We start from the raw sequence: 144,179 nt of genomic DNA on the forward strand, positions 1-144,179 counted from the left end.
CATGGAATCCGATTAGTCAGTCCAGCGTTGGATAGACCTAAGCACGGGCGCAACCTGTTTTAGTTTTCTGCCTATAGAAGGGGAGCAACAAGATGGACACATGGTCAGATTTTGGTCAGATTTGCCGAAGCGAGTGTGGGGGAGGGCTTTGTATGCACCGCGGACGTTAGCGTAGCAGTGGTCCAATGTTTTGCTCGAGCGGGTGCAACAATCAATGTGCCGGTCAAATTTGGGTAAGCTCGTTCTCAAATGAGCGCTCTGAAAGGTAGAGATAGAATGGAGGGACGAGAGAGAGGAGAGAGAGGTGGAGTCTCTGTTTGCCTTCTGCTTTCATAGCTAAATAGGTTCCTTTACCAACACATTTCCATGGCAATGCTTCCCACATTTCAGTGAGTGAGTCAGTGCGTGTGTGTGTTTGTATGTGCTTCCACATTATTGTGTCTTCCTATTACTTCCATGTTCAATGTCCTTCTGTGCTGTGAGCCTGCTGAAGAGAATGTATGAGCACTCAACTGTCAACCCATCTGGAACAATTTGTGCTCATACATGAGAGAGGGTTGTACACAAAGGAGAGAAAATGAGAGTGTGTGTGTGTGTGTGTGTGTGTCTGTGTGTGTGTGTGTGTGTGTGTGCGCGTACGCGTGTGTATGCGTGTGAGAGAGAGAGAGAGAGTGTGTGTGTGTGTATATGAGAGAGAGGGAGAGAGAGAGAGAGAGAGAGAGAGAGAGAGAGAGAGAGAGCCTGCTTGTGCGGGTGAGTATTTAAAATGATGTGTGCGTGTGTGTGTGTGTGTTTGAGAGAGAGACAGATGTGTCTGTGTTGGGGCGGGGTGGGGGTGTACTCCAGAGAGTATGTATCAAGGCTAGGATCTCTTTCAACTGAAATGTATATGAGATACAAATTACATTCCCCCCCCCACACCTCCCTCCACTCTCTTCCCTTCCCTTCTCACCACTTTGTCTTATGGGAGTCTTAGTCAGCTAAGCTTCCGTCGAATAAATATATGTTTTCTCTTCCTTCCCTATTTTACATATTCCTTTTCCAGAGGACAGAACGGTTCAGGTGTGTATGAATTGAGTTGTGGTGTAAACTGGGTCTGGGTTTGGCGTAGACAAGGGGATGTATTACTGTATGAGGGTTGTCCTCTGAATACTAGAATGAAAAACATGACCTTCAGATGAACCCTGTAGACTTGTGGGGCCGTAGGTGGTCTACTGAACTGATGTCTAGGCAGACAATCCAGGCCGCTCCTCTCCACAGATATCAGCCAAACATGGGCTGTAATAAAAAGACATCAGCTACAAGGTTTGACTGTTCCTTTCCTGGTCAATGAATGCCACATCAATCGCATACAATAGTCAGGTGTGGTGAGTTTGATAGCTGGCCAGATAAAATACGTTTTGTTGAAAACAATGGGGAGGTTCTCTGCCTTTTCTACCTGTCAGACAGACAGGAGTGATGACAAGGGTTGAGGAGAAGAACCAGAGACGGAGTCTTGAACCCCCGAGGTACGCTAATGCAGGGCGAGAGTTAAATCACAAGTGCAGAAATTGGAAACGAGCTGAGAAGGAAATGAAAAGGGACAGACGTTTGAATAATTCTCCACAGGACACGACGGAGAACGAGACGTATGTTTTCATCACTCTTACAAACGTCAGTAGGAGACAGGAGAGGCCATTGCCTGGGCTCTGTTGAACTCTGGGGGTGTAGAATACACACGGACAGTATATAGAGAGACCTTGGTGCTATAACGCACTTTGGAGGAAGAGGAAGTGCGAGTAAAGGGAAAAGAGGAAAGTCAGGGGAGATAGAAAGGAAAATGAAAGTGTGGCAGCAGCTGAAAAAAAATATATATTTTTAAAAGACAGTGGAATACTGATCCGGAACAGGAAGTGGTTTTGGTTGGACCTGATAAGCTCTTGAGAGGGGGAATATCAAGCAAGCAAATAAAGAGCCTCGGGAGAGAGAACGAGAGAGAGAGAGAGAGAGAGAGAGAGAGAGAGAGAGAGAGAGAGAGAGAGAGCAAAATGATGTAGTCACATTCTCGTCTCCATTTTTAATGCAGTCTGCAAACAAAGCTGCTGTCAAACGTGCTCTTCCATAGTACAGACCTCACACTCTCTCCTGTGTTATTGATCTTGTGTGTGTGTGTGTGTGTGTGTGTGTGTGTGCTGGGCTTTTGTGGAGATGTCCAGATTAAAGGCTTGTGGGACTCCTCAGACACTCTATATATTCCAGCGAGGCCATTGATTAGCTATTAATGATGCATGGAGAAGCCATCCCTCTCAACAGTGGTCAATCAGGACACACATACACACACGCACACACACGCACCTCTGTCTCCTCCCTCCGGCCTCTATTTTACGCTCTCTCGTTCTTTCTCTCCCTCTGTCTCTTTCTGTCCTGTCAGTGTCCATTGTCTGCTGGGTGTCAAGGCTCTTTCGGCTGTCTCCATTTGATCTTTGATTAGCTGTGATTTATCAGCCTGATAAAGGGATGGAGGGAGGGGATCTGCTGGCTGATGGATAGGACTATGGGCAGCTGGATAGACCCTGTGTGCCCTGGCCCAAAAAGAGAGGAGGAGGCAAGAAAGAGAGAGAGAGAGAGAGAGAGAGAAGAGGAAAGAGAGAAAGAGGGAGAGAGAGAGAGAGAGAGAGAGAGAGATTTACAGCAAGTGGGGACAAGGCCACCTCTTAATTTCTCATTCTGACATTCGCTTTCCTTCTCGCTCTCCATCTATTTGCTCCAGCTCTCACCGCTCCTTTCTACTCTCTCTATATCCTCTCCTCTATTCTCCCCCAGCGTCCTCCCTCTCTCTGGTGTACACATTCTCAGGCCATGGCTCATTAGCCTGGGACTGCCATGTTGCCATATGTCCCTCACAGCGCCCATCCCCCTCTACCAACACCGCTACTCAGACACAAGGACAGGAGGACGCGATGATTTACCCTCCTCACACCAACGGCCATCGACTGCACTGTGGCCCTCACTAGAAGAGATCTATGGAAAGGACAAGCTAAAGGGTGATTGTGGTTTTGTATGTGTGTGTTTGAGTGAATGTCTGGTTTGGTCATATTCTGCACAGTTCAATGGTTTAAAATCGAGTTCCTGGGGTGGACTCCATTTGTGATTACTATATGATGGATACACAAAGACTACTTTGCTCCAGGCCACTATGACACACCCTGCCAGTCTTTCTGATTGCCGTTGAAGTCAAACAGCATTAGTCCCTATGGCAGTGTCATTTCAACAACTAGCAGAACACATCCATTGGATACCTCATTATCTACGACATCTCCACTTACTCACACGTTCCCCATCATCACCAACACACACCCCGGAGTTGGTAACAGCCCCCGGGAATGATGTCCATCCTCATCGTCATGCCAACGTGGCGTATCATCAGCACCACGGATCTCATTATCAGAGGCAGAATCATGGTTTCATTTGTTAATTAGCTCTTTGGGCTGGGTTAACATGGCTATGCTACAATGTCGCGGAACAGTCATACTGTTGGAGAACGAAACCCAATTAGACAGGCTTTCGTAGAGGGAGGGAGTGATCGGGCTCTGACTGGGTACGAGGACTGGAAATGTCCCCAAAATATGCAGGGATGTATTCACAAACATGCATGCACACAGTGCACCCTTTGCACACAAAGACAAAGGTGTCTGACACACATACACCCCCTCCTCCACACACACACACACACACACACACACACACACACACACACACACACACACACACACACACACACACACACACACACACACACACACACACACACACACACACACACACACACACAGTGGCTGTGGAGGTTAATGCATAACTAACTAGGAGAGAGGAATAGGAGCCATCTTCTCTGAGTAAGGCCAAATGAATCCGTCGGAGCACTATGCAAATGTTCCCCCAGCTAACGAGGCTGCCTGCATGATTGGAGTGCCATTGAAATTCTCCTCGTGCACAGCCCTCTCTCTCTCCTCCCTCCCTCCCTCCTTCAATCTTCCTCCATCTCTTCATTTCAACCTCGCTGTAGCACATCTCTCTCTCTCTCTATCTGTTCATCTGCATCTCTCTATGTGCAATTGTCATGATTCATCCACCCATCCATCCATCCATCCAGCCATCCACACATCCGTCTCAACATCAAAACAATAAGCAATCATTACATTGTGATATACTGTCAATCTTAAATGATATAATGTCATCGCCATGGCGCCACCACAAAGAAAACACAACAGCAACATCGTAACTGATCCAAAACCAGGGAGAGAATAGCGAAGTCAAAAAGTCAAACTTGAATGTTTGTCTGAGGTGGATAAGAAGAGGGCGAGACTGCAAGGTGGGGGGGAAGTCAAAAGGTATGTATGGAAACTTAACGAAGGAAATCAATTCCTGGCTCAAATAGTAGCCTGTCTCTAATAAGCGCCGGTTGTGTTCACTGATCTGGGCGATTTAATTGAAGTTGTACGGGTATACATACAGAATCAAAGCCTATCATCCTAGTAGGGTGCCGGGTTCTGTTCTGTCGGTGGACTGCGGTGAATGCCTCTGTGTCTTAGTCCCCCGTATCCTGCCAATGCCCCCCCACCCCTCGTCCCCTGTCAAACAGAGCGCGCTCAGAGTCGCTCTGCACCTGCTCTCTCTGTAAAACACCCAAACACGAGTGCTGAATAAATAATCTAGCACAACATGTATCGCCGCCTTGTCGCCACACACACACACACACACACACACACACACACACACACACACACACACACACACACACACACACACACACACACACACACGCACACAGAGACACGCTCCGCGCCTCATAAACACGCCTCAATAAGTAAACAGCACCCATTTCCTTTCTACAACTCCACCCTTCCCTCCTACCAACCACTAGGCAGGTAAAAACTACTCCCCCAACACAAATACACCCCCCCCCCCCCGGCCCCCGCTCTGTAATGGTGAGACAGACGAGAAGCAGAGATGCATATTTAATGGGGAGACAGAGGCAGAGCGCCATGCCCTCCACTAGCTCCCTGGGAGCCCGGCGACATCAGGATTTCAAAGTGTGCACCTCCCTCTAAGTCCATCTGTCGATCTTCCTCCCGAGACTTTTATCCCTCTCTTTGCCCATCCTCCTGTCTGCATAATTTAGGATCCCCTGCTCTCGGTCACTTAATCTCTCTCTTCTGTCTATCCCTCACTTTTTCTCTCATCTTTGGTGGAGTTATGTTATTGTCACCCCACTGTCCCCTTACCTTTCCCACTAAGTGCCCTGAAATGGACGCATGAAAGTGGGAGAGAAATAAAGAGTGGGGACAAGAGAGAAAGATTGGGAGTGGAAAAGTGAGAAAGAGAAGAGGAGGGAGAGAGAGAACAGAGGCCCTTGCAGAGTGGTCACAAAATGGAGACTGGGGCAAAAGCAGCAGCTGTGATGACGCTACACTCCACTGAGAGAGGGAGAAGAGAGAGCGCAGATAGATGATTAAACAAGCTCAGCCAGAATGCAAATACAGACATCATTATCTACCCCCCTCATCTCAGGTACATAGATTGGGAATTGGTGCTTCTCTGTGCGTGTGTGTGTGTGTGTGTGTGTGTGTGTGTGTGTGTGTGTGTGTGTGTGTGTGTGTGACCACAAGTGCGGTCCCTTTGTAAGGACAAGTCTGGACATGACTGGGCTGTCTACCCCCCACAAAGGGCACATTATTATATCAACAGTCACAAAGCCTACACCTCATCAACTTCATAACGAGCGAGGGAGAAAGACTGTGTGTGTGCGTGCGTGGGTATGTCTATGTGTGTTCTGTCTCTCTTATTCTTCTGGAATGCATTTGTGTCAGCTCAGCATATATTAATAGGTCTATATGTTTTCTCTGCCGATGTATCTTCTCTTTTTGTTTGCTGTTGAAAGAGTGTATGCATGTCTGTTGTTCTTACTAAGTGTGTGTGTGTGTGTGTGTGTGTGTGTGTGTGTGGCAGTGCAGAGTCGTGGTGATGCTATAATAAAAATCACGCAGCGATGCATCCTCACACCTTCCTCATTGCGAGCGACATTTTGCACCCGTTGCCATGGTGACAAGATAAAACTCACACCGTTTTAAGCTCTGAGTGGAGGAGGAGGAGACGGATACTAACAAACTGACACACTAACGCTAACATAATGACACACACACACACACACACACACACAGATGACATCCCTCTACACACACACACACACACACACACACACACACACACACACACACACACACACAAAAGATAAAGTAAAGTACATCCTCTTTCAATTTCTTAACTGACAACCAAACAAATGCAAATTCCCTAACTGACAGCCACACCAGTAGTCAAAGAGAAGAGGTAGAGAGAGGGGCGAAGAAACCCGTGTCACTGATCCACCAAACAAAGCCAATCTTTGTCCCTCTCTCTCCTCTCCCTCCTCTCCTCTCCCCTCCTCCCTTCCTGTCCCTGTCTCTCCAGCTCTCCCCACTGCAAACACATTTGGCTGTCAAATAGTGACACAACACACACGCAGGGTCACATCATAGTGAGCCCGGCTGTCACAAAACACACCCCTGCCTCTTCATCAAACAAAATCCAAACCCAGCTTTATCGACGTCTGGGATGACAAGCGCTGGCCATGTCATACCGTATGTCATGTCAATGAGACAATGCATACTGGTCTTATTGCTCAAATGAAATAGCAAACCGACAGACCGCTTCTTCATGAATTGACAAAGTGTGTGTGTGTGTGTGTGTGTGTTTGGTGGGTGTGGGGATAGGGTCAGCTACATACTATACACACTCAAATGAATTGCATATGCTATCTATGGACTTCTGTTTAATTGGCACTCCAAAGTATAGATAACTGGTATGACAGCGGGTATGAGAGTGTTTGTTTGTGTCTGTTGGGGAGGGAGGTGCTGTCATACACTGCCCGCTCTGTACCAGGGAGAATGTGTAGAGAAAGAGAAAGAGAAAGACAGAGAGAGAGAGAGAGAGATGGGCACAAAGACCAAAGCCCCCTGCTGTAGCCCAACTAAATCAAATTAGGTTCTGCTGAACATACTCTGCTCAAAAGTAATGTGGTGATATTTTCATTCATTCTGTCTTTGTAGGTAGCAGAACCATCTTAGAAAGTACTAATTATTATCCTTATGGGTTCATTTAAGATAAGTAACTGGAACAAACAACGCCTCCATTTTATTCAGCATTTGGCAACAAAACCACAGACTTGAATTCTATACAGTGTTAACAATATTGATATTGCAATCTTTCATGAGACACTGCGTCATACAGACACGACTATCCACTGTCCTACAGGCGATAAGAGAATTAGTTGTGTCCTCCCTGAAGAATGGCAGGAACTCACGAGGTATGTTGGTATATACTGATGACAGTTAAAGATTCCATCCCAAAACACTTTCTCTATCGGCAATCTTCATACCACCAAAAGAATCCACTCGTTTCAAGGAGGATTGTATTACAAACTTACGAAAGGAAGCCTCCCACTTCCAGTCAAAGGGTTCGGTTCTGATAAGTGGGGAATTAAAATGCGGAACGGGGAAATAAATTGACATGCTCGCATATTTGGGAACACCCGACTCTGGTGTATGTAAAAAATAACATAGAAATAATAAACAAGAGTGGGAAACATGTGGCGCATCTCTGTAAAAGCTTTCGTCTCTATATAGTGAATGGCAGGACTAGGGGGGATTCTCTTGGGAGATTGACACTCTGCTCAGCCTTAGGATGTAGTGCAAGAGGACTACGCCATCACAGACATATCCCCTAAATCAATCAATGCCTTTCTAGTCAAGCAACAACTCACTTCATCTGACCACTCCCAAACGGTGACATACCTACAAGATTCTGACAAACCATCAGTACACCCCCTACCCGTAGGAAAAAAAACTATATTCACTGAAACCAAACATTAAATGGACTGAAAACTATCTGGAGGAATTCAAACTGAACATGGATAGTACTGAAAGTGTTGCCATGTTAAACAGTTTCCATGCCACTTCTTTACAACCTAACCCAGGGGGAAGGGGGAAATCTAGAAACCAAATACATCAGCAATGTATCTGAAATATTGGACTCAATTTAGGACAAACAATAAAAGAATAAACAAAGACAAAACCTAAAAAGAAGTGTTTGACAAAGAATGTATTCTCCCCGGAAAAGTTTTACGAACGCTCTGCAAAAAAATAAAAACAGCCAACCCCTGAGGAGTTGAGCCGAAACTACTCATATACAATGAGAGCATACAAACAACCCCTGAGGAGTTGAGCCGAAACTACTCATATACAATGAGAGCATACAAACAACCCATGAGGAGTTGAGCCGAAACCCCTCATATACAATGAGAGCATACAAACAACTCCTGAGGAGTTGAGCCGAAACCCCTCATATACAATGAGAGCATACAAACAACCCCTGAGGAGTTGAGCCGAAACTACTCATATACAATGAGAGCATACGAACAACCCCTGAGGAGTTGAGCCGAAACTACTCATATACAATGAGAGCATACAAACAACCCCTGAGGAGTTGAGCCGAAACTACTCATATACAATGAGAGCATACAAACAACCCATGAGGAGTTGAGCCGAAACCCCTCATATACAATGAGAGCATACAAACAACCCCTGAGGAGTTGAGCCGAAACCCCAATCATATACAATGAGAGCATACAAACAACCCCTGAGGAGTTGAGCCGAAACTACTCATATACAATGAGAGCATACAAACAACCCCTGAGGAGTTGAGCCGAAACCCCTCATATACAATGAGAGCATACAAACAACCCCTGAGGAGTTGAGAGCATACAAAAACTACTCATATACAATGAGAGCATACAAACAACCCCTGAGGAGTTGAGCCGAAACCACTCATATACAATGAGAGCATACAAACAACCCCTGAGGAGTTGAGCCGAAACCCCTCATATACAATGAGAGCATACAAACAACCCCTGAGGAGTTGAGCCGAAACCACTCATATACAATGAGAGCATACAAACAACCCCTGAGGAGTTGAGCCGAAACCCCTCATATACAATGAGAGCATACAAACAACCCTGAGGAGTTGAGCCGAAACCCCTACTCATATACAATGAGAGCATACAAACAACCCCTGAGGAGTTGAGCCGAAACCCCTCATATACAATGAGAGCATACAAACAACCCCTGAGGAGTTGAGCCGAAACTACTCATATACAATGAGAGCATACAAACAACCCCTGAGGAGTTGAGCCGAAACCCCTCATATACAATGAGAGCATACAAACAACCCCTGAGGAGTTGAGCCGAAACCCCTCATATACAATGAGAGCATACAAACAACCCCTGAGGAGTTGAGCCGAAACCCTCATATACAATGAGAGCATACAAACAACCCCTGAGGAGTTGAGCCGAAACCCTACTCATATACAATGAGAGCATACAAACAACCCCTGAGGAGTTGAGCCGAAACCCTCATATACAATGAGAGCATACAAACAACCCCTGAGGAGTTGAGCCGAAACCCCTCATATACAATGAGAGCATACAAACAACCCCTGAGGAGTTGAGCCGAAACCCCTCATATACAATGAGAGCATACAAACAACCCCTGAGGAGTTGAGCCGAAACCCCTCATATACAATGAGAGCATACAAACAACCCCTGAGGAGTTGAGCCGAAACCCCTCATATACAATGAGAGCATACAAACAACTCCTGCGCAAGAAAAAAAAGAAAAGCATATGGAAATAAAACATTATCAAATTGCCTGAGGCCATTGATCAAAATTAATTCTGGGAATTATACAACGACAACAAAAAAACTCTTAACTTATTGCAAATTAAACACAGAAATATCTTATTTATAGGAGTATTCACACCCCTGAGTCAAAACTTTGTAGAAGCCGATTGGCGGCGATTACAGCTGTGCGTGTTTATAAGTTAGTCTTTTAAGATCATGGCACACCTGGATTGTACAATACTTGCCTATTATTCTTTTTTAAATTCTTCAAGCTCTGTCAAGTTGGTTGTTGATCATTGCTAGACAGCCATTTCCAAGTCTTGCCATAGATCTTCGAACTGGTTTCGGTCAAAACTGTAACTAGGCCACTCAGGAACATTAAATGTCATCTTGGTAAGCAACTTAAGTTTAGATTTGGCCTCGTGTTTAAGGTTATTGTCCTGCTGAAAGACTTCCAGTGACTGTTGGAAAGCAGACTGAACCAGGATTTCCGCTATGATTTTGCCTGTGCTTATAGTTGTGTTGTCTCTTTTAATCCTAAAAAAAACAATGACAAGCATACCCATAACATGATGCAGCCACCACCATGCTTGAAAATATGAAGAGTGGTACTAATTGATGTGTTGTGTTGGACTTACCCCAAACATAACTCTTTGTATTCAGAACAAAAAGTGTATTTCTTTGCCACATTTTTTTTGCAGTATTACTTAAGTGCCTAGTTGCAAACAGGATGTGTGGGTTAAAATATGTCTATTTTGTACAAGCTTCCTTCTTTTCACTTTGTCATGTAGGTTAGTGTTGTGCAGTAACTACAATGTTGTTGATCCATTCTCAGTTCTCTCTTATCACAGCCATTATCTTTGTAACTGTTTTCCCTAAGCGGTTTCCTTCCTTTCGGCAAGTGATTTGGAAGGATGCCTGTATGTTGTTGTAGTGACTGGGTGTATTGATACACCATCCAAAGTGTAATTAATAACTTCACCATCCTCAAAGGGATATTCAGCGTCTTATTTTTATTTTTTTGTACACTTCTACCAATCAGTGTTCTTCTTTGCGAGGCAGTGAACTACCTTTTGTGGTTGAATCTTAGCGTGAAATTCATTACTCAATCGAGGGACCTTACGGTACAGAGATGGAGTAGTCGTTCAAAAATCTTTTTAATTTAATCACCATTATTGTTGCACACAGAGTGAGTCCACGCAACGTATTATGTGATTTGTGCAGCACCATTTTACTCCTGAACTCTTTTAGGCTTGCCATAACAAAGGGGTTGAATACTTATTCATTTAAAAAATGTCAGCTTTTCAATTTGAATTCATTTGTCACTGTCTGAAATCAAACCTTTTCCGCTCTGAAATGATGGCTCATTGTGTGTGGGCCAGTGACACAAACTCTCGTTTGAATCCATTTTAAATGCAGGCTGTAACACAACAGAATGTGGACATAGTCAAGGGGTGTGAATATTTTCTGAGGGCACTGTAAATGACACACAGACTTGGTAGTGCCTGTTGTATGCTGACAACTTAGTTTTGTTGTCACCCACAGAACAAGGATTACAATAGAGCCTATCCCTTGTAGAGCAGTACCGCCAAAGATCGACACCAACAGTAAACTTAGAAAATACTTCAATCGTTGTCTTTCAGAAGTAAGTCAGATCCCAGTGAAACAGCTACCAGTTTACCTAAAGTGGAACTACACTAAAGCACAGTACCAGCTATAATTACCGGGGCCTGGAGATAAGCTCACTAGGGATCTTCAGCCTGGCTACAAAGGCCCTTAGTGAAAAAAACAGAAAAGCATTCTATGATATTAAATACAAATTCAGCAAAACAAATACCCTTATAAAAATGTGGTTAAAATGGTCAATTTCATTCTGACCCCGGTAATACTGTATGGTCGCGAAGTATGGGGACCCCATCTCTCAACTTCGGCAAATGGGGAAAAGGCCCCATTGAGACATTTCAGTTCAAATTTTGTAAAGTATTTCCGGTGTCCACCGAAATACTCAAAAGAGCGCCTGCAGGTCAGAACTGTGACTTTTCCCTCTACACATTCAAGTGCAGACAAGAGCATTTAAATTCTGTCAGAAACATACAGACTGAGAGATTTGAGTCTAGGAATTGAAAGAAGACACCTTAAATCTTGGCTTCTGAAGAGATCTGAGAATATGTAGGTATTGTGATTGACAGGAAGTACAAACTGAGATTCACTTCATATTTCCCAGTTTTTGAAAAATAGATAGCAAACTTTAGACAGATTCCTGATGTACATAAACTCCCCATTCTGCAACAGTCAACTAAGCTGGCAGCTAAATGTGTCACCATGTGCCACAACCACAGAGAAATGGGACAGACTTTGTGGTTCTATGTGTTTTGTTTCATTGTGTTATGTTTTTGTTCTTTTTTGATTTGATAATTATTGGATTCTTTTTTTTATAATTGAATTAATGTAAATACTTACAACACCTCATGTGATACACTCTAAATACACATGAAATTATACATAAAAAAACATGTCATACACTAATCCACACACTCCTACATGTACACACACACCCATACAATACCATGTGCACAAATCAGAATGTGTGTGTGTGTGTGTGTGCTTGCATATGTATGTGTGCACACACACACACACACACACACAAACACACACACACACACACACACACACACACACACACACACACACACACACACACACAACTGACACCTGCAAGCACGTCTGCATTCCATAGATGATCTCATTGTATCTTATTGTTCCTAATCAATGTTGATGCATGCACGCACTGCATAGTCTCATTGTATCGATATACACTGAGTGCACAAAACATTAGGAACATTTCCATGACATAGACTGACCAAGTGAATTCAGGTGAACACTGCAATGCTACTGGGTTCTTCACGCACAACAGTTTCCCATGTGTGTCAAGAATGGTCCACCACCCAAAGTACTTCCAGCCAACTTGACACAACTGTAAGAATTATTGGAATCAACATGGGCCAGCATCCCTGTGGAATGATTTCGACCACCTTGTAGGGCTTATCTGAATCTGAAAAAGAGAGAGAGAGAGAGAGAGAGAGAGCGAGAGAGAGAACAAGACAGAGAGAGAGAACAAGACAGAGAGAGAGAGAGATAACCACTATATCGTATCAGCTTTATCCAATTACCTATAATAGTAGTCGAAGACTTCAGAATGGGGATATAGTCAGCTATGGAGGGCAGAGATTCTATTGCCTTCCACTGCCATGTGACTCAGTCAGTTCAGCATTGATGATCTGCCCTCCCCCATGCTCAGTGGGGCAGAGAGTCACCTCGCCCTAATTCCGTGGGTGTGAAGTGAACTGGTGTTATAGTCTATAGCAGTACAACCATCTGCTAAACCAACACCAGCATGTCCCTGTATGTGCACAAAGCCATGGTATGGAGATTTGAATCATCAGAGGACATACAAGGCCTGACAGCTAATACATATGTTAATGAAATACACACACATAGGCAGGCAGGCACACACACATCCATCCATCTCTCCATCCATCACTCACACAGACCGACTGGGTCTCACCACTCACACTGAGGGTATCCGTGACAAGGAGAGGGGAATCCGACAGCAAGCTTTATCGATTCAGCCCCCCTCCCTCGGGCCCTGTTCACACACATACAAAACGCAGCTGCACTGGATCAATGAGTGCTCCAGTGTGAAGGACAGAGCCACACGCACACAAACATAGACACACACACAACAACATTGAGAGAGGTGAAAGGGGAGTATCAGAAGGTGGTGATAGCTGGAGCGAGGCGAGCGACCTGTGTGTCATCTGACCTGAGCAGTCTTCTCTGACACCCCTTCATTTACTACTGGACCGCAGAGCGACCTTTAGCACTATAGGCATCTACACACAGCGCAACACACACACACACACACACACACACACACACACACACACACACACACACACACACACACACACACACACACACACACACACACACACACACACACACACACACACACACACACACATATATATCCACATTCTGTAACAGCATGTTAGCAGTTATAACACAGACGCAAATAGAAACCTAGATATTTTAATATTGCAGGAAAATTGACAGCACATCCCTACAAATGTAGGACAAAGATAGTGACATAGGCAGAATATAAAGACAGTTTGTGTGTCATGGCTTGTTTTCTATGGTCTGAATGTGATCAATGGGTAAACAGGTCCACTCCATCAATCCAATGAGTTACAATGAGGCAATGTCATTGAATTGCAGCTTCTTCACACACACACACACACACACGCACACGCACACGCACACGCACACGCACACACACACGCACACACACACACGTGGGTGCGCAGGCACACACTCAGACACACACGCTCACACCCACAAGCTCACACCCACGCAAACACACACATTCGTCAGCTCTAATGTCTGATTTATCCCCCTCACACTGCTATTAAAAACGGCAATGAGTGACGAGCCACAGATCACCCCATGAGAGGCCATTTCATGAGACTCCATTTTGAATCATTTGACACTTTGGTCCAGGCAAAATGGGACACGGCACTAAAAACCACAAAACAGATTAGTGCTGATAAACAGAACTCCAAGCGACCTCAACAGGGGTCTGAGGGTCTAACCAGCAATATCGGGAAAAAAAAACAGGGTGTGATATTCATTTAAATCAGGAGCCCAAAATCAACATTCAAAAACCATTATGCTCACACACAACAATCCAGTGGGTGGTACAGTCCAGAGTCTGTTCGCTGTGACTTTTTATGGAATGCGTTTTTATTTCCCCGTGTGAATGTGTTTGCAAGTGAATGTTCATCCCACAGTCAAGGTACAGAAATAACAGTTGTTTAACACTTTCATCCGACATGTTTGTCATGTTCCTTCTCATGTAATCAACCAATCAATCAGCCAATCAATTAAGCAATCAGCCAATCAACTAAGCAAACAGCCAACCAACTAAGCATATCAGCCAATCAACTAAGCAATCAGCCAACCAACTAAGCATATCAGCCAATCAACTAAGCAATCCCATTCACATGCATTGGTGATTGGTTGTGAAGTTTCTTTTCAAAGTGCGAATGTGTTTGTTGATGGATGTCCATCCCGCGTTGGAAATAACAGTTGTACTTTTTTTGGGCCCAAAAATATTGCCATCTTCATGCTCATATAACCAATCAACCAACCAGCCAACCAGACAGCCCATTTTCCCCATTTCCATTCATTCAGGTCTAAATCTGAGATGCTCCTACCTGGCACCATGGAGACGGTGTCTTTCTCCCAGGACACCACGCTGACGTACTCCTGCACGGCCGAGGGGATGAGGCACTTGAACACGGCCACGTTGCCCCGCATGGACCGCTGGTCTGCCACCCGAACCGTATAGGGCTCCCTGAACACTGGAGACGAGAGACAGAGGGGAGGGGTGGTTAGAGTGGAACAAAGTTGGTTATTCTGCACTAAACTGTGTTAGTCAGCTGATCTAAAGCTAATGCATTAGTTTCGGAAAGCTAACACAAGCCTTCCTGTTAAAGTTAAGGTTGCTTATCATACAAGCCACATGCAAGACATGGCCTAGCTTGTGCCCCACATTATTACTCAATGTAAAACAAGGACCTCTTTTACTGATATACAAGAGCTGACATTGTTCCTGGCCTATAATTCACTGAGAGACGCTAAGAGTAGCCCACATGTAAACTGGGTTGGTGGACTGTTAAACAACATCAAGTCAATGTCGTTTCCGCTTTAATCCTGCAATGGAGAAACTGATTGTAAAAAGAAGTGTCACCCAGTTGTGTTGAGACGGAGCGAATTACCCTTTTAAAGAAAGACCTAGGCAATTCTAAGAGACGGCGCGGAATGACTGGGTGCGGGCAGTCACGAAAAGGGGTGCCCTTTGCACCTGACGCACAGGAACCTGGACATTGTACAGATATATATATATATGTATACAAATGAGAAATGTCAACACTAAGGGTACAGTGTGGATTGGATTGAAATTGGCCTACAGTTTACGGCAACATGACAAGACGATAGCAGAGCTGGTGTGAATGAAATGTAATTGTATATTCATTTCAAGCGTAATAACAGTGTAATCTCAAATTTTTTTATTAGCTACTAACACAAGACAAAAGCATGGGCGTTTGGCATTTCCAACATGTCGATGCAAATGGGATTACAATGTCGACAAAAATCAGCTGGAAAACAACGTGGCGAGGGGACTCCGTGGCACCACGATCTAATCACAGCTAATTCTATGAGGCTTCTCTCATACCAATCAGGGAAGTAATTGTTTAACCACGTGAAGTCGACAATACACACACACACACTCACACACGCACTCACGCACACACACACACCTTGACTGCATGTGCTCTTTCTCTACAAGTTCTCTAGCGATACAATTAATGCCTAGCCTGGAGGTGAATTTCCTTGGTCATTAATAATGCTTAATGCCAGCCGCCAGTGTCACCCACTGAAACCAGAGCCAATGTCCTTGTCAGAATACTGAAGTCGTTAACCTTAACGTTGTGGTGTGGGCCTACCCCAAACGTAATGTAACCACAAGACACGCTTAGAGCAACCGTAGCCAAGCCCTATAACTATTTGACCTTTGCACTCAGTGGCCTAATATATTATGGAGACTAATTTTGTAACAAATCGAAAAAAGGCCAAACAATTCCAATCAGGTCTTCATTCCAATTCTTCATTTAAATGCTCCCTTTTATTATCACAGCCGACCATCTCTGGATCAATGGGCTGAATCGATTAAGTAGCCCCTTTCGCAGCCTAGCCAATACGTTCAATCATTTATTTACCCCTTGACTGACCCTGCGTCTCATCACGCAGAGCTAAATTGCCCCATGACCATTGAACCTCTATGAGACTGTTTGAGGCCACAACAACTGACAGCAAACATCACAGATTCTTTCCACTTACATACTCGATAAAGGCTTTAAACCAGAAGTAGACTAACAATTGTGACAGCATTGTGATATTACACGTTCCAGTTTCGAGGCGAGAGGTGCAGAAAATGCCACATTTGTTTCATTAAGCCCTTGCAAGTGCATGCAAATGGTAGCCCAGTGTTAATGCATAAATTGCACTCTCCTCGCATGCACACCGTCATTAGGATGTTACTGATGCCTGACTATATCCACCCGGTTGCCTAGGAACGGGCTAAAACATGGCTCTGGCGCTCTCTCCGCGCACTGGGAGGAGAGGCCTGTATCACCGCTGCCTAAATAATTAACTACAGGGAAATCAAATACACTATTTACTTATTTATGAAGCAGCATAAAGAGAGAAGAAAATAACGAAACATAGGGACAACTGAATGGATGTACTGTATTGTGCACGTTAATGAATGAACGGGAGTAAACAACACCTTGCTAGCAGGTTCCATCTGTGGCAAAAGATCTATAAGGCCAGAGATACAAAGGAGGGGCGGCCAGGCCCGGGGAGCGTACCGGGCAGCAGTGGACCTGCTCTCCCAGTCCATTGTGCTCAGTCTTAACTCTGTGTGTTTGTGTTGGTAGAAAGGGGAGCTGAGGTGAGCTCACTGAACAGCTGATCCCAGTTCACTCTAGATCTACCCTGTTTTGTGTAACTCTATTGCCGTGTGATGAAGGAGTAGGACATAGCCATCGGCCTAGCATTGATTACACAACGTCCCCCTGAAATAGTCATGTGACCTTGGCAAAGGTCACAGAGACCATCAGAGTGGAATGGCAACAAAAAAAATATGTATTTCTGAGACTGCATATGTTTTTCTTGTTTTTACGGAGTATACCCTCTCTGGTCCAATGTTGAGAGACCGGAAATTGACGCTTACTCAGACTGTCAAGCAAAAATAAATAAAAAGTTATCCAATAGTCTCCCACGCCATCAGTCGTCTGTGCAGTGTGTGTTTGCGTGTGTTGTGCGTGCGTGTTGCGTGCGTGTTGCGTGCATGCATGTGTGTGGGAGAGGACAGCAGGCATTTGACAGGTGTGAGGAGCGCTGAGCAGGCAGCCAGAGCCCAAATGAGATGCGCTCCATCATCACTTGATCTCAATGAGCACACAGGCAGGAAGTCCTCATTACCAGAGCTTGAATAAGAATAGGCTCCAAACTGCAGGCAGGCAGTGGGACCAGACAAGGTCTGCCTGCAAAGCACTCCAACATGATTGACTGCTCTACAGCAGTGGCTATGTCCCAGTTCTGTTGACTGACTTTGTTTTTCTCCTTTCTTTTCGGGTCTTTGTCTCTACTGTGAAATGGCTTGCATTATCTTGTCTCTCCCCCCTGATGGCCACTGAGAGGTGGAAGGATGAGCTAGGTCTCAAGTGTGATGCTCACACCGGTAATTCATTCAGACTGTGTTTCGAGAGGTCAGAAACTCTGTCTGGGTCCAATATTTACTTAGTAGAGCATCACATCCAATAGCTAGATTTCCATCCAATTCGTGACAGATTTCCATGTGAATATTCTAAAATCTGCATAAATAAAACATACACCAGAGATGTGTTTCGATCAAATTGACCTGTTGTGGATAAAAGTCTGTGCGTGGTGACATAGTGCACATAAAAAGACGTTTTGCGGTTAAATTCCCATGTACCGAAAAATAAAATATAAGTTAAATGGTCCTTTAACAGTCAATCTAATTGACATAATAAAAAAATCCCCATCAAAATCCGACAGTTTAGCTAAACTCAAAAAAACAAATGTCCTCTCACTGTCAACTGCGTTTATTTGTGTAAATATTTGTATGAACATAACAAGATTCAACAACTGAGACATAAACTGAACAAGTTCCACAGACGTGACTAACAGAAATGGAAAAATGTGTCCCTGAAGAAAGGGGGGTCAAAATCAAAGGTAACTGTCAGTATCTGGTGTGGCCACCAGCTGCATTAAGTACTGCAGTGCATCTCCTCCTCATGGACAACACCGGATTTGCCAGTTCTGCTGTGAGATCTTACCGTACTCTTCCACTAAGGCACCTGCACGTTCGCGGACATTTCTGGGGGGAACGGCCCTAACCGTCACACTCCCATCCAACAGGTCCTAGTGGTGCTCAGTGGGATTGAGATCCGGGATCTTCGCTGGCCATGGCAGAACACTGACATTCCTGTCTTGCAGGAAATCACGCACAGAACAAGCAGTATGGCTGGTGGCATTGTCATGCTGGAGGGTCATGTCAGGATGAGCCTGCAGGAAGGGTACCACATGAGGGAGGAGGATGTCTTCCCTGTAACACATAGCGCCCCAGACCATGACGGACCCTCCACCTCCAAATCGAACCCGCTCCAGAGTACAGGCCTCAGTGTAACACTCATTCCTTCGATGATAAACGCGAACCGACCATCACCCCTGGTGAGACAAAACCGCGACTTGTCAGTGAAGAGCACTTTTTTTCAGTCCTGTCTGGTCCAGAGACTGTGAGTTTGTACCCATAGGCGACGTTGTTGCCGGTGATGTCTGGACCTGTAAGGACCTGCCTTACAACAGGCTTACAAGCCCTCAGTCCAGCCTCTCTCAGCCTATTGCGGACAGTCTGAGCACTGATGGAGGAATTGTGTGTTCCTGGTGTAACTCAGGCAGTTGTTGTTGCCATCCTGTACCTGTCCCGCAGATTTGATGTTCAGATGTACCGATCCTGTGCAGGTGTTGTTACGTGTGGTCTGCCACTGCGAGGACGATCAGCTGTCCGTCCTGTCTCCCTGTAGTGCTGTCTTAGGCGTTTCATAGTACGGACATTGCAATTTATTACCCTGGCCACATTTGGATAAATAGCGTGCCCAATTTCAACTTCCTGCAACTCATGCCAAGAATATAAGATATGCATATTATAGTATCTCACGTGTGTGATTTAATGAAAGTTTGATGTTTATATAATTTTATTTGAATCTGGCGCTCTGCATTTTCCCTGGCTTTTGGCCAAGTGACTGTCCTCCTATCCTAATTAACTACCGTTCCACAGGTGCATGTTCATTAATTGTTCATGGTTCATTGAACAAGCATGGGAAACAATGTTTAAAAACTTCTTGGTGACAGGTGGGCAGTATTGAGTAGCTTGGATGAATACGGTGCCCAGAGTAAACTGCCTGCTACTCTGTCCCAGATGCTAAAATATGCATATTATTAGTAGTATTGGATAGAAAACACCCTGAAGTTTCTAAAACTGTTTGAATGATGTCTGTGAGTATAACAGAACTCATATGGCAGGCGAAAACCTGAGAAAATACAAACAGGAAGTGGGAAATCTGAGGCTTGTAGTTTTTTAACTCAGCCCCTATTGTAGATACAGTGGGATATTGGTTATGTTGCACGTCCTACGGCTTCCACTAGATGTCAACAGTCTTTAAAACGTTGTTTGAGGCTTCTACTGTGAAGTGGGACCGAATGAGAGAGGAATGAGTCAGGTGTCTGGCAGATTGCCACAGGCTCTGTGGTGCGGTCAAGAGAGAGTTAACTCTCGTTCCATTGCTTTTCTACAGACATAGGAATTCTCCGGTTGGAACATTATTGAAGATTTATGATAGAAACATCTTAAGATAGATTCTATACTTAGTTTGACAAGTTCCTATGGGCTGTAATGAAAATGTTTGAACTTTTTATCCTACGTTCGGCTGGAACTGAACGTGCTTTTAGATTTGTTTACCAAACGCACTAACAAAAGAAGCTATTTTGACATAAATGATGGACATTATCGAACAAAACAAACATGTGTTGTGGAACTGCGTGTAACGGTCGTCGTTGCATGAAGGATTGGACCAAAGTGCAGCGTGGTAAGTGTTCATGATTTGTATTAACACTGAACACTAGAACAAAATAACAAAGAGAGAAACGAAACCGAAACAGTCCTGTCAGGTGCAGAACACTAGAACACTACTACCCACAAAACACAGGTGGGAAAAAGCTGCCTAAGTATGATTCTCAATCAGAGACAACGATAGACAGCTGCCTCTGATTGAGAACCACACCCGGCCAAAACAAAGAAATACAAAACATAGAAATAAAGAAACTAGAATGCCCACCCTAGTCACACCCTGGCCTAACCAAAATAGAGAATAAAAACCTCTCTATGGCCAGGGCGTGATACTGCCATTCCTGGGAGTGCATTCTGATGAAGATCATCAAATGTAAGTGAATATTTATAATGCTATTTATGACTAATGTTGACTACCCAACATGGCGGATATCTTTTTGGCTGCTTTGATGTCTTAACACTGTACTCAGATTATTGCATGGTTTGCTTTTTCCGTAAAGTTTTTTTGAAATCTGACACAGTGGTTGCATTAAACCCTTTACAATGAAGATATGTGAGGTTATTTGGATTTTTACGAATGATCTTTGAAAGACAGGGTCCTGAAAAAGGGACGTTTCTTTTCTTGCTGAGCTTACATCCCCCCACTAGAATCCCCAAACCTGGGTCTCTGTGCTGAATTCCTAAAACAATACAGAAATACACTATGGAAAAATAAGGAGCAGCAAGTCAGAAATGAGCTCAATGTACTGTAATTGAAGAATCCCGACTAGCCACTTCTGGGAAAATTGGAAAAGACTTAACAAACAACAACACAAATAATTATCTATCCAAAATGGAGATGTATGGGTAAATCACTTCTCCAATCTTTTTGGCTCTATAACAAAGAACAAACAGCAAAAACATATACAGTGGCTTGCAAAAGCACCCCCTCGGCATTTTTCCTATTTGGTTGCCTTACAACATGGAATTAAAATGCAATTTTTGGGGGGTTTGTATCATTTCATTTACACAACATGCCTACCACTTTGAAAACGCTGAATATTTTTTATTGTGAAACAAACAGGAAATTACCCCCCCCAAAGTCAATACTTTGTGGTATGTCTCTATAAGCTTGGCACATCTAACCACTGGGATTTCTGCCCATTCTTCAAGGCAAAACTGCTCCAGCTCCAACAATTTGGATGGGTTCCGCTGGTGTACAGCAATCTTTAAGTCATACCACAGATTCTCAATTGGATTGAGTTCTGGGCTATGACTAGGCCATTCGAAGATGTTTAAATGTTTCTCCTTAAACCACTTGAGTGTTGCTTTAGCAGTATGCTTAGGGTCATTGTCCTCCTGGAAGGTGAACCTCCGTCCCAGCCTCAAATCTCCGGAAGACTGAAATAGGTCTCCCTCAAGATTTTCCCTGTATTTAGTGCCATCCATCATTCCTTCAATTCTGAACAGTTTCCCAGTCCCTACCTACCAATGAAAAACATCCCCACTGCTGCCACCACCATGCTTCATTGTGGGGATGGTGTTCTCGGGGTGATGAGAGGTGTTGGGTTTGAACCAGACATAGCGTTTTCCTTGATGGCCAAACATTTTTTTTTGTCTCATCTGACCAGAGTACCTTCTTCCATATGTTTGGGGAGTCTCCCAAATGACTTTGGCGAACACCAAATGTGTTTACACATTTTTTCTTTAAGCAAAGTCTTTTTTTGGTCACTCTTCCGTAAAGCCCAGCTCTGTGGAGTATACAGCTTAAAGTGGTAGTGTGGACAGATACTCCAATCTCCGCTGTGGAGCTTTGCAGCTCCTTCAGGGTTATCTTTGGTCTCTTAGTTGCCTTTCTGATTAATGCCCTCCTTGCCTGGTCCATGAGTTTTGGTGGGCGGCCCTCTCTTGGCAGGTTTGTTGTTTCCATAATTAATAATGGATTTAATGGGGCTCCGTGGGACGTTCAAATTTTCAGACATTTTTTTTATAACCCAACCCTGATCTGTACATCTCCACAACGTTGTCACTGATCTGTTTGGAGAGCTCCTTGATCTTCATGGTGCTGTTTGCTTAGTGGTGCCCCTTGCTTAGTGGTGTTGCAGACTCTGGGGCCTTTCAGAACTGGTGTGTATATATACTGAGATCTTGTGACAGATCATGTGAGACTTAGATTGCACACAGGTGGACTTTAATTAACTAATGTGACTTCTGGCAGTAATTGGTAGCACCAGATATTATTTAGGGGATCCATAGCAAAGGGGGTGAATATATGTGCATAAATGTTTTTTTAATTTTCTCATTTTAACAAGTAATTTTTTTTATTTCACTTCACCAATTTGGACTATTTTGTGTATGTCCATTAAATTAAATCCAAATAAAAATCCATTTAAAATACAGGTTGTAATGCAACAAAATAGGAAAAAAACAAGGGGTTGAAAACTTTTGCAAGGCACTGTAAATGATCAAATACAAATTTTAGAATCAACTATTAAAGACTACCATAACCCACTGGATTCTCCAATTACCTTGAATGAACTACAGGACAAGATACAAATCCTGCAACCCAAAAATTCCTGTGGTGTTGATGGTATCCTCAATGAAATTATAAAATATACAGACAACAAATTCCAATTGGCTATACTAAAACTCTTTAACATCATCCTTAGCTCTGGCATCTTCCCCAATATTTGGAACCAAGGATTGATCACCCCAATCCACAAAAGTGGAGACAAATTTGACCCCAATAACTACCGTGGGATATGCGTCAACAGCAACGTTTGAGAAAATCCTCTGCATTATCATTAACAGTGGACTCGTACATTTCCTCAGTGAAAACAATGTCCTGAGCAAATGTCAAATTGGCTTTTTATCAAATGACCGTATGACAGACCACGTATTCACCCTGCACACTCTAATTTGCAAACAAACATTGGCAAAGTCTTCTCATGCTTTGTTGATTTTTAAAAAATTGTTTGACTCAATTTGGCATTATGGACTGCTATACAAATTAATGGAAATTAATGTTGGGGGAAAAACATACGACATTATAAAATCCATGTACACAAACTACAAGTGTGCGGTTAAAATTGGCAAAAAACACAAACATTTCTTCCCACAGGGCCGTGGGGTGAGACAGGGATGTAGCTTTAAGCCGCACCCTCTTCAACATATATATCAACGAATTCGGGAGGGCACGAGAACAGTCTGCAGCACTCGGCCTCACCCATCTAGAATCTGAAGTCAAATGTCTACTGTTTACTGATGATCTGGTGCTTCTGTCACCAACCAAGAAGGGCCTACAGCAGCATCTAGATATTCTGCACAGATTCTGCCAGACCTGGGCCCTGACAGTAAATCTCAGTAAGACCAAAATAATGGTGTTTCAAAAAAGGTCCAGTCGCCAGAACCACAAATACAAATTCCATCTAGACACTGTTGCCCTAGAGCAAAGAAAAACTATACAAACCTTGGCCTGAACATCAGCACCACAGGTAACTTCCACAAAGCTGTGAACGATCTGAGAGACAAGGCAAGAAGGGCATTCTAACCCATTGCCCTTTATGGTAATAAGAATTCACAAAATGGGACAAACACCAAATTGAGACTCTGCATGCAGAATTCTGCAAAATATCCTCAGTGTACAACATAAAACACCAAATAATGCATGCAGAGCAGAATTAGGCCGATACCCGCTAATTATCAAAATCCAGAAAAGAGCCTTTAAATTCTACAACCACCAAAAGGAAGCGATTCTATAACAAAGCCATCGCCTACAGAGAGATGAACCTGGAGAAAAGCCCCCTAAGCAAGCTGGTCCTGGAGCTCTGTTCCCAAACACAAACAGACCCCACAGAGCCCCAGAACAGCAACACAATTAGACCCAACCAAATCATGAGAAAATAAAAAGATAATTACTTGACACATTGGAAAGAGTTAACAAAAAAACTGAGCAAACAAGAATGCTATTTGGCGCTAAACAGAGAGTACACAGTAGCAGAATACCTGACCACAGTGACTGACCCAAACTTAAGGAAAGCTTTGACTATGTAGAGACTCAGTGAGCAAAGCCTTGCTATTGAGAAAGGCCGTCGTAGGCAGACCTGGCTCTCAAGAGGAGACAGGCTATGTGCACACTGCCCACAAAATGAGGTGCAAACTGAGCTGCACTTCCTAACCTCCTGCCTAATGTGTGACCATATTAGAGACACATATTTCCCTCAGATTACACAGATCCACAAAGAATTCGAAAACAACCCCGATTTAGATAAGCTCCCATATCTACTGTATGAAATACCACAGTGTGCCATCATAGCAGCAATATTTGTGATCTGTTGCCACGAGAAAAGGGCAACCAGTGAAGAACAAACACCATTGTAAATACAACCCATATTTATGTTTATTTATTTACCCTTTTGTACTTTGACCATTTGCACATCGTTACAACACTGTATATAAACAGTACATAATACAACATTTGTAATGTCTTTATTCTTTTGGAACTTCTGTGAGTGTAATGTTTACTGTTCATTTTTATTGTTCATTTCACTTTTGAATATTATCTACTTCACTTGCTTTGGCATTGTTAACATATGTTCCCCATGCCAATAAAGCCCCTTGAATTAAATTGATATGGAGTTTTATGCATGGGCTGTGTCTCAATCCACCACCATTCACCTGTTTTGGCCTTTCGCATCTACGGTGGAAAGTTGTAGAGCTACAGTGCTGTTTGTCAGACCAGGAGGCCTCCTGAAAATCGGTCTTCTCAAGAAAACGCCTGTACCATCCAGACCATTTGGGCTTTTAATTCCCCCATGGACACAATGGTGTTTTCCATTTTGCTCTATGGCCCCCACAAGTGTCACAGGACTTGTCTGAAGGTAACCCTTACAAATTAAAGAACAAACATATGGAGGTAGTTTTGTACCAACAAAGAAAAGGGTTAAATATTTGTCCAAAAAACAAAAATATTTCCTGAGCTTTCTTATATCTCATAGATATAGGACATACACTTCAAAACCTGTATTAATTTATGGGGCTATTTATTAAATTTCAAGAGTATGCACAGCTTTCATCAAGGGTGGCTACTTTGAAGAATCTCAAATATAAAATATATTTTGATTTATTTCAAACTTTTTTGGTTACTACATGATTCCATATGTCTGAATGAGTAGGTGTGTCCAAACTTTTGACTGGTACTGTATATATATTTTATATACACTGCTCAAAAAAATAAAGGGAACACTAAAATAACACATCCTAGATCTGAATGAATGAAATATTCTAATGAAATACTTTTTTCTTTACATAGTTGAATGTGCTGACAACAAAATCACACAAAAATTATCAATGGAAATCAAATTTATCAACCCATGGAGGTCTGGATTTGGAGTCACACTCAAAGTTAAAGTGGAAAACCACACTACAGGCTGATCCAACTTTGATGTAATGTCCTTAAACAAGTCAAAATGAGGCTCAGTAGTGTGTGTGGCCTCCACGTGCCTGTATGACCTCCCTACAACACCTGGGCATGCTCCTGATGAGGTGGTGGATGGTCTCCTGATGGATCACCTCCCAGACCTGGAGTAAAGCATCCGCCAACTCCTGGACAGTCTGTGGTGCAACGTGGCATTGGTGGATGGAGCGAGACATGATGTCCCAGATGTGCTCAATTGGATTCAGGTCTGGGGAACGGGCGGGCCAGTACATTGCATCAATGCCTTCCTCTTGCAGGAACTGCTGACACACTCCAGCCACATGAGGTCTAGCATGGTCTTGCATTTGGAGGAACCCAGGGCCAACCGCACCAGCATATGGTCTCACAAGGGGTCTGAGAATCTCATCTCGGTACCTAATGGCAGTCAGGCTACCTCTGGCGAGCACATGGAGGGCTGTGTGGCCCCCCAAAGAAATGCCACCCCACACCATGACTGACCCACCACCAAACCGGTCATGCTGGAGGATGTTGCAAGCAGCAGAACGTTCTCCACGGTGTCTCCAGACTCTGTCACGTCTGTCACGTGCTCAGTGTGAACCTGCTTTCATCTGTGAAGAGCACAGGGCGCCAGTGGCGAATTTGCCAATCTTGGTGTTCTCTGGCAAATGCCAAATGTCCTGCACGGTGTTGGGCTGTAAGCACAACCCCCACCTGTGGACGTCGGGCCCTCATACCACCCTCATGGAGTCTGTTTCTGACCATTTGAGCAGACACATGCACATTTGTGGCCTGCTGGAGGTCATTTTGCAGGGCTCTGGCAGTGCTCCTCCTGCTCCTCCTTGCACAAATGCGGAGGTAGCGGTCCTGCTGCTGGGTTGTTGCCCTCCTACAGCCTCCTCCACGTCTCCTGATGTACTGGCCTGTCTCCTGGTAGCGCCTCCATGCTCTGGACACTACGCTGACAGACACAGCACACCTTCTTGCCACATCTCGCATTGATGTGCCATCCTGGATGAGTCCCCAGGTACAATTGGGCAAATCGTGAAGGAGACATTCACATTCTTATTAAATTTTTCTGCAAGAATACCGTCAAATCTGTACACTTGGACTTTAATTTAGCTTTCCAAGTATTAGTAGCCATATTATAAGTTCAACATTTGCAAAACAACCAGTTTTCATAACTTCATAGCTCTGAATATCCTTGTAATTTTTGTCCAAAATGAAAAGGCATGCTGTCGTATAGGATTAACTACACCCCTAATGATATTGTGAAGTCTTGTTACCTGCTAGGATCTCTGAGGAATACATATGAACGTGATTTGACTTGTTGAAACAACGTTTATGGTGAGATTTTCACAGATTCCTTTCAATGTAAATTGAACGAGTGGAAATACAAAATTGATCGTGCATGCTATATGGACCTTTTTAGGACATGAAAAAAAAGATTAACAAAACAACACTTCATGTTATCTCTGGGACCCTTTGGATGATAAACCAGAGCAAGATTTCAGAACGTAAGTACACATTTCACCTTCAGAGGTGAATTTATCAAACCTATCGCGGTGAAGAAAAGTGTATTGTTGTTAGTCGCTCTCCTCAAACAATAGCATGGCATTTTTTCTCAGTAATAGCTACTGTAAATTGGACAGTGAGGTTACATTAACAAGAATTTAAGCTTTCAGCCGATGAAAGACACGTATATGTACCGACATTTGTTGTTTCTCTAAAATCTGCGATCTTGACATAACGCTCTGCATGATTAACAACTGTCCCGTTGACGGGACGCCGATCCTTAAGAAGTTGTGTTTCCATCGCATTTTCATTTCTACTGATGGTTTAGGCACGAAACAATATTGCATTATGTAGTAAATGTACCCACTCTGGTAATGGCACGTGAGCTCTAGCCAACAGCTCGCAGATACAGTGCGGGTATAGCCTACATAATCAGATTATTATGTGTATCTTTTTTTGTATTTTTTATTTAAATTTTACCCCTTTTTCTCCCCAATTTCGTGGTATCCAATTGTTTTAGTAGCTACTATCTTGTCTCATCGCTACAACTCCCATACGGGCTCGGGAGAGACGAAGGTTGAAAGTCATGCGTCCTCCGATACACAACCCAACCAAGCCGCACTGCTTCTTAACAGCCGCACTGCTTCTTAACACAGCGCCATCCAACCCGGAAGCCAGCCGCACCAATGTGTCGGAGGAAAAACCGTGCACCTGGCAACACTGGTTAGCGTGCACTGCGCCCAGCCCGCCACAGGAGTCACTGGTGCGCGATGAGACAAGGATTTCCCTACCGGCCAAACCCTCCCTAACCCGGGCGACGCTAGGCCAATTGTGCGTCGCCCCACGGACCTCCCGGTTACGACAGAGCCTGGGCCCGAACCCAGAGTCTCTGATGGCACAGCTGGCGCCGCAGTACAGCGCCCTTAACCACTGATGGAAGCATCTTCAGTATCATGAGATATGTCTGTCAAATGCCGATGAAGAAAATATGTGAGAGACTGGCTTTGACAAGGGATATGGGGTCAGGACTTTGACGATAAGAGAGGGAGGGAGAAACAAGAGAAAGAAAACAAACAGCTATTTTCATGAATGTATAGCGGTCCACACAGATACCAGTGCTTTTATTGGCACAGAATCAGCATGCACGGGAGGGAGGGGGAATTAGAGGGGGTGGAGAGATGAAGGGAGGGAGGGTGTCACACTGTGAGCTGTCAGCTGTCATCAGTTTCCGACGCCACCTGAGACGGGACGCACCACACCCTGCCGCTCACGCCCTGCCCGTCGCCCGTGGCAACTGCAGTATGTGGATGTGAATGTGAATGTGAGTGTGTGTGTGTGTGTGTGTGTGTTTGTGTGTGTGTGTGTGCATTTGTGTGTGTGCGTTCTGTGAAGGTGTGTGGCAGTAGTGGCAGAATACACAGGCGACTCCTGAGTGCTGCAGTTGAGGTGCTGCAGAGTTGGGTGTGGGCGTGACGGTTGGTGGTTGTTCACAGACTCAGCACTTATTTGATTAATTGGGGTAATTATTTTGCAGGGAAGGTTGCCCTACACAGACGCTGGTTGGTAGGTCACTCTACAGCCGATGGGACGAGGGTCCCTCTGGGCAGAAATACCATAAGGGGTGTGGTGGGGGGAGGGAGGGAGGGTTGTCTTCATTTGGCCATGAATTTGGCAAGCGAACTGTTAAAAACTGAATCGCTATTGGATTTGTTTGATTTGATCTCATACGTCTTTTAATAGCTGTTGTTCTGATTTTCAAGACGCAGATTGTTCATTGAATATGTTGCTGAACGTGAGCAAAAACACCAACAATATTTCACCTCGAGTGCAACTCTGTTCAATCCCTCATGTTTAAACTCATTCCCATCCCCGCTACAGTAAAAGCCCTGGCACAGCTACCCAGAAGAGCTAGCTTGACAAAAACGGTGTGTGTGTGTGTGTGTGTGTGTAGTTGGGGGACTTTCCAGTCCATGGACAGATGGAGAGACTGGGAGACAGGAGGCCTGCTGGCATAAGCAGGGGACAGGCTGGTGTGTGTGTGTGTGTGTGTGTGTGTGTGTGTGTGTGTGTGTGTGTGTGTGTGTGTGTGTGTGTGTGTGTGTGTGTGTGTGTGTGTGTGTGTGTGTGCGGGTGTGTATGTGTGAAATCTCCCATTGCAGCGGGGCCAGCCCCACAGACCAGCAGTGACCTTGGCACAGGGCACTGGAGTCACTCTGCCAATTGTCTGTGCCGCTGTGTGTGTGTCTGCCAGTGGCATTTTAAAGAAGCAGGGTCAAGGCTTTGGGACGCTCGCCCCCCCACTGAGTCTTACTGTTATTTAGGGTACCAATATGGACGCCGTTGGGTTTACCGTTTGCTACAGCTGTTTTTGTTGTTAGTGTTGTTTGTGTGTCTTTTATTAATAGTGTTTGGGGAGTGGGTTCTCTTAGAATAGTGCTGAGAGTACAGCATCAACCCATATGAGAAAGCATTTTATTTTTGTTTGCCAACCTCTTCCCGGGCAGCCTTTCTCCTATGCTCATCCTCCTCTCATTCTTTGTGAAGACGCTGTGTTTCTGTTTGCCCCCAGAACAGTGTTCAGTTGGGTTGTACAGGTGAAGCTGTGTCTCCTTGTCTGGTCCTATCTAAGGCTCCCCTAGAAGTGTGTACTGTATGTCTGTATGTCTGTCTGTCTAAGGCTCCCCTGGAAGAGGCTGCTTCTGTTCAGTCTGAGTCTGACCTGCTTTGATGCGGATGCTGGGGCTGCGGATCTTGCCGGCCTGGTTCTCTGCGGTGCAGAAGTAGTCGTTGTCATGGATGTAGCTGTTGAAGGCGGAGGGCGAGAAAGGGTAGAGCTGGAGGGTGCCATTGGCGTGCACGTGGCGGATGTGGGGCACATCGTAGATGTCGTCGCCGGTGGCCAGGTACCAGCGCAGGACGGCATGGGGTGCGCCGCCCGCAGGGCAGGGCAGGGACACCCCGACCGAGCTGGAGAAGGTCACCCGCTGCAGGGAGGCGTTTACAAAGTACAGCCGCGTCGAGACCACATCCTCACTGTTCACTGTGATGGGGAGAGAGAGACACGGTCAAGATAATACACACACACAAAGGAAAGCTGTATCTGGGCCACATCCACACACACATACACACACACCCACACAGCCAACGTGTGGGCAGCCACCTGTCAATCTCCAAACTAGGTTATCTTCTAGAGATTTCCATCAGGTCAGCACAGCAGTTCCCAAAAATAGAATCAATTACTATTTCTCCATTAGGCAAATGACGTGACGTAATATATTCATCATTTATTTTCAGCTACATGTAACTCCGTTATGATAAGCTGGAGCGAAGCCAAACCACAGTTAGACGCTCTGCTATAGGCTCATGAACACAGTCCACTTGATTTGGCAAGTTGCTCTGTACAATAACTCAAATGAACCTGGGCATCGACTTTGATCAGGTGACACGTGACTCGCATGCACGTGTTTGTGTTCGTGTGACTCAAGTGTGCCTCTCCGATCCACCTTAAATCGAAACGGGCGACCTGACTGCCAAACAGTAGTGAACAATCCTCTGCAAAGCATTAACATAATATCAGTCGTCTAAGATGAGCCCAAAGAGAGCCCTTCCTTAAACCGGCATCTGATTTGGAGGTGAAATGGGTCAAAACGAAGAAGCCATGTTCGGCTGTTAGAACAATACCTAGTCTGCCAGTTCAACCCATCTCACGTCTATATCATCACCGAGAAACCTTCAGCATATCTCCAACCACAACCCGGGAGGGCTACTTTGCAACCACGATGTCTTTCACAAGCCGCCGCTTCAATTAATCGCCTTAGGGGAGCTACATCCCTAAAACATCCCCCCTGGCAGTGTCTCCTGGGAAGCAGCTAGACGTCTTTTTAGAGTTGGGGGGTTTAGGGATCATTTCTTCTGAGTCAATGATATATAATTAATCCTCTTCCCCAGTTTGTGTCGACAATGGCCGGATTAGCCCCATCTTTTTCACTCTGAACGGCCCGGGACGAATAGCAGTGAATGGAAGGGCGGCTAGAAGCCTCATCAAGGTAGATTTAGGAGGGGATCTACACAGCAGATAACCTTACAGCTGTGCATTGATGTTGAACCAAATTAGCATTAGGAAAATCATTAAAAGAGCTATGAGGGTGGGGAATTCAAGGGGTTTACTTAACATTTTGACACAATACAAATGTTACAGATCACACCAAATTAATTTCACTGATTCAGTGGAAAGAGATGAATTGATGTGTGACAGTTAAGCCTAGTATGTTTATGGACCTCTCCTATATACACTACATGACGCACAGTACAGCAGTGACCTTGACATAGGGCACAGGGGTCACTCTGGCAACTGTTTGTGCTGCTGCGTGTGTCTGCCAGTGGCTTTTTAAAAGAGCGGGGCCAAGGCTTTGGGACGCTCGCCCACCACTAAGTCTCATTGTTAGTGAGGGGACCAAGATGGATGTTTGGTTTTCCGTTTGTTACAGATGTTTTTGTTGTTAATGATGTTTGTGTGTCTTCATTGTGTTTCGGAGAGTGGTTCTCTTAGAACAGTGCGACGTGGACAGCATCAAATCATGCACGTGCTCATCGAACATCTCGTTTCAAAATCATGGGCATTAATATGAAGTTGGTCCACCCTTTCCTGCTATAACAGCTTACACTCTTCTGGGAAGGCTTTCCACTAGATGTTGAAACATTGCTGCGGGGCATGCTTCCATTCAGCCACAAGAGCATTAGTGAGGTTGGGCACTGATGTTGGGCAGTGATGTTGGGCAATTAGGCCTGGCTCGCAGCCAGCACTCAAATTCATCCCAAATGTGTTCAGTGGGGTTGAGGTCAGGGTTCTGTACAGGCCAGTCAAGTTCTTCCACACCGATCTCGACAAACCATTTCTGTATGGACCTTGCTTTGTGCACGGGGCATTGTCATGCTGAAATAGGACCTTCCCCAAACTGTTGCCAAAAGTTGGAAGCAAAGAATCATCTAGAATATCATTGTATACTCTAGCGTTAAGATTTCCCTTCACTGGAGCTAATGGGTCTATCATGAAAAACAACCCCAGACCATTATTCCTGCTCCACCAAGCTTTACAGTTGCCACTATGCATTGGGGCAGGTAGAGTTCTCCTGCCATCCGCCAAAGTCAGATTTGTCCATCAGACTGCCAGATGGTGAAGCATGATTCATCACTCCAGGGAACGTGTTTCCACTGCTCCAGAGTCCAATGGCGGCGAGCTTTCCACCACACCAGCCGACGCTTAGCATTGCACATGGTTATCTTAGGCATGTGTGCAGCTGCTCGGCCTGGAAACCCATTTCATGAAGCTCCCGACAAACAGTTATTGTTCTGACGTTGCTTCTAGAGGTAGTTTGGAACTCGGCAGTTAGTGTTGCAACTGAGGACAGATGATTTTTATGGCCCTGTTCTGTGAGCTTGTGTGGCCTACCACTTCACGGCTGAGCTGTTGTTGCTCCAAGACGTTTCCACTTCACAATAACAAATCAAATTCAAATCAAATCAAATGTATTTGTATAGCCCTTCTTACATCAGCTGATATCTCACAGTGCTGTACAGAAACCCAGCCTAAAACCCTAAACAGCAAGCAATGCAGGTGTAGAAGCACGGCGGCTAGGAAAAACCCTCTAGAAAGGCCAAAACCTAGGATGAAACCTAGAGGGGAACCAGGCAATGGGGGGTGGCCAGACCTCTTCTGGCTGTGCCGGGTGGAGATTATAACAGAACATGGCCAAGATGTTCAAATGTTAATAAATGACCAGCATGGTCAAATAATAATAATCACAGTAGTTGTCGAGGGTGCAGCAAGTCAGCACCTCAGGGGCAAATGTCAGTTAGCTTTTCCTAGCTTTTCCTAGCCGATCATTAGGAGTATAATAACAGCACTTACAGTTGTTTGGGGCAGCTCTAGCAGGGTAGAAATTTGATGAACTGACTTGACAGTGCCACGTCGAAAGTCACTGAGCTCTTCAGGAAGGCCATTCTACTGCCTATGTTTGTCTATGGAGATTGCATGGCTGCGTTTTCGATTGTATACACCTATCAGCAACAGGTGTGGCTGAACTAGCCAAATCCACAAATTTGAAGGGGTGGTCGCATACTTTTGCATATATAGTGTAAATATTAACAAACAAAAGCCAAGGGACCTCTGGTACAGCACAAACAGAATGAAAAACTTGACACACGTGATGGGAGGGTATTGAAAGGCTGAGATAGGGATACAGCCCTCACTGCAGTGCCTTCGGAAAGTATTCAGACCCATTGACTTTTCCCACATTTTGTGAAATTACTACCTTGTTCTAAAATTGCTGAAATATTTTTTTCCCTCATCAATCTACACACAATACCCCATAATGACAAAGCAAAAACAGGTTTTTAGAAATTTTTGCAAATGTATTAAAATAGAGAACAGAAAAACCAAATTTACATAACTATTCAAACCCTTTGCTATGAGACTCGAAATTGAGCTCAGGTACATCCTATTCCCATCCTTGAGATGTTTCTACAACTTGATTGGAATCCACTTGTGGTAAATTCAATTGATTGGATATGAATTGGAAAAGCACACACCTGTCTATATAAGGTTCCACAATTGACAGTGCACATCAGACCAAAAATCAAGCCTTGAGGTTGAAGGAATTGTCCGCAGAACTCCGAGACAGGATTGTGTCAAGGCACAGATCTGGGGAAGGGTACCAAAACATTTCTGCATCATTGAAGGATCCCAAGAACACAGTGGCCTCCATCATTCTTAAATGTGGGAAGTTTGGAACCACCAAGACTCTTCCTAGAGCTGGCCGCCCAGCCAAACTGAGCAATGGGTAGAGAAGGGCCATGGTCAGGGAGGTGACCAAGAACCGGATGGTCACTCTGACAGAGCTCTAGACTTACTCTGTGGAGATAGGAAAAACTTTCAGAAGGACAACAATCTCTGCAGCACTCCAGCAATCAGTGCTTCATGGTAGAGTGGCCCGACGGAAGCCTCTCTTCAGTAAAAGGCAAATGACAGCCCGCTTGAAGTTTGTCAGAAGAAACCTAAAGGACTCAGACCATGAGAAACACGATTCTCTGGTCTGATTAAACCAATATTGAACACTTTGGCCTGAATGCCAAGGATCACGTCTGGAGGAAACCTGGCACCACCCCTATGGTGAAGCATGGTGGTGGCAGCATCATGCTGTGGGGATGTTTTTTAGCGGCAGGGACTTGGAAGGATTGAGGCAAAAATGAACGGAGCAAAGTACAGAGAGATCCTTTACGGAAACCTGCCACAGAGCACTCATGACCTCAGACTGAGGTGAAGGTTCACCTTCCAACAGGACAATGACCCTAAGTACACAGCCAAGACAATGCAGAAGAGGCTTCGGGATAAGTCTCAGAATGTCCTTGAGTGGCCCAGCCAGAGCCCAGACTTGGACCCGATTGAACATCTCTGGAGAGACCTGAAGGTAGCTGTGCAGCAATGCTCCCCATCCAACCTAACAAGAGCTTGAGAGGATCTGCAGAGAAAATGGGAGAAACTCCCCAAATACAGGTGGGCCAAGCTTGTAGCGTCATACCCAAGAAGACTCAAGTCTGTAATCGCTGCAAAGGTGCTTCCACGGAGTCCTGAGTGAAGGGTCTGAATGCTTTCGTACATTTTATATTTCCATTTGGAATTGTTTTTAAATAGCAAAAAAATGAAAAAATATGTTTGCTTTGTCATTATGGGGTAGTGTTTTTTCCATGAGGGAAAAAACATATATATTTTTTTTTACATTTTAAAATAAGGCTGTAACCTAACAAAATGTGGGAAAAGTCAAAGGGTCTGAATACTTTCCAAAGACACTCTAGGTAAGGGTTGCTCTCTCTCTCCATTCATTCATCCCTCTCCCCCTTCTCTTCCTCCTCTCATTCTTTGCAACATCTTTGTTCTCACCCTTCCTCACTCTCAATATCTTTAATCTCTCCTTCTTTTTTCTCTCCCCACCACTCTCAATCCATCCTACCCTGTGTCTCATCCTTTCTCTCTCTCTCTCTCTCTCTCTCTCTCTCTCTCTCTCGCTCCTATTATAGTCCTCCAGTACATGGCAGGATAGGTTGTGTGATTTGAATTTGCATGCCAGACGCAGAGAGTTAAATCCATATAATCTCCTTTCGCATTTAACACACACACAGTCTCTCCGCCCTGGTAATCGAACCACCATGGAAGGTCTCTTTCCCACTCCCCTGGTGTACTAGCAGAGTACAGGGGGTCACTGTGTGTGTGTATGTGTGTGTGTGTGTGTGTGTGTGTGTGTGTGTGTGTGTGTGTGTGTGTGTGTGTGTGTGTGTGTGTGTGTGTGTGTGTGTGTGTGCTTGTTGGGGGGTCAGTGTTAAGGCTGATTGGTATTTAAGGTCAAGCTTTATGCTGGAAGTGTGTCGGGTCAGTGATGAGGGGTGTGAGGTGTATGAGGAGAGGTGACAGCGTGCGAGTGTGTACATGTGCTTGTGTGCACGTAAGTGCATGTGTGTGTGAATGTGTATGTGAGGTCCCTCTCCTATCCAAAATGGAGCAGTTCCTCTGTGTCTAAAAGGTGTAATTTAGGTTGAGTGCAATTTGGCCCATATCATGTGCCATATAAAAACACAACTCTCTGCTCATGTTCTGAGCGATAGACCATTTCAGCACCATGGACAGGGCCACACTGGCTTTTCAGTCTCACATTTACATTTTAGTCATTTAGCAGACACTCCTATCCAGAACAATTAGGGTTAAGTGCCTTGCTCAAGGGCACATTGTCAGATTTGTCACCTAGTCAGCTCGGGGATTTGAACCAGCGAGCTTTCGGTTACTAGCCCAAAGTTTTTTTACAACAACAAAGAAAAAGCCCAAAATGGTTAAGAAATGAATCCTTGAATCATCATTGAGCATCACTGTAATCTTAATGTTAAAAGCTAACAGAAAGACTTTCCACTAATAAACAACAGTGAACGCCTGCTGTGACATCATAAAAAAATGGTGGCCACCAAGCGACATCAAAACAAGTCGGAGGCATTCCCAGATAGAACTAATTGGGAAGGAAGCAAACAGGCTACTGTGGATGAAGCGGCTGTTGTGCTGCTGTCCTATTGGCGAATCCAGGTCAGTCAGTTGAGCACAGTACAACACAGAGAGGGCAGTACAGTGGTGGACTGGACTCCCATCATGCAGCACAGATTGTGGCCTCCAGCAGAAAGGCCCAAATAAGACGGTCATAATATAATCCCACAGTTGGGGTCTGGGGGAGAGAGAGCCAGGGGGTGTCTCGCCAGACTGACAGGGTCTGTCAGCACAACTGCAAAGAGAAGAGAGAGACCAAAGAAAGAAAAGACAACACCCCACCCTAAAAGTGGATATAGAAGCCCCGTACCCAATCCCATATCAAGCCCCTGAAAGATGGATGAATGTAAACAAGATGGCAGAAAATCCATCATACCTTCCAGAGGGCTACGTGAGATGATACAATGTTGCCTTCACCAGGAGGAAGTCAAGACATGCCTAGGGGGAGAGGTAGAGGCTAGGGCTTGATTTGGGATTTGAGGATTTGAGGATTGGAGCAAGGGGCCAGTCTGTACCCCATCCAACAGGGAGTAATGGTGGAAATAAGGAGGGGAGAGAGGACTGAAATAACCCGAATTCTCCCTTTCTTTGTTCTGAGACGTCCAACGCGACGTCTAACTCACAGTTCTCCATGCCCTCAGGCTGCCCGCCCTTTTCCCTGGCATGGGCAGAAAGGGAGCAGAGGAGGAAAGGAGCGAGAGAGGGAGCTAGGCGCACTCATCCATTTCAGAGGCATATTTTCCTTCCTTCTTCAAGCCTGAATGCATTGATTACAACAGGAGAAGGTCATTGTCATTTGGGTGAGTTCCCTAAAACATCACTCCTGTTGGGCGAAGCCTCTTCACTCCGTCTCCTGCTCTTATTCTGTTGCTATGACAGATTTGACTCAAGCCTCTCCTCCCTCCACACACAGACACATTTGCACATTTCCTATGCCACCCCCCTTTTGCGGGCAGTATGAAAATGGCGTATGAATATGTATGCAACAGAGGCAGGGATATTGCCTATGGTGAACCGCTATGCATAATGCAGCTCTTTCTGTCTCATCCACACACACACACACACACACACACACACACACACACGCACACACACACGTCTCTGAGATTGGTACCATCCCATGCACACAGGTCAATAAATCTCTCACACACACACAATAACGTACACACGCGTATATACACGTAGACATTCTCAGAGGCAAGCGAGGATACGCCCAACATTCCTGTTAAGGGTCTGGTGAATCATACAGAATACAATACTCAACATGTTCAGGCAACATAACTCCAATGTCATTGCGGTCAGTTACAACACCGCAATAACGTAGTAATGATGTTGTACAACCCATTATGGGAGAGCAAGAAGAAATGATATTATTGTGAATGCTATTTGATACCCGTTTTACACACAAAGACACTGAAAAGGATAATGCATTGGCATCGCACTGAAATTACCTTGCCGTACTCATGATGTGCGCACGCACTCACGCACGCACACCCCTTCTCCATATTATGCAGTGTCAGTGGAATATTAGGAACCATTTTGGCGTTTGAGGATCCACACTCTCCCTCTTCAAAGGAATGGCTTTCACAGTTGTGGAGTGAGTGTCAGATTTTGGGGTGTGATTTATCCTCTATCCTTCACCCTCTATCCTTCCTTCTCTGTCAGAGATAAGCAGAGTGATAGTAAGCAACGTGGCTAGAGAAAAGAGGGATGCAAAGGAGGGAAAAGAAAAGGTTGGCCACGTCACTTTAAAGCAGATTATCCTCCACATGACCCAACTCCTCTCCTCTCAACCCATCGACCCCCTCTCCTCTCGCCCCGCTCTCCTATTCTCCCCCCTTCTCTTCTCCTTTCATCTCCTCTCCTGGTGCAACAGATCTTATGAAAGTGGAGACAGGGGAGAATACCTGTTGAGTTATCAAACTCAATTGGACAATCAGAGTCATCAAACTCAATTGGACAGTCAAGTGTAAATAGGTCAAATCGTTTTTTACTTCATAAAATGAGCGTTCTTTTGTGTTCATATTTGTGTGTGTGTTTTTTTTTAAGGCATTGGTGAGTTACCCATTGTAGGAGCAGAGGAGAGAGGCAGCATTTTCTATCTGTGTCATGTTTTTCTGTTTTCCCCCATATGGTTAAGATAGCCCAGGCCTACATTATGCATGCATGTGAGGAATAGGCTCCGTGGCTTTTCTGTTCACCGGCCAAGTCACCAGCACAAACACTCAAAGGTAAAAACAGCTGTTGCTTGCCAGAGCAAGAGGAGGGGATGCGAGTTAACACGAGTGTGGTATTATTGTGGCCGTGCTTCTCATAGACAAATAACAAGTTCATAGGTAAGGTGTTATTTAGGAGAATAGATGTGTATAACCGCAGAGATCGACTACTGTTGCTCAATTATATTCAGCGAGAGAGAGACCTTAAATTGTAATGTAATTGAGAGAGAGGAGGGGGGGGGGTGTTCAGACGACTTGTTGCGGGACAACTCTTGGCTAAGGAGAGGACAGGTAAGGTCGAGTCCACATCATTGGATTCAACATGAGAAACTTCATTGAAAAACGTATATTCAATTACATAAGTTGGCGTCAGATAACAATACGGTGAGGAAATGGGCACACGTGGCGACGTAGTAGCCTAGCCTATCACCGGGACGCAGACGCAACACCCCTCGACGCAGTGCAGTGGTCTACATTAAATTCGAGGCAGTCTATTTCTGAATCTGGCTCATAAGACAATTACTACGCGCCCATGCTGCCGTCTCACCTCTCAGTTTGTGTGTATTTTATTTGATTCCAAAATGACACTGCCGCCGGACCGGGCCTTGGTGGTAAATCAGACGAGTGCCATAACGGTTGACAAAATACGTTATGAGGAGAGCAGAGAGCAGCACGCCGTTGTCAGAACTATCTGGCCCAGACGATGGCAACAAACGGCTTTCCCATCAAACATAACACAAATGAGGAGGGAGAAGTGCAGTCCTCTAGTCAATGGACTGGTTTACTTTTGCAAATCAGTTGAAAATCCGGCTTTGGTTTCAGTTTAAACCAAAGCCTACTAATTACGCAGCTGGGAAGGGATGGTCATTTGGGTAAAACAAGAAGAGAAACCAATTTTTCAAATTGCATCCGGTAAGGGGACTGAGTAGAGAGAAAGAGGTGTGTGAGAGGGACATTACAGAGATTAGAAAATGGCCTCAAAATGCAGCATAAAGAATGCAATTATATATTTTGCGTAACAAAATGCTTACACATCACAAATTAATAAACACTGATAAAACGAATAATAATAATTATCATGATTATGATTAATTGTTTACAATAATAATATCCACAATAATAATATAGAAGGTGTTTTAATTTGGGCAAATCTTCAGAAAATCTGGCTTAGGCAAGATAATATCGCAGCCACCACATACATCACATTGTTTATTTGACTAGTGCTTATCCTTAAAATAAAGATTTCTCCCCCCCCCTCCCCTCCCATAAGGTAAGGGTAACGAAATATGCATGCGTAAAACCCTACTGTTTAGATTTGTTAACTAATCTATTTACATCCTACATTCATCCTATGATTCATATCAATTGTAATTGTACAGTCAGACAATATTCGGTTTAAAATCGACTGGAGGCCTGTCAGCCTGAACTGGAGGAAAGCGGAATCAGCAATGAATTGATCAAATAACTAGAATATCTCTCCCTCATTATTTTACAAACCGTAGTCTTGATCAGAATATTGGGTGATTTGAATTTGTGCAGACATAATAATGATAAAACAGTAGGCTTTAATTATCGCAAATTATTTTTTTACGTTAATACATTGCAACAAATATGTACAATAATTGCCATCACCAATAGGCCTGATTGTTCCAGATGAATAGATGGCACGGATAGCATCTTTCCCTGCTGATTTGTTTTGTGTCTCAACACATTTCCATAAAATGACAAGCGACCCTCCAGATCATGACAAAGAAGAACGAGCGCCCCCCTTTCCAACCAGCAGTTGATGTGTGCTGGTATGGCCGAGACGCATCAATTAAGGGACATCTGGTTATTCATATTGCACTAAAATTACTAATTAGCCTACTGGAAACCAACTACAACGAAAACGTATATATCTGAGAACACCAAATCATGCAAGAATGTTTGGAAGCGATATCCATCAAATTTAACACAGGGTGTTGTGTGCCGTTCCACGAAAGTGAGAACCATCATGGAGGCGCGGCCGACTCAGGAAAATACGCAGTCCTAATGCATATGCATGTGAGATTGTTGGTTAAAATGTCTCTCTGATCAATTCTTATCTTTAAAATCAAAACACAAATACGAGTTACGTTAAATCGCATAGTCAGTCAATACAAAATTGATTGTTGACAAAAAAATTAATGAATAAAGGAAAAAACGATGCTAAATGGAAGTTGGTTATCTACATCTCTTGCCTCCACTCTTTCCGCTCCACTGCCTAGGTGAAACCCCCACCCCTCCCTCCCTCCTTTCACCCACACCACACACCACACACACCCACACACACACACACACACACACACACACACACACACACACACACACACACACACACACACACACACACACACACACACACACACACACACACACACACACACACACCCACACACACAGTACATCTTGTTCAGTCACGGGACAAGGCGATGTGCAGTACATCATCTAAAAAGACCCTGTAATCCAATTAAACACAACAAAAACACCACAAAAAGCCCTAGTCACAACAGCAGCACCACGCACACACACACCACACCATCCCCGACTGTTGGCCTGCAAGGATATAGGCCATGTATTTCAGATGTCTAAAAGAACATCCACTCATGGACACACAAAAATGAACAGAATAGCGGTAGGGCCTATCTGCATGTGGTCCTAGACCTAATTACGTTTTTTGTTTGTTTGTTTTTTTACAATTATTTATGTATTCATTTATATGAACATATCTTGGGGTTTATGACTGAATTGTATCGACTAGATTAAGTTCAAGTTGTTGAAATGGTTGACAAGCGTTCAATCTGAAGCAAGTATTTAATCAAAACCATATTCAACCTTCCTCTCGATCTGCAGTATTTTTCCATCCAATCAGTATGTAGAATCTGGGGCCATAGAAAAATGGAGGATGCATAATTACACTACTGATAATAACATCCGAGTGTGTCTGCATGCGCTGACCCGTGTCATTCTAGAAAGTGAAGCAAATTGCCAACAGTGGAGATATTATCTGCCTAAAATCCCAGCGTTCAATATCCCCAGCATCAGTTTACACATCTCCTATCAATTTTTTTGTTGCCTTTATTGTGCGCTCATTTACAGACACACTAAATGTTACGCTCATTTACAGACACACTAAAGGATACGCTCGTTTACAGACACACTAAAAAGTGCGCTCATTTACAGACACACTAAAGGATACGCTCGTTTACAGACACACTAAAAGGTGCGCTCATTTACAGACACACTAAAAGGTGCGCTCATTTACAGACACACTCAAATGTACGATCATTTACAGACACGCACTAATTTGGAACGCCAAAGAAGCCATATTAACAAATCACACATAAGCCTGACACATTCTGTTATTTGTTATGGGACAGAGGAAAGAGAGCAAACACATGTACACTCGACAGCCCTTCTACTTTTCTGGTAAAAGTCCTACAGCTCAGAGACGCAGTTGGAGTATGTAGCAGCATGCAGCTCGCAATCTTTGCGCCTGCATGTCTTCCTCTCCTATTGTTGTGTCTCCATATTCATAACAACTCGAGATGTGCATACACGCAAACGGTGTTACCTCCCCCATCGTAACTGCCACAGACGGCGTTCAGGGGGATATGGACCACACTGCTAATCTGTCTGTTACTTCTCGAAATAAAGTCAACATATTTACGCAGCTGCATAATGTGTCCTTGGTTTTATCAATACATCTGAAAGGAGGGATGGGGGGGCTGAAAAGTGCTTCTAATTGTCATCCTCCGTCCTAAGTGGGCTTAAAGAAATGAAGCCCATCCAAATCAAGCTTTTTTTTATTCAAGTGAAGATAGGCCATTGACTTTAACTGACATTTTAAAAAAGGGGGTGATTTAAAGTTGTGACTTTTGTAAATTAGCGCATTCCAACCCCACCTCATGTATTGAGGCACAACGTAACATTAATAGACTATATGCACCACAACTTCAACGTTGCATTGGAGAGAGAAAAAGTTTGCGTGTCTTTCACGTACCTTCTTGGAAAGAGTACAGCAGGAATAAAGTTACCAGCCACATGCCATAAATAGCAGGTATATTTCTCAGGAATGTTGTGCAATCCCGACGAGTGCACGGCGCAGTGTTCGGCCAGACGAGGCTCGGTGCTGGAGTGGTGACGATGCTCACCGGCGATCTCTCCAGCCCTAGTCCCAGACTCGCCAGCGCCGTGGAACGGCCACTGATCTGGTCCCGCCTCCCGCACCCTCCCCTAGCCGGGACTGTCATCCGAGAGGGCCCCTCCCCTGCTATTCTAATGATGCGCGGTGATGGAGAAGTGAGGCAGTGCATCTACTGTACGAGGATCACAAGCACCGAGAGCCCGGGAGAGGGGTTTGGCGTGGCAGAGAGCTATGGAATATGGAGCGCTTCTTTTGCGCGGGTGGGGGGTGGTTTGTGTATGATTATGCAGCGGTGGGTGTTTGTTTATGGGGGCTCAGGTGTGTGGTTCTCGAGGTGTGATAGAATAGGTTTGCTATTTATCTGTAAAGGTCCATGGACGCGCGCGCCTGTGGACTTTTGGGGTCTTCACTTCACATCCGTCTTCACACTTTGCGCACAAAGGAGTTCACTCATTCAGTGACTGTGTCAGCTTGGCACAATGGATATAGATACATTTACGTTTGGTAGGCTACTTTAAAGATAAAGGTGTTATTATTTTTGCGTGCTATTTTTTGTTGCTTGGGTAGCCTAATATATGCAGAATTGAGAGACTCAAGAAGCATTTTTTTTGTTGTCAGATCGATATGAAGATCAAACAATGAATCTCTCTCTCTCTCTCTTTCACTCTCGCTCGCTCTGGCACAGACGCGGAGCCACACACGGCTCAGCGCGTCCTTAGAGACTGTGGGCAACATTCTGGCGCACTCTCTCCAAACACACAATTCAGTCCCATTTAAAATTCTATTTTACCTAACCCCTAAACCTAACCCTAATCCGTACTCTTACCCTTACCATAACCCTAACCTTAATCCAAAAACCTAACCTTAACCCTAACCCTATACCTAACCCTAGCTCCTAACCTTAACCCTTAACATAATTCTAACCCTAAAACTAATTCTAACCTAAACCACAAATCCCCTAGAAATAGCATTTGACCTCGTGGACCTAACAAAACAGCCCCAGTTGGTCAAATATGTGTTCATTTACTATTCTTGTGGGGCCTTCTGGTCCCCACAAGAATAGTTAAACATGTCCACACACACACACACACACACACACACACACACACACACACACACACACACACGTATTACATATATTCTGTTATTGTTTTATTACCACAGTCTACACATTTTCAACAAAAAGCAGGGTATAATAATGAATAATGAAATCAGACAAACTGTTTCATAGTTTTTGTCAAAATATAACTTTTAAAAAATGACATTGATTTACTGTAATTTAATTTGTAAGATGATGATGAATGGCTTCATAAAGAATTATTGTTGCAGTCGTGGAATGTCATTTTTTGAGCCAGTTACAACAATACATAGGATCTGTCCAAAATGGCACTCTATTCCCTATACAGTGCCCTACTTTTGACCAGGGCGCCTATTAGGGACGCTGGTCAAAAGAAGTGCACTACAAATGGAATAGGGTGCCATTTGGGAGGCACTTCTAGAGAGAAACCCAGCTATACCTCAGTGGTTCCACTGTAGCCTTCTGCATTGGTCCCCTCAGTTCCTCCGCAGTGGGCACTATCCACGCCACTTCACATCTCGCCTGTAATTATCGAATAGCTACACGAACTGTAATGTTATTGATTATAGGGTATACGAGGCACAGTCACCAGAAACAAATGAATCCTGATATCTGTCAACCCTCATCCTCCTCCCCCACATACTGAAGCCTACATACAGAACGAACCAAATAAACCAAGCTCCAAAACACAGGACCACGCCTAGTGACTGTATATGAAAGGACAGGCCAGAAATCTTCAGACTACAATGTCACCTACAGTGCCTTCGGAAAATATTCAGACCCCTTGACTTTTTCCACATTTGTTACGTTACAGCTTCATTCTAAAATGGATGAAATATTTTAAGTTTCTCAGCGATCTACACACAATACATTTTTGGAAATGTATTAAAATATAAAAATAAGATTGAACTAATTTGGAAAGGCACACACCTGTCTATATAATGTCCCACAGTTGACAGTGCATATCAGAGCAAAAACCAAGCCATGAGATCGAAGGAATAGTCCGTAGACCTCCGAGACAGGGTTGTGTTGAGGCACAGATCTGTGGAAGGGTACCCAAAAATATCTGTAGCATTGAAGGTCCCCCCAAGAGCACAGTGGCCTCCATCATTCTTAAATGGAAGAAGTTTGGAACAGCCAAGACTGGCTGCCCGGCCAGTCCGGCCAAACTGAGCAATCGGTGGAGAAGGGCCTTGATCAGGGAGGTGACCAAGAACCCAATGGTCACTCTGACAGAACTCTAGAGTTCCTCTGTGGAGATGGGAGAACCTTCCAGAAGGACAACCATCTCTGAAGTGCTCCACCAATCAGGCCTTTACGATAAGGTGTCCAGACAGAAGCCACTCCTCAGTAAAAGGCACATGACACCATAGTGCTTTCAAAGCTCATCACTGAGCTAAGGACTCTGAGACTAAACACCTCCCTCTGCAACTGGATCCTGGACTTCCTGACGGGCCACCCCCAGGTGGTAAGGGTAGGTAACACTGTCACGCTGATCCTCAATACTAAGGCCCCTCAGGGGTGTGTGCTCAGTCCCCTCCTGTACTCCATGTTCACTTATGACTGAATGGCCAGGTACAACTTCAACAACATCATTAAGTTTTCAGGGGAAACAACAGTGGTAGGCCTGATCACCGACAAAGATGAGACAGCCTACAGGGAGGAGGTCAGAGACCTGGCCGTGTGGTGCCAGGATAGCAACCTCTCCCTCGACGTGATCAAGACAAAGGAGATGATTGTGGACTACAGGAAAAGGAGGACCGAACACGTCCCCATTCTCATCGACGGGGCTGTAGTGGAGCAGGTTGTGAGCTTCAAGTTCCTTTGTGTCCACATCACATCATGGTCCAAACACACCAAGACAGTCGTGAAGAGGGCACGGCAAAGCCTATTCCCCCGCAGGAGACTGGAAAGATTTGGCATGGTCCTTAGATCCTCAAAACGTTCTACAAGCTGCACCATCGAGAGCATCCTGACTGGTTGCGTCATTGCCTGGTATGGCAACTGATCAGCCTCCAACTGCAAGGCACTACAGAGGGTATTGCGTATGATTCAGTACATCACTGGGACCAAGCTTCCTGCCATCCAGGACCTCTATACCAGGCAGTGTCAAAGGAAGGCCCTAAAATTGTCAAAGACTCCAGCCACCCTAGTCATAGACAAAGGGCTTCTTAACAGCTTCTACCCCCAAGTCATAAGACTCCTGGACAGCTAATTAAATGGATACCCAGACTATTTGCATCCCCCCCTCTTACGCCGCTGCTACTCTGTTTATTATCTATGCATAGTCACTTTAACACTACCTACATGTACACTACCAGTCAAAAGTTTTAGAAAACCTACTCATTCAAGGGTTTTTCTTTATTTTTACTATGTTTTACATTGTAGGATAATAGGGAACTATGAAATAACAAATATGGAGAATCATGTAGTAAACAAAAAAGTGTTAAACAAATCAAAATATATTTTGTATTTGAGAATCTTAAAATAATCCCCATTTGCCTTGATGACAGCTTTGCACACTCTTGGCGTTCTCTCAACCAGCTTAATGAGGTAGTGACCTGTAATGCATTTCAATTAACAGGTGTGCCTTGTTGAATGTTAATTTGTGGAATGGCTTTCCTTCTTAATGCATTTGAGCCAATCAGTTGTGTTGTGATTAGGTAGGGGGGTAATACAGAAGATAGTCCTATTTGGAGAAAGACCAAGTCCATGTAATGCAAAGAACAGCTTAAATAAGCAAAGAGAAATTACAGTCCATCGTTACTTTAAGACAGGAAGGTCAGACAATATGGAAAATTCTTCAAGTGCAGTCGCAAAAACCATCAAGTGCTATGAATAAACTGTCTCTCATCAGGACCACCACAGGAATGGAAGACTCAGAGTTACCTCTGCTGCAGAGGATAAGTTCATTACAGTTACCAGCCTCGGAAATTGCAGCTAAAATATATGCTTCACAGAGTTCAAGTAACAGACACATCTCAACATCAACTGTTTACAGGAGACTGTATGAATCAAGCCTTCCTAGTCGAATTTCTGCAAAGAAACCACTACGAAAGGACACCAATAATAAGAAGAGACTTACTTGGGCCTAGAAACACGAGCAAATTGGAGATTTTTGGTTCCAACCGCCGTGTCTTTGTGAGACGCGGTGTGGGTGAAGTGATGGTCTCCGCATGTGTATTTCCCACCGTAAAGCATGGAGGAGGAGGTGTGAGGATGTGTTCTAAAACTTTTGACCGGTAGTGTACATTTTACCTGAATTACCTTGACTAAACGGTGCCCTCGCACATTGACTCTGTACCGGTAACCCCTGTATATAGTCTCGCTACTCTTATTTTACTGCTGCTTATTTGTTATTTACATTTTTTACTTATCTATTTTTGACTTAACACTTTTGTTCCTTAAAACTCTGTTGTTCGTTAAGGGCTTGTAAGGTCTCCACCTGTTTTATTCGGCTAATGTGACAAATAACATTTGATTTGATTTGTTGTGAAAGCCTTCTTGGAGTTTGCCAAAAGGCACCTAAAGAGTCTCAGACCATCAGAAACGAGATTTTCTCACCTGATGAAACCAAGATTGACATCTTTGGCCTGAATGCCAAGCCTCACGTCTGGAGGAAACCTGATACCATCCCTACGGTGAAGCATGGTGGTGGCAGCATCATGCCGTGGGGATGTTTTTCAACGGCAGGGACTAGGAGGCTAGTCAGGATTGAGGGAAAGATGAACGGAGCAAAGTAGTGAACCTGACTTGAACCTGGTCGAACATCACTGGAGAGACCTGAAAATAGCTGTGCAGCAACACTCCCCATCCAAACTGACAGAGCTTGAGAGGATCTACAGAGAAGAATCGAAGAAACTCCCCAAATACAGGTGTGCCAAGCTTGTAGCGTCATACCCAAGAAGACTCAATGCTGTAATCGCTGCTAAAGGTGCTTCAACGAAGTACTGAGTAAAGGGTCTGAATACTTATGTAAATGTGATGTTTCAGGTTTTTTTATATATACATTTGCTAAAATGTCTAAAAAACAGTTTTTTCTTTTTCATTATGGGGTATTGTGTGTAGATGGATGAGGGGAAGAAAAGATGTAATACATTTTAGAATATAGCTGTAACGTAACAAAATGTGGAAAAATCAAGGGGTCTGAAAACTTTCCGAATGCACTGTATGTGTCACCTTGAAAATGTTTTCGGTCTTCAGGTCAGCATGGATCAGACCCAGAGACTTCAGCATCCTCACAATTTGAGACAAGGATTTGCAGCAATGGAGGTGAAGGCTTTTGCAGTGGCTATCGCCACAACAGTCACAGAAGAGTAACCAGGCTCTTAGTCAATCTACATGTAAGCTTGACTCAGTGGGAGTAATAGGAAAGGATAGTTGTTAGATTGAACTAAATGTGAGCTTACACTGGCTGTGGTCTGTCGCTTCCACAGAACATCTCCTGTAGCGCAGCAAACGAGCAACTGTGCCTCCTCTCTCCATTATGTAACAAGTGGAGAGAGAGAGAGAGACGCTGTTCGCCACCTAACTACTCCCACGTACAGATTAGTGAGAGCGCGCACACACACACACACACACACACACACACACACACACACACACATGGTGTGTGGTCAAGTAAATACTACAAAATAAAATGCATGAGTGGGCTTGGAGAAATGTAACCCAGTGAAAATGTACTGTTTGGGTTTCAAATCATCTGACTAGTACAGGGGACTGAAGTCTGTCTCCTTCCCTCACCTCTCAACCGGCCTATTACAACTTCACTGACTCACTTCTAGAACCAGTTGTATCTACCCATCAACCCACAGTAGTCATGGACTTCACAATAACCAGATCCAGCTCCATTCACAGAAATAGCCAACCTGCTGTGGGCAGTGAGTGACATATAGGCTATGTTACCACACAGAAAGGCTGCAATCCTCTCTACTTAGGTCTGATCTGACCCTTTCTGACAGCACAAAGCAGGTTATAGTGTACTTCAAGTGGTGATCATCATGTGATGTGACAATCCAGTAAAATGGCAAGCTCCCAGCCAGCAATGGATATCGCTTTGGACAAGAGTCAAGCCGTCCACGGCGCACCACATGATTCATCTGCATCCCCTCTTTCTCCCTCTTCATTTGTTGCCTGGAGATACACAGGCTGAGTGAGGAAAAGAGAGAGGGAGGCAGAGAGAAAGAGGGTACAAGGAAAACAAGGATAGAGAGAGCAGCTGAGACAGAGTTAAAAAAAATGTTTATTGAACCTTTATTTAACTAGGCAAGTCAGTGAAGAACAAATTCTTATTTACAATGACGGCCTCCACCATGGCCAAACCCGGACGACGCTGGGCCTAATTGTGCGCTCCCCTATGGGACTCCTAATCATGGGCCGGTTGTGATACAGCCTGGATTTGAACCAGGGTGTCTGTAGTGACACCTACTGGTGCTGAGATGCAGTGCCTTAGACTGCTGCGCCACTCGTGAGCCCAAGTAAGTGAGCAGCTATGGAGAAGCTGGTGGAAAGATAGAGAGAAATATGTCTGAAAGAGAGGAAAAAAGAGAGCTTGTGAGAGGAAGAGAGGCTGTGAGAGAAAGAGAGGCTGTGAGAGAAAGAGAGGCTGTGAGAGAAAGAGAGGATGTGAGAGAAAGAGAGGATGTGAGAGAAAGAGAGGCTGTGAGAGAAAGAGAGGATGTGAGAGAAAGAGAGGCTGTGAGAGGAAGAGAGGAAGAGAGACTGTGAGAGAAAGAGAGGCTGTGAGAGAAAGAGAGGATGTGAGAGAAAGAGAGGCTGTGAGAGAAAGAGAGGATGTGAGAGAAAGAGAGGCTGTGAGAGAAAGAGAGGATGTGAGAGAAAGAGAGGCTGTGAGAGAAAGAGAGGAAGAGAGGCTGTGAGAGAAAGAGAGGCTGTGAGAGAAAGAGAGGATGTGAGAGAAAGAGAGGCTGTGAGAGAAAGAGAGGATGTGAGAGGAAGAGAGGCTGTGAGAGGAAGAGAGGATGAGAAAGAGAGGCTGTGAGAGAAAGAGAGGATGTGAGAGAAAGAGAGGATGGAGAGAAAGAGAGGATGTGAGAGGAAGAGAGGCTGTGAGAGGAAGAGAGGATGTGAGAGAAAGAGAGGATGTGAGAGGAAGAGAGGCTGTGAGAGAAAGAGAGGATGTGAGAGAAAGAGAGGATGTGAGAGGAAGAGAGGCTGTGAGAGAAAGAGAGGATGTGAGAGAAAGAGAGGATGTGAGGGAAAGAGAGGATGTGAGGGAAAGAGAGGCTGTGAGAGAAAGAGAGGTGAGAGGAAGAGAGGCTGTGAGAGAAAGAGAGGCTGTGAGAGAAAGAGAGGATGTGAGAGAAAGAGAGGAAGAGAGGCTGTGAGAGAAAGAGAGAATGTGAGGGAAAGAGAGGCTGTGAGAGAAAGAGAGGCTGTGAGGGAAAGAGAGGCTGTGAGAGAAAGAGAGTCTGTGAGAGATGGAGAAGCTCAGAGCGAGAGAGAGAGAGAGAAAGAGAGAGAGAGAGAGAGAGTGATGAGGCAGGTGGGTTAATGTGAATGTTAATGCTTATGCTAATGCTAAAACTCAGCCAATCAGAGGGCCCCTCAGGCTATGACTACATGCTAGGATCATATTAGTGCTAATGTATCTGGTATTAATGCACAGCCCCAGCCCCCATGGAGTACGCAAGGTCACCGCTGGTGGGGGGAAAGGGGGATAGGTGGAGGGGAACACACCACATCACTGGTCCACTGGGTCAGTTAGGCCTGAGGTTTGGGATGGGGGAAGGTAATGACATGGGCACTGGATAATCAAATGTTGTGGAGGGACCACTTTCATTAACACAAATGTCCATTTGGACTCGACAATGATACAAAAACAAAAAATGTTGACTATTGTGAACAGGTAGTAGGAATGCCTAGTGCACTTCCCCATCTCTACCACCTCCCTGCTCCAGCTCCAGCCAGGCTCCAGCTCAGCTCCCCCAGTCAGTGTTTCTGCCAGACTGCCTGCCGCAGATCTCTCCATGCTCCAGTGAGTGGAACGCCTTGCCGCTGTGTCGTGTGCTGGATTAGATTCATCTGCATTAGGCTAATATGAATCTCAGAACTGTGCCTCTTTTGCCGCAACGCGCTTAAGGAAGGCACCTTGCGCGTATGCATTTAAGCAAGTTTTTTTTTTAAGATATAAAAGAGCTTGTATGTTCGCACAGCACTGTGCGTGTGTATGCAGGAGCACAGAGGAGCGGAGAATATTTCTGGTGCCTCTCAGTCCCTACAGCCCAATGTGAAGGGTGTGGTGGTGGGGTGGCTTGAGCGAGAAGTCAGGGGGTGTTAATATATTCAAATGAGCCAGGGAGGATAATAAGAGGAGGGGTATTGAGGAAGAGGGGGGGGCTACCTCGTCCTCTCTCTTAATTTCTCTCTCGCTCTCTCTTCTCCCTCTCTTGTTTTTCTGCATGTATATATACATTAGAGAATCTCTGCATGAGACAGAGGGAAAGAGGGAAGGGAGATGGGGGGTAGGGGGGGTTGAGATGATGAGATTGAAAAAGGAAGCAGGAAAAAGAGATGGCGACTGACGCAAATGATTAGCAGTCCCTGAGGCTAACAACAGCTCACAGACAAAAACACAATGTTCGGATACTGTCCAAACCACATGCAATATGGCCGCCATTTAAGCCAATCTCTGTAGATCCAATATGGATCCAGTCCAGTGCATCAGACTGCAATGAATGACATCCTAGAAATACACTTCACAACATATCTATTAGAATCCTCAAATGTGTCTAAGATATGGGAATTATACATATACTCCCTGATAAAGATAGAGAAAATATGGACAGGAAGATGGGCACTGAAGATATGTGCCTCTATAACGGCCCAGTTAGAGATATAGATCAGAGATATCTGGTGACACCTAGTGGTGATACATCTTACTGGCGACAGTCGATCTGACCTAAGCAAATTGTGATGGTCATCATTGGTCACATCTGGACATGGACACAGCCTCATCTTCATGCCAGGTCACAAAACACAATGACCCAGTTCAATATCGGCCCATAACCCCATCCCCGAAGACCTACCAGTTCTAAATTGTGGAGCTCCGCCCCAACAGAGGCACCTTCGCCTTTCTCTGACAGCCATCAAAGAAGCTGAAAAAAATGCCCCTTCTGAATGCTCCCATCTCTGACAACAGCCTCTTTGGAGTCGTTGTTGTGGAGACCATGGAGTGCTTCAAAGTCGGAGGGAAGAGAGCTATTAAAGCACCCTTCCTCTTAGAAGAGCGGCATCCCGGCACTGAGACTCAGCCCCCCATGCTTCCACTTCTTCTCGGGCCACGACTCGGAGCGTCGGGACGCCGTGCCCGCTGACAGGTGACCACCAGAGACACACCTCCGCTCCTGCACCGGAGCCACCCAAGGGGCGGCGGCCAGCGGTGGAGGGGGCCATGGAGGACTACAGACATGTCCTACTGAATGCTCATTGGCTATGCGCTTCCCGCTCTCAGAGCATTATTGGGAATGGTGTCAAAGCTGTAGTCTGTCCACCTGGATAGACCAGACGTTGAGACGGGGTTACGCCATTAAATTTTACTGACCCCCGCCACCCTTTATGGGGATTGTGGAGAAGGTTGAAGCTCTAAACAAAGAGACTGCAGAATTGCTCGTGAAGTAGGCTTTACTCGCCTTACTTTCTCGTACCAAAGAAGACGGGGGCGTGAGGCCGATTCTGGATTTGCGGACTTTCAACAAGTCTGTAGCCAAACGGACTTTTCGCATGCAGACAAAATGTCTGTTGGAATGTATCCATATGAATGACTTATGCACGAGCATCGACCTGAGGGACCCGTACTGTCATGTGCAGGTGCTTCCGTGTCACAGGGAGTTTCTGCGTTTTGATTTTCAAGGAACGGTGTACGAGTACACAAGAATGCCATTTGTGTATGCCTTAGCTCCTCAAACCTTTCACAAATGTGCGTAGGCTGCATTGAAGCCGCTGCGTCAGCAGGGAGTCAGGATTCTGGCTTGGATACTTGGATGACCTGCTGGTTCTCGCCCCATCAGCAGAACTGGCGATCACACACATGGCCCGACTGGTGATTCACCTCACACGTCTTGGGTTTGCAGTGAAATGGAAAAAGAGCACGCCTTGGCCGAGTCAGCGGATTGTCTACCTGGGTCTACAGCTAGACACCGCGACTATGACATCCTGGCTTTTGGATCCACAGAAGTCTGCGATCTTGTCGACCCTCAACCGGTTACATTCAATGTGCATGGTAATGATGCACTCTGTCATGTCTCTTCTGGGTCTCATGTCAGAGGCCCACACAGTGGTCCCTCTGGTGTTTCTGTGTAGAACAGAATCATTGGAGAGACCCACATGTTCTGACGTGCTGTGTTCCCATGGGCAGAGTGTCCTCGCACATCCCAGTCTTTACAGATGCATCTCTGATGGGATGGGGTGGGTAGTGTCAAGCTCTGGCAGTGGGGGGTGTGTGGTCTACAACAGAGTGTCACCTCAAGCTCTTGGAGCTGGAAACGGTTCTATTGGTGTTACTGCACTTCACACCCATGCTCCAAGGACGCAATTTGTTAGTGTGGTCAGACAACCGGACCACAGTGGCAGTGGGGGGGAGATTTCCTGCTTTTCACACCCTGGCGTTGTGTGAACCACCGTTGGAGCCTTTGGTTCAGATTTCTTTGAGGATCTTATTTTTAAAGACAGCATTGTTACTTGTCGTGACCTCTGCCAAGGGCGGTGTTGCGGTCCTAATCCGGCGCTCATGCTTAAGATTATTAAGAGCTCATACAGATCTCGGTTCCTTGAGGTGAGGGCCTTCTCTCCTCCCCATCCTTGTGAAGACTTACAGAAAACGTTTGACCTCTGTCATTGCCAACAAAGGGTATATAACAAAGTATTGAGATAAACTTTCGTTATTGACCAAATACTTATTTTCCACCATAATTTGCAAATAAATTCATTAAAAATCCTACAATGTGATTTTCTGGATTTTTTTTCTCATTTTGTCTGTCATAGTTGAAGTGTACCTATGATGAAAATGACAGGCCTCTCTCATCTTTTTTAAGTGGGAGAACTTGCACAATTGGTGGCTGACTAAATACTTTTTTGCCCCACTACATATACACAAAAGTATGTGGACACCCCTTCAAATTAGTGGATTTGGCTAGTTCAGCTACATGTATAAAATCGAGCACACCACCATGCAATCTCCATAGACACACATTGACAGTAGAATGGCCTTATGAAGAGCTCATTGACTTTCAACATGGCACCGTCATAGGATGCCACCATTCCTAAATGTCAGTTTGTCATATATTTGCCCTGCTAGATCTGCCTCGCTAGAGCTGCCCCGGTCAACCGTAAGTGCTGTTATTGTGAAGTGGAAACGTCCAGCAGCAACAGTTGCTCAGCCACACAAGCTCACAGAACGGTACCGCCGAGTGCTGAAGCATGTAGAGCGTTAAAACTGTCTGTCCTCGGTTGCAACACTCACTGCCGAATTCCAATCTGCCTCTAGAAGCAAAGTCAGCACATGAACTGTTCATCGAGAGCTTCATGAAATGGGTTTGAATGGCCGAGCAGCCGCACACAAGCCTATGATCACCATGCGCAATGCCAAGCGTTGGCTGGAGTGGTGTAAAGCTCACCGCCATTGGACTCTGGACCAATGGAAATGCGTTCTCTGGAGTGATGAATCACGTGGACAAATCTGGGTTTGGCGGATGCCAGGTGTACGCTACCTGCCCGAATGCATAGTGCCAACTGTATAGGTTGGTAGAGGATTAATAATGGTCTGGCGCTGTTTTTCATGGTTCGGGCTAGGCCCCTTAGTTACAGTGAAGTGAAATCTTAACACGACAGCATACAATGACATTCGAGACAATTCTGTGTTTCCAACTCGGTGGCAACAGTTTGGGAAAGGCCATTTCCTATTTCAGCATGACAACGCCCCCGGGGATGCACAAAGCGAGACCATACAGAAATATTTTGCCGAGATCGGCATGGAAGAACTGGACTGGCCTGCACAGAGCCCTGACCACATCCACATCAAACACCTTTGGGATGAATTGGAACGCCGACTGCGAGCCAGGTCTAATCGCCCAACATTAGTGCCTGACCTCACTAATGCTCTTGTGGCTGAATGGAAGCAAGTCCCTGCAGCAATGTTCCAACATCTCCTGGAAAGCCTTCCTAGAAGAGTGGAGGCTGTTATACAGTAGCAGAAAAAGGGGGACCAACTCCATATGCCAATGATTTTGGAATGAGACACATACTGTACTTTTGGCCGTGTAGTGTATGTCCCCTACACTTCAGGACATATGTGTGGTCGTGATTACTGTCTGAGTTCAGTTCAGTACATGATTTCTCTTGCCCAACAGTCTTTGAACAGGTGTTGAGTTGACTGAGGACACAGTAGTTAGTCCTTTGGTCTACACTGTCATACTTGGTCACAGACACAGCTGGGCCGGATCTTTTTTCTAATTTTCTCGCCCTAAAACCAATAGGAGCGAAGCCCCCCTATGGTTCTGCTCTCTACAACATAGAACGATAGTTGCTGGGTATGTAACTCCAGTTCTATCAGTGGAGTGGAGCCCCATAGGAAATTGGCTGCCAAGACAGCGGGGTAAACCAAAAGGAGCGCCCCTATGGGGCTCCGCTCCACTCATAGAATTGGAGGTACATACCCAGCAACTATCGTTCTATGTCATCAGATCTGAAAGGACTGGACGGGGAAACACTATGTGATGACCCGAACTAACTAGCCTTTCACAAGGGTATTTGGGTCCTGCCATATTGCTTACACCTACAGGCATTATGTCCTTTCAGATCTTTCAGATCTGTTCATATCAGGACAGAATGAGTGAGGGAAAGGGGTTTGGGCCTAAAGGCCCTGAATGGAACCCGTGTGGTTAACTTTGTGGGCTACTGTGTCAGTTTTCCTACCCCTATCTTTATCCGTGTGTGTGTGTGTGTGTGTGTGTGTGTGTGTGTGTGTGTGTGTGTGTGTGAGAGAGAGAGAGAGAGAGAGAGCGTGAGAGGGCACGCAGAGCATTGCTGAGCGAAGACTTTCCATCTTGACCCCCATGCTCAGATCTTATCACTTTCCCACACTTCACACTCCCCCCGCCACACCGACACTCACACACGGTAAATAAGGAGCTTCATCACCTTGACAGGTTAAACAAGCATTGCCCTGAGCGTTTAACTGGCAATAAATAGTGGAAACAACACACTCCTTATCTCCGCATGTTTCCGATTCCAACAAGCTCTCACAAGCCTCACTGCAAATTTCTAAGTTGCTCCAAAAGTCACATTTCAAAGTGTTTTTATTGCTATTTTTTATGATGATTATTATTATTCCTCGTGCAGCTCTGTATTGTTCAATTTCTCCAAGAGTCTAATTTTGAAGTTAAGGGTTAGGTTAAGGCACTCATTCAAAATGGTAAAGGTCATGGTTAAGGTTTGGGATAGGGTTACAACATTAAGTGTAGGCACTCATTCCGCATGGTTAAGTTAAGAGTTAAGGTTTGGGATGAGTTAAAAAAAATATATATATTTTAAAAATGGGTCCCACGACTAGGGGTGAAACATGAAACGTTCTAATCCAGAGTCATAGGATTAACAGTGTCATGAGAACAGGCCCATTCACCACCCCCATCCACAACGACCTAGCAGAACCCAAGCCTTTCAACTCAGCAAAAAAAGAAAAGTCCCTTTTTCAGGACCATGTCTTTCAAAGATATTTCAGAAAAATCCAAATGTCTTCACAGATCTTCATTGTGAAGGATTTAAACTCTGTTTCCCATTCTTGTTTAATGAACCATAAACAATTGATGAACATGCACCTGGGGAACAGTCATTAAGACACTAACAGCTTACAGACGGAAGGCAATTAAGGTCACAGTTATGAAAACGGTAGGACACTAAAGAGGCCTTTCTACTGACTCTGAAAAACACCAAAAGAAACATGCCCAGGGTCCCTGCTCATCTGCGTGAACGTGCATTAGGCATGCTGCAAGGAGGCATGAGGACTGCAAATGTGGCCAGGGCAATAAATTGCAATGTCCGTACTGTGAGACGCCTAAGACAGCGCTACAGGGAGACAGGACGGACATTTTATCGTCCTCGCAGTGTTAGGCCACGTGTAACAACACCCGCACAGGATCGGTACATCCAAACATCACACCTACGGGACAGGTACAGGATGGCAACAACAACTTACCAAGTTACACCAGGAATGCACAATCCCTCCATCAGTGCTCAGATTGTCCACAATAGGCTGAGAGAGGCTGGACTGAGGGCTTGTAGACCTGTTATAAGGCATGGTCCTCACCAGACATCACCGGCAACAACATCGCCTATGGGCACAAACCCATCGTCGCTGGACCAGACAGGTTTTGTCTCACCAGGGGTGATGGTCGGATTGGCGTTTATCGTCAAAGGAATGAGCGTTAGACCGAGGCCTGTACTCTGGAGCGGGATCGATTTGGAGGTGGAGGATCCGTCATGGTCTTGGGCGGTGTGTCACAGCACCATCGAACTGAGCTTGTTGTCATTGCAGGCAATCTCAATGCTGTGCGTTACATCCTCCTACCTCATGTGGTACCCTTCCTGCAGGCTCATCCTGACATGACCCTCCAGCATGACAATGCCACCAGCCATACTGTTCGTTCTGTGCGTGATTTCCTGCAAGACAGGAATGTCAGTGTTCTCCCATGGCCAGTGTAGAGCCCGGATCTCAATCCCATTGAGCACGTCTGGGACCTGTTGGATGGGAGGGTGAGGGCTAGGGCCATTCCCCCCCAGAAATGTCCGGGAACTTGCAGGTGCCTTGGTGGAATGGTGGGGTAACATCTCACAGCAAGAACTGACAAGTCTGGAGCAGTCCATGAGGAGATGCACTGCAGTACTTAATGCAGCTGGTGGCCACACCAGACACAGACTGTTACTTTTGATTTTGACCCCTTTGTTCAGGGACAAATGATTCCATTTCTGTCTGTGGAACTTGTTCAGTTTATGTCTCGGTTGTTGAATCTTGTTATGTTCATGCAAATATTTACACATGTTAAGTTTGCTGAAAATAAACGCAGTTGACAGTGAGAAGACGTTTCTTTTTTTGCTGAGTATATGACGGTAACAGAGCTCACTGTTGCCCCTAGTGGCCGGTTTTGAAGGCATTTCCCGGCACCTTCAGGTAATGGACAGATGTCCAATTTTTGAAAGACCTTTCTACTGATTCTTCAGACCTGTAAATGAGATTAGAGCCTTTTGACAGTTCAACGTTTGACATTTGATTTCGCTGTTCTGATTTTGTTGTTCCACCTCAGTTGCACCCCAATGCTTTGCGCTATAACCGGTTTTGCGCTATAACCAATTCAACTGCAAACTTGCTGACATTGTCATAACCTGACATATGCAGTACACACAGAGGCTGGCAATTAGGCTACCTACCTTACCTGTGGACACAATAACTGACCTGCCCTCTCACATACCCCAGCACCTGTCCATCCGTGAGCACACACACAGTACTAAAGATGTTATCAGGACAGGGAACAGTCTGATAAATGGCCTCTCATTCTTAACTTAAGTGAAGTCTTCGTGCAAAGCAAGGCAGGTGTGGGACGGAGAGCCCACCTGTCAAAGCAGCCCATGTACAGTATTCACCATGCTGATCCAGCAAGTTGCCTTGGTGGGAGATTGATGCTGTTTCCACACGCTGAAACGTTTTGGGTGTTTGTGGTTCTATAATAGGCCAGTTAACAGGAAATTCAGCAACTCTTAGAGGACAGTGAAAATTGATAAAGGTGCTTCAGTAAAACAAACGCGTTTCGGCCTTGTCGGAGTTATAGGCGGAAAACATATGAGGCTGGTTAGGGGAAAACGGCTCATAATAACGTCTGTAATGGAGCACATGGAAACCATGTGTTTCGATGTATTGGATACCATTCCACTAATTCCACTCCAGTCATTACCACACGCCCGTTCTCCCCAATAAAGATGCCACCAACCTCCTGTGGTGGAATAATTACACTTTTATGACACTTTTATATATTTCGAAAGGCCTACGACAGGTTCAGAGACCAATCAGGTGCCAATCACAATGGAAATTCAACGAAAAAATGTGATTGGATTGGTTATTGAGAAAAGAAAATTGCTCTTAATTTAACAATCACAATGTTTGAATTCCTTTCTGCACCTGTAACTCCGACAAGGCCGAAAGGCATTTGTTTTTACCGAAGCTCTTATCAGCTTTCACTGTCCTCCGAGAGCTGATGAATTCCCTCTTCACATCACCATTTACTCCTCATTTCATGCACCTTATTGAGCAAGTTATATAGGCCTAATATTCCCATCTAGGTGGTGGGCCGACGCAGAAAAATTTGAAGTTGATCTATCCCTGTCGAGGGAGGAGCTGATTTTTTTGTATATGACAGTAAAACATTCTTATGATGACCATGATATTTGTTGGCACCTTCAATTCTTGCAATAAATTAAAAAAATTTAAAAAGTATATTTCAACACTGTCTGCTCAGGCAAATTTGCTGAACTGCTTAACATTGAACCAATCAGAACTCCCGTACATATCCCTTGTCATGAAGGCAGCCAATGGCATGCTTCTATCTAATATGTAAACAGCCTCATGTGAAAACGCAAGCCACTGTCTGTCTGTGTGTGATGAAGAGGAACATATACAGATGTCGGGTCTTTATTTGATCACTCTTTTGTGGCGGAGAATTTTCCTGATGCACCAGGAAATTCAAAAGAGCCTTGTGAGTGGCTGAAATTGAACGGTTCTCTTTCTCTCCATGCGGGGGCAGTCGAGTCAATGGGATCAGGGATTGCAATCAAAATGATGTTCTCTCTCACTCGCTCAAACCCTAGGCCTAAGTCCTATTACTGCATAATTCAAATGCACAAAAATGTATCTGAAATGCAGCCATACACATCATCAACTGTCCTTTTATATACCGTACCAGTCAAAAGTTTGGACACACCTACTCATTCAAGGGTTCTTCAAAGTAGCCACCCTTTGCCTTGATGACAGCTTTGCACACACTTGGCATTCTCTCAACGAGGTAGTCTTCATGAGGTAGTCACCTGTAATGCATTTCAATAAACAGGTGTGCCTTGTTAAAAGTTAATTTGTGGAATTTCTAACACATGAAGGTCAGTCAATCCGGAAAAGTGGCTTTCAGATAGCACTGTAATAATGCAATATCTTAGTAATTTGAAGAAGTAAACAGAGGAATTGAGCCCTGGGACTGATATGAAATTAGAGGCTGCCATCTGGTGTTTGGGTTAAAGATAAGCTTCCGGTGGACCAACAGATTGGCTGCCGGTGAAAGTGAGTGATACTCGTTGAACTCTGTAAGGCTGTAAGGGACACAGGTATGAATCGTTGAATAAGATACGTTTCTGATGTTTGTAATACGTTTATTATTTCTTAATTCGATAGTTTCAATAACACCAGTGAATTAAATGGCAAGGTAATGTCATCTAAAAAACAATAATCTCTTTCCATTGTGTGAAACACTGTCCAGAAATGTAGTAGATCCAATTAAATGTTTTAGGACTGAATATTGAGCTGATAAGTCAACACCAACTTTTTGAAGGCACTAGCAGATTTGTTAAACAACAGGTTTTATATTTTGACTAGTTTATGTCCCAGGAACAGTTAGTACAGAACAGGTCAATGCAACCCGATTGTGGTAAGAGCTATGGAAACAATGGTTAAACCTTGAGAGATTTATTTACCTCTGGGTCTACAGATCCCTTGTGTATCTGTGTGTATTTTAGATTGTACAACCCAGATTGAAGGGTTTGAAAGGATAACGGGTCTGGTTTTATGTGTTGATTTTGCTTACTTTGATAGAAGTATAGGACATCCTTTGATAGTTTAAGCCATAATATAATGCTTCCTTAAAATGAAACAATAATTATCACAGAGTGATAAAAGGAGGGAATGTGAGGGAAAATGTTGTCTGAAGAGATGTGAACTCAGACCAATTGGAACATCTCAGTTTTAGTATTTGAGAGTAGAAGCCTATTTTTTTTTAAACAATTTACTTAACTAGGGAAGTCAGTTAAGAACAAATTCTTATTTTCAATGACGGCCTAGGAACAGTGGGTAAACTGCCTTGTTCAGGGGCAGAATGACAGATTTTTATCTTGTCAGCTCTGGGATTTGATCGAGCAACCTTTTGGTTACTAGTCCAATGCTCTAACCACCTGCCGCCCCACATGCAGGAGCAAAGTTAATAATTAATCATGTAAATCATGCTGACATGACTTGTTTGTGTAACAGTATATAAGAACTGAAAGGGAATGCCCTTTTCAGAGTTTACATCAAATTTGGATTGAGTTTGTGAACCTCTCCAGCTGTGATAATAAAGATTGATTCATGCACATTGAGTTTGAGTCCATTGTGGTGAATTTCCACGACAGTCATACCAAGGATAATTTAGCTATTTGATTTAGAATTTTAAACCTCCTTAATTTAAAGTATCCAAAAATTATATCAACATTTTTTGCTCTGTTTTTTGGGGGGGACTTACTAGCCCATACAAATGCCTTGAATTACAGATTCACCACATGGAACAACAGATAGTCCCAATAAATAAGTTAGTTCTGAAGTGTTTCTCCTATATCTGAGATAAATATAAATATTTTTTTTACATGTATTTAACCCCATATTTTTGGCATTAAACATGCACTGATTTTGCATGTATTTAACCCCATATTTTTGGCATTAAACATGCACTGTCAACTGTGAGACCTGCCTTTCAAAATCATGTCCAGTCAATTGAATTTACCACAGATGGACTCCAATCAAGTTGCCGAAACATCTCAAGGATGACTGGGTATTGTGTGTAGATTTATGAGGGGAAGAAATAATTAAATACATTTTAGAATAAGGCTGTAACGTATCAAAATGTGGAAAAAAAAAAAGGGATCTGAATACTTTCCGAATGCACTGTATACAGTACCACCATTCATTTTTCTCAACTGGTACTTCAGACGAGTCTTGTGAGGCCTGTGGGCGTTCTAGAGCAAAACCACTGACATTTACATGTTTGTGAGAGTCTCACGTTTGCACAGAGGGATTATATTAGTGTGTAGCCCAAAAGGTTTGGATGCTACAGACAGAAGTTGCCAGATCAGGGAGCAAAAAAAAAACACCATTGTGTTTGTGAGAGTCTCGTCTTTCCATAGAGGGCCTATCCTTATCGCGTAATTTACTAGCGAAGAGGAGGCGAGGTGTGTTACTGCCCAGATAATCAGTTTGTCTGCCTCTACGAATGAGATGTTCTGCTCTTAATCTGAGCGAGGAATTTAACTCGGATATTATGATGAATAATTCTCTCTCTTTCTCTGCGGAGAAACTGTTCTGCCATTGACGGGTTAGTAAGGATAGAGTGGACTCCAGTTTTCTTTTAGTTGAGACCAGAAGAAAATGCCATTGCATTGTTCATAATGAACCCTTGAATGGCGTCCCACAGGAATATCTTGTCATTCACAGACTCTTTGTTGCGGAGGATAAATTCATGTAAATCAGTGTGTGTGATTAAATCTCCACCTTGTGGCACGATTTGGAGCATTGGTTGTAGGCAATTTGCATACATTTGCATTATGATCAGGCATAGACACATGTACAATTTTCACTTTCTGAACTAGATGCACTAACTGTGATGAAAGTGATGTGTAATCTATCCTTGAAAATGATCAGTCTAGCGAAGTAAAAAGTATATTCTTCAGCTGTGGGTTATGTACGCCCCATATATCTGCTAGTGTAAAATCAGAGACCATATTTCACAATGCTATGGTGGGAGGAGGTGCAGTACCCAATTTGTTAGATTTATCCATTGTCAGGATGAGTGTTGTGTTCATGTCATCACCCAGGACCACATGGAAATCAGATAATCCAGCAAGTATTTTGAAAAAAGAATCATAAACCATATGAAAAAAAGATATGGGGGCATATGCAAAAAATATATATTTTTAAGCAAATTTAAGTCATGACTGAGACTGGACCAAAAGACTGCGGTGGGTTTTCCTCTGACTTCCTCTAACTAGGCCCTGCTCCTTTCATATTTTATTTTTGATCCAGCGAAACTCCCTAGTCCCTGTCAGTGACAAGCATACCAATAACATGATTCTGCTACCACAACACTTGAAAATACAGAGGATTTTACTCTGTGTTGTATTGTATTTGACCCAAGCCTGTAGTTTTTTAATTTAGGCCAAAAAGTTCATTTATTTGCCGTGCCGTCTTGCAGTATTACTTACTGGTCTTCTCTTTGTCATACAGAACAGTAATTTGTAGGGAAAGCAATGCTGTTCCTCTGTATTTTCAAGTATTGTGGTGGCAGCATCATGTTATGGGTATGATTGTCACCGACAGAACCAATGAACCAAGCTGCAAGGAAAAGGATACAGGCAGGGTGCTCCTCATCCTACTCCAACTAGGCCTACTGACAGGGATAATGTTGCATTTCCTATTTGTCAGTATGCATGAAATGAGTGAGTCCTGCCCTGATGACTGTATTAGGTTTACAATACTTGTCCTATAGATTTTTGTAGTCTTACATTTTTACTTGGAATAGTGACAGCTTAATCTCTCTGTCACAGAATGGAATGCTCGTTATAAAGCCATCTGCTCCTGCTAGTTAGTAACAGGTCTACTTCTTGTAGCTAGCTATCTACGTTGCTAAGGTTGTGCGTTTTACGTAAAGTTGTGAGTTAATTTACAGCTTTCATTGACGGTAGTATGTTTCTATTACTAAATAGATTACAAATATTTTAAAAAAGACTTTACCCATAGCAGCTTGCCAGACTGAGGTCTCTCAAGTTGTCACCAGCGGTGTTTAAGTGCCTTAGGTACAGAGAATGTGATTGGCCGACGTGATCAGCGTAGTTTTGATTTGTTTTCTGTTTAGTACTTGGCAGTGTTTGCTAGTGAACATAAAAGTCAGTACACGACACAACCAGAAGTATGTGGACACCTGCTCGTCAAACATCTCATTCCAAAATCATGGTCATTAATATGGAATTGGTCCTCCCTTTGCTGCTATAACAGCCTCCTCTCTTCTGGGAAGGCTTTCCACTAGACGTTGGACATTGCTAGGGGAACTTGCTTCCGTTCAGCCACAAGAGCATTAGTGAGGTTGCTCACTGATGTTGGAAGATTAGGCCTGGCTCACAGTCAGAGTTCCAATTCATCCCAAAGGTGTTCGATGGGGTTGTGGTCAGGGGTCTGTGCAGGAAAGGGCCTTCCCCAAACTGTTGCCTCAAAGTTGGAAGCGCAGAATCATTTAGAATGTCATTGTATTCTGTAGCATTAAGATTTTCCTTCACTGGAACTAAGGGGCCTACCCGAACCATGAAAAACAGCCCCACACCATTATTCCTCCTACACCAAACTTTACATTCTGCACAATGCATTCAGGCAGGTAGCGTTTTCCTGGCATTCACCAAACCCAAATTTGCCCTTTGAACTGCCAGATGTTGAAGCGTGATTCATCACTCCAGAGAACTCATTTCTACTGGTCCGGAATCCAATGGCGGCAAACTTTACACCCCTCCAGCTGGCGCATGGTGATCTTAGGCTTGTGTGCGGCTGCTCGGCCATGGAAACCCATTTCATGAAGATCCCTACAAATAGTTATTGTGCTGACGTTGCTTCCAGAGGCAGTTTGGAACTCGGTACTGAGTGTTGCAACCGAAGACAGACGGTCTCGTTCTGTGAGCTTGTTGCCTAACTTTTTGCGGCTGAGCCATTGTTGCTCCTAGATGTTTTCACTTCAGAATAATAGCACTTACAGATGACCGGGCAGCTCTAGCAGCGCATACATTTGATGACCTGACATGTTGGAAAGGTGCCATCCTATGATGCGGCCACGTTGAAAGTCACTGAACTCTTAAGGAAGGCCATTCTACTGCCAATGTTTGTCTATGGAGATTGCATGGCGGTGTGCTCGATTTTATACACCTGTCAGCAATGGGTGTGGGTGAATTTGCCAAATCCACTATTTTGAAGAGATTGCCACATACTTTTGTATATATAGTGTATTTTGAAAAGAGTTAGCAACGGATGGAAAAAAAGAGTTAGCAACGTTAGCCAACGAATTGAAATGTGCTCAGGATAAATGAATATGTCAAAAACAGCTCCTCCCAATCATTTCGAAAACTAAAGCAGAGACGATGCTTCGACTCACTGCCTTTTCCTCTTTGTTGTTCTAGAAGTCTGAAACAAAGATTGAGATGGAGGAATATATTATGCAGTTGCCTAAGCTATAATAACCTTGTTTCAGGGAGGAAGGTGTTTGCCGTCGTGGTGTTGTGGACTTTCCACTGACAGCTACGGTCCCTGGCTGTAACAACTTATTTATTCTGGGATAATTAGCGCGGCCCCGGCGCCATGATTAATGCACTTTGTCATCGTCAGCACGATATAATCATCCAACGCTGCCTGTAGCCTATAGCAAGATGATGCACTTCAAAACGAGTTCAATATCTCAGCAAAAACAACAGCATGTGGCGCGTACAGTCACATACTGTATACAGTCATTGGGTGCAACACATTTCACGTAGCTTAGGCCTCGTCTGTAGCCTAGGCATGGCCTACGGTCAGTTACATTAAACTGTACGATAACATCCATTCTCTTAGCTTAGGCTAATAATTATGTGACTATAAAATGGGGTCAAATTAAATATAGGTAGAGGTGGTCACTGTCTAGGCTATTTTTAGGCCTCTACCTGTGACAAGGTTGCAAGATCATGAGAATTCGTGGAAAGGATAACACATTGAAGATGGGATGATTGTTGATAGTTCAGAGAACTATAAGCCAAAAATCTTGGCTGTTTTTGTTCAATGTCCATGGGATATTCACCCATTTAGCCTACAGGTAGGTGTGTGTGAGTGTGTTCCTGCCTGGGTGCATGCATGTGCGTGTGTGTGTGTGTGTGAGAGAGAGCGATGGTGATCAAGGAAATGTAAAAGAGTGGGAAAGATTATGATCACAACGGGATGATGATAGGTAAATTAGTCTCTGTGTATGTGTGCATGTGTGTGCATTCACACCCTAACACAGTGTGGCTGTTGTGGGGGTGGAGGACGATGTTTACAGACGGACACTGCTGAGCCTCTTTGACCTAGAGGAGGTCCTGCAGGAGCTGCACAAAAGGGACAAAGAGAGAGGTGTGTAGACTAAGCCTACTGGTCTATTAAAATGCGGTGTATTCATTCATTGGGTTCCCGTTGCAAAACGTTTCGCCTGTTGCGAAAGCGTTTTACAACGGAAACCGTTTGCTCCGAAACGTCCTTCAACGTTTCGTAAAAGCTGCTGAGTGCTTAAAAACGAAAGTTGGAGTTCATTTTTAAATGTATGGTTTCCACTCCATTGACATTCCAATCCAAATAGTCTGTGAAGTGTTTGGCACAAGCTGCACACATGTATAAATGAACAATTCTTCCATGCTCCAAAGTGGAATGAAGTCTGCGGGGTTCAATCCAACTTCTTCCACCTGCATATTGTTTTTTTTAAGAAGGACTTGACTGAACTGCAATTTCCATTTAAGAACTAAACAGAACTCAACAGCTTTTGGATTAAACAGACAAAACATTTTGCAACGCAATCCAACTAATGACTACACCCTTGGATGTTTTTCAGGTTTGCTCATAGCATAAGACAAGTCTATGGTCATGGCCAAACAATGTTTTGCCTCCATCTCGTGGCCACATACGGTATTCATTCACTACTGAAATGATTGAGAGAGGACAGCAGGGTTTGAACCATCACATTTACGGTTACTGGGCACTTAACTTTCTGAGCCATTAATATCCAGACCTCTTGGCAGTGGTTCATTGTAGGCTTCTGCTAACATAGGCTACAGTACTACTTGGCAAAGTAAAGGCCTAATACCACAGAATTACATGATCTCAGTGACTCATTTACATTTTAGCAGATGCTCTTATCCAGAGCGACTTACCGAAGCCATTAGGGTTAAGTGCCTTGCTCAAGAGCACACGGACAGATTTGTCACCTCTGGGATTCAAACTAGTGACCTTTCGGTAACGAATAGGCTATCTGCAACCCAGTATAACACTTTGTCAAATTTACACAGGTTAATTTTCGACTTACTTTGTAATAAACACAGGACAGCTACAGTGGGTCTACAGTTTATCAATAGAAAAGGAACGCAGTCTCACACAATACAGTCAACAACATACAAGTGCCCAGCCGTCCTACGGTAGGTGAACCTCTTCAATCTTTCTTTGCTGGAACACACATAGCAGAAGGGCAGGACATTAACAATAGAATTCACAGAATATTCTCTTGTTAAAAAATAGTGACTTGTAAAATAGTGACCGTTACAATGCCATTTATATATTCCTCCCTTCGGGTGTAGTAGATAGATGTAACATAGTCAAGAATTGAACTAATGGATTTTGGTATGAATGTGAATGAGAGCCTAAATTACTCGTACTATTACGTCTAGTAATATGTACAACTGATTCATTAGAACTATGTACATTGTGGGCCATCATTCATCAGTCATGAATAATCTCGCATTCTTCCAGTACCCAAGAAACACTTGGAAGTGTTCGGGCAGAAAGTATTTAGAGCTGCCACAACTGGTGTTGACCTTGAAAAACTTGGCCCAAACCAAGTGAGATGGATGGCATTCATTAACGGCCTATGCTCCTTATAGGAGTGCTTCAGTCAAGTAAGTCTTCCAGACCCCTTACTCTATGTCTCAAAATGCAAACCAGCAGATGTCACTTAAATACTGCTTCATAACTGCTTTCCCCAGAGCAACTTGCTCAATCGGTCACTGTGGTATCAACAACACCACATGTTCATTTCTTGACCAATGACAGATGGATGTGGACTGCCTCTCATTCAAGATGTAGCCTGTATCTCATCTTTGTATTCCATTGTCTGATATCAGGACACTCACCCGGGGCTTTCCACACTGGCGGATTTTGTTGCCTAGGGGATGAGAGAGAAAGACAATCAGCGAGTACTGATGATACAGTCTATTACAGCACTCCCCATTCCCCTAATAGACAGCAAGGCAATAGAGAACACTATCATTAAATTGGTTTAAAATGGGGTTGTTAGATGTCAGTCAGGTTGGAGAGTGCACACACACACACACACACACACACACACACACACACACACACACACACACACACACACACACACACACACACACACACACACACACACACACACACAGTCTGGTCTGGGGACTCACTGGCCAGCAGGAGAACAGACAGGATCATGATGACAGCAACAAAGGTCAGACCTCCAATACGAAGAGTCTGGTAGTCTACAACACAGAGGACACACCCATCATAAGTTCACCTATGGCAACGTCTCTATCTATCTGTCTGTCTCTCTCTCTTTCTCTCTCTGTCTCTCTCTGTTCTTGTCACTGTCTCTGTCTCTCGCTCTCTCAATTTCAATTCAATTTAAGAGCTTTATTGGCATGGGAAACTTGTTTACATTGCCAAAGCAAGTGAAATAGATGAGAAACAAAACAGTTTTACAATAAACATTACCCTCACAAAAAGTTCCAAAAAAAGGTCATATTATGTGCAAATAGTTAAAGTACAAAAGGGAAAATAAATCAAATATAATATGGTTTGTATTTACAATGGTGTTTGTTCTTCACAAAATGCACTTTTCTTGTGGCAACAGCTCGCTCTCTCTCTCGTTCTCGCTCTCGCTCTCTAGCTCACTCACTCTCTCCTTGCCATTAGGCGTTATCAAATTACCAAATGACTGTCTGTCAGATAATCCTTTCCTGCAGTACCATTTTGTTGTCTCTTACCATACACAAATTCTGCATCAGGGTCGTACTCGGGAGCTGAGGAGAGAGCAGAGAACACGAGTTAAATTCCAAGAGGATATACACACTCTACAGGCCGACACACACATAGGGTTGACAGAAATAGAGTAGACAAAGAAACATACTGTTGTCCCATGAGAGGGGTAGACTCATAAGGAAGTGGTCCCCTCTGATCCTCTACCTACATGGATCTGGGTAAGCGTCAATGGCTGCCTACGCAGGAGGCTCCTGTCTATGTTTATGGTTGTGGATTTCCTGTGCGCCCGATTTCAAATGCCATATGCAGTTTAATGATCCCCATGCAATGTACATACACAAACATACACCATATTGTCTAATATACAGTACCATGGTTTTCAGCCAATCAGCATCCAGGGCTCGAATGTCCCGGTTTCTAATAATACATGACTGGCTCAAAAGTAAACCTGACCCACAGGAAGTCAATGTAAATCTCCCAGAGCATGTCATGCCAAAATGTTTCGATGATCCATGGTACCTGGTTTGTTTGACCGCTCCATAGATAAGGAGCAGGCTAACATGTCTCACTCAGTCAACGGGAAGTAGTGGCGACTGAGAGTGGTTTGCTTGACTACGTGAAGGTGCTTTGGGATTTGTACTGTATGTCTCGCAGTACACCGCGAAGCTAGCTAGCTCGTGTCGGTCTCTATAGCTGTATGCGTAGCAAACCAATGTTTACTATGTAGCTGGAACAACGAGCTAGCACATGGTTCCCTGTGGCTTTCTGCCCATTACCTGACTGGCTAATGATGTACATGAAACATGATCAGGTCACAGGTTGTGCCCCTTGCCTGATAAACCCATAGTATAAGAGAGAACTGGGACTAGAGGGGACACCTATGGGCATGTTCTCCATTTCATTTAAAAAAAAAATGTATTATGGTCAATCACCATGAATTAGAATACAACATAGTGAGTCAAAACATGAAACCTCTGGGCAAAAAAACAAGCTATTTGTGTCTATGACCGGTAATTGAAATGCAGTAGTGTAACACGTACCTCCAGCGGCGGACATGATGGCCGGTCTGTGTGAGTGTCTGTTCGGATGAAGGAAATGAGTAAGAGATATACAAAATCTGCATCCGTGTCTACAACAACATTTGTTGGATCCCTAGTCATTCATTGTAGCATGGCATGCTTTTTGGTTTGACACCGGCGTTGCTGACAGGGCAAAAGTGGTTAAAATGTAACATATTTTTAGTTTGTTTAGTTAGCAAATAATTTATCTCAGTAGCACTACCAATGAAAACAGGCATTCTGTTAGTTCTGAAAGCCATTGTCTCGCGTGGTTATGGATTCAGACGGATTACATTTCAATAATCTGTTTTTAATAAATCTGAGGAATGGTTTTTAATGTTTTTATCCAGTTTTTATGAAAGTCCGTTGACAGGATAAGGAACATTAGATGTCCAAACAAATTGCTTCAGCTGGTTCTTAATCTTCATGTATCTGACTAATTCCTAGAGACGGTAGTAGAGATATTGATTTACACATGCACACACACACACACACACACACACACACACACACACACACACACACACACAATCAGTACTCTGTTCTGTTCTTTTGATCTAAATCTCTATGCCTTTAATCATTAATTGCATGGATTGTGAGATTAAAACGTCCTGGAGTCAATTTTGTTCGGCTAGTCTCACGTGTGTAAGTACGAGCTGTGAAAGTTGTGAGAGTGTATTTGCGTATGTGTAGACATACAGTACCAGTCAAAAGGTTTGGACACACCCTCTCATTCAAGGTTTTTATTTTGATTTGTACTATTTTCTACATTGTAGAATAATAGTGAAGACATTAAAACGATGAAATAACACAAATGGAATCATGTAGTACTCTGCTTTTCCTTCACTCTGCCGTCCAACTCATCCCAAACCATCTCAATTGGGTTGAGGTCTGCTGATTGCGGAGGCCAGGTCATATAGCCCTTACACAGCCTGGAGGTGTGTTTTGAGTCATTGTCCTGTTTAAAAACAAACGATAGTCCCACGAAGCGCAAACCAGATGGGATGGCATCTCGCTGCAGAATGCTGTGGTAGCCATGCTGGTTCAGTGTGCCTTGAATTCTAAATAAATTACGGACAGTGTCATCAGCAAAGCACCCCCACAACATCATACCTCCTTCTCCTTGCTTCACGGTGGGAACCACACATGCGGAGATCATCCGTTCACCTACTCTGCGTCCAAAAATCTCACATTTGGACTCGTCAAACCAAAGGACAGATTTCCACCGGTCAAATGTCCATTGCTCTTGTTTCTTGGCTCAAGCAAGTCTCTTCTTCTTATTGGTGTCCTTTTAGTAGTGGTTTCTTTGTGGCAATTTAACCATGAAGTCCTGATTCACGAAGTCTCCTCTGAACAGTTGATGTTGAGATGTGTCTGTTGCTTGAACTCTGTGAAGCATATATTTGGGCTGCAATCTGAGGTGCAGTTAACTCTAATGAACTTATCCTCTGCAGCAGAGGTAGCTCTGGGTCTTCCTTTCCTGTCGTGGTCCTCATGAGAGACAGTTTCATCATAGCGCTTTGTGGTTTTTGAGGCAGTTGAAGAAATATTCAAAGTTCTTGACATTTTAGGGATTGACTGACCTTCGTGTCTTAAAGTAATGATGTACTGTCATTTCTCTTTGCTTATTTGAGCTGTTCTTTCCATAATATGGACCTGGTCTTTTACCAAATAGGGCTATCTTCTGTATACAACCCCTACCTTATCACAACACAACTGTAAGGCACACCTGTTAATTTAAATGCATTCCAGGTGACTACCTCATGAAGTTGGTTGAGAGAATTGGTTTAACACTTGTTTGGTTATGTGTTATTTCATAGTTTTGATGCCTTCACTATTATTCTACAATGTAGAAAATAGTTAAAAAATAAAAATAAAATAAAAACTGGAATGTGTTGGTGTGTCCAAACATTGACTGGTACTGTATGTGTTCTGTGTGTGATTTTTCAATGCATGGGTGACATACTTTAGCATATAGAAAAGTTATTTATTGCCTTAAATGTCAGCTTAATTCATGAAACGCGACACCCACCTACAACCACCCTCTAAATATGAGACCAGAATGCTTCTGCTTTAACTCCAAGTAAAATGTACTCAATATGGAATTATTATAATTTTCATTCAAGGGCTCGTAGACAAGCATTTCACGGTCAAGTTCACACCCCCTGTATTCGGTGAATGTGACAAGTCAAATTATACGTGATTTGTAGAACACCCTGAGAAAGTCAACATCATTAAAGGCTTATTGCTAGTTCGATAATATTATTCAATGTAATTATAGACCAGTATAGTTTTCCCTTTCACTGATCAATATGTATAGAAGAGTAACACACCATGTTATTGGTATTATAAAGATTGGGGATCAAAATCTGATGCTTTATGAAAAGCTGGCCCTTTCCCCAACTACACAGTGTTTCCCAAACTATACATGATTCGCTGGCTGCGGTTGCTTATGAGTTGCTTGAGTTAAGTAAGCAATAATTCAACAACGTTCATCCGACGAGTGCCCCTATTACGTATTTGAAGTACCAACGGTCGATCTCTAGTCATAGGTTCGGTAGAACCAGGTTGGACTCACCTGTGGTGCTGGAGGGCTCCTCTGGCTGTGTGAGATCCTCTCAGGTGTGTCTCTCCGTCTGTCTCTGCAGTCGGCTGCACTCCAGTCACCTCCTACCCCGTCAACCCCATTCCCTCCCCCATAATTCAGCCTGCCCGGTTTGCCCTGCCCCCAGTCAGCCAGTCATTTACATGTTTACAGGCCTATAAAGCGTGGCCTTCAGACCCGATAAATAGTGTGAGATGGTAACCTTTGGAATCATTTGAGGTGCAGTGTTCACATCACTGTGACTAACCTATGAGGATAGGCACGCCATTTTGTACCTTACCTTTGAAGTAGCACTCACACAACCTTGAGTGACTTTGAGTTTGGGAATTGGCAGGTTCATTGCATTGCCATTGTGTTGTAGTTCTTGGTCGTGTGACTTTGTAGCTTACCACAATTATGACCAGAATCACAGGTGAGCAGTGGTTGGTGGCTATTTTTCTCCATATAAGTCAACCAAACAAGTAAACCATAACATTACAATTAAAACTGCATAAATTAACAAATAAGTGAAGGTTATTGGTGAGAGACACTTTATTTCTATGCTACAAGCACAAAATGCAGCTATTACAATACAACCTCATGCACAGAACGAACAGAGTTAGTTACTTATTGTCGTGACAGTGTTTTTTTTTTTTTGTAACAATAATACTCCGCATAAGACTCCATATATCGTACTGCGTAACAAGCTTTACCTGACATCTGATACAGAGCAAATTATATTTTCCTTTTGTTTTCTTCCACCTAATTTGGCGTCTAAAACTATGACTCTGGCACACTTAGCATCGACACACACTCTCGATCACTCACACACAGGCCCGCTCTCTCATTAACTAAATGCATAACCAATCATACAATACAAAACAGCGAAACGCCATTGGTTGAGAGACTGACTTTGCAATCAGCTACTGTTGCTTCTCAAATAAATGATAGAGGACACAGATTTGCGGCACTGGTGTGGGAACCGGCCAATCCTAGCCAGCCTCTGAGGGCGGTATCGCCCCGGCTCAGCCAATGGCAGAGGAGGAGACTAGATTGGACTTTTTTTTTCTTCTAGGACAAGGCAGTGATACAGCTGATGTAGGAGCTCACTTTACTACAGTAAGTACTGTTGGTGAGCTCCTAGTTAACTCTGATGCATTCTTGTGCTTGGTCAGCAAACTGTGGCAGTTGGATTCTCGTGTGTAAGGCGCAACACAGTCAAAAACACACAACCTCTCAGACACACACACACACACACATACACACACACCACCCAAACTCATGTACCCACACAGGCACACATATTTCAGTATATATAGCTATAACTTTGTATAGACTATTTATACTAATATATATGCATGTATACATAGTATAGAATCTACTACGTGAAAAACCGCATTGAGGACAATTGTTACAAGTGTGATGGTGATAACAGCAACAACAAAAATATAGCAAACAGTAACCTCTAGAATCTAAAGACGATAGAAACACAGAATTTAAGCTAAACACAAACAAGAAAAACATTTCTTGACAAATCTCTTACTTATTAAGAACTGGGGTAAAGACGATCTGTAAAAAGGTGTCACTGGCTAAGACAACAAACTGGAGACAGAATGTCGCAGAAAGGCACAGGTACACACGAGATCACTGAGACACATACACGGGCACAGAGCACGGAACAATAGGTTAGAGGTCTATTTACATCTGCATTATCCCCCCCCACCCCCATCTACACACTCCTATCCTCTACCCAGTGGTCGCACAGTATTTCTTTTGCATCATCTTCATTCTTCATTATCATCTTCGTTCATCATCATTATTTTTTTCCCCAGCATCATCACCTTTGTTGCCGTCGTCATCATCGTCATGGTTGTTGTGTTGGTCGTTAGGTAGTGGTTCAGTGGCAGATGTGGTTGATTCGGTCAGGTGGGGTTCAGTCTGGTTGTGCTGACTCAGTTCTCAGCCTTAGCTTCAGGCTCTGGCTCTGGCTCTGGCTCCTTAGCTGTGATTGGATAGAAGAGGAGGAATCAAGGAAACTCACATGACTTCATGAAAAGCCAGTGAGGCTGGGGTAGTCATTTCAAACAGTGGCCGTAACATGTGGGGGAACCTAGGCATCGACTACGAAAAATCATTCCCAAAGGTTGACCTTGACGATGGACTGGTGTCAAGGGTGTTCTAAGGGGTGTGTGTGAGTGGGGAGTGACAGTTCTCTCACCCTTGGACACGATCAGGGTCTCTGCCGTAGCCTCTTCGTCTCCAGGGGCCCTGCAACAGAACCAAGGGGACAGATGTTGGTTGTCATGGTGACCAGAGACAGAGAACACAGCCCCATAACAACAGAGCAGAAATGTAAATCGACCAATCAGGCACAAATGCTGACTTACTTGGGCTTCTTCTCCTGATTGGAACTGCAGCGACATTTTCGGCCTAGAACCGACAACAAATCATCAACCCGATCTTAAAATCAACAATCGAAGGCCCATAAAGTACATGTGCTGCGTAGGTAGACTTACTGAAGTATGAAGACTTACTGAGGATGAGGAGGATGCCCAGCGCGAAGAGTACCACGCCAAAGACCAGTCCACAGATCCGCAGGCTATGATAGTCTACACAGAGACACAGACGTCTACTTAAGAAACTCTCTTGGCTATCGTAACACTGTCAGTTGATGGGGAAGAGCATCAAGATGCACTAACAGTGGTCTACTTACCATAGACAAATGGGTCCACCTCTTTCTTCTCCTTTTTACCATCTGAAAATACAGGCACAGGGAAAGGCAAGGCAATGAGATACTAGCCATATCGCACATCTAACAATCATAGCAGTTTTCAATGCTGTACATACCAAAAAGTATAACGGGGCTGGGGTTAATGTGGCTAAACACATTGTACACACAGGTTACTCACCCTCTGCACTTGGGTCTGCTACTGCTGACAGAGAGACAGAGAGAGAGACAGAGAGACAGAGACAGAGACAGACAGAGACAGACAGGGAGCGAGAGAGAGACAGAGACACAGAGAGAGACAGAGAGACAGAGACAGAGACAGACAGAGAGAGAGAGAGAAATATACTTATTAATGTCACTGAGGGATATTATGTCAGGATACATTATTGTTAGCCATCAGGGATCATATGGAAGGGATCCTCTGGGAGGAGAAGAGACACCGTCTGGTACCAATAACCATGACAGCCTTTAGTTGGGGAAGAGTGAGCACTTTGGGTCAGAGGTCAGGTTAGATGAAGTGGGGAACAACAGATATCACTAAGGTTCTTTCTAGCAACAGAGATGCATTGGCTGTTCAGATGTGGAGGAAACAGCATAGGAGAAGGGTTAAATATCAGTGCTTGTGTGAATATGTGTTCGTCGATCCAGCTGTTCGATCCTTTGGGAAGAATAAACTTGGTTGAAGCGTTCACAGTGTCCGTCAAGTTCTTACTCTAATAATTAGAACCCAACACTTAGAACATACAGTGCATTTGGAAAGTATTCAGACCCCTTGACTTTTTCCACATTTTGTTACATTACAGCCTTATTCTAAAATGGATTACATAAATGTTTTCCCTCAATCTACACACAATACCCCATAATGACAGCAAAAACAGGTTTTCAGAAAAAAAGATACCTTGTTTACAGAAGGATTCAGACCTTTTGCTATGAGACTCAATTGAGCTCTGGTGCATTATTTTTCCATTGATCATCCTTGAGATGTTTCTACAACTTAATTGGAGTCCACCTGTGGTAAACTCAATTGATTGGATGTGTTTCGAATGGTCCCACAGTTGTCAGAGCAAAAACCAAGCCATGAGGTTGAAGGAATTGTCCGTAGAGCTCCGAGACAGGATTGTTTTGATGCACAGATCTGGAGAAGGGTACCAAAAACATTTTGCAGCATTGAAGGTCCTCAAGAACACAGTGGCCTCCATCATTCTTAAAAGGAAAAAGTTTGGAACCACCAAGACTCTTCCTAGAGTTGGCCGCCCGGCCAAACTGAGCAATCGAGGAGAAGGGCCTTGGTCAGGGAGCTGACCAAGAACCCGATGGTCACTCTGACAGAGCTCCAGAGTTTGTGGAGATGGGAGAACCTTCCAGAAGGACAACCATCTCTGAAACACTCTACCAATCAAAAGGCACATGACAGCCCGCTTGGAGTTTACCAAAAGGCACCTAAAGGACTCTCAGACCATAAGAAAAAAGATTCTCTGGTCTGATGACACCACGATTGAACTCTTTGGCCTGAATGCCAAGCGTCATATCTGGAGAAAACTGGCACCCACCCTACGGTGAAGCATTGTGGTGGCAGCATCATGCTGTGGGGATGTTTTTCAGCGGCAAGGACTGGGAGACTAGTCGGGATCAAGGGAAAGATGAACAGATCAAAGTACAGCAAGATCCTTGATGACAACCTGCTCCAGAGCACTCAGGACCTCAGACTGGGGTGAAGGTTCACCTTCCAACAAGACAATGACAAGTCTCTGAATATCTCGAGGCTGCCAAAGCTGTAATCGCTGCCAAAGGTGCTTCAACAAAGTACTGAGTAAAGGGTCTGAATACTTATGTAAATGTAATATTTCAGTTTGTAATTTTTGTTGAGTGTGTAGATTGTTGAGAAAAACAAAACAATTGAATGCATTTTCGAATAAGGCTGTAGCGTTAGAAGTCAAGGGGTCTGAATACTTTCCGAATGCACTGTAAGTCAGAATTCTTATTGGCTCATATTTGAACGACAGTATGTCACATCAGAGCTTGGATAGGGCTCTTGACAGGCTGCAGTATTCACATCCAGTTGTGCAATGGCACTGGCCTTGTGGATTATTAGTTGAATGGATCGCCTCAGTTATCTCCCGTCCTCCTCCTCCCCTACTCTATTCTTCCAACCCTCACTCACCGTGTCAATTCATTTCCTAAATTCCCATCAGCAAACACTGTCCGGCCCATTGCACAAACCCCAGACCTTCTTTCTGCTCCACTCCCCCATTGTGTGTGTGTGTGTGTGTGTGTGTGTGTGTGTGTGTGTGTGTGTGTGGACGTGTTTAACTATTCTTGTGGGGACCAAGCGAAACAACATTTGACCAACTGGGGATGTTTTGTTAGTCCCCACAAGGTCAAATGCTATTTTCTAGGGGGTTTAGGGTTAAGGTTGGAATTAGTGTTAGGGTTAGAATTACATTAAGTGTTAGGAGCTTAGGGTTAGGGTTAGAGTTAAGGTTAGGTTTTTGGGTTAAGGTTAGGGTAAGGGTAAGACTACAGGCTAGGTTTAGGGATTAGGGAGAATAGAATTTTGAATGGGACTGAATTGTGTGTCGCCAGAAGGTTAGTTGTCCAAGACTGTGTGTGTGTGTGTGTGTGTGTGTGTGTGTGTGTACTCAGCATGTGTATTCATATCAACAGACAGGGAGTCATACAGCATGGGGAGTGTGTGTGTGTATGAAAAACACTGAATTATAGTGGGAGGGAGATTGATAGAGAAAAATGTACATCTGGAGATGGAGAAAGGGAAGAGGGAAAAGGAGAGATGTTTAATCTGGAGACAAAAGAAGAAAGGGAGAGAGAAAGAGAAACCAGAACAGAATGTGAACTGAAGAGAGGTGGGACAATACCAAAGCGATAGAATGTGGAAGGTTGGTCTGATTGACAGACGAGAAAGAGTGAGAGGCAAACAGTATGGATAACACCAGACTTCTATAGAAGAATACATAACATGGATGGCTCAGTTGCTCTCTCAACTGATGTATAGAACCTATGATCTGCAGCAGAGTTAAATAGTTGCTGTATGTGTGTCATGGCCTAAATATACATGTGATATACAGTATATTACATTATACTTGGGATATACATAACGCACACACCCACACACTGTACTACGCATGCAAAGGAAGGAAGCCTCAGGCTCCAGAATAAGTCAATCCACTAATGTTCAGTCAAAACCCCATGCCTGCCATGTCATGCCACGGCCCTCCCCTGTGTCTCCTGCCTCCCTGTGGATAGTGTGGTCGTCGTGCTGGTGTTAGTGGTGTTGGTAGTGGCTGAGGGGCGGAGGGGGCACTTACCAGCCACATACACCAGGAGTGAAAAGAGGAAGAACATAATAGTTTCCATGGTAACTGCAGAAAGAGAGGGAGAGAGAGAGAGACATGTTAGTGGGTAACATGCCACACACATACACACCAAGACACACATGTTCACACAGACAAATACAGTAGGTAAGATTAGAAATGACTCCAAATGAGTGCTCTGCAGAGGAAGGTTTTATTTATATTGGCGTGAAACATCCACTGGTAGATAGATAATGACATTAATCAGGCAGCTGTGATACCTGCAGAAAGAGTGATAAAAAAATGAATGGATCAATACCAATCAAGTGTCTCATTTTCAGTTACATTCTCAAATCAGTACTACACAGACATCTTGATGGGAGTAGAAACTAGATGTAAAAGTTGCCAAGCTGCCGGAGAAATTAGAGTAATGGGTTGAAGATGAGATAATTACAGACAAAAGACAGGTTACAATACTACAGTAGATTACTTGGATTCAGGCTTTTCATGGAAAGAAATTTGCCCTCGAGGCAAAAGAGATGACAACAACCCCTCCATTGCTTCTCCTCTCCTCTCCCAGATTGAGTCTCTCTATCCATCTATCTCCTCCAAGTTATGTGCCCCACTTCCCATGGAGCAAATCCTTTACTGATACCAAAATGCAGATTGTGGGGGAGAGAATACATTTGGCTAGACAGGACCTAAGTCATTAGCATAGTCGCTTAGCACCACAGTCCAGATGCTGTTTGTGTGCTGTGAAAGAATACCATGTTATTGTTTGAGGAGAGTGCACAGTTATGAACTTGAAAATGTATTAATAAACCAATTAGGCAAATTTGGGCAGTCTTGATACATCATTTTGAACGGAAATGCAATGGTTCATTGGATTAGTCTAAAACTTGGCACATGCACTGCTTCCATCTAATGGCCAAAATCTAAATTGTGCCTAACCTGGAATAGTACATTATGGCCTTTCTCTTGCATTTCAAAGACGATGGAAAGAAAATGCATGTTTCTTTTCTTTGTGTTGTTATCTTTTACCAGATCTAATGCGTTATATTCTCCTACATTAATTTCACATTTCCACAAACTTCAAAGTGTTTCCTTTCAAATGGTATCAAGAATATGCATTTCCTTGCTTCAGGTCCTGAGCTACAAGCAGTTAGATTTGTCAATATGTCGTTTTAGGTGAAAATTGAAGAAAAAAGGGACCGATCATTAAGGATAAGAGGTGTGACCTTGCCCTTGAAACAGCTCTAGGTGGTGAGCCCAGCCTCATGGCCACACGTTGAAGTTTCTTAGGATGAATCATGTTCAGGAGGCAGGTAATTTGCTCGATGATAGGGCACCTGATAGTAATTGAGCAACAAATGGCCTAATTGAACTGGGAGAGTGGCCTCACAGCACACATTATGTTGTCATGTTGAATCCAGGCAAATATTCACAGAGCTACACATTTTACATGTCATTCATGGCATTAAGAACATTGCATGTAAAAGCCAAACGGACTTCTCAGTCTAGCACAGAACGTCTCTGTACACAATTATGTGGATGAATTTTTGTCTGTAAACTGGCTGCATGTTTTACCTGGTTGCATGTTATCACTATTCTACCCGGTAACAGTATGTCTGCTTAATATGCCTGCTGTTGTCTATATCCAGACAGGTTCTGGGTTATGACTGGGACAATATCACTCAACCGCCAGTCACTATGGAGCAGACATAAGTGGGTTGTTATGTCTGGCTCTGTGATGTTGCATCTACTCCCACCACCCTCCCCAGCTACACTAAATAGGACAGTGTTGTACTCACGATCCTCTCATTCAGTCAGTCACCGCCCATCCCGACCCTATAGCCCTGGGCTATTCATTAGCAGGAGATGCACAGGCAGGGAGGACGTCTACAGTAGTGGATGACGATGTGTTGTGAAGGCTAATAGACATCTACAGATGTGACCAGAGGTCTTCTGAGAGAGAGGAAAGGGTTAATATGCGTGGCGATTGAGTCCTAACAGCTGCTGCAACCTCAATAAAGACGATCCTGACACCGTTGAAGCTCCGCTCTGTGACTTTTGGCCGTGAATGTTACATCCCATCGTTGTTCAATACAGCATTCTTATCCTCTTCCTTATTCAATCATCATATCCTGTCCTTTTTACCCATCTGGTATATATATATATATAGAGAGAGAGAGAGAGAGAGAGAGTTATCGAGGGATGGATGGATAGATGGAGGTGTAGAGATATAAAGAGAGAGGGAGAGAGGAAGAGGAGCCCACTTAGAACTCTTACACATAGCTACCTTGTTCATGGTACTGATAGCTCATTAACACGGCGACATTCAAAGTATTCAGACCCCTTTGACTTTTTTTCACGTTTTGTTATGGCCTTATTATAAAATTGATGAATTTAGTTTTTTTTCAATCTACACACAATACCCCAAAATGACTAATCAAAACAGGTTGACATTTTTTTTGCAAATTAAAACTTCTTGGTGACAGGGGGGCAGTATTGAGTAGCTTGGATGAATAAGTTGCCCAGAGTAAACTGCCTGCTACTCTGTCCCAGATGCTAATATATGCATATTATTAGTAGTATTGGATAGAGAACACTCTGAAGTTTCTAAAACTGTTTGAATGATGTCTGTGAGAATAACAGAACTCATATGGCAGGAAAAACCTGAGACAAATCCAACCAGGAAGTGGGAAATCTGAGGTTTGTAGTTTCATTTAAGTGATTGCCTATCCAATATGCTGTGTCTTTGGGGCCAGATTGCACTTTCCAAGGCTCCCAGCAGATGTCAACAGTCTTTAGAAAGTTGTTTGAGGCTTCTATTGTAGAAGGGGATCGAATAAGAGCTGTTTCAATAAGTGGTCTAGGCTGTGGGCAATCAGTTGTTTACTGCGCGGTCACGCGGGCGCGCCGTTCCTTCTTTTTCCTCTGTAATGAATACGCTATTGTCCGGTTGGGATATTATTGAAGATTTATTATAAAAAGACCCTAAGGATTGATTGTAAACATCATTTGACATGTTTCTACAAACTGTAATGGAACTCTTTTGACTTTTCGTGTGGATTTTGTGCTCGCGCATTGTGCCTTTGGAATAGTGAACTAAACACGCGAACAAAACGGAGGTATTTGGACATAAATATGGACGTAATCGAACAAAACAAACATTTCTTGTGGAAGTGAGAGTCCTGGGAGTGCATTCCAACGAAGATCAGCGAAGGTAAGTGAAGATTTATAATGCTATTTATGACTTTTGTTGACTCCACAACTTGGCGGGTAACTGTATGGCTTGCTTTTGTGGCTGAATGCTGTTCTCAGATTATTGAATATTGTGCTTTTGACATAAAGCATTTTTCAAATCTGACACAGCGGTTGCATTAAGAACAAGTTTATCTTTAATTCTATGTAAAACATGTATCTTTCATCAAAGTTTATGATGAGTATTTCTGTTATTTGATGTGGCTCTGCAATTTCTCTGGATGTTTTGGAGGCATTTCTGAACATGGCGCCAATGTAACCTGAGGTTTTTGGATATAAATATGAACTTGACCGAACAAAACATACATGTATTGTGTAACTGTTTCTCATGGTCTGAGAGTCTTTTTTTGTGTGTTTTATTTAAAAATATTTTATTGGACATATAAAGAAATACAAAATACAAATTGAACAGATACATCCTTTTACCCCTATACTTATTGAACCACCCCCTCCCTTTAACAACAAAAGCGGCATACATACAAAAAATAAAATGCATTTACGAATGGAAATAATATATAAATATGCACACAAGTACACATACACAAAAATATAAAATATCACAACATACTATCCTTTCCTTCCCACACCCTCCCGTATCCCGTTGGCCGAAATTCTTACTCCTGATCAATAGAAGGCAACTGTTCAAAAAAGGAAATTAAAGGCTGCCATCTCAAGAAAAAGTTACCAGTACATCCTCTCAGAGTGTATTACATGTTTTTCTAAGTGTAGAAAAGACATTAGATCTTTCAAACAAGATGATGCAGTGGCAGGTTTGAAGGATATCCAGTTAATTAAGTAAGATCTGCCGGCGGGCTATAAGGGAGGCAAACGCTACAACGTCATCTTCACTTTTAATGAGACTATGCAACAAAGATGGAACTCCAAATATAGCTATTAGAGGACAAGGCTGCAGGTCAATATCTAGAATTGTAGTATTTAGTATTAAAAAAGGATGACCAATACTCAGACAGCTTAGAACACAAATAACACACATGGGTGTGGTCTGCCAGAGTGAATGAACATCTATCACGTGTCATTCGTGTCTGGGAGGAATTAATTGACAAAGTTTTTCTTTGGTGTAGTGAATTCTCTGCAAGACTTTGAACTGAATTAAACTTAACCGAGCACACGAGGATGTGCAGTTAACCCGAAGGGCTCCCTCCCACCAGTCATCTGCAAGGTCAAGTTCACTACCCCAGTCTGTCTTGATTTTGTTTATTGGAGAGGGTTTAGAGGTCAGCATAATGTGAGAATGCTGTTCATCGACTACAGCTCGGCATTTAACACCATAGTGCCCTCCAAGCTCTTCATCAAGCTCGAGACCCTGGGTCTCGACCCCGCCCTGTGCAACTGGGTACTGGACTTCCTGACGGGCCGCCCCCAGGTGGTGAGGGTAGGCAACAACATTTCCACCCCGCTGATCCTCAACACTGGGGCCCCACAAGGGTGCGTTCTGAGCCCTCTCCTGTACTCCCTGTTCACCCATGACTGCGTGGCCACGCACCCCTCCAACTCAATCATCAAGTTTGCGGACGACACTACAGTGGTAGGCTTGATTACCAACAACGACGAGACGGCCTACAGGGAGGAGGTGAGGGCCCTTGAAGTGTGGTGTCAGGAAAATAACCTCACACTCAACGTCAACAAAACTAAGGAGATGATTGTGGACTTCAGGAAACAGCAGAGGGAACACCCCCTATCCACATTGATGGAACAGTAGTGGAGAGGGTAGCAAGTTTTAAGTTCCTCGGCTTACACATCACAGACAAACTGAATTGGTCCACCCACACAGACAGCATCGTGAAGAAGGCGCAGCAGTGCCTCTTCAACCTCAGGAGGCTGAAGAAATTCGGCTTGTCACCAAAAGCACTCACAAACTTCTACAGATGCACAATCGAGAGCATCCTGTCGGGCTGTATCACCGCCTGGTACGGCAACTGCTCCGCCCACAACCATAAGGCTCTCCAGAGGGTAGTGAGGTCTGCACAACGCATCACCGGGGGGAAACTACCTGCCCTCCAGGACACCTACACCACCCGATGTCACAGGAAGGCCATAAAGATCATCAAGGACAACAACCACCCGAGCCACTGCCTGTTCACCCCGCTATCATCCAGAAGGCGAGGTCAGTACAGGTGCATCAAAGCTGGGACCGAGAGACTGAAAAACAGCTTCTATCTCAAGGCCATCAGACTGTTAAACAGCCACCACTAACATTGAGTGGCTGCTGCCAACACACTGACTCAACTCCAGCCACTTTAATAATGGGAATTGATGGGAAATGATGTCAAATATATCACTAGCCACTTTAAACAATGCTACCTAATATAATGTTTACATACCCTACATTATTCATCTCATATGTATATGTATATACTGTACTCTATATCATCTACTGCATCTTTATGTAATACATGTATCACTAGCCACTTTAACTATGCCACTTTGTTTACATACTCATCTCATATGTATATACTGCACTCAATACCATCTACTGTATCTTGCTTATGCCGCTCTGTACCATCACTCATTCATATATCTTTATGTACATATTCTTTATCCCCTTACACTTGTGTCTATAAGGTAGTAGTTTTGGAATTGTTAGCTAGATTACTTGTTGGTTATTACTGCATTGTCGGAACTAGAAGCACAAGCATTTCGCTACACTCGCATTAACATCTGCTAACCATGTGTATGTGACAAATAAAATTTGATTTGATTTAATGTCATATAACCTAGAAATCAGACTTGCGATTCCACAGGAGGGACAAAATCTCCTCTAGCAAAATCTTGGGAAGTAGTTGAGGAAAGGTGGGGAAATGAGAGCGAACAAAGTTACTGGCTCAAAAAAAGCACAAAAGATTAGAATGAGCTAGAATAGATTTAGCTACGAGATCATTAAAACTGACAAACTTCCCATCTAAAAATACATCTTTGAAACAAACCAAACCTCTCTCATGCCACAAAACAAAACCCTGGTGGAGTTTGGAGGGTAGAAATAGGTGGTCGATACTGATAGGGCTAGAAGAGAAGGGGCAGAAAGTCTAAAATGTTGACGAAATTGTCCCCAGAGCTTCAAAGTAGAGCGCACAATGGGGTTTCCCGTATACTCTGAAGGACACAAGGACAGTGGGGCAGAAAGGGAGGATGATTGGCAGGATTGCACCTCTATTGAGCACCAGTTGGAAGCTGGAGCATGACACTAGACCACAATCTTTTGAATATCGGCTGCCCAATAGTAAAGCAGTAAATTTGGAAGTGCCAATCCTCCATCTTGTCTCCTTCTTTGAAGTATTGCTCTATGTATCCTAGGTGATTTGTTCCCAGATAAAATGATTGATGAGCCTATCCAACTTGGTAAAAAATGATTTCGGCAGAAAGATTGGAAGACATTGAAAAAGGTATAGAAACCTAGGTAAAATATTATTTTTAATAGATTGGATTCTGCCAGCTAATAAGAAAGGCGTGCAAAGTTAGTTTTATGTAGGGTAGCCAGGGACTGTATTATATTCACAGCCAAATAGGGAAAGCCAGAGGGCGACAGACGGAAAGGCAGGGCTCCAAGGGGAATTTGCTTGGCAGCAGGGTTGGTCGGAAAACATGAACTTTTCTGAATGTTCAATTTGTGACCTGAACATTATCCAAACGTGTTTAAAATATGCATTATGTTATCGGCAGAGTTCACAGGGTTAGAGATATATAATAGTAGATCATCTGTATACAGTGACACTTTGTGTTCTTCACCAGCGAATGATTCCAGTGAATGATGATGATAATTTTAAGGCCAAGGAAAGTGGTTCTATCGCATGAGCAAAAAGGAGTGGGGACATAGGGCACCCTTGACGGGACTCTCTGGAGAGGGGGAAGTATTTTGAATATTGAGAGTTGGTGTGTACGCTAGCCGTCGGAGCAGAATAGAGCAGACATATTTGTCGGATTTAGTGGAGGTTAGAATGAAATGACACGAAAGTTGAATTAATATTAGAGAGATCACTTGTAAGATTATGGGAGGAGTCATATACCTGAGAGATAAGATCAGATGCTGACTGGCGTTAAGTTGGTGTGCCAAAAGGTGGCTGGTCTTGTCTCCATATTTGTAGTACGAAGTTCGTTGCAACAGAAACTCTGCTTTATCAGTGGAAAGCGGAATAAATTGAGTTTGACGTTTCAGCCTCTGCGGTTAATTCAGGGGATGGTGAAGTTGAATATTGCCGGTCTATTGCCCGAATTGAGTCCACCAGTTCCTGATGTTTCAGTTCTTTGTTTGACATAATGAGCTTTGTAAGAAATTATCTTTCCCCGTAATACAGCTTTGAAAGTCTCCCAAAGAAGAGAAGTCGGTTGAAGTAAAGTCACAGAATTCTTGGTTATAGGGCCGTGTTAAATCTATAATTCAACTGTTGTTTTTTTTTGCATTCAGAGTAAGTGCTAAATCAAGAATGTGGGGGGAATGGTCCAAAATCACTATCACAGAATATTCTGTAGCTTTAACTGAGGGGAGAAGGGCTCTATCTAAAAAAAATTAAAAGTAGTTTATGCGCGAGTAGGCTTTATGAACATGAGAAAAGTAGAGAAAGTATTTTGTGACCAGCTGGAGGAAGCGCCATGGATCAACACAACCCATTTGGGTCATGAATTTAGAAAGAGCTTTTGCCATTCCGGAAGGAGTAAGTGTTCTGGGATTAGACCGGTCAAATCTTGGTTCAATAACAGTTAAGGTCCCCGCTGAAGATGAGGTGGTGGGTGTCAAGATTAGGGAGAGGCTAAAAGAGATGTCATAAATCTAGTGTCATCCCAGTTAGGGGTGTAAACATTCGCAAGTACTACAGGGGTTTGGAAGAGGGTGCCACTAACTATTGTATAACATCCTCCAAGATCTGAACTGATCTGTGAGGGTGAAAACTGTACCCGTTTGTGAATCACTATTGCTGTTACCCTGGCTTTGCCGTTAAAATTAGAATGAAAAACCTGTTCAACCCATGTTTTACGCAATCTAGTATGGTCGTTAACACGTAGGTGTGTTTTTCTTGAATAAATGCGATATCAGTATTCAGGCTGTTCAGATGTGAAAATACTCTGGAGCACTTAATTTCCCCCCCACAATCCCAAATGTTCCATGTCACCAGTCTGTCTGGAAGCCCTAAAGTACAACCATGACTTGTTGTTGAACTAGACATTAATCCTTATAAGAGGAGAAGTCAAATGAAAAAGAAAGAGGAAAAGAGAGATTGAGAGAGGAGCAGCATGAGCAAAACATCTGAATAAAAAATTTATAAAATCCTCAAAAAAAAAAAGCAGAGCATAAGAATCTTTGGATAATGCCAACGTAACCCCCACCACCACCCCCAACATACACCAAAATAAAAATGATAGTACAACAATCTTCAAAGAAAAAATACAAATCCTAAACTCGTCACTATGAATAAGACGAGCAGCAGGAATTCTCTCTTACTCAGCAAACCGACCTAGGAAAGAAGTTACATACGCCATTGAAATTAAAAAATAAAATATGTCAATAAGCAAGTGTACATTTTGGGTTTCGGTCACACTTTAAACAACGAGAGAATAACCTTCACCTTCAGTTATTAAAATGTTAACAGCGATTGGTGGCATTTCAATGACCATAAAATGAGTGTAGTCCACTAGGTGTCGCCACAGGGCTGAGTAATGAGAAACGTTTGAAATTAACCAGTAGGCTATGAAAAGAGTCAGCCCCTGTTTTGGTAAATTGTTAAACGTTGTTAGGAGGGAATAATTCAATAAAAGTAGACAAAGGGACAATTAGAATTTTGGATATGTACAATTACGCAAACGAACCGTGGGCCTAAACACTTCCGCTAGTGCAACAATTAAACAAGAGTACAATTGGAAGAGAGGAGCGATGGTATTAGACTCCAATGTCGTAGTGGAGTCCAAGATAAAGTGAATGTAACTGAGGACCATCAGTGACCAACCTCACCAATCATGGCCAAAGTAAACCACGGTAGTTCAGAGTGTTCATAAAAATAAAGAGTAAAAAATACAATTTAAAAAATGGTATATATCATGCAGACCCCAATGAAAAATGTAAATACACAAATATTGGTGGACAGGATCTGTGTTTAACTAGCAAGTCTCCAAAATGACCTAAAGCCTGCCAAACGGCAATGTAGGTTATAGATTGCCATTAGTGGAGCAGCAAGTTCAAAGCCTTAGTAAAATGAAAGAAATCAAAATGCTGCGCTTTTACCAGCAATTGTCTTTGATTAAGAAACTAAACAAGATCAAATGGAAGTTTTAAAGAGCAGTGACACGGTATAGTATGTCATTGTCAACAACAGAAAGGAGTTGTGTGCTGCTTCAAACATACCTACTGTAGCCAACAAGCTTTAGCATAGGATTGTTTCACGAGAAACGGATCGATAGATGGTCATAGATATATGTAGCCTATTGTCCACACGGTCACTAAAACTAACGTTACTCACATAATACAGGCAGGAGAGAAATCATCCCAATTCAGGCATTCAATGTATTTCAGGCATTCAATGTATGTGCTGTCGGTAGAAGTACTTCTTCCGGATTTTCAAAAAAAAATGGACCTAGCCGTTAAAGGTGACATGGAGTTGGGCAGGATAAATCAGCCCAATTGGATTCCCTTCTTGTACAGAGTGGACTTGATGTTGTTGAATGCGGAAACCATTTCTTTGCCAGGCTAGAACTGAAATCCTGGTAGAACTTGATCTTGTGGCCTTGGAAAGTGGTGTCGCTATTTTCCCTTGCCCACGGAAGGACAAGCTCTCTGTCTTTGTATCGATGCACCCGCACTATGATAGGACGCGGTCGGCCACCTGGGCGAGCTTTCGGTGCAAGGCTGCGGTGGGCTCTATCAAGTTCAGGGAGATTGGGAAAAGCCTCATCATCCAAAACGTCCTTCAACATCTCCGCCATGAACTGGGTTGGATATCCTGTCTCGGAGTCCTCTGGCAGTCCAAACACGCGGATATTCTGGCGTTTTGAACATGAAATCAAATCTTCCACTTGTAGCTTCAGAGACTTGTTGGCAGTGGCCACATCATCAAGCCTGGTTTCCAGCATAGTGAGTTTGTCACTGTGGCTGGAGAGCCCGGCCTAAACTTCGATCAGTTTGGTAGTGTGAGATTCCACAGAACCCCGGGTGGTTTCCACAGTTGCCTGAATTGGAGCCAGTGCAGCCACCAGTTTTAGCTGAGGTTGATTTGTTGGAATGTGTAGTTTTTTCTGTCGATTTTCCAAACCATGTGACTGGTTTGCTAATGCTAACTTAGGTACACCCTATTACTGGGTAATTAAAATTAGGCTTTTGAGGTTATGAAAAGTATGAATTTAGGCAAAATTGAGGATTATTTACAAAAGTTGTCGGAGAAGAAATCTAGTGCGACTTCTTTCTACAGTGCTCAGCTGTCAGCCCGTCTGAGCGTCTTTAGCCTTCTTAAGGCTAGGGGGCAGTATTCAGAAGTTCAGATGACTGATGTGCCGAAAGTAAACTGCCTGTTGCTCAGGCCCAGAAGCTAGAATATGCATATATCGGTAGCATTGGATGGAAAACATTGGTAGCATTGGATGGAAAACACTCTGACGTTTCTAAAACTGTTAATATAATGTCTGTGAGTATAACAGAACTGATATGGCAGGCGAAAATCAGAGGAGAATCCATACGGAATTGTTTTGTTTGTTGAGGTCACCACCCATTGAAATGCTTGTCTATGGGATATTCAAAGGAAATCCTCCCAGATTGCAGTTCCTATGGCTTCCACTAGATGTCAACAGTCTTTAGAAAGGGTTTCAGGCTTGTTTTTTGAAAAATTAGTTAGTAGTAGTTTTTCAAGGTGGCTCTCATTTTGCACTGTAATCTTGTGGCGCGAGTGAATGAGGGAACACACTACATTCACACTACATTCCGTCTTAAATTGTATAGTTTATTTACATATTAGGGTACCTGAGGATTGATTAGAAACATTGTTTGACTTGTTGGGACAAAGTTTATTGGTAACTTTTGGGATTCCTTTGTATGCATGTTGAACGAGTGGAATGGGTGGATTACTGAATCAAACGCGCCAACTAAACTGACTTTTTTGGGATATAAAGAAGGACTTTATCAAACAATACAACCATTTGTTGTGTAGCTGGGACCCTTGGGATTGAAAACAGAGGAAGATCTTCAAAGGTAAGTGATTTATTTTAGCGCTATTTCTGACTTTTGTGACGCCTCTGCTCGTTTGGAAAATGTTTTTAATGCTTTTGTTTTGCGGGACGCTGTCCTCAGATAATCACATGGTATGCTTTCGCCGTAAAGTCTGGATTAACAAGAAGTTAAGCTTTTAAATGATGTATGACCGTTGTATTTTCATGAATGTTTAATATTACGATTTTTGTATTTTGAATTTCGCGCTCTGCAATTTCACCGGATTTGTGGAGACGGGGCGCTAGCGTCCCACCTAGCCCAAAAAGGTTTTTAAATGAGGAGTGGCTTCAGTCTGGCCACTCTATCATAAAGGCCTGATTGGTGGAGTGCTGCAGAGATGATTACACTTCTGGAAGGTTCTCCCATCTCCACAGAGGAACTCTGGAGCTCTGTCAGAGTGACCATCAGGTTATTGGTCACATCCCTGACCAAGGACCTTCTCCCCTGATTACTCAGTTTGGCCGGGCGGCCAGCTCTAGGAAGAGTCTTGGTGGCTCCAAACATCTTCCATTTAAGAATAATGGAGGCCACTGTGTTCTTGGGGACCTTCAATGCTGCAGAACTTTTTTGGTACCCTTCCCCAGATCTGTGCCTGGACACACATGGCTTGGTTATTGCTATGAGATGCACTGCGAACTGTCCAATCAATTGAATTAACCACAGGTAGACTCCAATCAAGTTGTAGAAACAACTCAAGGATGATCAATGGAAACAGGATACACTTGAGCTCAATTTCAGGTCTCAAAGAAAAGGGTCGGAATACTTATGTAAATAAGTATTATTTTTTAGATTTGCCAAAACTTTTTTTTTTAAACAATTTTTGCTTTGTCATTGTGGGGAATTGTGTGTAGATTGATGAGGATTTTGTTATTTTATCCATTTTAGAGTAAGGCTGTAATGTATCAAAATGTGGAAAATGTCAAGGGGTCTGAATACTTTCCCGAATGCATTGTATATTAGACATAAAAAAAACACAGGAAAGAGGAGTACAGTACAAGCTTTAACCTTTTCCATTTAACAAGCTGAAAAGGAGGGATAGGAAAAAGATGACAGCGAATTGGGCGAGGGAGGAGGCTGGGGCATGATAGCAAATACAACCCACGAGGTCCATTCCGTAGTGTTTACCTCAGAGTAGTATCTTTATACTGACAGTAGGGCTCTGCGATAAGGCCGAAAAATCATACCTCAATTTTGTATGGCCGATTCACATTCTACAGTTGAAGTCAGAAGTTTACATACAACTTAGCCGAATACATTTAAACTCAGTTTTTCACAATTCCTGACATTTAATCCTAGTAAAAATGCACTGTCTTAGGTCAGTTAGGATCACCACTTTATTTCAAGAATGTGAAATGTCAGAATAATAGTAGAGAGAATGATTTATTTCAGCTTTTATTTTTTTTCATCACATTCCCAGTGGGTCAGAAGTTTACATACACTCAATTAGTATTTGGTACAATTGCCTTGAAATTGTTTATCTTGGGTCAAACGTTTCAGGTAGCCTTCCACAAGCTTCCCACAATAAATTGCGTGAATTTTGGCCAATTCCTCCAGATAGAGTTGGTGTAATTGAGTCAGGTTTGTAGGCATCCTTGCTCGCACATGCCTTTTCATAATTGTCCAAACATTTCTATGGGATTAAGGTCAGGGCTTTGTGATGGCCACTCCAATACCTTAACTTTGTTGTCCTTAAGCCATTTTGCCACAACTTTGGAAGTATGCTTGGGGTCATTGTCCATTTGGAAGACCCATTTGCGACCAAGCTTTAACTTCCCGACTGATGTCTGAGATGTTGCTTCAATATATCCTCATAATTTTCCTCCTCATGCCGCCATCTATTTTGTGAAGTGCACCAGTCCCTCCTGCAGCAAAGCACCCCCACAACATGATGCTGCCACCCCTGTGCTTCACGGTTGGGATGGTGTTCTTCGGCTTGCCAGCCTCCCCCTTTTTCCTCCAAACATAACAATGGTCATTATGGCCAAACAGTTCTATTTTTGTTTCATCAGACCAGAGGACATTTCTCCAAAAAGTACTATCTTTGTCCCCATGTGCATTTGCAAACCGTAGTCTGCCTTTTTTATGGTGTTTTTGAAGCAGTGGCTTCTTCCTTGCTGAGCGGCCTTTCAGGTTATGTTGACTTGTTTTACTGTGGATATAGATACTTTTGTACCTGTTTCCTCCAGCATCTTCACAAGATCCTTTAGTGTTGTTCTGGGATTGATTTGCACTTTTCACACAAAAGTACGTTCATCTCTAGGAGACAGAACGTGTCTCCTTCCTGAATGGTATGACGGCTGTGTGGTCCCGTGGTGTTTATATTTGCATACTATTGTTTGCACAGATGAACGTGGTACCTTCAGGCATTTGGAAATTGCTCCCAAGGATGAACCAGACTTGTGGAGGTCTCCAATTTTTGGCTTGGCTGATTTATTTTAATTTTCCCATGATGTCAAGCAAAGAGACACGGAGTTTGAAGGTAGGCATTGAAATACATCCACAGGTACACCTCCAATTGACTCAAATGATGTCAATTAGCCTATCAGAAGCTTCTAAAGCCATGACATCATTTTCTGGAATATTCCAAGCTGTTTAAAGGCACAGTCAATTTAGTGCATGTAAACTTCTGACCCACTGGAATTGTGATACAGTGAAATAAGTTAAATAATCTGTCTACAAAAACATTGTTGGGAAAATTTCTTGTGTCATGCACAAAGTATATGTCCTAACTGACTTGCCAAAACTATAGTTTGTTAACAAGAAATCTGTGGAGTGGTTGAAAAACAAGTTTTAATGACTCCAACCTAAGTGTATGTAAACTTCCAACTTCAACTGTATATCTCTTTAAAAAAAATGTTTTCTCTAAATTAGCATTGTTTCGCAATTCAAGGTCAAATACACTGCATTTAAAAGAGTCAGCAAAAATCGAATGAATTCAGAGCTTTTGAAATTATACTTACATGCTGACTAAACCGGGCGCACACGTGCCTCAGCATGCACATGTTGATTTTGTCCATCCACATGAGACGCGATCAGTACACACAAAACAAAATATAAACCAACTATATTAATTTGGGGACAGGTCGAAAAGCATTAAACATTTATGATATTTTAATTAGCTAGCCTGCTGTTGCTAGGTAATTTGTCCTGGGATATAAACATTGGGTTGTTATTTTACCTGAAATGCACAAGGTCCTCTACTCCGACAATTAATCCACAGATAAAAAGGTAAATTGAGTAATCTAGTAATCTCTCCTCCTTCAGTCTTCTTCTTTGTACTTTATATGGTGGTTGGAAAACAACTCTAAGGTGCATTACCACCACCAACTGGACTGGAGTGTGGACCTCAGTTTCAATCACCCACATGGGTAAAACCAATGAGGAGATGGGAGAGGCAGGACTTGCAGCGCGCTAAGCATCACAAATAGAACCAAGTTCTATTTTAGTGCCTGGCTACACAGACGCTAGTTGACTAACATGTGTAAATGTATTTTGCAATGCTCTGTGCATGTAATGTGCCTCATTACTTCCGGCGCCGACAGAGATGGCCGCCTCGCTTCGCGTTCCTAGGAAACTATGCAGTGTTTTTTTTTTTACGGTCTTCTGGTCAGACTCCGGAGACGGGCACATCGTGCACCACTCCCTAGCATTCTTCTCGCCAATGTCCAGTCTCTTGACAACAAGGTTGATGAAATCTGAGCAAGGGTAGCATTCCAGAGGGACATCAGAGACTGATGGCTCACTGGAGAGACGCTATCCGAGGCGGTGCAGCCAGCAGGTTTCTCCACGCATCGCGCCGACAGAAACAAACATCTTTCTGGTAAGAAGAGGGATGGGGGCGTATGCCTTATGGCTAACGAGACATGGTGTGATGAAAGAAACATACAGGAACTCAAATCCTTCTGTTCACCTGATTTAGAATTCCTCACAATCAAATGTAGACCGCATTATCTACCATGAGAATTCTCTTCGATTATAATCACAGCCGTATATATCCCCCCCCAAGCAGACACATCGATGGCTCTGAACAAACTTAATTTGACTCTTTGCAAACTGGAATCCATTTATCCGGAGGCTGCATTCATTGTAGCTGGGGATTTTAACAAGGCTAATCTGAAAACAAGACTCCCTAAATTTTATCAGCATATCGATTGCGCAAACAGGGGTGGAAAAACCTTGGATCATTGTTACTCTAACTTCCGCGACGCATATAAGGCCCTGCCCCGCCCTCCTTTCGGAAAAGCCGACCACGACTCCATTTTGTTGATCCCTGCCTACAGGCAGAAACTAAAACAAGAGGCTCCCACGCTGAGTCTGTCCAACGCTGGTCCGACCAAGCTGACTCCACACTCCAAGACTGCTTCCATCACGTGGACTGGGATATGTTTCGTATTGCGTCAGATAACAATATTGACGAATACGCTGATTCGGTGTACGAGTTCATTAGAACGTGCGTTGAAGATGTCGTTCCCATAGCAACGATTAAAACATTCCCTAACCAGAAACCGTGGATTGATGGCAGCATTCGCCTGAAACTGAAAGCGCGAACCACTGCTTTTAATCAGGGCAAGGTGACTGGTAACATGACCGAACACAAACAGGGCAGCTATTCCCTCCGCAAGGCTATCAAACAAGCTAAGCGTCAGTACAGAGACAAAGTAGAATCTCAATGCAACGGCTCAGACACAAGAGGCATGTGGCAGGGTCTACAGTCAATCACGGACTACAAGAAGAAATCCAGCCCAGTCACGGACCAGGATGTCTTGCTCCCAGGCAGACTAAATAACTTTTTTGCCCGCTTTGAGGACAATACAGTGCCACTGACACGGCCTGCAACGAAAACATGCGGACTCTCCTTCACTGCAGCCGAGGTGAGTAAGACATTTAAACGTGTTAACCCTCGCAAGGCTGCAGGCCCAGACGGCATCCCCAGCCGCGCCCTCAGAGCATGCGCAGACCAGCTGGCCGGTGTGTTTACGGACATATTCAATCAATCCCTATACCAGTCTGCTGTTCCCACATGCTTCAAGAGGGCCACCATTGTTCCTGTTCCCAAGAAAGCTAAGGTAACTGAGCTAAACGACTACCGCCTCGTAGCACTCACTTCCGTCATCATGAAGTGCTTTGAGAGACTAGTCAAGGACCATATCACCTCCACCCTACCTGACACCCTAGACCCACTCCAATTTGCTTACCGCCCAAATAGGTCCACAGACGATGCAATCTCAACCACACTGCACACAACCCTAACCCATCTGGACAAGAGGAATACCTATGTGAGAATGCTGTTCATCGACTACAGCTCGGCATTCAACACCATAGTACCCTCCAAGCTCGTCATCAAGCTCGAGACCCTGGGTCTCGACCCCGCCCTGTGCAACTGGGTACTGGACTTCCTGACGGGCCGCCCCCAGGTGGTGAGGGTAGGCAACAACATCTCCACCCCGCTGATCCTCAACACTGGGGCCCCACAAGGGTGCGTTCTGAGCACTCTCCTGTACTCCCTGTTCACCCACGACTGCGTGGCCACGCACGCCTCCAACTCAATCATCAAGTTTGCGGGCGACACAAAAGTGGTAGGCTTGATTACCAACAACGACGAGACGGCCTACAGGGAGGAGGTGAGGGCCCTCGGAGTGTGGTGTCAGGAAAATTACCTCACACTCAACGTCAACAAAACTAAGGAGATGATTGTGGACTTCAGGAAACAGCAGAGGGAACACCCCTATCCACATCGATGGAACAGTAGTGGAGAGGGTAGCAAGTTTTAAGTTCCTCGGCATACACATCACAGACAAACTGAATTGGTCCACTCACACAGACAGCATCGTGAAGAAGGCGCAGCAGCGCCTCTTCAACCTCAGGAGGCTGAAGAAATTCGGCTTGTCACCAAAAGCACTCACAAACTTCTACAGATGCACAATCGAGAGCATCCTGGCAGGCTGTATCACCGCCTGGTACGGCAACTGCTCCGCCCACAACCGTAAGGCTCTCCAGAGGGTAGTGAGGTCTGCACAACGCATCACCGGGGGCAAACTACCTGCCCTCCAGGACACCTACACCACCCGATGTTACAGGAAGGCCATAAAGATCATCAAGGACATCAACCACCCGAGCCACTGCCTGTTCACCCCGCTATCATCCAGAAGGCGAGGTCAGTACAGGTGCATCAAAGCTGGGACCGAGAGACTGAAAAACAGCTTCTATCTCAAGGCCATCAGACTGTTAAACAGCCACCACTAACATTGAGTGGCTGCTGCCAACACACTGACACTGACTCAACTCCAGCCACTTTAATAATGGGAATTGATGGGAAATGATGTAAATATATCACTAGCCACTTTAAACAATGCTACCTAATATAATGTTACTTACCCTACATTATTCATCTCATATGCATACGTATATACTGTACTCTATATCATCGACTGCATCCTTATGTAATACATGTAACACTAGCCACTTTAACTATGCCACTTTGTTTACATACTCATCTCATATGTATATACTGTACTCGATACCATCTACTGTATCTTGCCTATGCTGCTCTGTACCATCACTCATTCATATATCCTTATGTACGTAAGAAAATGAGGTAGAAGCAGCGGTACCCTCTGTTGAAGCAACAAACCCAGGGACGGAGCTATGAGTCAAGCCCAAGACATGAATTATGAATTAAGCATATGGGAGAAGACAGAAATAAACATCGTTGTGAGTTGTGACCCGTTGGTTTTCTTCCTTCTCTGTGTGATTGTGAATCTTTTCACACCTGAACACTCACACCTTTGTTTGCGAGTGTCTAGGACATGATCAAACCAACACCCAAAAAGGGTTATACAGCTATCCCTATAGGAGAACCCTTTCTGGTCACAGATAGAACCCTTTTTGGTTCCAGGGAGAACTCTTTAGGGTTACATGTAGAACCCTCTGGGTTAAGGGTTCTATCTGGGACTCAAAAGGATTCTACATGAGGACCAAAACATTTTCTGTGTGTAGATATGGTTATGTGAAATGATATCTGGGAGTGTTGGGATCTGATTGGTGGAGCTTGTTTTCTCTCTTGATCTTACCCATTATGGATATTTCTGTGTCAATTTGACACTAACCTCCAACTCTCTGGGACACCCAGGCTCATGTAAAAGCTCCCATATCTAGGTGTTTAGGAGGCAGGTCAGGTGTTGATTGGCATTTGGAGAGTGCAGAATGAGAATCTATTTACCCCATCACGCTGTCTCTGAGAACAAAAACAGCAGCTATTACCTGTGACAAAGCCCACTATTACTGACAATATGATTTTAGAGTGCCTCTCTGCTGATGAAAGATACATGTAACTGAGGAAATAAAGGAAACACCATCATAAAGTGCCTAAATAGGGTGGTGGGCTACCATGGCCCCCTAGAACAGCTTCAATGCGCCTTGGTATAGATTCTACAAATCATCCTGGAAGAGACCCCCCATCAGGATAGAAATGTTTCACCATAGGTTGAAAGTGGTAACCCAAAATGGCTGTGTGTTTATTGATGTTTGCCTTGCACTTCTAGGGGGTTGAGAGGACCTAAATCATGCCGGGAAAAAGCACCCCACACCATAACAGAGCTGCCAGAACCCTCATTTGCTCAAGTGTTTCCTTTATTTTGGCAGTTACCTGTAGCTCTTCACAATGGAACTGCCTCTGATTAGCTCTCAGATGTGTGTGTGTGTGTGTGTCTCATCTATCACTTTATTACAACTTGCTCAAACAGAACAAGCAAATCATGAATTAAGACAAAATACAGGTCATCAAGGTCCTTTCTGGAGCAAGACTCATGACATCTTAACATCTTTGCCATCATGATGATGGTACATCTCCATGACAACAAGACATTGGACGTGCCTCCTGTCACGGTGCCGGGGTATTGCTATGGCAACTGTTTCCATCAGGTGACTCCTATTAGAAGTACCAAATACTGTCGGTGAGGAATGTGTGCCGAGGGGAGGGAGGTGGGCTGGAAATGGTAGCGTCAAGAAACACTAGTACGTGAGAAGAGGAGAAAGAGGTAGTGCACAGTGATGAGATTCAAAATGTTCATTCATGCGTGTTCACGCTGAACATAAACCTTTATACAACAGGGTCGTTCAACTAAAAGAGTGCCGTTTCATATTTTCAGTGGAAATTATGCACCAATATTTAATTTGAAAAATCTATTATATTAAGTGTGCTTTAATTAATACAGACCACACGGAAAATTCTATAAATCTGTTCCTTGGTGCACCTTCTGACTTCTAGGGAGATTTTAACCCACTTAACTCTAAAATTTCTCCAAGTCTTCCCCATCATTGTAAAGCCCTAGTTATTTTATTGCTTTGACAAAGTCATTTCTGAAGATTATAATTTACTTAATGTGATTAGTGATCCATCCAATCTCATGAAATGTTCGTCCTTTATTTTAAGATCTAACCTGCTACGTGAACTGAACTCTCATTTTAATATGGTGAAACTATTCCTTTTTAAAATATTTAAAAAATAAATAAACATTGAACATCTAATAGTCAAATCATAGTGTAAAAGCAGGTGATCTGGTTCTACTCCTTTTAGCCATTTTCTGGTGTTTTGTGGTGGGAAAGTATGCGAGTCGATCATAACAAATTAACCCTATTACCCAGAAAGAACGGCTAAAATGAACGTTTTTGTGCTTGCATTCAACGGCCCCTCCCTGTTGCACACAACAAGCTTCCATTCCCCCTGTGACAAGGGGATTTGTGGTTTATTTAAGATGAAATCATCAACCCCTTTACAGTCAACCCTGTTATGGTCAATCCTGTTGGCACTAAATAGGCACTTACTATAGTCATTTTTTCAATTTAACTTCTTGAGATGCTGAGACATTTTTATTAAATCGAACGTGTTATTCAGAAAATAACGTTAAAATAAGGTGAAAGAAAATGTATACTATGTTACACTACCCAAAATGTACTCATTTGGTGGAATGACCCAACAGCTCATGACAACCAGATTAACACAAGTACCTCCGTTTTATAATTGCAGCCTACTTTCTGTACCACATCCATCATTTGCAGATAAGCTTTATTCGCGCACCCGACCGCTGTCTGTCACTGGCCAAATGGAGACAGGGCGGGACAATAACTCCCGAATAATTGTATTGGTTGGTAAATTATAATATTGCCTAGTATGTCTCTTGTGTTACCTAAATTACGACATAGCCTTAGTTTGCATAACTGTGCATGAATATGTTTTAGAATGTGCATAGCCGAGAAAATCTAGCTCATCAATATACACTGTCTGGCGCGAGCTCCGCGAGTCTGCCACTTTCTCTGATCCTAACCTGTGGCATTACCACTAGACTTGCCAGTATTGTGGAAGACAGAGGAGTATTCAAGTGCTTCAAATAATTCGTTCTACATACCATTTAGATCTATTTAGCCTGGGACTAATTATACAAACGGTTGAATGTGTTGTGTCTGCTATGCAGCACTGCACGAGGCGATTTTGCTAATCTAACATCATACACTGCCACTGAAAAGGACACACCCCCATGTCACTAAAATAGATGAAATCCATAAACAACTCTCGACACCACATAGTTGAGGCATATTTGAAAAAATATGATGCTCGTACAGACGTTATTGTTGCAAAATAAAATGAGTGAATATATTTTTTTTATATCCATCATGCGATTTATATTAGGCATGCATAGGCCTATACACATTGCGAGAAGTTTACGTTTTCTTAATAAATGATTCACATCAATATTTCAGGAAATTGAATGTTGCCTGTATTATTGATTAGCAAATACACCCTACTCACAGTAAAACTCACATCTAATGAACAATGCATTTTCCCCCTAGCACTCGTTTTGACCAGAAACCACATTCCAAAAATGTAGCTCCAACTAGGCAGACAATAACACACTGTAGATATAAGAACGCACACGCCCCTTTAGAATTATATCGAAAAAGAAACATGCCCAATTTATCTTCTTACCTGTTTCTATTATCTTGACTTTAAGATACAAATTGACTGACCACAATCCAATCAACGACAATGATCAGCTTCTTCTCGCAAAGCGTTACTATTGCTCCAATGTGTATAATCTGTGCCTTCTCACTGTTCAATTGCAGTCCACGAAGGGTTCTTGGTCGAGTCGCGCTCTTAGAATACAAAACATGAACGCAGTTTGCCAAAGTCTTTGTTGATGAATCTCAATGTTTCTTTTGTTTTTATTGATTCCAAATTGTCTCTTGATGTCTATCACTTGATGTCTGTCTGTCTCTCACTCTCTCACACACACACGACCACTGATGATGTTCGTGAGCATCTAGCCATCTACCAGTAGTTTTGCGCGCGTCTCCCCGTCGGTGAATGGTGTACCCAACCGGTTACAAATATACACTGATTGTGTTTTAGATGTAGTATACCGTGTATTCGGTGTTAAACCATCAATATTTAGAGACAGAGAGATTTACATTAGGAAGCAGTGGAAATGTACACAATTGTTCCCTAGAGGACAATGACGGAGGGTCATGTTTATTCAATTTAAATCAGGGGGAGGGCTTAGTATTTGTTGTATTTAGTCCGGAGGAGGGTCATGTGATTTGTAATACAATAAATGTGGTATTGCTCAGGGTTTGAGAATTAGTTGCTTATTATAGTATTTCGATGTCTGCCCGATGATGCCCCTAATCCCTGATTATTTGCTTGGTGTGCAATATCAAGTGCGCCTAGTGTGGTCTCAATAAAATTATCCATAGCCTATACTATAGGACAGACGAAGAGCGTGCTCGGAGAAGCACAGGACAAAGTTATATTTCTAAGAAAATGTACTTCCTGAGTTTTTGCACTCTTGGGATGGTGTATATAGAACTAAGCTACACTGCATTACACATGGCAATGGACTGGACTTTCCAATCATGAGCCCCAGCCTGCCCTGCTTTTACTGATGGAACAACAAGGTCTCACAGTTTCACATCAGCCATTAGACGTTAATCTATGCTTCTCAAACGTCACATTGTGAAGTTGTTCCAAACGTTACATTTCAAAGTGATTAAGGTTACGTTTAGACACTAACTCCACATTTTTAAGGTTATTGGTAAAATATAGGCATTTATTCCAAAATCTTAAAGTTGGGCATTAACCCCTGAATGGTTAAGGTTTGGAATAGGCTTAAAACAAAAATCTCAAAAACAACTTTTAATCGCTGGATTAGAACATGCAACCTTTGGCACTAGAGGCAGATACTTACCTACTTGAAGTTAACACCGCTTACTGTTGCCCCTAGTGTCCAGTTTCCATGTCATCTCCCAACATCCTCAGACATGGATGAATGTCGAATACTGACTTCTATCACCAGTGACCTAGCTGGAGCTGAACCTTTTTGTTCTGCCTAACCAATGACTGTGCTGTGTATGGTGGCACTTCAGGAGTTGAGTCAAAGGCTTCGAGAAGTCCTAATTCATTTCAACAGTCTTCATTTGAATTGGACTTTAAGGCTACTAACAACAATGTAGCTTTGTGTTGGTGCCTATTTCTTCCTATTCAAAGAACAAGAGGTAGGCCTACCTGTTTGACAGACAAAATTATAGTCTCCTATGAATATATTTGGATTTTGTCAGCCAAATCCTTCAGTCACCATGCACTCCTTAATAAATATCCCAGTGTCAGTGAAGATCGTGGTGTGTTCAGTTAAAACCAGGGCTCGAATTGAGGGGGTTTGAGAGGGTAATTTGGCTTTCCATGAGGGGGAGATGCACTGCAGTACTTAATGTAGCTGGTGGCCAACCCAGATATTGACTGTTACTTTTGATTTTGACCCCCCCTTTGTTCAGGGACACATTATTGCATTTCTGTTAGTCACATGTCTGTGGTACTTGTTCAGTTTATGTCTGTTGTTGAATCTTGTTATGTTCATACAAATATTTACACGTGTTAAGTTTGCTGAAAATCAACGCAGTTGACAGTGAGAGGACGTTTCTTTTTTTTTTGCTGAGTTTATATTCCTATGCCAGAGTCAACACAAATCTATTCCGTAACAACAATACCGTGTTACAAGTGTTTATAGGCCATACCTGATGATATGCGGCTGCTGTGTTAAACAACAAATGTACTTCTCTTGAATTCATTGCTGATCAGATACTTCAGTTGTATCTGGTTCTGTTGTTTTTCCACATTTTTACAGTTGATAGAAAACTTTGGCACTGTTTCAAACTTAGACTATTCTCTTTTTTTTTAACAATAGCCTGTATAGAAATCAAAATGTCTCCGGGGCTGCAGCATGCGCTCATTCGTTGTCATGCTCTGTTGTGGTATTAAATAAAAGTCTCCTCTTGTCTCCAGTCATTCATTATTATTTTGGGTATAGGGGAGGGTCACTTGTCTTTTTTTCAAGCGTTCAGGGAGGGTCGGGTAAACATATATTTTTACTAAAGGGAGGGCCATCCATTTTGATTTCCCGAGAGGTCTGATTTTCTTCAGGTATCCCTCATTATAAACAATGTACAGTCCCTTGCAGTAGTTATATTCCTTTCTTTCCTATGAGTTTCACATAACTAACACTAAATCATTTCTGGAGATGAATCACAAAGCACTCTACATTCCTTATAGATGAAACAGAAATAAGCATGCAGTCAAAAAAATGTAATATAGGAGAGATGGGAGGCGTGAGTGGATATGAGGGTGGCATAGACTTAGAAAAGAGAAAGGCCAGCCATCTTAGACCCTCCTATCGCAGGTAAATATCCTTACCGTAAGATTAGAAAAACAGATGGGATTTCAAATCATTCAAACACAACACTGGAATCAGAGCCCAGAATGGATTGGCCTACATTCACATATTTTACATAGTGTAGCAGCCATTGGGCATAACTACAGTAAACACAATGCATTTTGTGATTTTAGAAGGTACAGTAAAGTGCAGTATAGCTTTCCTGCTACTCCCTTAGCTAGCGGCCATCTTTTCATCTGTCGACCCATCGATCTATCCATCTTGATCTGTCAATCTAGTATCATTCTGAGAAGACTTCATGGTGTGGTGTTCAGAGAGGAAGGACAAAGAAGGCCGCCAGCGGTCTTTAGGGACAGGATGCGGCGAGGTCACTGGAAAGGAAGTGGCATCAAGGACTTTCCAGCTGCAGAGGGAACAATGAGAGTTAACATACGCTATACATACAGTGCCTTGCGAAAGTATTTCGGCCCCCTTGAACTTTGCGACCCTTTGCCACATTTCAGGCTTCAAACATAAAGATATAAAACTGTATTTTTTTGTGAAGAATCAACAACAAGTGGGACACAATCATGAAGTGGAACGACATTTATTGGATATTTCAAACTTTTTTAACAAATCAAAAACTGAAAAATTGGGCGTGCAAAATTATTCAGCCCCCTTAAGTTAATACTTTGTAGCGCCACCTTTTTACAGCTGCGATTAGTTTTGCAGCTGTAAGTCGCTTTCTTTCCACAGATTCTCGGGTATGTCTCTTTCAGTTTTGCAGACTCCATCGAGAGACTGACATTTTTCCCATCCATTCCTCCCTGCAAAACTGAGCTGTGAGCTGTGTTGCTTTTACGCCAAACATAACGTTTTGCATTGTTGCCAAAAAGTTCAATTTTGGTTTCATCTGACCAGAGCACCTTCTTCCACATGTTTGGTGATGTCTCCCAGGTGATGAGCTGTGTTGCTTTTACGCAAACATTTTTGCAAAAAAGTTCAACACTTTTTTCCATGGATATCTTTAAGAAATGGATATCTTTAAGAAATGGCTTCTTCTTGCCACTCTTCCATAAAGGCCAGATTTGTGCAATATACGACTGATTGTTGTCCTATGGACAGAGTCTCCCACCTCAGCTGTAGATCTCTGCAGTTCATCCAGAGTGATCATGGGCCTCTTGGCTGCATCTCTGATCAGTCTTCTCCTTGTATGAGCTGAAAGTTTAGAGGGACGGCCAGGTCTTGGTAGATTTGCAGTGGTCTGATACTCCTTCCATTTCAATATTATCGCTTGCACAGTGCTCCTTGGGATGTTTAAAGATTGGGAAATCTTTTTGTATCCAAATCCGGCTTTAAACTTCTTCACAACAGTATCTCGGACCTGCCTGGTGTGTTCCTTGTTCTTCATGATGCTCTCTGCGCTTTTAACGGACCTCTGAGACTATCACAGTGCAGGTGCATTTATACGGAGACTTGATTACACACAGGTGGATTGTATTTATCATCATTAGTCATTTAGGTCAACATTGGATCATTCAGAGATCCTCACTGAACTTCTGGAGAGAGTTTGCTGCACTGAAAGTAAAGGGGCTGAATAATTTTGCACGCCCAATTTTTCAGTTTTTGATTTGTTAAAAAAGTTTGAAATATCCAATAAATGTCGTTCCACTTCATGATTGTGTCCCACTTGTTGTTGATTCTTCACAAAAAAATAGTTTTATATCTTTATGTTTGAAGCCTGAAATGTGGCAAAAGGTCGCAAAGTTCAAGGGGGCCGAATACTTTCGCAAGGCACTGTACAAACGTACAGTATGTGGACACCCCTTCAAATGAGTGGATTCGGCTATTTCAGCCACACCCATTTCTGACGGGTGTATATAATTGAGCACACAGCCATAGACAAACATTGGCAGTAGAATGGCCTTACTGAAGAGCTCAGTGACGTTCAACGTTGTACCGTCATAGGATGCCACCCTTCCAACAAGTCAGTTCGTCAAATTTCTAAACTGCTATAGATGCCCCGGTCAACTGTAAGTGCTGTTACTGTGAAGTGGAAACCTCTCAGAGCAACAACGACAACGGGAAGTGGTAGGCCACACAAGCTCACAGAACGGGACCGGTGAGTTCTGAAGCACTTTGGCGTGTAAAATCGCCTGTCCTCGGTTGCAACACTCACTATAGTCCCAAACTGCCTCTGGAAGCAAGATCAGCACAATAACTATTCGTCAGGAGCATCATGAAATGGGTTTCCATGGCCGAGCAGGCGCACACAAGACTAAGATCACCATGCGCAATCCCAAGCGTCGGCTGGAGTGGTGTTAAGCTCGCCGCCATTGGACTCCGGAGCAGTGGGAACGCATTCTATGGAGTGATGAATTATGCTTCACCAAAATGGTCTGGGGCTGTTTTTCATAGTTCGAGCTAGATCCCTTAGTTGGGGCGGCAGGTAGCCTGGCGGGTAGAAGTGTTGGACCAGTAAACAAAAGGTCGCTAGATCGAATACCTGAGCTGACAAGGTAAAAATCTGTAATTTTGTCCCTGAGCAAGGCAGTTAACCCACTGTTCCCGGGCTATTCTGTGCTTACAACTTTGTGGCAACAGTTTGGGGAAGGCCCTTTCCTGTTTCAGCATGACAATGCTAGCGTGAACAACGTGAGGTCCATACAGAAATGGTTTGTCGAGATCGGTGTGGAAGAACTTGACTGGCCTGCACAGAGCCCTGACCTCCAGCCCATCAAACAACTTTGGGATGAATTGGAATGCCGACTGCGAGCCAGGCCTAATCGCCCAACATTAGTGCCTGACCTCACTAACGCTCGTGACTGAATGGAAGCAAGTCCCCACAGCAATGTTACAACATCTATTAGAAAGCCTTCCCAGAAGAGTGGAGGCTCTTATAGCAGCAGAGGAGGGACCAACTCCATATTAATGCCCATGACTTTAGAATGAGGTGTTTGACAAGCAGGCGTCCACATACTTTTGGTCAAGTAGTGTAAGTCAATGGAAGGTGAGCTGTGTATTAGGTGTGTATTGCATGGTGTGGTTTGATGGAACACAGGCAATCCTGGTAGTTTCTCTTCATCTCACCTGCATCTTGCTGTAGATCCAGGGCAGTAGGCTGGACACCTTGGTGTAGACTCCCGGCCTGTTACTCTGCCCACAGCCGGTGCCCCAGCTGGTCACGCCCACCAGCTGCCAAAGGTTGTCACTGGTTTGGCACACCAGAGGACCACCACTGTCTCCCTGTGAGAGAAAAGGAGATAATGGATGAATGAACAGTTGAAGTGAGGGGCCAAGGTGTGGAAAGCACCTGCTACAATATACGGTATGTTTTCACGTCGTGGATAGCAGATGAGGTAGAAGGGAATTTGAGTAGAGCGAGAGACGACTTCCTCAGCCCAAAGGCATCTAAGATGAGGACAAGAGTTGGTGAGTAGCAGGAGAAGACAGCTGTGGATTAACGAAATTCCAAATTTTGACGAGTAATGTTGGCACCAAACGTTCTAAGATAGTTAGACTCTGGGAAGAATTTAGAATGTTGCTGTCATGGAACATCGGGTGTCCTTACGGAGGTCAGTTTGACAAACTCTGCATCTATGTGTCTGTAAAGAAAAAAAGAAGAAGCATATTTGTTTGGTATGTTAATGGAATAGGGAGAGATAAGAGGTGAAAGGTCGGAGAAAGAGTCGTCGGTCAAAATAGAACCCATGCTGACAGCGGCACACTGTACACGTGCTCCAGAGGCAGCGGCTTAAACGTCTAGAGCACCCCAGGGGCCTCATTTCTAACCATTGCGTACATTTCACACGAGAAATATTGAGATTTACAAACTTGGTGTACACCGTATAACACGTTTCCCGTTATAAATCAGACTTGTAAAACTGCGCGTGTGAATAATCATTTATAACTCAGCCAGGAAAACACCCTCCATTCAACTTGTATGGTAACACTAAAGCCTTCTATTTTCCATACAACTTGGAACTATTGGAATTGGGCCATGACAGTTTCTAAAAGAAAGAGCAATTTCAATGTTTTTGGAGGTGTTGGCAGAAACGTTTCATCTTTTACAAATAACTCACGCTGTATCTGGCAAAGGACTGGGACAGTTTCTGAAAGAGAAAACAATGGCTAATTGTTGTGGACCTGCCGTCAGAACATTTTACTTCAACAATGTTTTGCATTGACTTTTCCCCCCCAACCTAAATATGCCGGACTGAGAATTCTGAAACATTGTCTAGGCGACTCAAAACATTTTAAATTACAGTCGGCTACTCACAGTAGTTGCATACATGATGCAATGTAAAATATCAACTGTAATGTTCACCTGTTAAATTCAACTGTACGTGCTGCCTATGGAATCGCATAGGCTACAGCAGAACTTGAAATACACAGCCTTTCTATTTACTAGGCTACTAGGCTCAATTAAATGAGATGTGCATGGTGTTTTTTTTTTAACATGGCTACTTCGTGAATGCATCACGGCCCAAAAAAAGGTGAGGGATTTATTCTGCAATGGTTATAATAATCAAATAGGAAATAGATTTCTAATTATTTTAGATTCCAAAAACAAAAAAAAACATTTTCGCTCTTCTCACTAGTGGCAAATGGCTGCATCTTGTTTTCCTTTTTAAATTTTTTAGATATTAAGCACGTCATCCTATCCCCTATTTGCACAAAATACTTACTTGCCTGCTTGCAATACAATACTTCAAGCACTAGAAAATGTGTTTAGGCATGGTCTGACATTTGCGTGGAGGTAAGCATATTCTCACGCCAAGTTCAGTTCGAATAAATGCCAACTTTGCGGTAAAACTGCAGCACCCATGTTTTTGGGGTATATTTTGTACGTGCGCAATGTTTATAAAATGAGTCCCAAGCCCTGTAAATAGAAGAACTACAATATGTGGACATGTACCTGACAGGAGTCCCTGCCCCCGTTGAGGTCTCCGGCACACAGCATGTTGTTGGACACACTGCCGGAGTATACCTTGGAGCTGTTACACACACGCACGTCGATGATGTCAACGGCCACCTCCATCAGGTCTTTGGAGGGTTTCGCTGTGAAGGGACACATACAGTACCCGGTCATTCTCCAAACACACACACACACTTCAGCTAGCGACACTATGGCTAGTTGCACTATGCGAACTGTAGCTCTACTGAATATAGCATGTGTTTTCTGCAATGAAAAGACATTGAGATTGGATGAATGACACAGGTGTAGCCTCCTTTCTCCACATCACTCTCTTTATATCACAGAGACAGACAGGCCATATGGCAATTCTGGGAAATGCCAGATGGGCTGGTTCATTTTTAACCCAGAGGGCCTGTCTAAATGGTTGTTTCTTGTGCAAAATGATTTTAAAAAAGGGCTGGTGTCGGGGCCTCGAGGATAGAAATGGGCCGGTGTGTGAGAAATACCCGGTCCGAATTCTGGTCCCAGTCTGTCCCTGTTGTTTCACTCTAGATAAGCATGATTTAATTTAGTATAGTCCATTTCTCACTCCCTTGTCTGTCTTCCTACCTGCCCCCTCATCTATTGTTCCGAATCCCGAGGTCCAGCATTTGGTTCCATGGGGGAATGTCTGGTCAAAGGCTGGCAAACAGGCAGGCTGAACTGCATCTGAATAAAAAAAACACAAAGTTAAGTTAGATAAACAGAGTGGGCATTCTGACCTCAGACACATACGTAACACACAGTTACAAAAATGACACACACGTACGCACACATACCATGCATCCCAGACATTTAGAGCTGAAAAGGGCAAACATTTTTACAGTGCTGTACCAACATTGATGCTAGTGTTTCCCTAGCGTTTCCCTAGCGTTTCCGTAGCGTTTCCCTAGCGACTCCCTAGTGTTTCCCTAGCGACTCCCTAGTGTTTCCCTAGCGTTTCCGTAGCGTTTCCCTAGCGACTCCCTAGCGTTTCCCTGATATAGAAGGAATAGAGCCAGACTCACTAGTGAAGTCCACTGGTGAGGCCAGCTTCAGTATGGCGATGTCCTGGTCGTTGGTTACATTGTTGTAGTTCTCATTCACAATGATCTTCTCGACGAGGTAGGGAGGAGGAAGGTGGTCTTGTGACACCACTCCTCCGTACACACGCCACCTACTGGCATCAAGAACCGGGTGGAACGACCTTCAATGGGCACGGGAAAAAATACAATAAAATATATATTCATTTACTTCTCAAACCAAGGCTGTAGCTCATGACACAGATTATGTTATTATTATGGTAATAAGGTGTATAATTGAGTTGAGATTGGTTGTCACGGTGAGGGTTGTTGAGGTGATGAGGGGTTGTCATGCTGCTTATTCTTGAGTCATGCTGAGCAAGTTTCTGCACAGATTTACTACTAGTCTGTTATTTATATGGATACGTGTAAGTGAAAGGACTGACATTCTCCTGAGGCAAATGGCGCGTTTATGACCCTGTCAGAAACATGGAAATACAAGCTTCAGAGGGAGTGGGGGGGGGTCCATTTGGATTGTCCTCTAACTAGCCATTAAAAGTCAGAATCCCTAGCATCATCTGAGTACTCCGGGTATTTTTGGACATGCTAAACTCTAACTAAGGAAATTGCTTAGACAACAGCATTTTTGGCCTTTAACACTGTTTACGAGCAATATAGCTGTACTTTCCGTTTATGGTTGGAGCAGCTAGCTTGCCGTTAGCCAATTGGCATTCTCAGCGAGTTCAAAACAAGTCGGATTTCACTCCGACTTGTCATGAACGCAGCAGAGAGGGTAAGGTGGAACCTATTACCAAGGATCTACATAGCGTGTCTAGAATTAGAACCAAGGGATCCGTTTGGAAATGAGCATTGTTGTCCTCTAGTCACTGACCTGGGAAAGCAGTGGGCAGCTGTCACCACAAAGTCAGGGGACACCAGGATCCCTCCACAGATGTGAGATCCACCAAAGTGGAGAGAGAGTTGCCAGGGCCATTGGCCCAGCTTGGCAACACTGCCCCCTATGATCCGGGAGGACAACTGTTGACGTCCACAATCTTGGAAAAGGGGAATAAGTGATCAAATGTTTGTATCTAATTATAACTAGAAGTCAGATTTCAAATAGAAGGTTGATATAGACCTGCCTGGTGAAATATGAACAGATGAGTGCTCCTTACCAATACACTTCAGAGAGACAGTATTCTGGTCTGGGCAGGACAAGCTACACAGCAACACAAGCACAACCATGTCAGGAACTTAGGACCTAACATTAAACCACACTGGAATTTGTGCAGCATGGTTACAGTTGATGGTGTAACATTACATCCCGACCAGTCATGACAGATAATGACTTAACACCTTTATTTATCTAGGTAAGTTAGTTAAGAACAAATTCTTATTTTCAATGACGGCCCAGTGGGTTAACTGCCTGTTCAGGGGCAGAATGACAGATTTGCACCTTGTCAGCTCGGGGATTTGAACTTGCAACCTTCCGGTTACTAGTCCAACGCTCTAACCACTAGGCTACCCTGCCGCCATCACTCCCTCGACATTACTGGGACTAAAATGAGTCAATACATATGTGCTGAGGTTTGTAGAGGGGTTCTCTCACCTGACATTGACCTGGCCCTGGATGGGTAAAGATGATCTGTTGTTCAGTGTTAGACCAATTGACTGCTGGGACTTCACTGCCTTGGTTGCAAAGGACCTGCACGGTCGACACACACAAACACATTTGGATTCTGTCTGCCAAAGCAATACGAGAATCAATACCCCTCCCATGAAGCATTCCCAGAAAGTAAATTTGCCACAGGCACACCAACCCCAGAGAGAGAGAGAGGAGAGCAGAGATTCAATCTGAGTGTAAATACTGAAAATGGCAGCAGTGAAATTAGACGTCACCGAGCAAATGTCTGTGAGAGAAAGTAGTTGCTTCGAGAGGTAGCGTATACAAAAAAGGCTATTGTGAGAGAAAGTGATTGCTCTCTAAAGGTAGCTTATGAAATGGCTGTTGTGAAATAAGGTGATCTTACTTTCTGAAGCCCAGTTGGGCACAGGTTCGGTTGGCGTAGCTCTGATTCCATCCCTGGTAACACACTGGGAGAAAACGACCATCCTGAGATGTTCTGACCTGTAGAGCACCGTCCGCCCCAAACCTCACTGGAGAGAGAGGGAGAGGAGGGGATAGAATAACAAGATACGAAAAGGGCTATGTTTCTCTGCTTGTCGTACCGCGAGTGTACGTCTACCTGTCCACCTGGCTTTCATCTCTGTACACCTACCTGCAAGCCCGTATGTCTGTCTGTTGTGTTGTGCGTGTGAGAGTGAGAGTGTGCTTACCACAGCTGGACTCGTCCGTGCCCAGTTGGCAGTCCCGCAGAGCGTCACATTGGACGGTGGAGTTGGAGCAGGTGTCGTGAGCGGGCACGCTCAACTGCTTCTCAGGGTGCCCCTCATCCTCACTGTCATGGTGGTCGAGGGTGGCAGCCGTAGTTCCCAACCTGGTACCGTAATGCACTACACACAGGGAGGGAGGGAGAGAGGGAGAGAGATGGGGGCGCGGAGAACAGGTAAGGGTGGGGTGAAGAGGAGAGATGGAGGAAGTGGTAGCAGAGGAAGACTGTCAATGTCTGTACAAATACAGAAAGGAAAGGGAAAGGGGAGGGGGATACCTAGTCAGTTGCACAACTGAATTGCATTCAACCGAAATGTGTCTCCCGCATTTAACCCGACCCCTCCTGAATCAGAGAGTAGCTTCCAAATGAATGAGTAAACAGGCACACATATACACGAGTAACAACAACATGAGTAAATATGACGACAGCCCTGGCCTTACCTCCGAGCCAGATGGCAATGGCCAGGAGGAGCAGCAGAACGGTGCCTCCTGAGCCACCAAAGCACTTGGCACTATGCTGGCAGCATTTGTGTTTCCTCTTGTTGTCAGGAAGAGCTGGAACAACACACAACATACACGTCAAAAACAGATGTATCTTCCCCAGGAGACCATATACAAAAGCGCACACTGAGTGTGCAGAAAAATAAAGGACACCTTCCTAATATTGAGTCGCACTCCCGTTTGCCTTCAACATTGGGTCATGGACTCTACAATGTTCAGGACACCTACACCACCCGATGTCACAGGAAGGCCATAAAGATCATCAAGGACAACAACCACCCGAGCCACTGCTTGTTCACTCCGCTATCATCCAGAAGGCGAGGTCAGTACAGGTGCATCAAAGCTGGGACCGAGAGACTGAAAAACAGCTTCTATCTCAAGGCCATCAGACTGTTAAACAGCCACCACTAACATTGAGTGGCTGCTGCCAACACACTGACTCAACTCCAGCCACTTTAATAATGGGAATTGATGGGAAATGATGTAAAATATATCACTAGCCACTTTAAACAATGCTACCTAATATAATGTTTACATACCCTACATTATTCATCTCATATGTATACGTATATACTGTACTCTATATCATCTACTGCATCCTTATGTAATACATGTATCACTAGCCACTTTAACTATGCCACTTTGTTTACATACTCATCTCATATGTATATACTGCACTCAATACCATCTACTGTATCTTGCATATGCCGCTCTGTACCATCACTCATTCATATATCTTTATGTACATATTCTTTATCCCCTTACACTTGTGTCTATAAGGTAGTAGTTTTGGAATTGTTAGCTAGATTACTTGTTGGTTATTACTGCATTGTCGGAACTAGAAGCACAAGCATTTCGCTACACTCGCATTAACATCTGCTAACCATGTGTATGTGACAAATAACATTTGATTTGATTTGATTAGCATGGTGTCGAAAGCGTTCCACAGAGATACTGGCCAATGTTGACTCCGATGCTTCCCATAGTTATGTCAGGTTGGCTGGATGTCCTTTGGGTGGTGGACCATTCTTGAAACACACGGGAAACTGTTGAGCGTGGAAAAAAATCCAGCAGGATTGCAGTTTCTTTACACACTTAACCCAGTGTGCCTGGCACCTACTGTCTTACCCATTCACCCTCAGAATGGCACACATATGCAATCTATGTCTCAATTGTCTCAAGGCTTAAAAATCCTTCTTTAACCGGTCTCCTCCCCTTCATCTACACTGATCGAAGTGGATTTAACGAGTGAAATCAAATCAGATGTCACAGCTTTCACCTGGACTCACCTGGTCAGTCTACGTCACGGACAGAGCAGGTGCTCCTAATGTTCTGTGCACTCAGTGTATAGACACCACATAATGCAGAACACACAACTCGGAAGTTCAAATCCTATTTCTTTCTCAAGGATGTTTTTTGTATTGCTACCACTTCTGTTGAAACTTGTATCATTTTACACTACTTTCACTGGTGGTTTGTCGTCCCCTGAAAGCAAATCAGGAATGGAGGGAACTAGACTGGGACAGAACTGGGATAGTCAGGCACTAGATAGAGAGTACGACTCACATATACTGGGCTGGCAGATGTGTTGCGCAGCCACTGGTGGGGGGTGCTGGGGGATGTAGTATAGCTGGTTGGGAGGAGTGGGCCTTGGACCCGCTCCATAGACTGCCTCTTCATAGGACTGGAGGGGCGGGAGGGTGTGCACCTCAACAGAGTAGTATGGAGGAGGGAGCTCGTTCTGCAGGGGAGAACGCAGAGGAAAAGGCAAAAGGTTAAGCAGTCAGTCATTCAAAAAGAATATTCGGATCAAAAGCCCATGTGGGGACTTAAAGTCCCAGTGTTTTGTATTATATTGTATATATTTAACACTGTAATAGTGTAAAAAAAAAAAAAATGTGATCAGTTTTATTTCCTGACAGTTGCTGGTTGATAATACAGTCTACACAGGACCTTCAAAATGACGTCGCTAGGCGGTATCGGTTTATGGCCCAGCACAGTCAAAACCGTGATTTTCCTGTGTTTTATATAATAATACTTTGAAATTGTACAAAATATGATAATGCCCTTTTAATTGTAAGAGCTGTTGGAAAAGAGAGTCTGAAATGTCATTGTTTTGTTGGGGTGGAGTTTTGGGCTGCCTGGTGACATCCCTAGGTGGTAAATTAGTTAATAGACCAATAAGAAAGAGGGTTAACAAACCTCTCTACCAATAACAGCTTAGGAAAATTCTTGCTTGAGAAATTGCTCTTTGCTAAAAAGCTATTTGTTTTGTCTTTAATCATTTTTATTGAGAACAATCACAGTAAGGTACTTAATTATTAGCCAGAAATGATTTGATATTGAGATAAAAATGTAGATTGGACATTTAACAGACCAATAACAGAGTTCAAAACCGTTCTGCCAATAACAGCTAGTTTTCAGTTTTCTCCTCTCCACTCAGTTCACTCCTAGACAATCTTAGCAAAATTATTTTTTGAGAAAGTTTTTTTGCTAAAAAAGCTATTTTTGTTTCTTTTTTACTAATTTAATGGAAAACTATTACAGAAAGGCACTGATTTGTTTGCCAGAAATGATTTGATATTGAGATTTTAAAAAATGAACGGCTGCATTGAGCCTTTAATAATCCCCAGTAAAACAGCTTCCATGCAGGAACCCTGATTCATCCATAAACAGGGTATGGGGTGCTGCCTAGAGGACACATGCTGATTGCGAACAGGGCTGACAGATGGTTGATGACGGGTGAAAAACAACCACATTCTAGTATCTACAGGTTAGATATCACTCATTGTCGGCCATAATCATATCATCCTCATGGAGCAAGTTTTAGATCCCAACACCTGAATAACCAACTCCAGCACAATGGAAGGTGCCATGTCTCTAGGCAACAATGTGCCGAGCTTCCCAATTGGCCCCTTATTCATTTCCTCCAGTCTTTATCGTGCTCTCATTTCTGCTTTATATTCATCTGCTCCCCATAGCGCTATCAAGCATCTCAGACAATAGAGCTAATCAACGTTGCCAAGGACAAGCTCACATTGTCCCCCCCCCCTCCTCCCAGGAGTCTCTATTGTTGCCACGGAGAAGAAAGGTGGCTGCCATGGAGACAACAGAACAGCAAATTCCAAAAGGAAGTTGTGGTCGACCCCCTGTCCCTGTCCCTATCCCTGGTTGGCTGCTGCCAGGTTGTATCACACACGCAGGTGATTTGTGACCCACTTCAAACACAGGTGCAGGTCAGTCAGTCTGATAGTGTGCTCCCCCCCTGCCCCCCTGAGGCTGGATGACAGACAGCCAGGGTTCAATATTGCCTTTGAGTTCTGTCTCTCCTTTCCTTGCCGCTAAACAGACACCTTTTCACTTTACACTGTGTGTTTATTCAGGGGGGTGAATTCCAGTCATGTTTTTGTAGGGATGACATTGCTTTTAACTTCCCGAACTGGTTCTGATGTTGGGACTTTGGCTGATCTGCACATGGCAATGTTTATGTTGCAATGACCGACATGGAATGAATCTGCTTCCTGTACAACATGCAGGCACACACATAAATTACCCCCACACTGATTCTCACCGTTAGGTTCTAAATAAACAGAATAAAAACTAACCGGACAACTAGATAAAGCTCAAACCAAGTGTATTCACCCACCGGGTCAAACAGCTGCGAAGACAAAGACATGTTTACACGAGCACATATTTATACCTTCGTCCCATACTGAGTCTCCTCCTCGCACATCTGGACAGCCAATACATCTCTGTTGCCAGACAGGACTTTAGTGATTCCTGTTCTCTCACTTCATCTGACCTGGGCCCAAATTCCTCACTCCTCCCCAAATCACGGCTGTCCTGCCTTATCTGTTGACTGCAACCCGACTGTGGCCCTTCTCCTCCCCTAAGGACACCTGAGTCGCAACAATAACATGTTTCTTCCTGCACTCCCCTTTCTCACCCAGTAGATTTCCATACCCTCAGTTCTTACATAGTCACATGAATAAGGCTATTTTCCCATTTCGAGTTCAAGAAGTTAGTACCCAACACCACAACAGATGAGCAGTGTGCTCTGCTCTACACCTACAGTGGATGTGCTATGGATTGGTGGAGATTTACACAACATTGCAAGATTCTTAGGTGGAGTTTTGATTTCAGAGGGGCCTTAGGCTGTAGTGGATGATCACAAGGATCATTCGATCCTATAGGTCTACAGCAGACGTGGATCATATTGAAGTGTCTGTCTGGTTGAGGTTGAAGAGCACAACACAAAAACAAAGATGGGACTTACTGTTGTCTGTCTCGGTGACAGAGAGAAGACTCCAGGGCTCAGTCAGTAATAATACCAGTTTATAACCTCAACCTTTTCTTTGGTAAACAGCTCCAGTTTCATGACCATAGGCACCAGACTCCAACACAAGCGAACCAGAATGCTGGCCCCAAGTGGATATTCAGTTGGTGGAAGAGCCCGGCTTGCCTGAATTCCCAACTGAATCCACATTGGTCAATAGACATTGTTCCAGGTTTTAGTTACATTTCGAAGGGAAGAACGTACTTATAAACAATGAAGTTGTTATAAATACTGTAACTTTGAACTTCAATTCCAAAGAGTACCTTTTGAGCTCAATAGTAGATGTGTCGGTAGCCCACGTTGATTGTTGATTCATTAATCGAGACGGATAAATCCTCTCTTTCACAGACGGAACACAACAGTAGCAGGGTAGAGTGGCCCTATTGGCCTCATTTCCACCAAAAGCCTTATTTCACAATCTGTCCCTGTATTTTGGTACCACAAACTGAGTGAATAAGACTGGTTTGAGACATAAAACCACTATCCATTTCGATGAAGAACCCCGACTTTTCAACACAATATTTTCCGCATGGGATTATTCAACATCATTTCAACACACCATGCGAAGCAACACAGTATAGAGACCGGAGACAGAGGCCACCGCAATGAGATCATACGGGGCTCCAGCTACACACCAGCTTGACCCTGTGCCTCGGTCTCCTGGTAAAAATATCAACACAAACTGGTTCACATGGCAAAAAGTACTTCTCGTCAAATGACCCACCCCGACAGAGGGAAAGTGAGAGCACGAGTACAGCATGGTCAGTGTGTGAGAAACACAAGTGCTCTTGCTTTGGAAGCTGGTGACAGAAGTCAGCCCAGGGGAAACATATAGACAAGCAGAGAACAAGGAGGAGAGGATAAAGGAAGAACTCACAGGGTCATGCTTTGCCATCGGACGCTGGGGGAGCAGTGAGGAGAGTGGAGGTGAGACCTGGTAGGAGAGGCTTTTCACAGGGCCACTCAAACAGTCCCGGAACAGTGATCAGAGCCTGCTGACGCCACATTTGACACTCCTTCTTTCCTCTCGCTGTCTGTCCCTGAACCCCTCCACCCAGGCCACACAGGTGGGACTGCCCCACCCCATCCAACCCCTCCCTCTCTCATCTCCTCTTCACTGAAATTGGTGTGTCCCAGTGTGCTACTTTCCCACCCGCCAGACCGGTTTCAAGGTAGCCAAGGAGAGACAAAGATTGATTCACACCGTGTGGCCTGCTCCATTCTGGCTCAGGTGACACCAGCTGGGCAATCAGAGCCAGGGACCAAAATGGCGTCCTCTCAGACAGACACATTTTTATTTATGGGGCAGATCTTTTTCTCAGGACCTCCGGTTGAAAAAGTCTGTCTGCAGGTACATCACTCGTGCGATGTAGAGTCGTTCCAAATACATAGCAGTTAATATTGACATATTGAGTTTAAATAACTATCAAACTCAAATAAATGTTAGTGAAATTAACCGTCCTTAGGGAAACAAATAGAATGGCGCCGTGTCAACACAGTTGACGAACTTTCGATACTCAACTTTCGATTACTCAATATGCCTTTGAGAGCCCACAGTATTTATAGAAAGTGCTTTGTCATAAAAACAAGAGCTTCCTTATGGGAAGAATGTGTTTAATATGTGAGGTGTGTCCCCCCCCACCTTGTGTAACTGTGTTTGTGTGCATCCTTGGGTAAAGGTAGAACATATTTCGTTTGTGATGTCACAGTGTACAAAAAGGAGCCTAGACTGCATTCCTTCTGCTAGAGAAAGCACATGCATGCAGACAAGCACCCGTAATCACACACACACACGCACACGCACACACACACACACACACACAGACACATACCCGCACGCACGCATGCACACATTTTAAAGTCAAATTATTTTAGTTTCATTATTGAAAGCCTCAATAGAATGTTTCTTATTTTCATTAGCTCAAATGCTTCTTCCTCCCAGTGGTGTAAAGTACTTAAGTAAAAACACTTTAAAGTACGGCTTAAGTTGTTTTTTTGGGATACCTGTAATTTACTTTACTATCTATATTTTTGACAACTTGTACTTTTACTTCACTACATTCCTTTAGAAAATATTGTACTTTTTACTCCATACAAAAGTACTCGTTACATTTTGAATGCTTAGCAGGACAGGAAAATGGTCCAATTCATGCACTTATCAACAAAACACCATGGTCATCCCTACTAACTCTGATCTGGTGGACTCACTAAACACACATTCTTTGTTTGTAAATGATATCTGAATGTTGGAGTGTGCCCCTGGCTGTAGATTTGTACATTTGTAAATCTGTAAATAAATAAAAAATGGAAAATGGTGCCATCTGGTTTATTTAATATAAAGGAATTTGAAATGATTTATACATTTACTTTTGATACTTGAGTATATTTGAGCAATTACATTTACTTTTGATACAAGTATATTTTAAACTAAATAGTTTAAGTCTTTTACTCAAGTGAAATTTTACTGGGTGACTTTTACTTTTGCTTGAGTCATTTTCTATTAAGGGATCTTTACTTTTACTCAAGTATGAAAATTGGGTACTTTTTTCATCACTGCTTCCTCCTAAACTTTGGACACTAGGAAAATTAACAAAAAGGAAGGAGCTACCGACAATCATCTATGGTCAACTTTACCATAACAAAAGATGCCGCCTTCAGCAGAGTATGACGCAGACTTTAAAAACTGAAATCAGCATTTACAGAGGCAATGTAATGGTACATATGTTAACTCAAAGCAATGAACACAGACCTTGAGGGTGGGTAACGGTTGGCTAATGTAATCATCATAAAAGGTGAAAATATGTTAATTTATGCTATCTGTTCACCAGACATAGATGTATCAGGATTCGTACATGTTTCCAGGAGAGTGCATCTTAAAAAGCATATCAAAAGATTGGGAAGGTGACACCTCAGCTTGACAATTAAGTTGCATTAACCACTTATCACCACCAGGGGGAGATAGCGCATGGTACATCGAATCTGGTGTCTATCTACTACTCTCAACTAGAGGTCATCGTTATGGACCACCAAACCACGATTGTCTCAACTCAACTCAGCTGCATTTGTGTGGTGGTGTCCATTTTCAGAAGAGAAACCAACAGAGACATAGATCGAAAGAGAAATAGTACCGATGTTGAATTACTAGAAAAAGGAAGTGGACAGGAGACAAAAGCGAGAGACAGTAGCTAAAATATTCAAATGAAATGACATTTTATTTGTCACATGCTTTGTAAACATCCGGTGAAGGCTAACAGTAAAATGCTTACTTACGGGTCCTGGGAAGACAAAAAACAATAACACAATACACTACACAGTGTAATAATGTGTTTGTGTATGTGATTGACTCTACATACATTAGTGAGAGAAAATTGATTGGGGTGCTCACAGTGCTTGGAGGGGAAACATTCAATGTGCCGGTGGACGAGAGGGCACATGAGACGTGGCTTCATTTCATGTCAGGAGAGAGATAACAATGGTAGTGGAGTGGACATCACCTCGTAATCAGGGAACAGGAGGGGAATTAGCTGTACATACAAACAGCAGAGACATTCCATTACAACTGCGCCATCGTAGGTTAGGACAACAAGTTTCTCCATGAAGTTAAACTCAGACATCTCAGAATTCACGAAGGTCAAACACAGACTGTACATCTCTCCCACTTGACACATCAAAGTAGACCCAAGAAACGTTCCTGAATAAAGCCCTGATCATCCACATAGCTGATGATAACTGACCACTGCAAGCAGACTGGTGGCACCATAGGTTCCAGAGTGGTGGGGCAATTTAAACCTCCTAGGGCCTGGAGTTTTTCTGGACAACCTGGACACAAAAATAAAGTTATAAAACCAAGAAAACAATTTATAATCTACCTCCTCCATCTCCTGTAATTTGAAGAAACTCATTTAAATTGAATAATATACTAAAAATGCTCAACTATCACTTTTCACTCTCAATCTCTATCCAATAATGTTACCAATACAACATACTGGTTTCATTCCCTGATCCTAAGCCTATGATTGCAGTATGAACTGACATGTTTTCCATCCAAAAGCTTTGATTGGTTGGAGGTCGTCCTCTGGAAGTGGTCATAATTACTATGCCGGTATGGAAGGGGGTGATTCCTACGAGCCTCCTAGATTTTGTATTGAAGTCAATGTAGCTGACGTCCGGCTACACGATGCTTCTACCCCAGAGTGTGTTGTTGAAGGTACTGAAGACCTTCATTGCAAGAGTCAATTATTTGGTGACATATGAATATATTTAGTATAGTTTTAACTAAAAAGGTGAACTTTATCAATGTTTCAATATTTTATTACATTTCACTGAGGAGGATGGTCCTCCCCTTCCTCCTCTGAGGAGCCTCCACTAATCTACGTATAGGTAGGGTTAAAGTGCCTAAGCAAAAATGATGGACATTAGCAGCAGAGTATGTGGTGACTGAAAGTGTTTGTGTGTGTGGCTATAAGTAGTGTAATTATGTGTGAGTGTGTCGGTAGGGTCCGGTGTGCAGCGCAAGAGAGTTAGTGGAAAAAAAGTGTCAGTGCAGGTTGTCCGGGTGGCCATTTGATTAGCTATTTAGTAGTCTTGTTTAGCAGTCTTATGGCTTGGGGTGGAAGCTGTTCAGGGTCCTGTTGGTTTCAGACTTGGTGCACTGGTACCGCTTTGCCGTGCAGTAGCAGAAAGAACAGTCTATGTCTTGGGTGGCTGGAGTTGGACCATTTTTGGGGCCTTCCTCTTACACCGCCTGGTATAGAGGTCCTGGATGGCAGGGAGCTCGGCCCCAATGATGTAGTGCACAGTACACACAACCAGTGGTGGAAAAAGTACCCAATTGTCATACTTAAGTAAAAGTAAAAATACCTTAAAAGAAAATTGCTCAAGTAAAAGTCACAGAGTAAAATACTACTTGAGTAAAATTCTAAAAGTTATTGGTTGTAAAATGTACTTAAGGATCAAAAGTAAATGTATAAATAAGTAAACATTTGTTATATTAAGCAAACCAGAGGACAATATTCTTGGTTTTTTTAATGTATGGATAGCCAGGGGCACAGTTCAACACTCAGACATAATTTACAAACAAAGCATTTGTGTTTAGTGAGTCTGCCAGATCAGAGGCAGTAGGGATGACCAGGCATGTTTTCTTGACAAGTGTGTGAATTAGACATCTTTCTTGTCTTGCTAAGCATTCAACATGTAACGAGTACTTTTGGGTGTCAGAGAAAATGTAAGGAGTAAAAAGCACATTATTTTCTTTAGGAATGTAGTCGAGTATAAGTAAAAGTTGTCAAAAATATAAATAGTAAAGAAAAGTACAGATACCCCAAAAAAACAACTTAAGTAGTACTTAAAAGTATTTTTACTTAAGTACTTTACACCACTGCACACTACCTTCTGTTGCACCTTGCAATCAGATGTCGATCAGTTGCCACACCAAGCAGTGATGCAGCCAGTCAAGCTGCTCTCAATGGTTCCGTTTTAGAACTTTGAGGATCTGAGGGCCCATGCCAAATCTTAGCCAGGATCTAGGTGCAGAGTGAAGTGTTCAGTTCCAGGGTCTTGAGGTTAGTGACGAGCATGGAGGGGACTATGGTGTTGAGTGCTGGGTTGTAGCAATGAACAGCCTACTTACTTGGTTTTATTTTGTTCGGGTGGGAGAGTGCAATAGAGATAGCATCATCTGAAGATCTGTTGTGGCATTATGCATATCGGAGCGAGTCCAGGTAGGGCTGGACGGGACACCATATCTTATGATATACTGGTATTGAAGCAGGGACCGATTTGGGTTTTTACTTTACCTTCCACGCAAGTATATGAATGTTTGGTTTGTTAAATGTGATAAGGCATGTGCAATGTCAATTTTTATAGTTTACTTCTCTACTGGAGTCATCTCTCTCCGCTCTTTCTCTAGGTGAAACTTTCCACAGACCTAGCCACCACCCCAGTCACTCAAGGAGCGCATTTGATGTTCCTCAATCAGGAGACACTTGCTTTCAGTCTGCATGGTCAATGCAGCACATGCAACAATCCGAAATTCCTTTTTGATACTGTCGCAAAGCTAACTAAAAAGCAGCATTCCCCAAGAGAGGATGACTTTCACTTTAGCAGTGATAAATTCATGAACTTCTTTGAGGAAAAGATTATGATTATTAGAAAGCAAATTACGGACTCTTCTTTAAACCTGCGTATTCCTCCAAACCTCAGTTGTCCTGAGTCTGCACAACTCTGCCAGGACCTAGGATCAAGAGAGACGCTCAAGTGTTTTAGTACTATATCTCTTGACACAATGATGAAAATAATCATGGCCTCTAAACCTTCAAGCTGCATACTGGACCCTATTCCAACTAAACTACTGAAAGAGCTGCTTCCTGTGCTTGGCCCTCCTATGTTGAACATAATAAACGGCTCTCTATCCACTGGATGTGTACCAAACTCACTAAAAGTGGCAGTAATAAAGCCTCTCTTGAAAAAGCCAAACCTTGACCCAGAAAATATAAAAAACTATCGGCCTATATCGAATCTTCCATTCCTCTCAAAAATTTTAGAGAAGGCTGTTGCTCAGCAACTCACTGCCTTCCTGAAGACAAACAATGTATACGAAATGCTTCAGTCTGGTTTTAGACCCCATCATAGCACTGAGACGGCACTTGTGAAGGTGGTAAATGACATTTTAATGGCATCAGACCGAGGCTCTGCACCTGTCCTCGTGCTCCTAGACCTTAGTGCCGCTTTTGATACCATCGATCACCACATTCTTTTGGAGAGATTGGAAACCCAAATTGGTCTACACGGACAAGTTCTGGCCTGGTTTAGATCTTATCTGTCGGAAAGATATCAGTTTGTCTCTGTGAATGGTTTGTCCTCTGACAAATCAACTGTAAATTTCGGTGTTCCTCAAGGTTCCGTTTTAGGACCACTATTGTTCTCACTATATATTTTACCTCTTGGGGATGTTATTCGAAAACATAATGTAAACTTTCACTGCTATGCGGATGACACACAGCTGTACATTTCAATGAAACATGGTGAAGCCCCAAAATTGCCCTCGCTAGAAGCATGTGTTTCAGACATAAGGAAGTGGATGGCTGCAAACTTTCTACTATTAAACTCGGACAAAACAGAGATGCTTGTTCTAGGTCCCAAGAAACAAAGAGATATTCTGTTGAATCTGACAATTAATCTTAATGGTTGTACAGTCGTCTCAAATAAAACTGTGAAGGACCTCGGCGTTACTCTGGACCCTGATCTCTCTTTTGAAGAACATATCAAGACCATTTCAAGGACATCTTTTTTCCATCTACGTAACATTGCAAAAATCAGAAACTTTCTGTCCAAAAATGATGCAGAAAAATTAATCCATGCTTTTGTCACTTCTAGGTTAGACTACTGCAATGCTCTATTTTCCGGCTACCCGGATAAAGCACTAAATAAACTTCAGTTAGTGCTAAATACGGCTGCTAGAATCCTGACTAGAACCAAAAAATTTGATCATATTACTCCAGTGCTAGCCTCTCTACACTGGCTTCCTGTCAAAGCAAGGGCTGATTTCAAGGTTTTACTGCTAACCTACAAAGCATTACATGGGCTTGCTCCTACCTATCTCTCTGATTTGGTCCTGCCGTACATACCTACACGTACGCTACGGTCACAAGACGCAGGCCTCCTAATTGTCCCTAGAATTTCTAAGCAAACAGCTGGAGGCAGGGCTTTCTCCTATAGAGCTCCATTTTTATGGAACGGTCTGCCTACCCATGTCAGAGACGCAAACTCGGTCTCAACCTTTAAGTCTTTACTGAAGACTCATCTCTTCAGTGGGTCATATGATTGAGTGTAGTCTGGCCCAGGAGTGGGAAGGTGAACGGAAAGGCTCTGGAGCAACGAACCGCCCTTGCTGTCTCTGCCTGGCCGGTTCCCCTCTTTCCACTGGGATTCTCTGCCTCTAACCCTATTACAGGGGCTGGGTCACTGGCTTACTGGGGCTCTCTCATGCCGTCCCTGGAGGGGGTGCGTCACCTGAGTGGGTTGATTCACTGTTGTGGTCATCCTGTCTGGGTTGGCGCCCCCCTTGGGTTGTGCCGTGGCGGAGATCTTTGTGGGCTATACTCAGCCTTGTCTCAGGATGGTAAGTTGGTGGTTGAAGATATCCCTCTAGTGGTGTGGGGGCTGTGCTTTGGCAAAGTGGGTGGGGTTATATCCTTCCTGTTTGGCCCTGTCCGGGGGTGACCTCGGATGGGGCCACAGTGTCTCCTGACCCCTCCTGTCTCAGCCTCCAGTATTTATGCTGCAGTAGTTTATGTGTCGGGGGCTGGGGTCAGTTTGTTATATCTGGAGTACTTCTCCTGTCCTATTCGGTGTCCTGTGTGAATCTAAGTGTGCGTTCTCTAATTCTCTCCTTCTCTCTTTCTTTCTCTCTCTCGGAGGACCTGAGCCCTAGGACCTGAGCTCCAGGACTACCTGACATGATGACTCCTTGCTGTCCCCAGTCCACCTGGCCATGCTGCTGTTCCAGTTTCAACTGACCTGAGCCCTAGGACCATGCCCCAGGACTACCTGACATAATGACTCCTTGCTGTCCCCAGTCCACCTGGCCATGCTGCTGCTCCAGTTTCAACTTCCACCTGACTGTGCTGCTGCTCCAGTTTCAACTGTTCTGCCTTATTATTATTCGACCATGCTGGTCATTTATGAACATTTGAACATCTTGGCCATGTTCTGTTATAATCTCCACCCGGCACAGCCAGAAGAGGACTGGCCACCCCACATAGCCTGGTTCCTCTCTAGGTTTCTTCCTAGGTTTTGGCCTTTCTAGGGAGTTTTTCCTAGCCACCGTGCTTCTACACCTGCATTGCTTGCTGTTTGGGGTTTTAGGCTGGGTTTCTGTACAGCACTTTGAGATATCAGCTGATGTACGAAGGGCTATATAAATAAATTTGATTTGATTTGATGTTGATGGCAACAATGTTGATGACAACAATGCTGTTTCCACTTTGCTTCTTAATATAAATCCACTATCGTTCTATAATTACATTATTAGTTTGTGTTTCTTACATCAGCAAACAGCTAGTTTGTCTTTTCTTATCAAGTTGCCCTAAATCTTGTGAGACGCTAATTGTTAGCCGCGAATGCTAATAGCTAGCTAATACATGTACTGAGTAAGAGCAATCGTAGCACGCTAATACAGCCTGATCATAACCAGTGATGGTGTAGACCTAAATCAGCATGTTGTATGTGCAACAAACAGTATCTTCTAAATCAACGAGGAGTATGCAAAGCAAAAATATTCGAGCTACATTAAGTAGCTAAGAGAAAACCTTGCAATGTAGCCAACGCTTATATGGTCCCAAAGGAAACACTTCACAACACTTTAGTTCCTACCCCGTAGTGATGGGTTGTTCGCGAACGAGTCGGAGCAGGCTCGCATATCAGAAGAGCCGAATCTATTTATAAAAAATATAGAAAATAATCAGTTGTAAATAAATAGAATTAACCAATTCAAATAACGAAAAAATAAATAAAATAGTAAAGGCCTAAAGGCCCAATCCACACACATTCGTTCTGACTGTCTGCTCAGACTAACAGCCTCAACTGTTGTTCCTGTCAATCAGACACGCAGTGTCAGCCAATGAACCAAAGATGCGTGTGGGAGGGCCGAGCCAACTCACTCACAGTCACACACTTAGCAGCCGAGCAGTGATGCCAATTTAGCAATTGTGTTGCTAGATTTAGCAACTTTTCAGAGTACCCTGGCAACTTTTTTCGAACAGCACCTAGCAACAAATTGATCTACTTTTAAAAATGTATTTGGAACTTTTAGCAACTTTTGAAAAGTGACTCAAACGCTAAAATGCACTCATTTTCCCTCTAAATGACACAAAAATGATTTTCTCTGTCACACACTCAGTCACAACACACGTGCCTGGCTGCAAAAGTGCATTGCGAGTGACGTCAGTAGCAGGCGCTCGGCTCGTGCACAGGCAGCAGCAGGCCAGTAGCAATTTCAGCAAATTGAAAATCGTTGTTGGCTGACTGCAGCAGCAGTAGTATGCATTTGATCTTGAACAGAACTTACAACATCAATCAACATGTCTCAATCAAAATTGTACAGCCAGAAGTACAGAAAAGAGTGGGAGCCTGTACCTGAATTTAAAGGGTGGCTGAAGCCAGTAATTGGGGATGATTGTCGGGCATACTGTGCGTACTGACATCCAAAAAAAACATTGTGCTACAGCAAAGCATATAAATAAATCAAAACCGTACAAGGCAGTCTACATTACCACAGTTGGTTAAAAAAGTGGATAACTGCAAAATCACAGAAGCTACTATGGCAACGGCCACTGTAGAGCATTGTTCGTTGCTAGCATGCGATCATTTAGGTATGGCTTGCAAAGCTGCCCTTTCAGATTCTGTGGCAGCAACAAACTTCCAAATGCACAGTACCAAGTGCACAGAAATGATTAGGAGAGTACTGGCTCCTTATTTTCTCAAAAGGGTAACATCAGATGTGTGGGATGAGAAGTTCAGTCTCCTTTTGGATGAGTCCACTGATGTCAGTGTCTCGAAATACCTGGGTGTGGTGATTCGGTATTTCAGTGCTAAAAAAAGAACCGTTGTGTCCACATTTCTCGGGCTGGTTGAATTGGAGGGGGGCGATGCCAGATCAATAGCAAAGGCGGTAGTTGAGTTTCTTGAGAAGTGTAAACTTTAAAAAAAAAGATCATCTTCAGGGTATTGGCACTGATAATGAGTCCGTGATGACTGGGGTGCACAACGGGATGCACATGACTTCAAAGGAAGAATGTGCATTGCCCAATTTGGTACTCATCTGCTGTGTGTGCCAGTCTTTACAATTGGCTGTCTGTCGCAGCATCCAAAGAAACCATCCCTATGAGTGTTGAGTACTTAATCAGGGAAACCCACAACTGGTTTTCCATTTCCCCAAAATGGCGCGAGGCGTACAAAGCAGCGTGTGCCACCATTAATTGTGTCCAGAAATCCCTGCAGATCACCAAAGTGTGTGCCACACGTTGGCTATCGATTGTTGCCTGCGGTAACTCGTATATTGAGCCAGTGGGAAGAACTGAACTCCACTTTGAGTTGACCAAGGCCAGTGAGCATTGCTACATTGTGGATGTGCTCCACGCCATGTACATGGACATGACCAACTATGTCTACCTGACATTCTTGAAATCAATCCTGTCTGACGTACAAGTTGCAGTGAAGTCGTTTGAGGGAGAGCAAACAGATCCCGTCAAGCTTTATGACAATCTGGTACACCTCTTAACATCAATTTGCAGCAGAGTAGTCAACCCTATGGCAAAAATTGATGCCCTGAAGGATGTCCTTGATGGACATCTCAGTCCATCACCTACCTTCGGTACCTTTTCGAGAGCACAGTGTACCAACTCAGTCTTGCGCCAGAGGACAAAAAGGTCATTCGGAGACAGTGCATCAACTACATTGTTGCTTTAAGCAAGGAGCTGCAAGCAAGGCTCCCATACAATCGAGAAGCCTTGCGAAACATGGCCTTGTTCAGTGTTAAGGAAACGCTAAAGCACAATAAAGGCTACTGGGATACCAGCCCCAAACAATTGATACAATTGTTTCCCAATGGAGAAACATCCATCTGTTTAGGTGGGATTCAACTGAAAATACAGTTGAGTTTTGGAGTGAATCAGTGACTACACGGAATCTTCCGGGTCGAATCCATTTGAAGAACTGTGCAAAGCTGCACTCGCTGCCCTCTCCTTGCCACACTCAAATGCAGAGGTTGAACGGCTGTTCAGCCAAATGAGTGTGGTCAAGTCAAAGTTAAGAAATAGAATGTCACTGCACACTCTCCACTCCATACTCCTGGTTCGGTATGGACTGAAGTTTGCTGGTGATACCTATTACCATTATCAACTACCAAGTGAAGTTCTACAGCAGTTTGGCACCACAGCAGCATACACCTTTTTGGGATAGGGGGCAGCATTTTCACTTTTGGATGAATAGCGTGCCCAGAGTGAACTGCCTCCTACTCAGTGCCAGATGCTAATATATGCATATTATTATTAGTATTGGATAGAAAACACTCTGAAGTTTCTAAAACTGTTTGAATGATGTCTGTGAGTATAACAGAACTCGCATGGCAGGCGAAAACCTGAGAAAAATCCAACCAGGAAGTGGGAAATCTGAGGTTTGTAGTTTTTCAAAGCTTGGCCTACCGAATACATAGTGTCTATGGGGTCAAGTTGCACTTCCTAAGGCTTCCACTAGTCAACTGTCTTTAGAAACCTGTTTCAGGCTTCTGCTATAAAGGAGGGGGGAATGGGAGCTGAATGAGTCATGGGTCTGGCAGAGTGTCTCAGGCTCTTGACACGCGGTCCAGACAGGGTTAGCTCTCGTTCCAGTGCTTTTCTTCAGACAATGGAATTCTCCGGTTGGAACCTTATTGATGATTTATGTTAAAAACATCCTAAAGATTGATTTCATACATCGTTTGACTTGTTTCTACGACCTGTAACGGAACCTTTCGAGTTTTTGTCTGGACGTAGTGCTCACGCCTTATGAAGATGGATTACTTGGCTGAACACACTAACAACAAGTGGCTATTTGGACATAAATTATGGACTTTATGGAACAAATCAGTCATTTATTGTCGAACTGGGATTCCTGGGAGTGCATTCTGATGAAGATCATCAAAGGTAGGTGAATATTTATAATGTTATTACTAACTTCTGCTGACTCCAACACGGCAGATATTTCTTTGGCTGGATTGGGCTATGAGCGCCGTACTCAGATTATGCTTTTTCCATAAAGTTTTTTTTAAAAATCTGACACAGCGGTTGCATTAAGGAGAAGTCTATCTTTAATTCTGTGAATAACACTTGTATCTTTTATCGATGTTTATTATGAGTATTTCTGCAAAATCACCGGATGTTTTGGAATCAAAACATTACTGCACGTAATGCGCCAATGTAAACTGAGATTTTTGGATATAAATATGCACATTATCGAACAAAACATACATGTATTGTGTAACATGAAGTCCCATGAGTGTCATCTGAAGAAGATCATCAAAGGTTAGTGATGAATTTGATCTATATTTCTGCTTTTTGTGACTCCTATCTTTGGCTGGAAAAATGGCTGTGTGTTTTTTTGACTTGGCTATGACCTAACATAATCATATGTTGTGCTTTCGCTGTAAAGCCTTTTTGAAATCGGACATGATGGGTAGATTAACAAGAAGTTTATCTTTCATTTGCTGTATTGGACTTGTTAATGTGTGAAAATGACATATTTCGGAAAAATATTTTTGAACTTCGCACGCTGCCTTTTCAGCGGAATGTTGTCGAGGGGTTCTGCTAGCGAAACACCTGCCCTAGAAAGGTTAAAAAGAAAAGAAAATGTAATTGTTCAATAATTCAATGTGTTATGTTTAAAAATTGGATCATATAAAATGGGTTGTGTTTATATTACTTTTACAAATAAAAATATATTATACTAAACAAACAAATCTAAACTAACAAATGTCAAATCATATTTTTCGTCAAGATGGCCAGTCAATTTGAGTAACGTTATTGTGTATTCTACGTACTGACGTCATCACACAATGACATCACAACGTCATTTAGCAACTTTTAGCAACAAATCGACCTGCCTCTAGCAACTTCCCCTGAAAATTAGATGGCAACAGCTGCAGCCGAGAAGAGAGGAAGGACAGCTGTGAAAACAACAGCTGGAAAATTAGTCGGAAGCACAGTAACATTTGGATGAATTTTAATAATGTAGACAAAGCACAGTGTAGAATTTGCCTAAAAAAAATCTCATATAAAGCCGGTTCTATGCACAACCTACAGGCATATGCGAACACGTGGAGATGTATCCACTCAGTCAAGTAGGCCTACTCCGCGACCCACAGCAAGCAGTCTTCTATGGACCAGTTTATGCCAAATCTATGTCTGTAGCAAAACAAGGCCAAATTGATATTGGATTGGCTAAAATGATTGCCACCATTTGCAGCCATTTTTGATCGTGGAGGACAGAGGTTTATAAAATTATAGCTATAGTCTAAATCCAATGTACACAATTCCAAGCATGAAAACCCTTTCAAAATCACTTATTCCACAACTGTACGAGAGCACACAGGTACGGGAAAGAGTCCAAAAAGCTACTGCAGTTTGCCTTGCCACTGACTGCTGGACATCAAGGGTACCACTTCTTACATGTCAGTTACATGTCACTTCATTGAAGATTTTTCGATGTCTAGCTGTCTTCTGGACTGCTTCGAGTTCAGCGACAGACACACCTCAGAGAACTTGGCAGAGGAACTGTTGAGTGGCCAGAGAATGGCAAGTAGATGTTGTGTTAGCGACAATGCCGCTAACATAACCAAAGCCATAAATGGACCCAACATCCATGTCTTGCCCACACAATCAACCTGATTGTAAGAGATGCTCTGAAGGTGATGAAGCCCGCTGTGGACAAAGTGAAAGCAGCTGTGGAATACTTCCACAGGAGCACAGTAGGTGCTGAAAAACTAAAGTCTACACAACAACAGATGGGAATGCCTGAGCTGAGGCCTAAACAAGACTCCACTACAAGGTAGAATTCAACATTTTATATGTTGAAGCGGTTTCTTGACTCAAAGGATGCCATCATCTCTACCCTGGCCATTGTCAATGCACCTGTTGATGCTCTGACCCAAGAGGAATGGGAGGTGGTGGAGGAGGTGTGCAGAGTCCTGGAACCCTTTGAGCAGGTCTCTGTGGAGCTCAGTGGAGAGAGGTACAGTAAGCAGTTAGTACTACATCATTATTTAATTCAGTATTATATATGTACTGTATATGAGCAGTAGATGAGAACCTGAACTAATAAGTTACTATTCTCTCCTGTCAGCTATGTGACACCCTCAAAAATGATACTCCTGTGTAAGGGTCTGCAGTGAATCACAGCCAGCCACCAGAGAGAAGCAAATGTAACCACAGGATATGTGACAGAGGTGATGGACACCCTATGTTCATCAATGGACAGAATGTTCCACAGAATGGAATATAATCACATGCTATCAGAAATCACTGCACTTGACACCAGGTTTAAGAAGTTAGCCTTCAGTGATGCCAGAGCGATTGATGAGGCTCTTAAAAGAATAACCTCAGCAGCAGGGATGGACAGCCCCAGCAGTCAGCTGGCTCAGGCACCAGGGCAACAGGAAGAAGAGGGGTCAGATGGAGCAGAAGCACCAGTAGTAGTGACACAAACGTCTGCTGTTTGGATGCTGTTTGACGAGAGAGCAACTGAGGATGCAGCACGAAGGAATCGGTCAGCAGATGCCATAATGGAGGTCCGATCCTAATTGGAGGAACCCCTCCTCCAAAGATCTGCAGATCCTCTGAGCTGGTGGAAGAACAAGGCCTCTGTCTACCCACGGCTTACTAAAGTCATGACAGGGAGACTCTGCATAGTGGCCACATCCGTTCCCTCTGAGAGGGTCTTCTCAAAAACGGGACAAATAATTACTGAGAGAAGAAACCGCATCAGCCCCTTGAAAGTGAGGCAGCTTGCATTTCTGAATGCAAATCTCTCATAAAAGCAAAATGTGGTCAGCATTGCTGTGTGCTGCTGCTTATAACATGGCAATAAAGAAGAGAGAGAAAAGAGGGACCAGTTTAAAGTGGGATGCTGCAGTTTTGCACATTGTTATTTATTTTTCTTTGATAAGGTGCAATGTTCTATTATTACGTTGTTCAGATTGTATTCCTTAATGGTTATGGTTATATGCACTTTATTTATATACATTAAAACGTTATACTTTAAATGTAAATGTTTAATAGCATTCTTTTTCATAACAAACTCTCGCAAACTGTTTGACTTGAAAAAATACAAAACATATTTTTTTTAGAGAGCCGTTTGGGAGCCGAAAGAGCCGGCTCTTTTTGGTGAGCTAAGCCAAACGAGCCGGCTCACTGAAAAGAGCCGGAAAGCTCATCATTACTACCCTGTCACAATAACTCCTCCTTGGCATTTTAATTAATTGTCATCTCAAACAACACTGTATTCAAAGTACCCACTCTATTCTAACTATAAAATTAGAATAGTCATTATTCTTCCACGATTCCGACAGTTTTGCTCTAATTCGCAAGTCAAATCGCAATTGCAACATTTGGTTAAAAATAAGTCCTAGATTTTTTGCCCGTATCGTGCAGCCCTACGTGGCAGTGTGGAAATTCTCAATTGAGCATTGGTGTAAAGTGCGTAAGTAAAAAATACTTTCAAGTACAACTTAAGTAAAAATACTTTCAAGTACTACTTAAGTCATTGTTTTTGGTATCTGTACTTTGCTATTTTTATTTATTTTTGATAACTTTTACTTCACTATATTCCTAAAGAAAATACTGTACTTTTTACCCCATATATTTTCCCTTGACACCTAAAAGTACTCATTACATTTGGAATGCTTAGCAGGACAGGAAAAGGGTCCCATTCACGCATTTGTCAAGAGATTATCCCTGGTCATCTACTGTTTCTGATCTGGAGGACTCACTAAACACAAATGCTTTGTTTGTAAATTATGTCTGAGTGTTGGAGTGTGCCCCTGGCTCTCTGTAAAAAAAAATTTAAACAAGAAAATGGTACCATCTGGTTTGTTAATATAAGGAATTTGAAATGATTTATACTTTTACTTTTGATGCTGAAGTACATTTTATCAATTACATTTACTTTTGGATGACTAACTTTTACTTGAGTCATTTTCTATTAACGTATCTTTACTTTTACTCAAAATGACAATTGGGTACTTTTTCCACCACTGAAATTGAGTGCAGGAAATGCAGAAATTGTAAAAGTGCTGAAATTGGTTTTCGTTGAAGTTGAATTGAACAGTATAAAATAATCAGAATTGAGAAAGACTCGTTGAAATCTCTTAGATTGTATGTGTTGCCACCCTAGGATCACTCACTAGTCATAAAGCAAATGTACAACATTTATTATTCAAAAACTAAAAATGCCATCAAATACCGTCATTACCGTCAATTATTTTTTAAATACAGTGATATAATATTTTGGCCATATTGCCCTGCCCTAGGTCCAGGGTGTCTGGGATGACGGTGAGTCATGATGTGAGCCATGACCAACCTTTTTAAAGTATTTCATGGCTATAGATGTCAGTGCTACGGGGTGATAGTCATTTAGGCAGGCTACCTTGGCGTTCTTGCGAACGGGGACTATGGTGGTCTGCTTGAAACAAGTTTGCATTACAGACCGGGTCAGGGATAGGTTGAAAATGTCAGTCAAGACACCCACCAGCTGGTCAGCACTTGCTCTGAGTATGTGTACTGGTATTTCGGCCTTGCAAATGTTAACCTGTATAAATGTTTTACTCACATCGGCTACGGAGATCGAGATCACACAGGATATTGTCAGAGAGAGGATTTGCGGTCTGTGTTTTCTCATAATGTACAGAATAGAGAAACTGTTTTCTGAGAATCAAAAACATGACAAGAAAACAGAAGTGATAAAGGTTAGCATGTAGGAACTAAACCCCCCCTGAAAGGAAGTAAAAGCACAATGGTGTGAAACTAACTCTTATAAGCATTTTGGTGTATGACTCTGCATGCAGCAGTGTTGTTGGGGTGCGGAGTGGATAGGTCTAGGGACAGTTTGGGCCCCTTGAGGGGAGACAGCTCAAAGAGCGGTAGGTGGGTTAGATCAGGTGGGTTAGATCAAACCCAGCCTGATTTTTACTTGTTCAAATGCATGAGGTACAGTTTTAATGCATTCGGGCCCAACTATGTGGACTTAGAGAGAGCATCATCATGCCAAGTAGCAACTCTCACATTGCCTTGAATGGAAATGCACAGAGCTGTGGTCATGTTCTTTGTCCTGAGATTAAGGGCCAGAGAGGGCATGACTACCCAAACGGGCTTGATGAGACCCATTTTATGCATAATGGACACACTGCTTCCCTAATATAGGAAACATTTTATTTCATTTATTCCACAACCTCGAATTGATATTGTGTCCTGTGGATATCTATGACGAGTGCCAGTTGATGTAGACTATCCTTTTGAATCACAGCGATCCTTCTGCGTTCTTCTGCAGTATTGAGATGGACAGTCATGGAACAGACAGATATATTTCAGAGCTCCTTTCTAAATGAATTATTCTAGTGATTGAGAAAGAAACTGGGTGTGCATTGTTCATGACTAACACTTGCTAAAACAATTTCACATATTTCACAGGAGTTAAACATTGAGACATACTGCAAATATTTATATTTCCATTTGAAACCCCATGTTATGTTACAGTGGTAAAGTAAGACAAGTGAAACACACGCACCTGATCAGATGAATCTGAGCAAATAAATATCTCTGCAATAAGTATCTACAGTTGAATTCAGATGTTTACATACTCCTTAGCCAAATACATTTAAACTCAGTATTCCACAATTCCTGACATTTAATCCTAGTAAAAAGTCTCTCTTTTAGGTCAGTTAGGGTCACCACTTTATTTTAAGAATGTGAAATGTCAGAATAATAGTAGAGTGAATTATTTATTTCAGCTTTTTTTTTCATCACATTCCCAGTGGGTCAGAAGATTACAAACTCAATTAATGTTTGGTAGCATTGCCTTTAAATAGTTTAACTTGGGTCAAATGTTTCAGGAAGCCTTCCACAAGCTTCCCACAATAAGTTGAGGGAATTTTGGCCCATTTCTCCTGACAGAGCTGGTTTAACTGAGTGAGGTTTCTAAGCCTCCTTGTTCGCACATGCTTTTTCAGTTCTCCCCAGAAAATGTTCTATAGGATTGAGGTCAGGGTGATGGCCACTCCAATACCTTGACTTTGTTGTCCTTAAGCCATTTTGCCACAACTTTGGAAGTACTCTGTCTGTAAACAATTGTTGGAAAAATTACTTGTGTCATGAACAAAGTAGATGTCCTAACTGACTTGCCAAATCTATAGTTTGTTTACAAGAAATTTGTGGAGTGGTTGAAAAACTAGTTTTAATGACTCCAACCTAAGTGTATGTAAATCCCCTTGGTCTATGAGGAAAGATGGAAAGTGAAAGGAGGAGGAAGGGAGAGACATGTGGGTGAAGTATGGGGTGAAGAGTGAGAAGAGGGAAGCGCTATGCTACAGTCAGAACAGGAAGCCCGTTGTCAGCAGAGCGAGAGAGAGAGAGAGAGAGAGAGAGAGAGAGAGAGAGAGAGAGAGATAAAGGGGTGTGAGGTCATATGGGGAAATAAACACACAGCCTCCTCACACTGTCACACAGATCAAACGGAACTGTGAAAGTCATGTCAACTATTGACTGTAACTGAGTAAAGTATCTTATATCACAACAGAGGAGTCTAGCTGAGCTATCCTGTACTATCCTGTACGCCAGAAGTGTGTGGACAATATCTACAGTATGATGCTGATTATCTAAGGATCAGAGAATATATATTGGACATGGATTGGACCTTGTGGATTTCCATTCTTGCCCTCCTGATCACCTCAGACTATGTGTCAGGTAATGAAAGCCTTAATAATTTATTCAAAATGGCTGGTTATTGCTGTTTAGTTCTCACAATAGTCTCTCTAAATGTAAGAACATTATGTATACACAGCATACATATATATGTATATATATATATACGTGCTGTAAATATAATGTTCTACTTGTGAGACTATTCTATATATAAAAATAATGTCTCTACATTATTTCTTACTGTCATTGACTGTTTTTTAAAATTGTTACTTAGTACAAAGAGCACTTAGAAATGTTCATAGTGGCCTAGCTTTCAAAAGTGTTTGAGGTAGCATATTGTACATTTCTCAGTGTGTATGTGCCCTTCCTATCAAAATGGAACACGTTTCAAGACCCACATCGATCTAAAAATGTAATGCCCGTATACATAAAAAAAGAAACTAAGTGCTGATTGTTATTGATATTTAAATTATTAGTCTATGTTGAACATTTAATCTAGTTAACTTGAGTTAACAGAGAAAATATGTGGTTCAATTGACATCCTATGATATAGTTATAATTTGAGGATGTATCAATAATAACCACAGACAATTCACAGTGAATAATTGGAATTTGAGCAAATATTGTCATGAGTCAACTGTAAACATGGTGACATTTCGTAGCGAAACTGGTTTAGAAACCCCCTGATGAAACGTAGTCCCCTTTAGGAAATCCACCAACTACTTCAATCAATCAATCAAATGTTTTTTATAAAGCCCTTTTTAACATCAGCCGATGTCACAAAGTGCTGTACAGAAACCCCGCCTAAAACCCCAAACAGCAAGCAATGCAGATGTAGAAGCACGGTGGCTAGGAAAAACTCCTTACTTATTGATTCTCTGGACTCCCAGGCTCCCTATGAATTATTTGTACTTTGAAAATCTCAGAAAAATGCAGAGAAATTCTTTAACATTGGAATGTTATAATTGTGACAGGTAAAGACCTACTGAAGCCAGTCAATCTGACGGTGGACATATGGGACGGGGAGGTGACGTTGCTCTGGGACCCCCCTGAAGGGGCCCCGCCACTGGCTCAGTACCAGGTGCAGATGGCCAGGTATACCCCACACTAATTACGTCCGCCTAATTCACTCATCCCTTCGTTCTCCAACCTGTCACTTAGCTACCGCATCCATTTCAGAGTCCTCCCTGTCCACTCTATCCCCTTTACCCTCTTCAATCATTCTTCCATACCACCCTCTCCTCATCTTTGAAGAAAGTATTCTAATTAATCTAGCTACTTTCACGTGTCTTTCCTCAGGTATGTCAATAGTAATTGGACCAACGTGACCAGCTGTGACAGGACCCAGCTGACATATTGTGACCTGTCCTACCTTATCGGTGACTTCTTCATGGTCTACAAGGTCCGGGTTCGACTGGTCACTGAGAACAGCATCTCTGCATGGTCACGGGGGAAGAGGTTCAACCCCAGAGAAAGTAAGTCAAGTAGAGCTAAGTTTTAGTGGCCGAGTTGAATAGGTTTTGCTCATTTCTTTCTAGTTCATAGTGACACAATGCCAAATGCTTGTCCACTGCTTACCTTTCTCCACTACCCCTGTTCTCCCAGGTAAACTGCAGCATCCCTCCAGTACACTGTTGGCCACCTCCAGTTCAGTAACAGTCAGTGTTCACAGGAAGCCATTACTAAAAAAGATCTTCCCATTTGGCCTGACTTATACTATCTACCTACAGGGAAGAGGGCAGGACAACAAGGTACTGATCAGACGTGGTTTAAAAGCAGTACTTCTAATGTAATAAAATAAATAATGACTTGTGGTTAATCCAAGTTCATATTCAGGTTAATGTATTGACTGACATTTTCATGTATTGGCTGGCAGACCGTTGTCATTCAATTGAAGGATGAAGACGACGAGGATAAGGCGGAGGTTCGGTTTACGTCTCTTCATTGGGGGCAGGAGTACTGTGTCTGCCTCAAAGTTGCAGGCAACGGAGGACAATTCACCAGTGAGGTCTCCCCTGAACAGTGCCTCCTGCTGCCAGAGCAAGGTAATACAACTCAGACTACACAGCTCTATGTGGCCATATTCCGATATGTCATATACCTAATGTCTAGAGTCTTACTAACAAAACTCATTCGGCTAAACACAAGTTCTGTTCTCACCAGAGTGGTATATCCTTGCTGTGGTGTCCTTCTCCACCCTAAGCGTGATGGGGGTCCTGGTCATGCTGGCCCTTTGCTGCTTCCTGAGGCGCCCTGAGAAAATGCCTGTTGCACTGGTATGTTTCTTTGAACAGTTTCACTAATGCAGAACTGACTATGTCAATCACTTCAGGGAAAGGACACTTCAGAGAAAGGACAAAAACGCTGTATTCTAAAAGTGCAAAACAAGAAGCAACACAACAGGTCGAAGTTTCAGGTTTTATTAGTCCATATGTATGGGATACGCATGGTATACATCGTCCAATGAAATTCTTACTTGCAGGTTCCTTCTCGACAATGAAACAACAATAAGAAATAATACAATATAAGGAGTACGAAAATAAAGTAAATGGCTCAGTAGAGGAAACAAGTGGTGCTCTGTTCTACAACATACATATATATTCATTTCCTGCAACTTCACAGATAGGGAAGCACCAGGCTTTTAAGAAGTCTTTATATAAACTCTCTGTTTAACTCTTGATGATCTTAATCAAATCTAAAGGCCTATTCTATTTCCCGTTATTGATCACTTCCTCATTCTAGGAGTTGTTTGTTTATGGATTCATGTTTTCTAATTTTGTCCTCTTTTACCTCAGAAATCCACAGGCAGTGGCTGGCAGCCTCTCTGTGTGGGAGATGTCCCAGTGGAGATCGTCACAGACAAAGGCTGGTTCATGAGCACCGCCAGAACTGATGCCATGGTCTGGTTGGCCGACGAAAGGACTACTCTAGCAGGCAAGGGAGAGCAGGAAGAAGGAGAGGACAGAAGGACGAGTCTGGGCAGTGGGGATTGCACTAAATCACACATTTCTGGGAATGGAAACGGAAGGAGTCCGGAAAAGCAAGAAGACAGTGGCTGTGGAAGCCTGGGAGCACCAGAGAGTGCCATCAGCAGCAGGAGTGGAACTGGAGAGCCCCCCCTGCTGGATAGGAGGATTAACATAAACATCAGCCTGAAAGAGGACAGTGGGGTGGGGCTGGGCTGCCAGTTAGGGTGTGCTGGGAGTCTACAGGGGGACGACTGTGGAATCTTGCCTGGGATGGTAATGGTCACAGGGGATGGCTACCGGAGCCAGAGTCCCTCTTCGGTGGACTCTCATTTTACTGAGACAGAGCAGAGTTTTCAACAAATCTCATGCGAAACAATTATGGCTGATCCTGTTTTGGGATACAGGTCAGGTCACATGGCATGTGTTTGTTTAGGGGCAAGCCAATGTGTTTGGTGCCAGACAAGAAGACACTGTGAGGGGAGTGTCGGTGGACAGTCTGTAGCCCTGTTTAGTTTGTCAGTGGAGCAGCTAAACTGCAGCAGTCTCACAGGAGACATGTGTGAGATGGAATCTCCGTGCTCCAGCTATAAAACGAACAATCTCCACATAGAAACGGTGGTGAACTTGGAGGACTCAGTAACCTTTTCCCACCTGCCTACATGCATCGGTGAATCCTTTCCACTCCTGACGGCTTTATCAGAGTTGCCCCCGGTGGAGGGAGGACTGAACTGCAGTGTGAACACTATGCTTCCTTCTCTGGGTGATTTGGAAGTGACATTTGGTTGACATGGTCCACAAACAAAAAGGACAAAAAAGGACACTGTGTGACACACAGAAGAGTTGGTTTAGCAATGCAGATTGTGGGGAGTCAGGCAATATGTCTACAAGCCCTTTGTATGCCATTTCAAGTAAACACTCCTTTTCCTAACTGAAAAAAGAAATCAGCAACCATAATTCTAATTGTAGCTATTTAAATATTTTTGGAGCCTTTTTTGTTACCTTTTGTGAATAAATTACCATGTTTCTTCACTTTAGTTAACTCCGAGGAGTCACTTAAAGCAATCACTGACATTGTCAACTGTTATTGACAAAGTTCTGTGAGGCAGAAAGAAAACTCTGGTTGAGCTTATTTTCAAAACAGCACACAGCTGTTGGCTGCCGCTACTTGGTGGGTCTTTAGAGATTTGAGCAGGAGATGGGAAACCCCCCTTCTGACACCCCTTCACCCATTTCAACTGACAAGAAGCATTTCACCAGAAGTGAAACAAGTGTGGGAGGAAAAAGGAGGGAAACGGTTTTGACTCGGCAGATGGGGCGACAGGGTGGATTATAACAGCATGGCAAAGGTCATCATCATAAAGGATTCTACAAGCTCTCTGCGACAACAAGTTTTATAAGTTATAATGTTGAGATATTTATCAATGTTGGTCAGACTCATCTGGTGAGTTTTCCACAGAAAATGCTCACATTTGACCACATAACCCCCAGTATAGGTAGCTACAGCGTTGAAAAGGAGAGCCAACACTGCGTGCACCACAACCCGAGAGATCATTTGATCAATTTACAAAGAAAACAACCATATCTCTTTCTATCGTGAGGTTTATAGGTCAATTATTACTAATAACTGCAGCTACTGAAAGTCAACCAGAATGTCGTTTGGATCTAGTCCGCTGACGATAGCTGTGAAAATGTTTTAACTGACTACCCCATATGTGACTGGGTTTTCCTATATTTACTGGCCTTTGGACTTCCCAATCCTGTGTTCATTACAGGTTCTACATATTTACACAAATAATGTATTTATGAACTGTGTTCATCTGAAGTCACGTTGTATTTTGTCTTGTGTTCTTTTTCTGAGTAAGTTTCTGTTTATTGATCTCAGTAGGTAAAGAGCAGACATACAGTATGTGAACGGGGTTAAACAGACACACAGTGGTTGAACGGGGTTAAACAGACACACAGTGTGTGAACGGGGGTTAAACAGACACACAGTGGTTGAACGGGGGTTAAACAGACACACAGTGGTTGAACGGGGTTAAACAGACACACAGTGGTTGAACGGGGTTAAACAGACACACAGTGGTTGAACGGGGTTAAACAGACACACAGTGTGTGAACGGGGTTAAACAGACACACAGTGTGTGAACGGGGGTTAAACAGACATACAGTATGTGAACGGGGTTAAACAGACACACAGTGGTTGAACGGGGTTAAACAGACACACAGTGTGTGAACGGGGTTAAACAGACACACAGTGTGTGAACGGGGTTAAACAGACACACAGTGGTTGAACGGGGTTAAACAGACACACAGTGTGTGAACGGGGTTAAACAGACACACAGTGTGTGAACGGGGTTAAACAGACACACAGTGGTTGAACGGGGTTAAACAGACACACAGTGTGTGAACGGGGTTAAACAGACACACAGTGGTTGAACGGGGTTAAACAGACACACAGTGGTTGAACGGGGTTAAACAGACACACAGTGTGTGAACGGGGTTAAACAGACACACAGTGTGTGAACGGGGTTAAACAGACACACAGTGGTTGAACGGGGTTAAACAGACACACAGTGTGTGAACGGGGTTAAACAGACACACAGTGGTTGAACGGGGTTAAACAGACACACAGTGGTTGAACGGGGTTAAACAGACATACAGTGTGTGAACGGGGTTAAACAGACACACAGTGTGTGAACGGGGTTAAACAGACACACAGTGTGTGAACGGGGTTAAACAGACACACAGTGGTTGAACGGGGGTTAAACAGACACACAGTGGTTGAACGGGGGTAAACAGACACACAGTATGTGAACGGGGTTAAACAGACACACAGTGTGTGAACGGGGTTAAACAGACACACAGTGTGTGAACGGGGTTAAACAGACACACAGTGTGTGAACGGGGTTAAACAGACACACAGTGTGTGAACGGGGTTAAACAGACACACAGTGTGTGAACGGGGTTAAACAGACACACAGTGTGTGAACGGGGTTAAACAGACACACAGTGTGTGAACGGGGTTAAACAGACACACAGTGTGTGAACGGGGTTAAACAGACACACAGTGTGTGAACGGGGTTAAACAGACACACAGTGTGTGAACGGGGTTAAACAGACACACAGTGTGTGAACGGGGTTAAACAGACACACAGTGTGTGAACGGGGTTAAACAGACACACAGTGGTTGAACGGGGTTAAACAGACACACAGTATGTGAACGGGGTTAAACAGACATACAGTGTGTGAACGGGGTTAAACAGACACACAGTGTGTGAACGGGGTTAAACAGACACACAGTGTGTGAACGGGGTTAAACAGACACACAGTGGTTGAACGGGGTTAAACAGACACACAGTGGTTGAACGGGGGTAAACAGACACACAGTATGTGAACGGGGTTAAACAGACACACAGTGTGTGAACGGGGTTAAACAGACACACAGTGTGTGAACGGGGGTTAAACAGACACACAGTGTGTGAACGGGGGTTAAACAGACATACAGTGTGTGAACGGGGGTTAAACAGACACACAGTGTGTGAACGGGGTTAAACAGACACACAGTGTGTGAACGGGGGTTAAACAGACACACAGTGTGTGAACGGGGGTTAAACAGACACACAGTGTGTGAACGGGGTTAAACAGACACACAGTGTGTGAACGGGGTTAAACAGACACACAGTGTGTGAACGGGGTTAAACAGACACACAGTGTGTGAACGGGGTTAAACAGACACACAGTATGTGAACGGGGTTAAACAGACACACAGTATGTGAACGGGGTTAAACAGACACACAGTATGTGAACGGGGTTAAACAGACACACAGTATGTGAACGGGGTTAAACAGACACACAGTGTGTGAACGGGGTTTAAACAGACACACAGTGTGTGAACGGGGTTAAACAGACACACAGTATGTGAACGGGGGTTAAACAGACACACAGTGTGGGGGTTAAACAGACACACAGTGTGTGAACGGGGTTAAACAGACACACAGTGTGTGAACGGGGGGTTAAAACAGACACACAGTGTGTGAACGGGGGTTAAACAGACACACAGTGTGTGAACGGGGTTAAACAGACACACAGTGTGTGAACGGGGTTAAACAGACACACAGTGTGAACGGGGTTAAACAGACATACAGTATGTGAACGGGGTTAAACAGACATACAGTATGTGAACGGGGTTAAACAGACATACAGTATGTGAACAAACAGACATACAGTATGTGAACGGGGTTAAACAGACATACAGTATGTGAACGGGGTTAAACAGACATACAGTATGTGAACGGGGTTAAACAGACATACAGTATGTGAACGGGGTTAAACAGACATACAGTATGTGAACGGGGTTAAACAGACATACAGTATGTGAACGGGGTTAAACAGACATACAGTATGTGAAAACGGGGTTAAACAGACATACAGTGTGTGAACGGGGTTAAACAGACATACAGTGTGTGAACGGGGTTAAACAGACATACAGTATGTGAACGGGGTTAAACAGACACACAGTGTGTGAACGGGGTTAAACAGACACACAGTGTGTGAACGGGGTTAAACAGACATACAGTGTGTGAACGGGGTTAAACAGACATACAGTAAAAACAGACATACAGTGTGTGAACAGACACACAGTGTGTGGGTTAAACAGACATACAGTATGTGAACGGGGTTAAACAGACACAGTGTGTGAACGGGGTTAAACAGACACACAGTGTGTGAACGGGGTTAAACAGACACACAGTGTGTGAACGGGGTTAAACAGACATACAGTGTGTGAACGGGGTTAAACAGACATACAGTATGTGAACGGGGTTAAACAGACACACAGTGTGTGAACGGGGTTAAACAGACATACAGTGTGTGAACGGGGTTAAACAGACACACAGTGTGTGAACGGGGTTAAACAGACACACAGTGTGTGAACGGGGTTAAACAGACACACAGTGTGTGAACGGGGTTAAACAGACACACAGTGTGTGAACGGGCAGACATTAAACAGACATACAGTGTGTGAACGGGGTTAAACAGACATACAGTGTGTGAACGGGGTTAAACAGACATTAAACAGACATACAGTATGTGAACGGGGTTAAACAGACACACAGTGTGTGAACGGGGGTTAAACAGACACACAGTGTGTGAACGGGGTTAAACAGACACACAGTGTGTGAACGGGGTTAAACAGACATTAAACAGACATACAGTATGTGAACGGGGTTAAACAGACATTAAACAGACATACAGTATGTGAACGGGGTTAAACAGACATTAAACAGACATACAGTATGTGAACGGGGTTAAACAGACATTAAACAGACATACAGTATGTGAACGGGGTTAAACAGACACACAGTGTGTGAACGGGGTTAAACAGACATACAGTGTGTGAACGGGGTTAAACAGACACACAGTATGTGAACGGGGTTAAACAGACACACAGTATGTGAAAAACAGACACACAGTATGTGAACGGGGTTAAACAGACACACAGTGTGTGAACGGGGGTTAAACAGACATTAAACAGACACACAGTGTGTGAACGGGGTTAAACAGACACACAGTGTGTGAACGGGGTTAAACAGACATTAAAAACAGACACACAGTGTGTGAACGGGGTTAAACAGACACACAGTGTGTGAACGGGGTTAAACAGACACACAGTGTGTGAACGGGGTTAAACAGACACACAGTGTGTGAACGGGGTTAAACAGACACACAGTGTGTGAACGGGGTTAAACAGACACACAGTGTGTGAACGGGGTTAAACAGACATACAGTGTGTGAACGGGGTTAAACAGACATACAGTATGTGAACGGGGTTAAACAGACATACAGTATGTGAACGGGGTTAAACAGACATACAGTATGTGAACGGGGTTAAACAGACATACAGTGTGTGAACGGGGTTAAAC

The 144,179-nt window shown here is 43.5% G+C and overlaps 3 protein-coding genes, 1 long non-coding RNA gene and 1 pseudogene across 6 annotated transcripts; 1 reads left to right on the forward strand and 4 right to left on the reverse strand.

Annotated features, from left to right (window-relative positions):
- The window catches only part of LOC112266058, a 147,698-nt pseudogene extending 104,736 nt beyond the window's left edge, over positions 1-42,962 (reverse strand).
- A 24,184-nt stretch (positions 42,963-67,146) lies between these two features.
- Positions 67,147-68,835, reverse strand: LOC112265942. Its single transcript, XR_002955855.2, has 4 exons — positions 68,823-68,835; positions 68,244-68,318; positions 67,941-67,972; positions 67,147-67,257 (listed from the first exon to the last, which is right to left on the reverse strand). It is a non-coding gene; the product is annotated as an uncharacterized LOC112265942 (long non-coding RNA).
- A 4,152-nt stretch (positions 68,836-72,987) lies between these two features.
- Positions 72,988-101,800, reverse strand: LOC112265096 (FXYD domain-containing ion transport regulator 6). Of its 3 annotated transcripts, none has more exons than XM_042295886.1 (8): positions 99,942-101,800; positions 78,511-78,564; positions 75,369-75,392; positions 75,173-75,214; positions 74,994-75,068; positions 74,847-74,889; positions 74,678-74,727; positions 72,988-74,461 (listed from the first exon to the last, which is right to left on the reverse strand). In XM_042295886.1, the coding sequence occupies exons 2-8, from the start codon at positions 78,557-78,559 to the stop codon at positions 74,412-74,414; spliced, it is 333 nt and encodes a 110-aa protein (XP_042151820.1). In that variant the 5' UTR covers positions 78,560-78,564; positions 99,942-101,800; the 3' UTR covers positions 72,988-74,411. The 3 variants fall into 3 exon arrangements, with proteins under 3 accessions (XP_042151820.1, XP_042151819.1, XP_024297903.1); XM_042295885.1 differs by having other exon boundaries at positions 74,976-75,068; positions 75,369-75,389; positions 99,942-101,798; XM_024442135.2 differs by having other exon boundaries at positions 74,976-75,068; positions 99,942-101,798.
- Positions 101,801-101,913: 113 nt separating this feature from the next.
- Positions 101,914-116,875, reverse strand: LOC112265097 (transmembrane protease serine 13). Its single transcript, XM_024442136.2, has 13 exons — positions 116,722-116,875; positions 113,075-113,249; positions 111,449-111,562; positions 110,953-111,129; positions 110,646-110,772; positions 110,225-110,320; positions 109,791-109,834; positions 109,508-109,670; positions 108,622-108,800; positions 108,185-108,283; positions 107,576-107,718; positions 105,748-105,903; positions 101,914-103,081 (listed from the first exon to the last, which is right to left on the reverse strand). The coding sequence occupies exons 1-13, from the start codon at positions 116,737-116,739 to the stop codon at positions 103,067-103,069; spliced, it is 1,506 nt and encodes a 501-aa protein (XP_024297904.1). The 5' UTR covers positions 116,740-116,875; the 3' UTR covers positions 101,914-103,066.
- Positions 116,876-135,061: 18,186 nt separating this feature from the next.
- Positions 135,062-140,080, forward strand: LOC112265098. The gene is made up of 7 exons (XM_024442138.2): positions 135,062-135,331; positions 136,264-136,384; positions 136,589-136,764; positions 136,895-137,040; positions 137,166-137,334; positions 137,453-137,565; positions 138,085-140,080. Exons 1-7 carry the CDS (start codon positions 135,271-135,273, stop codon positions 139,042-139,044), a joined length of 1,746 nt encoding a protein of 581 aa, XP_024297906.1. The 5' UTR covers positions 135,062-135,270; the 3' UTR covers positions 139,045-140,080.
- Positions 140,081-144,179: the final 4,099 nt, after the last annotated feature.

This window comes from Oncorhynchus tshawytscha, linkage group LG13 (assembly GCF_018296145.1).
Source record: "Oncorhynchus tshawytscha isolate Ot180627B linkage group LG13, Otsh_v2.0, whole genome shotgun sequence".
Classification (NCBI taxonomy): Eukaryota; Metazoa; Chordata; class Actinopteri; order Salmoniformes; family Salmonidae; genus Oncorhynchus; species Oncorhynchus tshawytscha.

Coding starts and splice junctions, on each gene's coding strand:
- LOC112265098 (XM_024442138.2), top strand. CDS start 135,271: ATGGATTGGACCTTGTGGATTTCCATTCTTGCCCTCCTGATCACCTCA. Junction 136,385..136,588: donor TACCAGGTGCAGATGGCCAG/GTATACCCCACA, acceptor GTCTTTCCTCAG/GTATGTCAATAGTAATTGGA. Junction 137,041..137,165: donor GAAGAGGGCAGGACAACAAG/GTACTGATCAGA, acceptor ATTGGCTGGCAG/ACCGTTGTCATTCAATTGAA.
- LOC112265097 (XM_024442136.2), bottom strand. Junction 109,671..109,790: donor TGTCTCTCTGAAGTGTATTG/GTAAGGAGCACT, acceptor CCCTTTTCCAAG/ATTGTGGACGTCAACAGTTG. Junction 107,719..108,184: donor AACAATAGATGAGGGGGCAG/GTAGGAAGACAG, acceptor GTCCCTTCACAG/CGAAACCCTCCAAAGACCTG.
- LOC112265096 (XM_024442135.2), bottom strand. CDS start 78,559: ATGGAAACTATTATGTTCTTCCTCTTTTCACTCCTGGTGTATGTGGCT. Junction 75,215..75,368: donor AGCAGACCCAAGTGCAGAGG/GTGAGTAACCTG, acceptor CTGTATTTTCAG/ATGGTAAAAAGGAGAAGAAA. Junction 74,462..74,677: donor GACCCTGATCGTGTCCAAGG/GTGAGAGAACTG, acceptor ATCCAATCACAG/CTAAGGAGCCAGAGCCAGAG.